Source organism: Leptodactylus fuscus, unplaced genomic scaffold (assembly GCF_031893055.1).
Source record: "Leptodactylus fuscus isolate aLepFus1 unplaced genomic scaffold, aLepFus1.hap2 HAP2_SCAFFOLD_74, whole genome shotgun sequence".
In the NCBI taxonomy this organism is placed as follows: Eukaryota; Metazoa; Chordata; class Amphibia; order Anura; family Leptodactylidae; genus Leptodactylus; species Leptodactylus fuscus.
The window spans coordinates 286,505-430,683 of NW_027440778.1; the positions used below are offsets into that span (position 1 = coordinate 286,505).

The window sequence follows — 144,179 nt, forward strand, 5'->3', positions numbered from 1 at the left end:
CAGTAATGCATTCAGGGAGTCCGCATGGGGACCCTCCCAAACAGACTAACGCATTAGCAGACGGTGTGCAGTGAAAGCACACATAGACTATAATGGGGTCCGTGTGCTTTCCATGCGGTGTCCGCATAGAACATGCGGACAGAAAAGTACTTCACAATCTACTTTCCTGTCCACATGACTCGTGCGGACACCGCGTGGAAAGCACACGGACCCCATTATAGTCTATGTGGTCCACGTACTTTCACTGCACACCGCTTGCTAATGCGTTTGGTTATCCATTTGGGGGGGGGAGGGGGTTCCCATGCAGACTCCCCAAACCAATCACCGAACGCAGATGTGAACCAGGCCTTATACATATGCCATATATACTCACACATATACAATACTATACACATATACATTTATATACATTCATATACCATATATAAGTCATATATATACTTGTATGAATATTATATATACACACACATATATACATACACATTATTATAGCATACTGTATATACTCACACATACCTGTATATAAACATACAGTACTCACACAGTATAAAAGTCACATACTTTACACAAATATACACATATATACATATTAAACATACATATTTTACCAAAAGAATTTACTCACCATTGCAGAAGACGGCTCTTGTATTCCCCACACGCTGCGATGTAAGAGGACTCAGTGTGAGGGGGAGGAAGTGTGTGCGGGCAGCAGGGGAGACCTCACAGGAGAGCAGCATAGCAGCTGCAGGTAAGTGAAGGAAGCGGCCATTAGCTGATGCTGAAGATACACATGCTGTCCTCTGATGTGTACAGCTTCAGCATCAGCTAATGGGGGCCCCTGTGTGTGGAGGCAAATGCATTGGCCAGGTGCCCAGTTGGGGGCCCCTGGCCATCCCGGTCGGGCCCCGACCAATGCATTTGCATTGGTAAAATCAAAACAGGGCTCGGGGCCCACCGGGGGATTCCCCGGTTACCCGGTGGGCCAGTCCGAGCCTGCCTATATGGGGCTCACAATCTACATAAAAAAAAAAAAACAGGTGCACAATCTGAAATTAGTTTAGGGGAGGACCGAAGGAATGGAATACACTTCTAGAAGATGTAGGTGTTAAAACTACAACACGTGAATTTACACATACCTGAGATAAACATATCTATCTTGCGACTCAGGCAGTCACCCCCACACCAGTTAACCTCTTCCCGATACTTACAGGGGTTTTTCTCAGTTGAATGAATCCCTAAATTAACCCCCTCCCCCACCTAACTTCTAATTGACTTCATTAAAAAAAAATTCTATATTTACCTATATACCTGGGGAGAGCAAGTGATCTGGTGACATTTTGTTAGCATCACTAATACTCCCCCTCCCACCCTTCCCCATCATACTTATGTATCTTCAGTCTTCAGACATGAAGTGTCACTTCCTCCGCTTCTGCCAGCACCTGCGCAATACAGCTTTATTGTAGACTTGCCAGCAGAAGTGAAGAGCACATACCACGCATGCGCATGAGATCCACAGAAGAAGATGTTGGCAGGACCAAAGTAACTGATCTCCAGGACACAGAAGACAGGAAAGTATGATTTGGGGGGAGGATTGAGGCTGAGTTAGGTTGGTAAGTAGGGCTACTAGTCCAGGGGCTAGCTAGGGAAACAGAGAGGGGATGTGAGAGAGGGAGTGAGAGGGGGATCATGGGAGTTGTAGGCTAAGACAACAGGAAGCTACAAAAGTAAATAAATGCAGAGGATGTCAGGAGCTCCCAGAGAAAGCCAGAAATCACTCAAAACACTGCTAAAGGTTTTATGGTAAAATTATTACCTCATTAATCTTCTTAGCCCATTAATAGCCTTAAAAGACTGTTTTTTTGTTTGTTTTTTTTAAAGTTTTTTTTGCCTGGAAAACCCCTTTTGAATGGGTTCTCCAGGATATACAGTTTTCCACTGGAAGGTAAAAAACAGTCTATGCACACCTATCCCTAGTGCTCTGGTGTCATATGCCGTGGTGCAGTCCAGTGGCACCCGGTGCTTTTTCTGGTGGAAGTCCTTCCCTCGCATATCCACTGAGGCCGATCAACCTTGCAGCGCTGAGTTCAAATCCAACAACTGTATGTCCTCCCTGTGTTTTGGGTCTTCTCCCACAATATACACTCATAGGTAAATTGGCTTCTTGTATGACAGCTACTAGCTCCCATAGGAAAAGCACACTCCAAAAGTTTGTCAGTCATAGGGAGCGTTCACACTTGCACCCGTGTCCGCCTGTCGGGTCTCCATCCTATTCTCCAAACAAAACTGGATAGGGGACAGAGTCCCAGCGGTCAGTTTTAAAACCCTTTCATTCAAATGGGTTTTAAAAGCAAATCGCCAGTGTCCGTATGTAGCCTCTCTGCGGGGAAACCGTTTTTTTTTTTTGTCCGGGTTTACAAAATGCACTACGGGCACACAGTGCTCAATATTCAGGTAGTTACACCTCTGTAGGCAGGGCTGGTTTTAGACAAACTGTGGCCCTGGGCAAAATTAAAAGCGGGGCCCTCATATCCTGACATACCAACACCATCATATTCAGTCATTTCAGATGTCAGGGCTGCCCTTCTCGCGGCAATGATATAGTCTTAAAAGATCAGGAATACAAAAAAAATTGTAAGGATATATATAGGTGTGAAACTGCTATGTGTGTACTGCTATACTGGGGAGAATTATTACCACTACATAGACAATTACCATCAATAGAAAGAAAAAAAATTTAGGGCAAAAACTGGCAGAACTACATGTACTAGCACTGTGCTTAAAAAAGCGAACTACCACAAAAGTATTTATCAAAGATATATCAAAACTTTATTAAATTAAACTAGTTTAAAAGTATATATAAAAAGGTAATGCATGGGATAGTACAAACCATACAAAACATGGAGGTTCTGTTGTAATGCTGTATAATAACCTGTAGATGTCACTCTAATTACATGCATATAACAACATATATAATACCTATGATTTTAAGCCAAGATTACATAAATTTTAACATAGTCTCAAATAGAGTGCACATACAAATCAGGATTCACATAGTACAAAAGATTTTTTATTACCTATGAGAAGGCCTCCATGTAGGTAACGCGCCCCGACGCGTGTTTCGCCACTATGTGGCTTCGTCAGGGGGAAGACAAGTTATAACGTATCTTCCCCCTGACGAAGCCACATAACCTAACCATAGGATGGCTCATCAGTATGTCAGTATATAAACTGTCAGGTCCCCTTCACACGGAGTATACGCTCGCTGATTCTGAACATGTAACACGTTCCGAATCAGTGGCGTTAAAACAGATCCCATTGCTTTCTATGGGAGCCGGCATACGGGTGTATCACATTGAAAGCAATAGGGTAAAAAGCAGCCCATTCATATCTATGGGGAGCGCACGTATGCCGGCTCCCATAGAAAGCAATTCAGAATCAGCGAGCGTATACTCCGTGTGAAGGGGCCCTAATGGTTCAACAACCGAACCCCACAGATCAGCTGTACTAGCAGCTTCCAGGTGCCAGACGTTGCTAGTGGACAGGATGCTGCACCACTACTATTGAAGTAATAGGAGCAGCGCTGCAATTACCCAGAACCCCCACTATACAGTGGATGGCGCTACTGTTCCAGTCCTATTACTTGATTAGTAGCGGTGCTGCATCCTGTCCACTATAAGCTATCAGCACATGACCCCGGAAGAAGGCAGGAGTGCTGAAATGTTGGTTGGTGTCAGTGGACAGAGGCCTCTAAACATTCTTGTTACACCATAATATGGCTATGTTATGCTTGTGTTTTGTCTTATACTGTTTATTATGGCTATAATGCTTATTGGTAACTACGGATAGAAATTGTTACTTTGACATTGTTACTTTGTGTCCGGATTTTGCACAGGTATAATTTTTTCAACTCATTATTTTGCTTGGTTGATGTGTACAGCCAATATGTGATAATTTATATTATTACAAATATATATGACTATATAATGTAATATTAGATATGAACTTATGAAATTAAATTATGATATCATGAAGCCATATTTCTAAGGTTTTGTGTATAACAACTGCACAGAAAAAGCTGAACGTGTGCATTTACCCTAGGGGTAAGTAGGGGTGGTTTAATTTAAAAAACAAACATATTTTTGTGGCAGTTTTTAAATTCAGTTACATTAGCCAATGTAGTTCTAAGTATACAGGCTGTTATGAGAACATATGTAACATATGCCCTAATAACAGGGACCTTGAAGACACTGCACTAGAATCCTTTATAGGAGCCTGGGCTGTCTGCTTATATGTAGAGATTACATCACTGGGATAGCTTTCCTCTTGTATATCAGATTTCAGGATATAGCAGGTTAAACTATGGAATGAGGAATGTTTTTGGAACTTGGAATTTACAACAAAATTGTATTGAAGCACCATGTCAAAATAAGGCAGGAGATATTACAGGACCTGCACAGTGCAGGCAGCGCCGCACCTCCCATGAGGTGACCTGAAGCGACCGCTTCAGGCGGCGCTATGCCAGGGCGGCATTTTTTCTGACCTAAGCCAGTTCAGGACAAGCTGTCCTGGACTGGCTTAGGGTCACCGTCACTGAGCGGTGGATTGGGGAGGCAGCTGGAGCAGTGCTGCTCCAGCGGCCGCCCCTCACCGCTCAGGCAGAGAGCAGGTCCTCTCCGTGCCTGCTCTCTGCCTGCTAAAGACGCTCGCTCCGCTCTGTCCCGCCCCCTCCGCTCTACCCCGCCCAGTGCCGCACCTCCCATGAGGCGACCTGAAGCGACCGCTTCAGGCGGCGCTATGCCAGGGCCCCAGGGAGGGCGACATTTTTGCTTACCTAAGCCAGTCCAGGACAAGCTGTCCTGGACTGGCTTAGCACCAAGCGGTGGTTTGGGGAGGCCACTGGAGCAGCGCTGCTCCAGCAGCCTCCCCTCACGCTCAAGCAGAGAGCAGGTCCTCTCTGTGCCTGCTCTCTGCCTGCGAACGGCGCTAAGTCCCGCCCCTTCACTCGCCACACCCCCTTCACTTTGTCATGCCCCCTCCTGGGGGGGGGGGGGGGCTTTCTGTAGTTTGCCTCGGGCGGCGAAAGGGGTAGGTTCACCCCTGTATGATGTTTAAAGGGACACTCCGTAGTCTGTCACTCTGATCTGCAAGGGAGATTTTTGTTTTTGGGTGATTTTTTTGCACTTTATCTGTTATTCTGCAAATTATCTAATCTAAGCATTGGCGATCATCTGCTTGATGCTCAGTGTGAACAAAACCACATAATAAAGTTTGTGGGGAGGCTTGTGGAGCATCTCCCTACGGGCCCCTACAGATTGGGGGCTGTGCTGTATTGGAGAGTTTGGGGTTTGAAATGAAAAGTACAAAGAAAAGTCTTTCAGTTAGGAGAAGTTTACTTTAAAGGTCCCAGAAAAGGGGATGAAATTCCCCCCTAAATATTATAAGGGAGCCTATAACATGGATGACCTCCATAGTGTAGAGAGGGGGTGATAATGGGTTTTTGGGACTGTTGTGCCAGACCATGTGCTTGTACTGTCTTTGTTCCCATGGGTTTCTTTCCCTAAACTTTGCCCCATTGTATCTCTAGGACTCTTGGACAAATTGCAATGTATTTTTATTTCTTTCTTTTCCTTCCTTACTGTACATACTGGATCATTCTCCCCATTTACATGCTTGTCCTCATGATCAGGGGTCCCCCTGCCATTACACACTTATTCCATGTCCTATGGATAGGCAAAACCTATTGTTCCTTTATTACTGTATTGCTGACATTTGTGATGTGATCTGTTGTCAATCTAATGTATATGACTCTCTACTCTCCCTTTTGGTCTGATTTGGCCGATAGTATCTATCCATATCCACCCTTTCTGTACAAGGGCCCCTAATGTCCCCACAATACCTGTGTGTTGTCTGTCACAGAGTGTATGTTTAGCATAGAATAGATATTTTCTTTTGTAAGAGCTGAACAACTATTTTTGTAAATTTTTTAAATATCTATAATTATTTTTAGAAATTTAATATAATTAATATTTATCATTTACTAGAGGGAGGACCCGGCTTTGCACAGGTATATTACATTTTATGTTTGTGTAGTGGCCCCATAAGAATTGTCCAATTTTGCACTGGTGTATTTTGTATGTGGTTTGTGTGTATGTCCATAAGCGTCATGTGATTATGTGTATCTCATTTTGGATATCAGTGAAAAACCTGTGATCAGTTGTTATGGATACCTGGAGTAAAGCTGTATCTAATCCTTCCCCGTGTAGTACTGTGTTTAGATGCAAGTATCTAATCCTTGTTGGTGTGGTACTGTGTGCAGATGCGTGTATCTAATCCTCCCCCATGTGGTATTGTGTGAAGAGGCGCGTATCTAATCCTCTGGTAAGTGAAACTGTGTGTAGACGTGCATATCTAATCTTACGGCATGTGGTACTGTGTGCAGACATGTGTATCTAATCCTCTGGCGTGTGGTACTGTGTGCAGATGCGTGTATCTAATCCTCCCCCGTGTGGTACTGTGTGCAGATGCGCAAATCTAATCCTCCCCCGTGTAGTACTGTGTGCTGAGACACGTATCCAATCCTCCAAAGTGTGGTACTGTGTTCAGATGCACGTATCTAATCCTCCCTGTGTGGTATTGTGTGAAGAGGCGCATATCTAATCCTACAGCATGTGGAACTGTGTGTAGACGAGCGTATCTAATCCTACAGCATGTGGTACTGTATGCAGACGCGTGTATCTAATCCTACGGCATGTGGTACTGTGTGTAGACGTGCTTATCTAATCCTCTGGTGTGTGAAACTGTGTGCAGATGCGCATATACAATCCTCTGGCATGTGGTATTGTGTGCAGACGCATGTATCCAATCCCCTGGCATGTGGTACTGTGTGCAGATGCACGTATCTAATCCTCTGGCATGTGAAACTGTGTGCAGACTCATGTATTTAATACTACAGCATGTGGTACTATGTGCAGACGCGCATTTCTAATCCTCTGGCTTATGGAATTGTGTGCAGATGTGCATATCCAATCCTCTGGCGTGTGGTACTTTTTATTATTATTATTGTTTATTTATATAGCACCATTAATTCCATGGTGCTTTACATTTGGGGGTTACATACAATTCACAAAATATACAGGTACATATCATACTAACAGTGATCGGCTGGCACAGTGGGGTAGAGGGCCCTGCCCGCGAAGGCTTACAATCTATGAGGGAAGGGGGTAGAGACAGAAGGAGAGGGGGAGACTGTACAGATGGCGGTGCGGTGATAGTGTTATTGGAGGTTGTAGGCCTTCCTGAATAGGTGAGTCTTCAGGGCCTTCTTGAATCCTGTGATTGTGGGGGTCAGTCTTATGTGTCTTGGTAAGGAGTTCCAGAGTATGGGGGATGCACGGGAGAAGTCTTGGAGACGGTTGTGTGAGGAGCGGATGAGGGCAGAGCGGAGTAGGAGGTCGTTGGAGGATCTGAGGTTACGTGTGGGCAGGTAGCGGGAGATGAGGTCAGAGATATATGGAGGGGACAGGTTGTGGATGGCTTTGTATGTTAGCGTTAGTAGCTTGAACTCAATTCGCTGGGCAATGGGTAACCAGTGGAGGGACTGGCAGAGGGGAGCAGCCGATGAAGATCGGGGGGTGAGGTGGATTAAGCGAGCAGCACAGTTTAAGGTGGACTGGAGGGGGGCGAGGGTGTTTGCCGGGAGTCCATGCAGAAGGGTGTTGCAGTAGTCTAAGCGGGAGATTATGAGGGCCTGGACGAGCATCTTGGTAGTTTCTGGGGTGAGGAAGGAGCGGATTCGGTGGATGTTCTTGAGCTGGAGGCTACAAGAGGTGTTGAGGGTTTGAATATGTGGTTTGAAGGATAGGTCAGAGTCCAGGGTAACCCCAAGGCATCGGGCCTGTGGGACAGGGGTAAGTGGGGTTCCATTAACTTTGATAGATGGGTCAGGTGGAGGGGCCATACAGGATGGGCTGAAGATGATAAACTCTGTTTTCTCCATGTTGAGTTTGAGAAAGCGGGAGGAGAGGAAGGAGGCTACAGCCGCTAGACAATCTGGAACTCTGGCCAGCAGGGAGGTAATGTCTGGTCCAGAGATGTATATTTGGGTGTCGTTGGCATAGCAGTGGTACTGAAAGCCATGAGATTCTATGAGTTGGCCCAGGCCAAGGGTGTAGATGGAGAACAGGAGGGGTCCTAGGACGGAGCCTTGGGGGACACCTACAGAGAGAGGGCGTGGTGAGGAGGTGGTGTGGGAGTGGGAGACGCTGAATGTGCGGTCAGAGAGGTATGAGGAGATCCAGGAATGGGCCAGGTCTGAGATACCAAGGGATGAGAGAATTTCTAACAGGAGGGAGTGGTCAACTGTGTCAAAGGCAGAGGAGAGGTCGAGGAGGAGGAGGACAGAGTAATGGCGCTTGGCTTTGGCGGTTAGCAGGTCGTTAGTGACTTTTGTTAGGGCAGTTTCAGTGGAGTGCCGGGGTCTGAAGCCTGACTGAAGTCTGTCAAAGAGCAGGTTGGACGAGAGATAGGAGGAGAGTTCTGAGTGGACGTGTTGCTCGAGAAGTTTTGAGGCGTACGGGAGCAGTGAGATGGGACGATAGTTGGCAGGAGAGGACGGGTCCAGGGACGGTTTCTTAAGTATAGGAGTGACAGTGGCGTGTTTGAAGGCTGAGGGGAAGGATCCATTGGTTAGGGATAGATTGAAGAGATGGATTAGGGCTGGAGTGATAACTTCAGTGAGCTTGGGGATGAGATGTGATTGAATCGGGTCGAGCGCACAGGAGGTGAGGTGGGATTTGGAGATTAGGGAGGAGAGTTTTTCATCAGTGATGGAGGAGAAACAGGTCAGGGATGGGGAGCAGCGAGTAGTTGGGTGGATGGATTGTCGGGGGAGTAGGGTGAGACTGTCTCTGATGGTGTCAATTTTAGTTTAGAAGTAGGAGGCGAAGTCGTCAGCTGAGATAAGTGATGTCGGAGGGGAGGCGGGAGGACGGAGGAGGGAGTTGAAGGTGGAGAATAGTTGTTTGGGGTTGCGAGAGAGTGCGGATATGAGTGTGGTGAAGTAGACCTGCTTGGCGGCGGTGAGTGCGTTCTTAAATGTGAGAACTGCCTCTTTGTACCTGAGGAAGTCCTCCTGGGAGTGGCTTTTTTTCCAGAGGCGCTCTGCAACCCGCGAGGCACGTCTCAGTTTTTTAGTCTGGTCAGTGTGCCAGGGTTGTCTATTGGTTGGTCGGGCTCTGGAGTTTGTTTAGGGGGCTACAGAATCAAGGGCTGAGGTAATGGTGGTATTATAGAAGGCAGCAGCGGCATCTGTGTCCTGGATTGAGGATATGTCAGCGAGTGGTAGGAGAGAGTCTGAGAGGGTGCAGGTGTCAAGGCGGTTGAGGTTCCTGCGGGGGCATGGTGGTTTAGAGAGTGGGGGGTCCGTTGGAGAAGAGAGGGCAGAGAATGTTAGCAGGTTGTGGTCAGAGAGCGTGGATGGAGAGTTAGAGAGGTTGCATATGGAGCAGAGGCGGGTGAATATTAGGTCTAGTGTGCCCCCCTTTGTGTGGGTGGCAGAAGAGGACCAGAGGGAGAGACCAAAGGAGGTGGTGAGGGACAAGAGACTGGAGGCGGAAGGGTGGTCTGTGTTAATGGGGATGTTGAAATCCCCCATGATGATGGTGTATGTACTGTGTGTATATGCGCATATCTAATCTTCTGGCAGTGGTACTTTGTGAAGACATGCGTATCTAATCCTCCAGCATGTTGAACTGTATGCAGATGTGCGTATCTAATCCTCCCCTGTGTGGTATTGTGTGAAGAGGCGCGTATCTTACGGCATGTGGTACTGTGTGCAGACATGTGTATCTAATCCTCTGGCGTGTGGTACTGTGTGCAGATGCGTGTATCTAATCCTCCCCCGTGTGGTACTGTGTGCAGATGCGCAAATCTAATCCTCCCCCGTGTAGTACTGTGTGCTGAGACACGTATCTAATTCTCTGGCATGTGGTACTGTGTGCAGAGGCATGTATCCAATCCTCCAAAGTGTGGTACTGTGTTCAGATGCACGTATCTAATCCTCCCTGTGTGGTATTGTGTGAAGAGGCGCATATCTAATCCTACAGCATGTGGAACTGTGTGTAGACGAGCGTATCTAATCCTACAGCATGTGGTACTGTATGCAGACGCGTGTATCTAATCCTACGGCATGTGGTACTGTGTGTAGACGTGCTTATCTAATCCTCTGGTGTGTGAAACTGTGTGCAGATGCGCATATACAATCCTCTGGCATGTGGTATTGTGTGCAGACGCATGTATCCAATCCCCCGGCATGTGGTACTGTGTGCAGATGCACGTATCTAATCCTCTGGCATGTGAAACTGTGTGCAGACTCATGTATCTAATACTACAGCATGTGGTACTATGTGCAGACGCGCATTTCTAATCCTCTGGCTTATGGAATTGTGTGCAGATGTGCATATCCAATCCTCTGGCGTGTGGTACTGTGTGTATATGCGCATATCTAATCTTCTGGCAGTGGTACTTTGTGAAGACATGCGTATCTAATCCTCCAGCATGTTGAACTGTATGCAGATGTGCGTATCTAATCCTCCCCTGTGTGGTATTGTGTGAAGAGGCGCGTATCTAATCCTTCAGCGTGTGGAACTGTGCGTAGACGCACATATCTAATCCTACGGCATGTGGTACTGTGTGCAGATGCGCGTATCTAATCCTCTGGCGTGTAGTACTGTGTGCAGACGCACGTATCTAATCCTCCCCATGTGGTACTGTGTGCTGAGACGCGTATCTAATTCTCTGGCTTGTGGTAATGTGTGCAGAGGCATGTATCTAATCCTCCAAAGTGTGGTACTGTGTGCAGACACACGTATCTAATCCTCCCCTGTGTGGTATTGTGTGAAGAGGCGTGTATCTAATCCTACAGAATGTGGTACTGTGTGTAGATGCGCGTATCTAATCCTCTGGCCGTGGTACTATGTGAAGACATGCATATCGAATCCTCCGCCGTGTTGAACTGTGTGCAGATGTGCGTATCTAATCCTCCCCTGTGTGGTAGTGTGTGAACAGGTGCGTATCTAATCCTCCCCTGTGTGGTATTGTGCGCAGATGTGCATATCTAATCCTCCCCCGTGTGGTACTATGTGAAGACATGCATATCTAATCCTCCACCGTGTTGAACTGTGTGCAGATGTGTGTATCTAATCCTCCCCTGTGTGGTATTGTGTGCAGACGCACGTATCTAATCCTTCCCCGTGTGGTACTGGGTGCTGAGACGCATATTTAATTCTCTGGCTTGTGGTACTGTGTGCAGAGGCATGTATCTAATCCTCCAAAGTGTGGTACTGTGTGCAGACACACGTATCTAATCCTCCCCTGTGTGGTATTGTGTGAAGGGGCGCGTATCTAATCCTACGGCGTGGGGAGCTGTGTGTAGACGTGCGTATCTAATCCTACGGCATGCTGTACTGTGTGCAGACGTGCATATCTAATCCTACAGCATGTGGTACTGTGTGCAGACGTGCATACCTTATGCTCTGGTGTGTGGAACTGTGTGCAGATGCGTGTATCCAACCCTTTGCCATGTGGCACTGTGTGCAGACGCATGTATCCAATCCCCCGGCGTGTGGTAAAGTGATCAGACGCGTGTATCTAATCCTTCGGCATGTGGAACTGTGTGCAGACGCACGTATCTAATCCTTCAGTGTGTGGAACTGTGTGCAGAAGCGCGTATTTAATCCTCTGGTGTGTGGGACTGTGTGCAGATGCGTGTATCTAATCCTCTGCCGTGCTATACTGTGTGCTGATCTGTGTATGAAATCCTCTGATGCGTGTATCTCAGTTTGGATATCAGTGTTGTATTGTGCATGTGGAGGGACCGTGTGTATTGCAGTTGGAATATGAGTGAAAGACTTGCAGGTTTGTATCGGCTAAGGGGGGGGGGGGCATTGTGTTTGTATCTCAGCAACGGTACATCCAACCTAGTTGGAGTCTCGTCTTAAACCTTCCCTGATACCTAAAGTATCTCTGTACCAAATTTGGTGAAGATTGGTCCAGTCGTTTGGTTCGCATTAGAGAACGAACTGAAAGACAGACAGACGGACGGACGGACAGACAGACAGACAGGCAAGAATTCATTTTTATAATATAGAGAGAGGTACTTATTTGTTATCCTACTACATTCTGTTATCCTACTACATTCAAGCTTCGCTTGCGGTACGGAGGCTCTGTGGTGACTATGACGACTGAGGAGGCTCTGTGGTGACTATGACGACTGATTTTGGGTTATTAGAGGTGACCATAGCGACCAATCAGCTTGCTGCTTTCACTTTCCCTCATGAGTATTATCTGTAATCTGGTTGCCTTGGTCAATAGGTGGGAATATGTGTAAGTCTTGCACTGACTCACACGTGTTCACTCCCTGCGGAGGGGGGGTGGGGGGTTGGGGGTACTTATTTGTGCCCAGAATGGAATAAAATGAAGATATGGGATTTACCTGGCACGGAGGAGGTCGCCGTACAGCTTTTCCAGAGGAAAGGGTTATTGCCGTCAGAGAGGAGATGCGGCAACGGTCATCAAATGAACTTGACATTCAACAGGTCCGGCGCCCGCTGGATTTGCACAAAGACCAAGTGCCGTACAAGTTACAGGTTGAGGTCGGGTAATTGGTTCGAGGGATCCCGCCTTACTTTCGTCATGATCCTCCGTTTCATGTACTGCTGGTGTCAGTTGCCTGGTGCGAGGAACAACTAGAGATGTCGATCTCGGCAACTGTCGATTGGAACAACTACATGAGGCAGGCATGTGCAGTGGAACTAGCGAACCGTTCCGTAAACCAGGTAGGCGGCGCAAATAAGGTAGTCGAGGTCGAAGAGAGCGTCTTCACAAAGAGGAAAAACAACGTTGACAGAGTACTACCTCGAAAGAGTGTTTCCAGGAAATGGTGCCGGACAGAAGTGCCTCTACCCTGACATCAGTCATTAGGAAACATGTGGCCTCGGACTCCATACTACATTCCGACTGCTGGAAGGGATACGACACCGAGGCCCTCCGCAAAGCCGGCTACCGACATACCACTATCAACCATTCACAGAATTTTGTTGATCCTGAGACGGGTACGCACATGCAGACCGTCGAAAGAATGTGGGGTTTGGCGAAGTGGAGAAATAAGAGGCACCGGGGCACAGCCAGGCACCACCTACAATCATACCTGGTGGAATTCATGTGGCGACAGGTCCACGCCGGAGAGGACCTGCTGAATTGTTTACTGGTGACAATCGCTACGCACTGGCTGCCGCAGCTAACACCCGTCACGCATGGATAACGAATAAACATAACAAAGTATTGGAATGTAGTAGGATAACGAATAGGTTAACGAATAAAATGTAGTAGGATAACAAACAAATAAAATGTAGGATAACAAGATAAAAAGGCATGTAGTAGGATAAAAAGTATTGGCATGTAGTAGGTTAACGAAAAAAATGTAGTAGGATAACAAATAAGTACCTAGAGGAGATATATACTAAGAACTATTGGAAATCTAATACTAACCAGACCTATTTTTCCTGCAACATGAAATTAAATATTGCATGGTTCAGTTCTTTTATATACTTGTAGATATAGATTTTATACGTCCAAACTAGGTAAATTCTTTTAAGTTACTATCACTATTTGGTATGGGGGAGGGGGTGCTGTAAATGAGGAAAGGTCAGAAGAGGAATATGCTAATAATAGGTAAGTTGAATAGACCTCTTCTCAGGGTGCACAAACAATGTTAGGGAGCCTTCACATGGAGAATACAATATGCTCCGGTCATTTTGAACGTAAAAGTCGTTCAGAATCAGCGGTGTAAAAACCAGCTCCCATTGACTTGAATGGGTGGCGGAATACGAGCGCTCCCCATTGAAATCAGTGGGAGGCTTTTTTTCTCTATTTCTTTCAATGTGATACGCTCGTATGCCGGCACCCATTCAAGTCAATAGGAGCTGGTTTTTACACGCTCATTCTGAAAGACTTTTACGTTCAAAATGAGCGGAGCGTATACTTCATGTGAAGGCTCCTTACTGACTATTTGCATGCAAAAGCCACTTATGTGTACACATAGCCCCATACACTCCCAGGAGGCAGCCATTTTGAGGGATGCATTGAACTACTACAGTGTTCACACCTGTCAGGTTTTTTTTTTTATTTTTTTATTTTTTTTTTATAATTGTTCTGGTTAATATATTGTATACATTATTTTTTATAATATTTATGGTATCTATTATAATTATGGTTTATATTTTTTATATCTTTTTAAAATTGTTATTGTCTATATTCTTACATAATTTTCTATAAATATATACATTTACTTATATATATATATATTTATAATTGTAATGCTCTATCTATCTATCTATCTATCTATCTATCTATTGTGAGAGACTGAAGGGTGTGGTCTGGGAAGACAGGTACATTCCAGCCAGGCACCTAAAGGGTGTATGGTAAAGGTTCACACCAGGGAGGTCAGCTGACTAATCAAGCCCTAATATCAGTCTGTGTGTGAAGACTAGCGGGGTGGCATCACACTGACAGAGTTGAACTGTCCAGACCGGACCTCCAAAGCAGGTACTGTGCCACCCGTTGTTGTTGCCAAGGTGGGAGACTGGTAGCCAGTCTCCTGTATAGTCACGGAAAAGTTTCCTTACTTTTAAGTTAGTTTTCTCAGCCGAGAGAAGTTTTTTTTTGTTTATCCTGTGGCTTTGCAAAAGCAGTATATGCGTTACATGTGAATAAAGCCTGAACTCGAGTGCAATCCAGCGTCTGTGTCCCTGTTTCCTGCACTGCTACAAGTATCTACCTGAACGGTTCCCCACAACATATTCACATATATTGTTTTTTAATTTTCCACCCTAAACTGACCCGTCATGTGCAGCACCAAGTAATAACCTTTCCTAATACATATATATATATTATTTAGATGATATTACACATAAATATCAGAAATGCTATTATATATAGATTTGTACCATTGTTTGTGACCTCCCCTTGTTTTGCATTACAGAACCAGTCAGGAAGGAGGAGGAGCATACTGAAGGAGAAAGCAGTAAAATTCTCTTAGAAAGAGAAGAAAGCAGTAATGGACAATCACCATCTGCCACAAGGAGACGCAGAGGAAATCTGCCCAAAGTGGCTGTGAAAGTTCTTCGTGACTGGCTAAGTGACCATATGCTCAATGCCTATCCTACTGAAGAAGAAAAAGGAATTTTTGTACAACAAACTGGACTCACATTGTTGCAGGTAAAATTCTAAAAGTTTTTGTCCTATAACACTTACCATATATTGTGGGCCGCGCTATATCTCAGGTCACACACACACCTTACAGAATTCCAACACTGACCACTAAAAATACATAGTGTATACACTTATTTGTGCTGTCATATAGCAGTTCTGAGTCTTCCTATCAGAAGCCACTTGTTTAGGATGAGGGCTTGTTTTCTGGAGGGATTTCCCTCTCTTTAGCTGTTGGCAGTAAAGGCCATGTTCACATTTTATAATGGTGTGGCAGGAAGCCGATATTTCTACAGCAAATTATTGATCCAAAAGGTTTTGTCACATGATTGTGTTCTTTGCTAATGGTAGGTGATGTTGTGCAGAGGGCGACCTGTTGTACTAATCTTTCCCCAGTTGGGTGGCTAAAAGCGGGGTCGTCTGAACCCTTCTAAAACATACATACTGTATAATACATAGATCTTAGCCATAACGAAACAGGCAAATCTAAAAACAAAATACTACAAGCTGATTTGGGCTTATGTGTCTTACATAATACATTATATAATATACATATTGTTTATATAATATTGCTTGGACATGTAATAATACGACTGATTTATTTCTCCCTTCACCTGTAGGTAGAATACTGGTTTACCAATGCTCATCGTAGGATCTTGCCAGACATGCTCCGTGCGGCTGGAATAGACCCTGATCAATGCATGAATTTGCAAAGGGGAAACAGGACCCCTCAGTGTCCTGCTCCTGCTCCAAGTATATTTGGAAATGCCACAAACAAGCCCACGCAGAACTCCTCAAGATCACAAGTGGAGCAGACAACCTTTTCAAGTATGTTGGTTGTTTCCCCTTATCCACCAAGCACAGTACCTCTGGTCTACATATTCCCACATCAAATTCAGGCTGTTGCACTTCCACCCAATTGCTTCATAAGGCAAAATCTGACCCAAGCCATGAAAAAAAAAAAAAAGACGGCACATCTTCACAACAGCCCAAGAAGCGACCTCGCTGCTCAGAAGATTTTGTGGAAACTCCCCGTCCATCTTCCCTATCTAGCTCATCTAATTCATCTATTCCTTTTCTGTCTACCTCTTCTTCTCATCCCCCACCTGTCTCTCCTGCTTCCTCTATCCCTCCTTCTTTGGCTAGCTCTCCACCTTTGCTTATCACTCCCCCTCGGTTTCTTTCCTCTCCACCATCTTCTTTGGACGCTACTGCTTCATCTTCTGCTCCAGCTCCATCTATAACTCTTCCTCCTAACTACACTGTACCTGGAGAGAAATTTGTAAAGCTGAGGAGGCCGAACATGAAGATGTTCTTTTGTCCGATATTAGGGAGGGTCAATGAGCCCATCCTGTTCCTTGAGTGCTTTTTTATTTATTTATTTTTTTGGGTTATCTTGACTGTACCTATCCATTCCATCCATGTCTGCAAAGAACCCACAAGTCCTGAGGGCTCTTTGCAGACAAACGGGGACATTCACACTACTATTATAAATGTCCATTGCTCTCATCCTTCATAGCTACACACTACAGTTTCTGTATATGTTTCTCTGTACTTTATAGGACTTTATTGATATACAGCTTCATCTAGTCACACAATCAATGGATGTTATCCTGCAAATATCCTGTACAACAGGCATGTCAAACATGCGGCCCTTTACAGGCATATCTGCGGCCCGCACAAAAGTCTCAAACTTTGTCCCTAAACTTTAGAGACAAAGTTTGAGACTTTTGTGCGGGCCGCAGATGTACAAGGTAAGTGAGCGGTGGATTGGGGCGGCCCTGCTGGACGCAGCACTGCTCCAGCGGCCGCCCCTCACCCTTTGCAGACATCAGGTCTCCCTGCCTGCTCTCTGCCTGCTCCGCTCTGCCCCCTCCTCCTTCCACTCCACCCCCTCCTCCCCACACGCCAGGTGACGTGGTCACGTAATCAGGCCCGCACCCGACGTGTGCCTGCGTCCTACGCGGTCTCACAAGACCGCTGCCCAGGCTGAAGAGCAGAAGCAGGTAAGCTTCTGCAGGAGAAATATTAGGGGGTAAATACTATATTTATGATGATGGGGGGGGGGGGGGCGGTGTTTGTAGTGCTGGGGAAGGGTTGGGGTGCTGGGGGAGGGGGGATTTTGGAAGTCTGTCTGGCCCTTCCTTGGGCTTGAGGACTTTTTTTTTTTTTTTTTTTTTTCCCCACCCACCTTGTAATTCTATCACTTGGGGGTTAATCGGAGCATTACAGTCTGTAGTGCTCCTATTAACCCCCAAGTGCAAGAATTGCAAGTGGGTGGGAAAAAACAGTCCTCAGGCCCAAGAAAGGGCCAGACATCCAGAAGCCCCCCTCCCCCAGCACCCCCCTCCCCAGCACTCCAACCCTTCCCCCAGCACTCCAACACAATAATGGTGTCTGCCAGCTTTAATGAAAATCATTATTTCTCTTAATTATGTGTCAGAATCCACCCAAAGTCTTTGGTTCAATCAAAATATGAAATATGCTGGTATATCACAAGATGATGAAATAATTAAGAACCTCAGTATTATTTTAACTTATATCTTTCAATATACAGATATGCTGGGTTTTATGACTCTATGGTATACATTACAGAGAGCGGGCGATATTGTTGGGTGTTTCTTTTTCATATGGTTCTCTACAGTTTATATTTACATGTATAACTATAACAGGTAATAAAGGAGGAATCCTAAACAGTTTTATAAGCTAGATGTTACAATTTCTGAAGTGTTTTATAATTTTTAGCACCTGCCAACCTCATATACAGTATTAAAGTACTTTTATCTGTGCCATCTTACTTTTTTATATTGTGAAATAAAACTTTTTTTACTGAATTTGGATGTATAAAATCTAAAATACATAATTATATAATATATAATTTTAAATGATACCCTGTCTTCTACAGTGGTGGGAAGCCATTTGCCCAAAGCTGTAGATGGTTCTTCTCAAAGGTACATACTTAGGTTTTTCAGTATTTTTGTTTCTTGTTTTTTTTTTTTTTTAATAAATTGGTTTGTAATAAAATTCCTGTAAATTTGAATATTCTTCTGTCTTTATTGTACAAAACTCTTATCATTTACACCACTACATTCCTATAAGCCTCCTGCAATACTATCCTACTATAAAAACACTTTCTGTTCTGTCACTCCATCAAAAGCCATATTCTATGTATAGAGCGAAAAACTATATTGGGGCTTGCATGTTTGTGACCTTATTCTTAGGATAGGTGATCACTTTGTAATTGTGGGGATCTGACAGCTGGAATGGCAAGAGGTGTACTATAAAGCTTCTGGGCCCCACCATGTACTATCTATAAAACTGGTGCTTAAATTTTTGAGAGGCCTTTGGGTCCCCTTTGGCACCAGGGCCCTATAGTGATTGCTACCTCCGCACTTCTTATATCATGACATTTATAAACTTCACTGCCTCCTCACTGTATCCATAACATCAGCTTCTAGGGGTGAGTGAATCAATTCTGCAGAAGCGGAAGTTGATCCGAATTTCAGGAAATCGTCAATTCACCTACAATCAAGATTTCTTCACGATTCATTGTATTAAATCACATTTTTTAATAAAATGGCCGCTGTACATGTTAGAACAATGGACAGGGAACTCTGGGACAGCAGGATCACCCTGTGAGGGGAAAAATATCTGTGTAAAGAGAGAGATTAGGTTTCCGCCATCTTGTCTGCGTATATTCCATCTTGCTTTCACTAATGTTTTGTCTCTCTGACGCAGCTACTGTGAGAAACTTGCAATTATGCTTTCTTATCATATTTAGGAAAAGGTTGGAATTTTTCTCATAACTGTTACTTAGTTTCTCATAACAAATACAGAATGTCCATTAGATTTAAGATCAGTCTAAACCAGTTCTAAAGATCAAGGACAAGAGCATTTTAGTGTTTTGTGCAAATACTTTCGTAGAACTAAAATGGATGACAAGGACAACCATGTGTTAACTCATGTATTGCTTATGCACGTATTTTTCATTTTTAAATGCCCATTATATACACTGACCAATGATTCATATTTCTATGTGATGTAGTTTGTTATGCCTAAATTAGCATACAGCCATTATTCCTCTATAAAAGCTAAGTAACATATAATGTCAGAACACTTTAATATACAACCTTGAGTATGTGTGGTGTTGTGTTCCCCGAGCTCAACAACCATTTTGTTTTAATTTGGTACCTACAGCATGTGTCCCTGGGGTGTTCCCCCAACAACCCACAATTTCAAGTGAGCAGCTAAGCAGCAGCCAGCTACCCCTGTGATGCAACAGCCCTATAAAAACCAGCGGACATTTTAGGTACAGTCATTTCACATTATTTTGACAGCAGGGACAGACATTAGCAAGAGCTAGAGGCAGTGATAGGAAACGAAAAGAAGTTCAGGGAAAGAGAATTACAAGTGTAGGGAAACTATAGGGAGGAAATCAAACAAGAATATGGGGTGGTTGCGGCATCATTAACATCAAGAATCCTAATATACATTGCAGCGCTCACTGCCGTTATACTGCTGCTCATTACTCATACCTGTGTGTTCAAGGTGAAACACAACAAGCCTGTTACATTGCAGTACAGGGAAAAACTGTGAATTATCATCCCCTAATACCTGTACTCATCTGTTCTCATGCCTTTTTAAAAGCATTTATTAGTAGGGAAATAAATTAGTGTCATATATGCCATTGTGTTCAGAGTATAGATTTACAGGCTATTTGTCAATACAGTCATGGTAAAAATCAATAATTCTTAGCCACTAATCTCTGCAGTTAGCGGTATTTCTATCACTTATTTAAAGGTGTTTATTAGTGGGAAAGAGATAAGGGGCAGATTCGCCGTTCTGTTCCAAGTTGAAAATTACAGGCCACTTTGAGGTACAGTACTGGCAAAAAAACAAAACAAAACAAAACATAATTCTTATCCAATAATCTATGCCTTTTTTAAGGTATTCATTAATGGTGAAAGAAATAAGGGTCTTATTCTCTTCAATGTAGAAATAAAGGGCTTATTCAATTCAATGTAAAAAATTACATTCCTTTTTGCCCTGTATTAATTCCCTTTATAATTACAATTTTTGATCTAACAGTAAATCAGACAGAGAAGCAGCAGGCCATGCACAGAGGAGGGCCACAGGAATATAATATAAATATATAAATATTTCTGGTGCAGGCACAAGTCACAGAAGAGTAAGTGGGCGTGGCATCAGGGGTCACTTACAGAGGCCTAAAAACCCAGTGACAAGTAGCGGTTATGTCTTGACCAGCAACCCAACAGTTGTAGACTGGTTGACTAGGTTATCCACTTTATCCCAAGTCACACAAGACACCCTCAATGAAGAATCAGTGGGTTTATCAGACACAACCCTTAGTTGGCATGGCCTGGGAACAGGACCTGTACCCTCACGTGTCCTCAACCTGCCTCTGTAAATTTTTGCTTCCTCAGTTACAGAAATACTCTATGCTGTGGGGATGACCTACTACAGGACAGTCAGCAGCTAGTGCCCAGTCAAGATCTGGAGGACACATTAGCTGCTTCCTACAGTGATCCAGTGGCAGAATGGGCTGGTGTAGGTAGTGTGAAGAGGTCATACAGTGACCCAGTAGCAGAAAGTGGCAGCCTTGTAATGCCATATAGTGAACAAGTATCAGAATTTGTAGGTTGCAGTAGCCTTATGAGGCGATTCATTAACCCAATGGCAGAGTGTAGAGGTTGCACTAGTGTGAGGAGGTCATATAGTGATCCAGTGGCAGAGTGTGGAGATTGAAGCAGTCTAATAAGGCCATAATATGACCCAGTGGAAGACTGTGGAGGTTGCAGCATCATGAGGAAGCTATACAGTAGCCCAGTGTGGACATTGAAGCAGCCTTAGGAGGCCATACAGTGAACCAATGGAAGACTATGGAGTTTGCATTAGCCTTATGAAGCCAAAAAGTCACCCAGTGGCAGAGTGTGGAAGGAGCAACAGCATGAGAAGGCCATACACTGACCTAGTGGCAGAGTGTGGAGGTTGTAGGAGCCTTATAAAGCCATACAGTGACCCAGTGGCAGAATGTAGAGATAGAAGCAGCCTTATGAGGACATACAGTACAGACCAAAAGTTTGGACACACCCTCTCATTCAAAGAGTTTTCTGCATTTTCATGACTATGAAAATTGTAGATTTACACTGAAGGCATCAAAACTATGAAAATAAAACAAAGAAGTTGGACTGTTTCTTACCCCTTGTAGACGACTTTCAGGAGGTGCCAAACTCCGTCCCTGGACCTAAGGGACCTTATCATAGTGAAGACGCAATAGCAAGGAGAGATAAGCTTGCAGCACTCCGAAGTCTAAAAAATCTTCAAACTTTTATTTCAACATTTCTTTTTAAAAACAGATAGTCCACAAAACATCCAGTGTTAGACAGAAAAAACACACGTGATTTAAATGAATCGCTTACGCGTTTCTGGGGGTAGCTCCCCCTTAATCATAGCATAACCTTGTCTGAAATTATCAGCCTTATATATGGTATCCATTTTACCCCACACCTGAACCCGCAGCAGCAATTAGTTGTCAACATGAGTTTAAATAAAGTTCTTTCAAACTACACGTCTAATCGTCAATCCATAAAGCTCTTAACACCTTATTCAGGGCAACAAAATACTATTTGGAGAAGAAAACCATGAAAGTCCAAATCCTAGCTATTAAGGAATCCTTTGCAACATATGATCATGTAATCTTGTACCTTGTTATATGGTCAAAACCCGTTGTTTGAATCTTCCAGGTCACGTGGTATAAACTGACCAATAGAGGAATCCCATATACACAAATGCATCTATGTAACCTCTTGTGTATAAGAATTCCCTCAATTAAGTGAAACATTCTCGTATGGAATAATAGGCATAGATAGAATATAGACACCAATCGTATACACTGCCATGTTTATAAATCACAAGCTATATACGTATTACTCACTATAGGCTCCATATACTAGAAGTGACATCCCTGTAAACCTGCCCGAGAATATCGATAAAAACTACCTTACCTCTGGCTTGGAATAAAACCAACACATTAAATACATACAATCATAGAGTCTAACAGCCTCTGCATCCATTGAAACTTTTAATTATGAAATACCTTTATCTCCGGTCTTCTACTGTGGCTTTCAATCTAAATAAAAACATGACGTTTAAATAGCCCTATGGTTATCCTTTAACATTACACATTTACTGCGGTATCTACCCCGCAATCCTAATAATCCTCAACAGCATTAAAAAATATATTCATGTTTTTTTGTGTTTTTTATTTTATACATTTTATTCTTGCAATTGATATTTTTTATTATTTAATTTTTAATGAAGATCTATTTTTGTATTTTTGTATTTATGTATTTTCTTATTCTTTATTTTTTTATATATTTTTTTATTTTATTTTTTATTTTTTTATATTTTTATATATATGGTTATTAGTATCAATATTATGTAAATATTAGTACAATACAGTTCTTGTTTATAGTTTTAACTAAATTCACTAACTAACTTACTACCTTACAGTAGAATACCGATTGGGATAAAGATAACCAACAGAATTTTTAATAAATAAACGATAAATCTGATTTTATATTCATGCCATATGGCACACGACTATTAAACTTTAGAATGTGCCACGCCTCCCTTTTCAAAAGGAGCGCTTTCATGTCTCCCCCTCTCAATGGTTTCTGAATTTTCTCTAGTCCAAAAAACTGAAGACTCCGAGTGTTTCCATCATGTGTAACTGAAAAATGTCGAGATGCCCCTGACATGTTGTCTGAAGCTGCTTTACTACAATCTCTTATGTGTTCCGAGATTCGGACCTTTAGATCCCTAGAGGTACAGCCTATGTAATCCAACCTGCACTCTGTGCACTTAATACAATATATAACATTGTTACTGTTACAATCAATATGTGACTGAATGTTATGGTCTCGGGATCCTTGACCACGGACTGGCCCCTGACTGATAACTTCTCAGAACAGTACAGGAAAAACACACCAAAAGAAAACAAAATCGGAAGTATGAGCAGTTTGGATTTCTAGTGTGGATCCTCCTACACCCTGCCTCGCACAACTAGAAGTAGCCGTGGGCCCGACTAACTTGCCTGAATGGGCACGAGCACAGCCGGAGAAGTAGCTAACCTACCAAGGGAAATAGAGCCCCTGTCTAGCTTCACGTTTACGAAGGAGAGACAGATACAGAACAAGCCCCCCACGGATGTCCAGACGCGGACTAACGGTGAACATGAGAACACAAAAGCATAGGAAGAGAATAAACGTGAAACACAGAATAACTGAACTAAGCAAGGGATAGGGAAAAACAGAACTTAGGATCACACACAAAAAACCCCTACCAAAATTCCAAACTTCCAAACAGAAAAATACCTAGGGCTCGATGCTCCCGGAACACTATGTCTGGATAGGAGCTCAATACTTAGCTAACCAGTCCTGTGTGAACAGGAGCAAGAAACTGGATGGGCCGGGATGCAGATGGTAACAGCTTAGACAACAGACCATACTAGAGCACAGGTACAGACGTTTAAGACCGGCATCAGATAGCATGTGCAACAGCCTTATATAGTAAGGAGAAGGCCTCGCCCATGGCCTGTAAAGTATTCAGCACTGCAACTTAACCCTTTCAGAGGCCAAGACACACCAGGCACTGATCCATCAGGCCACTCACCACGTGGTCCACGCTCGAATGCCAGAGCAGAAACTGCATGTCTGGTGTGAACATTCCCCTGCCGTGCATCAGGTGGTTCACGCGCTGAATGCCGTCCGGACACTCTGCGCCTGAACCTAACAGGCCGAGACTGCTGAGACCGGGTCATAACACTGAATAAGCCATCTGAAATTTGCCATATAACTACTTACTTCACCCTTAATTTCCGTGTGTTTACACATTTTACATTTGGGAGAGCCACATTTGAAGTTGCCCTTCCTGCGTCTTTCACCCTTCGTGACCACTGGAAGGCAACTCGGCGATAAAATATTGCCCAATGTTGCTGCTCTTTTGGATACAAAAGAAATTCCATCGCTCAGGATATTTCTTGTTATCTGATCCACCTCCAAAATACACAGATTTTGCTGTATAATCTGTTTGATAGAATTGAATTGCGGGCTATAACGGGTGGAAAAAAACATTCTATTTTCTCCCTCTCTTCCCTGTTTCGTATTGTTTTTATTGGTTTTATTTTGTTGACCTAACAAAAGGTGTTTGCGACTCTTATCACTAACTTTAGTAAGCGCTCTTTTAATCATCCATTCCGGATAATTTCTCTGTTTTAACCGTATAGTAGTATCTTTATCCCACCTGTCAAGATCCCTATCATCACTACACGCCCGCCTCGTTCTCAATAGTTCACCATACGGGATGCTCATGATCGTGTGCCTGAGATGGCAGCTATCTGCCCGGAGAATAGAATTACCTGCAGTTTTTTTTACAGAAAAGGGAAGTAACTACCTTATTAGTGCTCGCCACTCCATCCAAGGAGATATCCAAAAAATTCACATGTTCACGATCATATGTATAGGTGAACTTAAGGCCATATGGATTACCGTGGAGAAACTTTATAAATTCTGGTATGGGCGCTATATCTCCATCCCACACAATGAGGATATCATCGATATAGCGCCCATACCAGAACATGTCCTGTACACATTGTGTAAATGTGTAATGTTAAAGGATAACCATAGGGCTATTTAAACGTCATGTTTTTATTTAGATTGAAAGCCACAGTAGAAGACCGGAGATAAAGGTATTTCATAATTAAAAGTTTCAATGGATGCAGAGGCTGTTAGACTCTATGATTGTATGTATTTAATGTGTTGGTTTTATTCCAAGCCAGAGGTAAGGTAGTTTTTATCGATATTCTCGGGCATGTTTACAGGGATGTCACTTCTAGTATATGGAGCCTATAGTGAGTAATACGTATATAGCTTGTGATTTATAAACATGGCAGTGTATATGATTGGTGTCTATATTCTATCTATGCTTATTATTCCATACGAGAATGTTTCACTTAATTGAGGGAATTCTTATACACAAGAGGTTACATAGATGCATTTGTGTATATGGGATTCCTCTATTGGTCAGTTTATACCACGTGACCTGGAAGATTCAAACAACGGGTTTTGGCCATATAACAAGGTACAAGATTACATGATCATATGTTGCAAAGGATTCCTTAATAGCTAGGATTTGGACTTTCATAGTTTTCTTCTCCAAATAGTATTTTGTTGCCCTGAATAAGGTGTTAAGAGCTTTATGGATTGACGATTAGACGTGTAGTTTGAAAGAACTTTATTTAAACTCATGTTGACAACTAATTGCTGCTGCGGGTTCAGGTGTGGGGTAAAATGGATACCATATATAAGGCTGATAATTTCAGACAAGGTTATGCTATGATTAAGGGGGAGCTACCTCCCGAAACGCGTAAGCGATTCATTTAAATCACGTGTGTTTTTTCTGTCTAACACTGGATGTTTTTTGGACTATCTGTTTTTAAAAAGAAATGTTGAAATAAAAGTTTGAAGATTTTTTAGACTTCGGAGTGCTGCAAGCTTATCTCTCCTTGCTATTGCGTCTTCACCATCAAAACTATGAATTAACACATGTGGAATTATATACTTAACGAAAAGTGTGAAACAACTGAAAATCTGTTTTATATTCTAGGTTCTTCAAAGTAGCCCCCTTTTGCTTTAATTCCTGCTTTGCATACTCTTGGCATTCTCTTGATGAGCTTCAAGAGGTAGTCACCTGAAATGGTTTTCACTTCACAGGTGTGCCCTGTCAGGTTTAATAAGTGGGATTTCTGGCCGTATAAATGGGGTTCGGACCATCAGTTGTGTTGTGCAGAAGTCAGGTGGATACACAGATGATAGTCCTACTGAATAGACTGTTAGAATTTGTATTATGGCAAGAAAAAAGCAGCTAAGTAAAGAAAAACGAGTGGCCATCATTACTTTAAGAAATGAAGGTCAGTCAGTCCGAAAAATTGGGAAAACTTTGAAAGTATCCCCAAGTGTAGTTGCAAAAACCATCAAGCGCTACAAAGAAACTGGTTCACATGAGGACCGCCCCAGGAAAGGAAGACCAAGAGTCACCTCTGCTGCGGAGGATAAGTTCATCTAAGTCATCAGCCTCAGAAATCGCAGGTTAATAGCAGCTCAGATTAGAGACCAGGTGAATGCCACACAGAGTTCTAGCAGCAGACACATCTCTACAACAACTGTTAAGAGAAGACTTTGTGCAGCAGGCCTTCATGGTAAAATAGCTTCTAGAAAACCACTGCTAAGGACAGGCAAGAAGCAGAAGAGATTTGTTTGGGCTAAAGAACACAAGGAATGGACATCAGACCAGTGGAAATCTGTGCTTTGGTCTGATGAGTCCAAATTTGAGATCTTTGGTTCCAACCACCGTGTCTTTGTGCAATACAGAAATGGTGAACGGATGGACTCTACATGCCTGGTTTTCACCGTGAAGCATGGAGGAGGAGATGTGATGGTGTGGGGGTGCTTTGCTGGTGACACTGTTGGGAATTTATTCAAAATTGAAGGCATTCTGAACCAGCATGGTTACCACAGCATCTCGCAGTGGCATGCTATTCCACCCGGTTTGCATTTAGTTGGACCATCATTTCTTTTTCAACAAGACAATGACCCCAAACATACCTCCAGGCTGTGTAATGACCATTTGACCAAGAAGGAGAGTGATGGGATGCTACGCCAGATGGCCTGGCTTCCACAGTCACCAGACCTGAACCCAATCGAGATGGTTTGGGGTGCGCTGGACTGCAAAGTGAAGGCTAAAGGGCCAACAAGTGCTAAGCATCTCTGGGAGCTCCTTCAAGACAGTTGGAAGACCATTTCAGGTGACTACCTCTTGAAGCTCATCAAGAGAATGCCAAGAATGTGCAAAGCAGTAATCAAAACAAAAGGTGGCTACTTTGAAGAACCTAGAATATAAGATATATTTTCAGTTGTTTCACACTTTTTAGTTAAGTATATAATTCCACGTGTTAATTCATAGTTTTGATGCCTTCAGTGTGAATCTACAATTTTCATAGTCATGAAAATACAGAAAACGCTTTGAATGAGAAGGTATGTCCAAACTTTTGGTCTGTACTGTACACCTAGTAGCAGAGTGTGGAGGTTGCTGTGGCCTCATGAGGCAATACAGTGACCCAGTTGCACAGTGGGGAGATTGAAACATCTTTATGAGGCCATACAGTAACCCAGTGGCAGAGTGTGGAGGTTGCAGCAGTCTTATGAGGTCAGACAGTGACCCAGTGGCAGAGTGTGTAGGTTGCAGCAGCCTTAGAGGCCATACAGTGACCCAGTGGCAGAGTATGCAGGCTGCAGCAGCCTTATGAGGCCATACAAAGACCCAGTAGCAGAGTGTGGAGGTTGCAGCAGCCTTATGAAGCTATACAGTATCCCAGTAGCAGAGTTTGGAGGTTGCTGCAGCCCTATGAGGCGATATACTGACCCAGTGAAAGAGTGTGAAGGTTTCAGTAGCATGAGGAGGCCATATATTGACCCAGTGGCAGAGTGTGGAGATTGAATCAGCCTTATGAGGCCAATTAGTGAACTAAGGGCAGAGTGTGGGGGTTGCAGCAGTATGAAGAGGCCACACAGTGACCCAGTGGCAGCGTGTGGAGGTCGCAGCAGCTTTATGAAGCCATACAGTATCCCAGTGGCAGAGTTTAATGGCTGCTGAAGCCTTATGAGGCAATATACTGACCCAGTGGCAGAGTATGAAGGTTTTAGTAGCATGAGGAGGCCATATAGGGACCCAGTGGCAGACTATGGAGTTGGCAGCATCCTTATGGGGGCCATACAGTGACCCAGTGGCAGAGTTTGGAGGTTGCAGCAGCCTTATAAGGCCATACAGTGACCCAGTGGCAGAGTATGGAGGTTACAGCAGCCTTAAGAAGCCATACAGTATCCCAGTGGCAGAGTTTAAGGGTTGCTGAAGCCTTATGAGGCGATATGCTGATCCAGTGGCAGAGTATGGAGGTTTTAGTAGCGTGAAGAGGCCATGTAGTGAACCAGTGGCAGAGTTTGGAGATTGAAGCAGCCTTATTAGGCTCTATAGTGACCCAGTGGCAGAGTGTGAAGTTGCCAGTAGCCTTATGATGCCAAACAGTGACCCATTGGCAGCATGTGGAGTTGGCAGTACCTTTACAAGGCCAAACAGTGACCCAGTGACAGTGTGTGGAGAATGTAGCAGCCATATGTGGCCATACAGTGACCCAGTCGCAGAGTGTGGAGGTTGCAGCAGCATTATGAGGTGATATACTGATACTGTGGTAGAGTGTGGAGGTTTCAGTAGCATGAGGAGGTCATGTAGTGATCCAGTGGCAGAGTGTGGAGTTGGCAGTAGCCGTATGAGGCCAAACAGTGACCGAAAGGCAGAGTGTGGAGTTGGCAGTAGCTTTATAAGGCCAAACAGTGACTCAGTGGCAGAGTTTGGAGGTTGCAGCAGCATAAGGAGGCCATACAGTGACCCAGTGGCAGATTGTGGAGATTGCAGCAGCCATATGTGGCCATAAGGTGACACAATAGCAGAGTGTGGAGTTGGCAGTAGCCGTATGAGGCCAAACAGTGACCCAAAGGCAGAGTGTGGAGTTGGCAGTAGCTTTATAAGGCCAAACAGTGACCCAGTGGCAGAGTGTGGGGGTTGCAGCATCGTCATGAGGCCATACAGTGACCGTGAAGCAGCCTTATAAGATCATACAGAGACCCAGTGACAGAGTGTGTAGGATGCTGTGGCCTTATAAGGCCATACATTGACTTAGTGGAAGAGTGTGGAGATCAAAGCAGCCTTATGAGGCCATAGAGTTAACTAGTTGAAGTGTAAGGATGTGAAAGAAGCCTTGTGAGGCCAAACAGTGACCCAGTGGAAGAGTGTGTAGGTTGCAGCAGCATGAGGAGGCCATACAGTGATCCAGTGGCAACGTTTGGAAGCTGCAGCAGCCTGAAGAGCCATATAGTTTCCTAGTGGCAAAGTGTGAAGGTTGCAGGAGCCTTATGAGGTCATACAGTGGCTCACTGGCAGATTGGGAATGTTGCAGCAGCCTTATGAGGCCATACAATTACCCAGTTGCAGAAAGAGAAGGCAGCAGTAAAGTGAGGAGGATTAACAGTGACAGGGGCAGAATGTGGAGATTTCAGCAGCCTTATGAAGACATACACCTAGTGGCAGAGTGTGGAGGTTGATGTGGCCTTATGAGGCTATGCTGTGAACCAGTGGCAGAGCGTGAAAGTTGCATCAGCCTTATGAGGCTATAGAGCTACCCATTTGAAGAATGAGGATGTGCCAAAAGCCTTATGGAGCCATATAGTGACCTAGTGGCAGAGTGTGGAGATAAAGCCACCTTATGAGGGCATACATTAACCCAGTGGCATAGTGTGGAGTTGGCAGTAGCCATATGAGGCCATACAGTGACCCATTGGCAGAGTGTGGAGGTTGGAGAAGCATGAGGAGGCCATACAGTGATCCAGTGGCAGCGTTTGGAGGCTGCAGCAGCCATACAAGCCATACAGTGAGCTAGTGGCAAAGTGTGGAGGTTGCAGAAGCCTTATAAGGTTATACAGTGGCTCACTGGATGATTGGGAATGTTGCAGCAGTCTTATGAGGCCATAAAATTACTCAGTTGCAGAAAAAAACACAGCATCAAATTACGGAGGCTAAACAGTGACACAGGGGCAGAATGAGGAGATTTCAGCAGCCTTATGAGGACATACACCTAGTGGCAGAGTGTGGAGGTTGCTCTTGCCTGATGAGGCTATGCAGTGACCCAGTGGCAGAGCATGAAAGTTGCATCAGCCTTATGAGGCCATATAGTTACCCATTTGAAGACTGAGGATGTGGCAGAAGCCTTATGAAGCCATACAGTGACCTAGTGGCAGAGTGTGGAGATTAAAGCTGCCTTATGAGGACAGAAAGTAACGCAGTGGCATAGTGTGCAGTTGTAAGTAGCCTAATGAGGCCAAACAGTGACCCAGTAGCAGAGTGTTGAGGTTGCAACAGCATGAGGCCATACAGTGACCCAGTGGCAGCATGTGGAGATTGCAACAGCCTTATGAGGCTATACAGTGACCAAGACGCAGAGGGAGGAGTTGGGAGAATCCTTATGAGGCCATGCAGTGACCCAGTGGCAGAGTGTGAAGGTTGCAGCAGCATGAGGAGTCCATACATTGACACAGTGGCATTGTGTGGAGATTGCAAAAGCAAGATCAGGCCATACTGTGACAAGGTGGCAGATTGTGCATGTTGCAGCAGCCTTATTAATCCATTCAATTACCCAGTGGCAGAAATAAGGCAGCAGTAGAGTAAGGGAGGTAAACAGCGACACAGTGGCAAAATGTGGAAATTGCATCAGCTTTATGAGGCCATATACCTAGTGGCAGAGTGTACAGGTTGCTGTGGCCTTATGAGGCCATACAGTGACCCAGTGGCAGAGAGTGGAAGTGGCAACAGCCTTATAAGGCCACAAAGTTACCCATTTGCAGACTGAGGATGTGGCAGAAGCCTTATGAGGCCATACAGTGACCCAGTGGCAGAGCATTGAAATGGCAGTAGCCTTAAGAGGCCATAGAGTTACCCAGTTTTAGAGTGAGGATATGACAGAAGCTATATGAAGCCATACAGTGATCCACTGGCAGAGATGGGAGATTTCAGCATCCTTATGAGGTCATACATTAACCCAGTAGCTGAGTGTGGAAAATGCAGCTGTGTAAGAAGGTCATATATTGACCCAGTGGCAGAGTGTGCAAGCTGCAGCAGATTTATGAGGCCATACAAAGACCAAGAAGAAGAATGTGGAGGTTACAGCAGCCTGAAGCCTTACAGTGACCCATTGGCAGAGTAGGATGGCAGTAGTAGCGTGAAAAAGCCATACAGTGACCCAGCGGCAGAATGCTTAAAATGCAGCAGACTTATGAATCCATAAAGTAACCCAGTGGCAGATTTTGGAGATTGCTATTGCATTATGAGGCTTATACACTGACCCATCGGCAGATATATGAAGATGACAGAGTGTGGAGGTTAAAGTAGCATAAGGAGGCCACATAGTGACCCAATGGCAGAGTGTGGAGGTGGAAGCAGCTATATGAAGCCATACAGTGACCCAGTGGAATGGCAGAATGTGGAGTGGGCAGTAGCCTTTTGAGCTCATAGAGATAAACAGTTGTAGAGTGAGTATGTGGCAGAAACCTTATGAGGCCAAAAAGTGACCCAGTGACAGAGCGGGGAGATTGCAGCATCCTTATGAAGCCATACAGTGACTCAGAGGCAGAGTGTGAAGATTGCAGCAGTGTGAGGAGGCCATACATTGACCCAGTGGCATAGTGTGAAGGTTGAAGCAGTTTTTTTGAGGCCATACAGTGACCCAGCGGCAGAATGTTTATATTGTAACCGCCTTATGAAGCCTTACAGTAACCCTGTGGCAGAGTGTGGAGATTGCTGTAGCCTTATGAGGCTGAACATTGACCCAGTGGCAGAGTGTGCAGGCTGCAGTAGCATGAGGAGGCCATACAGTGACCCAGTGACAGAGTGTGGAGTTGTCAGTAGCCTTATGAGGCTAAACATTGACTCAGGGGCAGAGTGTGGAGCTTGTGAAATGTAGAAAACAGGGCACTCACCGGCCACGGGATACATAAAACATTCGTTTTTATTTCATCCTCTTTAAAAAAAGGGTCAAACCTTGACCATCGGGGTACAGAAGACAGAATGATGCAAAGAAACAAACAGCGACGATCGTTTCGTGCTTAGTGCACTTCGTCAGGCTTGTGGAGCTTGCAATAGCGCAAGGAGGCCAAATAGTGACTCAGTTGTAAAGTGTGGAGATTGAAACATTAGTATGAGGCCATACATCGACACAGTGGCATAGTGTGGATTTGGCAGTAGCCTTATGAGGCTAAACATTGACCCAGTGGCAGAGTGTGGAGGTTGCAGCAGCATAAGTAGGCCATACAGTGACTCAGTGGAAGATTGTGAATGTTATAGCAGCCTTATGAGGCCAAAAATTTACCCAGTGGCAGAAAGAGAAGGCAGGAGTAGAGGGAGGAGGGTGAGCAGTGACAGAGTGGCAGAATGTGGAGATTGCAACAGACTTATGAGGCCATACACCTAGTGGCAGAATGTGGAAGTTGCTATTGCCTTACGAGGCTATACATTGACCCAGTGGCAGAGCATGGAGTTAACGGCAACCTTATGAGGCCATACAGTTTTCCATTTGCAGAGTGAGGATGTGGCAGAAACCTTATGAAGCCACACATTGACCCAGTGGCAGAGTGGGGGAAATGCAGCAGTGTGAGGAGGTTGAAGCAGCCTAATAAGTCCATACAGTGACCCAGTGGGAGAGTTTGGAAGTTGCAGTAGCCCTATGAGGCCATACAGTGACCCAGTAGCAGAGCATGGAAGTTGCAGCTGCCTGAAGCCATACAGTGATCCAGTGGCAGAGTGCAGTGGCAGCAGAAGTGTGAAGAGGCCATACAGTGACAGAATGTTTAGATTGCAGCCATACACTGACCCAGTGGCAGAGTGTGGAGTTTGCAGTAACTTTATGAGGCCATACAGTGACTTAGCGGCAGATTGTTTATGTTGCAGCAGCCTTATTAGTCTATTCAATTACCCAGTGGCAGAAAGAAAGCAGCAGTAAAGTGAGGAGGTTAAACAGTGACACAGTAGTAGAATTTGGAGATTGCATCAGCCTTATAAGGCCATACACCTAGGGGCAGAGTGTAGAGATTGCTGTGCCCTTATGAGGCCATACATATAGGAAGATTCTGCTATGCACACTTGTTAGGATATGATGCAAAAAAATGTTTTTATTGAAGCAGTGAAAAATACATTACAGTTGATACACCATGGACATAAGGCATAGAACTGGTATGTAGGCAAAACTAGATCTAAGGATAACGTTTCAGTGTTATGACCTTCGTCAGACGCGATCTAGTAGGGGTAACCCAGAAAGTGTAGTCCACACAAGCAATTTTGATAAACCAATGTATTTAGGAAAAGTCTTATATCCACATAAACTAGCAGTATAGATAGGATCCTTGTTATGAGACAGCCCCTTTAAGCTACATCCACATGAGACGTGCCCACTACTGAATTTGAGCGGTGGATTTTTCTGAGTTTAACTTACAGGGGTGAGCAGTGGGTAACCTCTGCACCCCTGCAAGTTACACCCCTGATGATCATATAGATTTGTCTGTTTATCTGTGCAGCCAATACAGACAGAAATACCCCCTGCTCCATATTTTACAGAGGGTTTCTACGGCCCAGACACCTATCTGTAAAAACTATGGTGCTATAGAAATAAATAGGTTCATATACTATCTGCAATTACAGATCTATACTGAAAAAAAATATGGTTGAGTGCATAATGATAGAAAGATGATAAAACTTTAAGTTTTTGCTTTTATTTTATAATTTTGTTAATTTTGGTGTAAGAGCAGGTCAAGCTGAATTACACAAAGTGCATATCATGCTAAGCAAGTGTTGAAATCCATTGTGTCTGAATAAATCATGTAAATAAACCGTAATTCACATGGAGCAGAGTCTGGCTTCTGAAAACAAAAGTAAATTTGCAACTCATTACCATGAAATACTCCAGAAGACTCATAACAGGTAAGTACAATAGAACAACATGAAGCATGAATGTTTGGAAACCTTTTTTTGTCCTCTTAACATAATAATGTTCTATTTGACATGAGGTTTTTTTTTTTTATTCTGTCACATTGTCAAGGAACAGTGAGGGGTTGGGATGCAACAAAATGTTGCCTTTGGCTATAGAAAAGGTGAATTACTGAAGGTGGATGGCCTTATGTGCTATGGTAGTTTATTAGCATTTTTATTCACATTGTTTCCAGTGTGGGAACGCTCAGTCTGACTCAGATACTAGAGCAAGAGAAGACTTTACACAATGTCATATTATTCTAAATCAATATATCAATAAGATATGCTCTGGCCACATGTGCAAACTTTCCTTTGTGTATTATCCAAGATCCGTGGTTTCATATCACAGCAGAACCACACTTCTATGCTTTATAGCACCTGAGACCTATACCAGCAGATCGGTAGGGTTTTGAAGACTATGAAGTGACCTCCCCCTCCAGCTGTATTACATCTAAACTCCCCCAAACTCACAACTAGAAGCCATGAGGATTTCTTAATGCCAAAAGAGAAAAAGGGGCAAAAGTGGATTTCAGTGCAGGCTTTCACACAAAGGATTATTTCCAAATTCCAATGGCAAGGATACAAAAAATATAAAATAAAACCTAACCTTTATTGATGATCATATAAAAACCCATGTAAATATTAAAAAGATAAGGCCAGATTGATGTTAAGTTTATCCTTGCAGACCAAATGTAGGGAAAGAGAAGATTTTCTTCATTACATACAGCTAATCCCTAAGTCTAGGGATAGTTCTTGTCTATACATACAGAAAACTCCCTGTATACTAATGTTACAAAAAGACCTATAAAACAGTGATAACCTTTGTTACACTGATCCACACTTGTTCACTTTTTGTTATGCAAGGTCCGGTATTTCAGGGATAACAATGTAAATAAAGGTCAGTGTTACACAAAAGTGCGATTTGTTTACACCACAACAGGATAATTAGTGGATCAGATACAATATGAAAGCAAGCTGACACTTAGTTGTTACAGTATTGTGCTCTGCCACAGTTTCCACTAAAAAACGTAGTCTCTGCTGTAGGCTATAATAGTGCCTGTATAATACTATAATTGGCCCATTCAAGGAGTATAGCACATATTATACGAAAGAGCAATACTGGGGATGAGTGAGTAATAACTCCCCCCCCCACACACACACACACACACACACTTATTTTGTTGGGGAAGGATAACTACACAGATGCCTTCAAAAAGCAGTAAATGCCCGACAGTCTGCTCAATCCTTCCATACCAAAATACATCCCAGTACGGGCCAACACTAAGTCCCCATTCCTCTCAACGCATTTCACTGAGCCCAAAACTAAAGCCCAGTTCATCAGGAGTGTGATATGAAAAAATAAGTTAAAAATACAATAACTAAGTCAGGTATATATCAAATACATAAGTGCCCTTCAGTATTGGTGAAGGGCAATCTTATTACAGGGCAATACTACTAATAAAAACCAATGTTTTTCTTTAAAAAGATAAAATTGAGCTCATCATTGTAAATTAGTCTAATTAATTAAATTTTATAACCATATACTTCTATGTAATGTAACTAAAATGATAGGTTTGAAGGACTAAAAGTACTAGAAGCTGATGTTTTTATAACAAGAGTTCTTTCATATATATATGTATACACATTTTAGCAGCTGATAACTCAATTATTTGTTCTTTCTTTACAGACTGAGCCCATTAAACTGAGTTTGAGAACACGCAATAACAAGACAATAGAATGATATTTGTAAATTCTTTTACATGTTGAAAATTATTCAAATTATAATAAACCCCAAATTTACAATTATTTAAGGTGTGTATACATTTTTTTTGGGACACCCTGTATATATATATATATATATATGTACATAGTTAATGGGTTACTAGTTTGTTTAAAAATCCAAAACATTTCCCTTTTCCTTAGTTTTTCAAACCGATTAGACGTGTAGAAAGGGATTTGTTCAATTGGAATAACATGAAAATGTTTAAAATTACAATGATACACTTCAGATGCGTTCTTGGATAGACTGTGTTTCTGGTATCCTTTGGAGACATTAAATCTGTGGTCATTGATCCTGCTTCTTAATGATATCGTAGTTCGCCCTACATATTGTAAACCGCAGTCACATGTGATAAGATATACTACAAAATCTGTCTCACAAGAAAAATATTGTTTGATTGGATACATTTTCCCTGTACTGTTACTTTTAAAACATAAGGTATTGTGACAAATGAACAGACAACATTTACACCGTATTTTGCCACATCTGTATACGCCTTTTCTGGTTCCGCCAGTATCAGTTGATAATGGACGAAGAGTATTTGTTTTTTTGGGCGTCTGGAGTTTACTAGGAGCCAGGATGTTTTTTATCGTCCTGGCTGTACGGAATGTAATGGCTGGTTCTTTTGGTAAAATTTTGCTAGAACTGGATCATTCCGGAGTATGCACCAATGTTGTTTTAAGATATCTTTTATCACTCCGTGGGATCTATTATAAATTGTAAAGAAGTTCATTTGCCAACATTCTTGGTTTTCTTTTTGGCTTTTATTTGTGGGTCTGAGGGCCAAGCATTCTGCTTGGGTCAAATTTTATGCCCTAATTTAGGCTTCTCTAATGATTTCACAGGGGGTATCTTTTCACCAAAAACCTTTTACTCATAACTTTACTCTGATCCTCAAAATCTTTCTTTATGAACAGTTTCTTCTCAGTCGTTTGAACTGGGAACAAGAAACATTGGACTAAAAATTTAGGATAATGATCGCTATAGAAATCAAGTAGGCTATTCCCATCCACTTTTTTGAAAGAAGTCTTGGTAGTGATTCTATTGTTATGTGAACTAAGAACTAGATCTAAATATTCGAGCTGTGACTTTGAATTACTACTTGTAAATGAGAGTCCTCAGTTATTTGTATTCAAGTGAATAGTAAATTCAGACAAGGCCTCAGGGGTGTTTTTCCACCCCCCACTACCTCTTGTGTCACCCCCTCTACCTCATAGATTGTAAGCTCTTGCGAGCAGGGCCCTCAGTCCCATTGTGTGAAATGACTTTCTTTGTAATGTATCTTTCTGTCTGTATTTGAACCCTACAAATTGTACAGCGCGGCGGAATATGTTGGCGCTATATAAATACAATTTATTATTATTATTATTATTATTATTATATGAAAAGTAGGTTGTCTATTTAACCTACATAGAATACAATGTTTTCTATCCATTTATGTTTGGAGTAATTAAAATCCTTTTCAAATTTGTCCTTTTAAATATTTGCAAAGCTTGGCACAAATTTCATGCCCATCGCGGTCCCTCTGCATTGTTGGTAAAGATCATTTTCAAAAGAAAACACATTTGTGCTGTTAAATAAACAGGATTGACAGAATTGTCAAAAATTACACATGGCAAGTATTTAAAAGCCCAGACAGCCATGGGACAAAGCAATGTGACAATTATCGGAACCCATAGATGATAGACAATTTGCTGGGAAGCCTCTTAGATGTGCTGAGACATCATTTCATGTACAGAACCAGCAAACGAGGGGTTAAGTGTATTCACTTCGGCTATAATAGGGTTAGTTAAATAAGAATAGAAGTTTCATTCATTGGACAACAAGTGACAGAAACCTGATGGAAATTAATTAACACCTTGTCCACTTCTAGCCAGGGCGACCAATCACTGCGATGCTCCGCCCCAAAAATTCACTATACCTGTCCCAGAATGTCTCCAACAGTCAGTAGAACATTGAACATCTGTTTGTAAGACAGACGTCTCTGCTCACCTGGACTGAAGGACCACAGAGGAATCATCATGAGCTACAAATCTGAAAGTAAGTCTTTGGCTTTATGTATCTTACTATGATGATTAAAGGGACACTCCGTAATCTGTCACTCTGATCTGTAAGGGAGATTTTTGTTTTTGGGTGATTTTTTTTTTTTTTGCACTTTATCTGTTATTCTGCAAATTATCTAAGCTAAGCATTGGCGATCATCTGCTTGATGCACAGTGTGAGCAAAACCACACAATGAAAAAACTCCACCTTAAGTATTATAAGGGAGCCTATAACATGGATGACCTCCATAGTGCAGAGAGGGGGTGATAATGGGTTTTTGGGACTGTTGTGCTGGACGATGTGCTTGTACTGTCTGTCCACATGTGTTTTTTTCCCTAAACTTTGCCTTATTGTATCTCTTGGACTGTACATTATATGTGGACATTTTGACTGTTGTGCTGTATAGAAAGATGTATGCATTTTATTCTGCTTATTATATGTCCAGTTTTATACTTTAATGTGGTTTGTCCTACAAATTACAATGTATTTTTCTTATTTTCTTTTCCTTCCTTACTGTACATACTGGATCATTCTCCCCATTTACATGCTTGTCCTCATGATCAGGGGTCCCCCTGCCATTACACACTTATTCCATGTCCTATGGATAGGCAAAACCTTATGTTCCTTTATTAATGTATTGCTGACATTTGTGATGTGATCTGTTGTCAATCTAATGTATATGACTCTCTACTCTCCCTTTTGGTCTGATTTGGCCGATAGTATCTATCCATATCCACCCTTTTATTACAAGGGTCCCTAATGTCCCCACAATACCTGTGTGTTGTCTGTTACAGAGTGTATGTTTAGCATAGAATAGATATTTTCTTTTATAAGAGCTGAACAACTATTTTTGTACATTTTTTTAAATCTCTATATTTTTAGAAATTTTATATAACCAATATTTATAATTTATATATACTAAGAGCTATTGGAAATCTAATACTAACCAGACCTATTTATCCTGCAACATGAAATAAAATATTGCATGGTTCATTTCTTTTATATACTTGTAGAAATAGATTTTATATGTCCAAACTGGGCAAATTATTTAAGTTACTATCACTATTTGGTATGGGGGAGGGGGTGCTGTAAATGAGGAAAGGTCAGAAGAGGAATATGCTAATAATAGGGAAGGTGAAAAGATCTCTTCTCAGGGTATACAACAATGTTACTGACTACTTGCATGCAAAGACCACTTATGTGTACACATAGCCCCATACACTCCCAGGAGGGAGCCATTTTGAGGGATGCATTCAACTACTGCAGTGTTCACACCTCTCAGGTGTTTTTATTTTTTTAATTTTTTTTTATAATTGTTCTGGTTAACATTTTTTTATAGAAATATATTAATATGTATTTTTTTTTTAAATTATGGTTATCTATATATTACAATTGTAATGCTCTATATTTTTATATTATTTTTTATAATTGTTATGGTCTATATTTTTACATAATTTTATATAAATCTATATATTTATTTATATATATTTATAATGGTATATACATATATATAATATTAGTTTTTTATTTTTCCACCCTAAACTGACCCGTCATGTGCAGCACCAAGTAATAACCTTTCCTAATACATATATTATTATTTAGATGATATTACACATAAACATCAGAAATGCTATTATATATAGATTTGTACCATTGTTTGTGACCTCCCCTTGTTTTGCATTACAGAACCAGTCAGGAAGGAGGAGGATCAGACTGAAGGAGAAAGCAGCAAAATTCCCTTAGAAAGAGAAGAAAGCAGTAATGGACAATCACCACCTGCCACAAGGAGGCGCAGAGGAAATCTGCCCAAAGAGGCTGTGAAAGTTCTTCATGACTGGCTAAGTCACCATATGCTCAATGCCTATCCTACTGAAGAAGAAAAAGGAATTTTTGTACAACAAACTGGACTCACATTGTTGCAGGTAAAATTCTAAAAGTTTTTGTCCTATAACACTTACCATATATTGCGGGCCGCGCTATATCTCAGGTCACACACACACCTTACAGAATTCCAACACTGACCACTAAAAATACATTGTGTATACACTTATTTGTGCTGTCATATAGCAGTTCTGAGTCTTCCTATCAGAAGCCACTTGTTTAGGATGAGGGCTTGTTTTCTGGAGGGATTTCCCTCTCTTTACCTGTTGGCAGTAAAGGCCATGTTCACATTTTATAATGGTGTGGCAGGAAGCCGATATTTCTACAGAAAATTATTGATCCAAAAGGTTTTGTCACATGATTGTGTTCTTTGCTAATGGTAGGTGATGTTGTGCAGAGGGCGACCTGTTGTACTAATCTTTCCCCAGTGGAGTGGCTAAAAGTGGGGTCATCTGAACCCTTCTAAAACATACATACATACTGTATAATACATAGATCTTAGCCATAACGAAACAGGCAAATCTAGAGAAAAAAAAAGCAGCGTCATTTTGGTTTATTTATTTCTTTTACTGTTTCCATATCCTTCTATGGAGAGCAGGTAAAAAGTGAATACAAACACAACCCCTAAATAGCTCCACTCTTGTCATCAGCCTGTATCTGGTATTGCAGATTGGCCTCATTACAGTGAATGGAGCTGTGCTGCAATACCAGACAAAATGTAAGGGTAAGAGTGGTGCAATGTGTGTGGGAGTGGGGATGAATTTTAATCTGGCAACTATTTTACGGCATGAATAGTTTTTTTGACAGTTGAAAAAATATAATATTGCTTGGACATGTAATAATTTGACTGATTTCTTTTCTCTCTTCGTCTGTAGATTAACAACTGGTTTATCAATGCTCGTCGAAGGATCTTGCCAGACATGCTTCGTGCAGCTGGAATAGACCCTGATCAATGCAGAAATTTGCAAAGGGGAAACATGACCCCTCATTCTTCTAACACTGTTCCAAGTGCATTGGAAAACACTACAAGCAACCCCACGCAGAACTCCTCAATACCACAAGTGGAGCAGACAACCTTTTTAAGTATGTTGATTGTTCTCACTTTACCACCAAGCACAGTACCTCTGATCTACACATTCCCACATCAACTTGTTTTTTTTAGAATTGTTCTGGTTAATATTTTTATACATTTTTTTTTTTTTAGAATTGTTATGGTCCCTATTTATCTATCTATCTATCTATCTATCTATCTATCTATCTATCTATCTATCTAGCTATCTATCTTATAATTGTTATGATCTATATTTTTAATATATATTTTCATAATTATTGCTGTTTATATTTATTGTTATTACTATTATTATTAGTTTTTTTATTTTTTCCTCCCTTATCTAACCCATCATGTGCAGCACTTAGTAATAACCTTTCCTAATATATATATTATTATTCAGAGAATATTACACATAAACATCATAAATGCTATTATATGTGGATTTGTACCATTGTTTGACTCCCCTTGTCTTGTATTACAGAATCGGTCAAGAAGGAGGAGGATCAGACCGATCATTTAAGTAATGAATCTGAAAGAGAAAGCACAAGCAATAATTCAGATGGAGGAGAGAGTAGCAAGAATAGTCAACCTACTGGACAAAGAAAGAGAAAATCTGAAGCAAAATCAGAAAGCAGCACAAATGTTTTAGAAGAAGAAGAAAGCAGTAATGGACAATCACCACCTGCCAAAAGGAGGCGCAGAGGAAATCTGCCCAAAGAGGCTGTGAAAGTTCTTCGTGACTGGCTAAGTCACCACATGCTCAATCCTTATCCTACAAACGAAGAAAAAGACATATTGGAACAAATAACTGGACTCACATTGTTACAGGTAAAATTCTAAAAGTTTTTGTCCTATAACACTTACCATAAATTGCGGGCCGCGCTATATCTCAGGTCACACACACACCTTACAGAATTCCAACACTGACCACTAGAAATACATAGTGTATACACTTATTTGTGCTGTCATATAGCAGTTCTGAGTCTTCCTATCAGAAGCCACTTGTTTAGGATGAGGGCTTGTTTTCTGGAGGGATTTCCCTCTCTTTAGCTGTTGGCAGTAAAGGCCATGTTCACATTTTATAATGGTGTGGCAGGAAGCTGATATTTCTACAGCAAATTATTGATCTAAAAGGTTTTGTCACATGACTGTGTTCTTTGCTAATGGTAGGTGATGTTGAGCAGAGGGCGACCCGTTGTACTAATCTTTCCCCAGTGGGTTGGCTAAAAGTGGGGTCGTCTGAACCCTCCTAAAACATACATACTGTATAATACATAGATCTTAGCCATAACGAAACAGGCAAATCTAAAAATAAAAATAAAAAAATACTACAAGCTGATTTGGGCTTATATTTCTTACAGAATACATTATATAATATATATATTGTTTATATAATCTTGCTTGGACATGTAATAATATGACTGATTTATTTCTTCCTTCACCTGTAGGTAGAATACTGGTTTATCAATGCTCGTCGTAGGATCTTACCAGACATGCTCCGTGAGGCTGGAATAGACCCTAATCAATGCAGAAATTTGCAAAGGGGAAACAGGACCCCTCACTATCCTGCTCATGTTCCAAGTATATTTGGAAACGCAACAAGCAACCCCACGCAGAACTCCTCAAGATCACAAGACCACAATAAAGAAGACAGCACATCTTCACAGCAGCCCAAGAAGCGACCTCGCTGCTCAGAAGATTTTGTGGAAACTCCCCGTCCATCTTCCCCATCTAGCTCTCCTAATTCAACTATATGTCCTACTCTGTCTACATCTTCTCCTCATCCTCCACCTGTCTCTCCTGCTTCCTCTATCCCTCCTCCTTTGGCTAGCTCTCCACCTTTGCTTATCACTCCCCCTCGGTCTCTCTATCCTCCACCATCTTCTTTGGATGCTACTGCTTCATCTTCTGCTCTTGCTGGTTCTATCACTCTTCCTCCTGACAGTGAAACCCTCAGCAAATTAGAGATTCTGGCACATGTAGCTACACAGCTCCTGGAGAGAAATCTGTAAAGCTGAGGAGGCCGAACATGAAGATGTTCTTTTCTCTGATAATTAGGGAGAGTCAATGAGCCCATCCTGTTCCTTGAGTGCTTTTTTTTGGGTTATCTTGACTGCACTTATCCATTCCGTTCATGTCTACAAAGAACACACAATTCCTGAAGGCGCTTTGCTGACAAATGGGGACATTCACACTACTGCTATAAATGTCTATTGCTCTGATCCTTCATAGCTACACGCTACAGTTTCTGTTTATATTTCTCTGTACTTCATAGGACTTTATTGATATATAGCTTCATCTAGTCACGCAATCACTGCACGTTATCCAGCAAATATCCTGTACAACATAAGACAACATATATGTAGCTTCCTTATAGACACTGCTTACTTAGACATATTTGAATGTTTGTTGCCAAACTATTGTATGTTTCAGTGTTTACTTGGATGAATTTTTACCTTTTTTAACATAACTTTGTATTTCAGTATTACGGTTGGCAGAAATGTCACTATACTGAGGGTTAAAATGAAAAAAAAAAATCTGTATTTTTTTTAATTATGTGTCAGAATCCATCCAAAGTCTTTGTTTCAATCAAAATATGAAATTTCCTAGTATAACACAAGATGGTTCTTTTCAAAGGTACATACTTAGATTTTTCAGTGTTTTTTTTTTTTTTTATTCAATTGGTTTGTAATAAAATTCCTGTAAATTTGAATATTCTTCTGTCTTTATTGTACAAAACTCTTATCACTTACCCCACTACATTCCTATAAGCCTCCTGCACTACTACCCTACTATAAAAACACTTTCTGTTCCATCACTCCATCAATAACCATATTCTATGTATATAGCAAAAAACTTTATTGGGGCTTGAATATTTGTGACTTTATTCTTAGGATGGGTCATCAATATGTAATTGTCGGGATCTGACAGCTGGAATGGCAAGAGGTGTAATATAAAGCTTATTGGCCCCACCATGTACTACCTGTAATACTGGTGCTTAAATTTTTGAGAGGCCGTTGACTCCCCTTTGGCACCAGGGCCCTATAGTGATTGCTACCTCTGCACTTCTTACATCATGACATTTATAAACTTCACAGCCTCCTCCTTGTATCCATGACATCAGCTTCTAGGGGTGAGTGAATCAATTCTGCAGAAGCAGAAGTTGATCCGAATTTCAGGAAACCTCCAATTCACCTAGAGTCAAGATTTCTTAACAATTCATTGTATTAAATCACATTTTTAAAAAATAAAATGGCCGCTGTACATGTTAGAACAATGGACAGGGAACTCTGGGACAGCAGGATCACCCTGTAAGGAGAATAATATCTGTGTAAAAAGAGAGATTAGCTTTCCGCCATCTTGTCTGCGTATATTCCATCTTGCTTTCACTAATGTTGTGTCTCTCTGATGCAGCTATTGTGAGAAACTTACAATTGTGCTTTCTTACATTTAGGAAAAAGTTGGAATGTTTCTGAGTTTCTCATAACTGTTACTTAGTTTCTCATAACAAATACAGAATGTCCATTAGATAAAAGATCAGTCTAAACCAGTTCTAAAGATCAAGGACAAGAGCATTTTAGTGTTTTGTGCAAATACTTTCATAAAATTAAAATGGATGACAAGGACAACCATGTGTTAACTCACGTATTGCTTATGCACGTATTTATCATTTTTAAATGCCCATTATATACTCTGACCAATGATAACTCATATTTTTATGTGATGTAGTTTGTTATGCCTAAATTAGCATACAGCCATTATTCCTCTATAAAAGCTAAGTAACATGTAATAAATGTCAGAACACTTTGATATACAACCTTGAGTATGTGTGGCATTGGGTTCCCCGAGCTCAGCAACCATTTTGTTTTAATTTGGAACCTACAGCATGTGTCCCCGGGGTGTTCCCCCAACAACCCACAATTTCAAGTGAGCAGCTAAGCAGCAGCCAGCTACTCCTGTGATGTCACAGCCCTATAAAAACCAGTGGACATTTTAGGTACAGTCATTTCACATTGTTTTGACAGCAGGGACAGACATTAGCAAGAGCTAGAGGCAGTGATAGGAAACGTAAAGAAGTTCAGGGAAAGAGAATTACAAGTGTAGGGAAACTATAGGGAGAAAATCAAACAACAATATGGGGTGGTTGCGGCATCATTAACAGCAAGAATCCTAATATACAGTGCAGCGCTCACTGCCGTTATACTGCTGCTCATTACTCATATCTATGTGTTCAAGGTGAAACACAACAAGCCTGTTACATTGCAGTACAGGAAAAAACTGAATTATCATCCATTAATACCTGCACTCATCTGTTCTCATGCCTTTTTAAAAGCATTTATTAGTAGGGAAATAAATTTGTGTCATATATGCCATTGTGTTCAGAGTATAGATTTACAGGCTATTTGTCAATACAGTCATGGCAAAAATCAATAATTCTTAGCCACTAATCTCTGCAGTTAGCGGTATTTCTATCACTTATTTAAAGGTGTTTATTAGTGGGAAAAAGATATGGGGCATATTCGCCGTTCTGTTTCAAGTTGAAAATTACAGGCCATTTTGAGGTACAGTACTGGCAAAAAAAAATAAATCATAATTCTTATCCAATAATCTATGCCTTTTTTTAAGGTATTCATTAGTGGGGAAAGGAATAAGGGTCTTATTCTCTTCAATGTAGAAATAAGGGGCTTATTCAATTCAATGTAAAAAATTACACTCCTTTTTGCCCTGTATTAATTTCCTTTGCAATTACAATTCTTGGTCTAACAGTATATCAGACAGAGAAGCAGCAGGCCATGCACAGGGGAGAGCCACAGGACTAAATATTTCTGGTGCAGGCACAAGTCACAGAAGAGTAAGTGGGCGTGGCATCAGGGGTCACTTACAGAGGCCTAAGCACCCAGTGACAAGTAGCGGTTATGTCTTGACCAGCAACCCAACAGTTGTAGACTGGTTGACTAGGTTATCCACTTTATCCCAAGTCACATCAGACACCCTCAGTGAAGAATCAATGGGTTTATCAGACACAACCCTTAGTTGGCATGGCCTGGGAACAGGACCTGTACCCTCACGTGTCCTCAACCTTCTTCTGTAAATTTTTGCTTCCTCAGTTAGAGAAATACTCTATGTGTGGGGATGACCTACTACAGGACAGTCAGCAGCTAGTGCCCAGTCAAGATCTGGCGGACACATCAGCTGCTTCCTCCAGTAGGTGGGCAATTAGCGATGAGGAGAGTATGGTGGGAGCTGCAGTTGTGAGCTGTCAGGCTCCTGGCTCAGAGACCATTGTGGAGGACATGAGTGACTTACAGACATTATGAAGCCATATAGTATCCAAGTGGCAGAGTTTGGAGGTTGCAGCAGTCTTATTAGGCAATACAGTGACCCAGTGGCAGAGTTTGGAGGTTGCAGTAGCCTTATGAGGCCATACAGTGACACAGTAGCAGAGTGTGGGGGCTGCACCAGCCTTAAAAGGCCATACAGTGATCCAGTGGCAGAGTGGGCTGGTGTAGGTGGTGAAATTCATGGCCTCCTCCCTGTGTCCATAACATCAGCTTCTAGAGATGAGTGAATCAATTCTGCAGTGGAATTTGATTTGAATTTCAAGAAATCTTGAATTCGCCTAGAATCGGGATTTCTTCACATTTCGTTGAATTGAATCGCATTTTTAATAAAATGGCCGTTGTACTTATTAGAACAAGGGAACTCTGGGAAAGTGGGATCACCCACAATGCCAGTGTGCAGCTAAGCAGCAGCTAAGCAGCCCCTGTGATGTCACAGCCCTATAAAATCCAGGCTTATTAAATGATAATCAAAGTACATCCTGCATTACTACACATATGGACTCATCTACCAGTTCAGGCAGTTCAGGCATCAATGATAATGTCAATGCTTTCAATACAAGATTTGACATCATGGTTACCATGTAACTTTTTTATTTATTTATAATAAAAGTTAAATTTTAATTACCGCGGACTCTTCATCTATCTGGATACAGCTGGCTTCATTTACCTGCTTCTGACTTGTACCAAGACGGGCTGGAGTCCACCCGTATGCCGTGCTTCCAGGACTTTTGTTTAATCATTTCTATACGGTGAGCTGAATAATCATTACATTTATCAATGTTATAAATATATCGTCGTTTCATCTTTCTTTACATCACCACAAAGTTCTTTCTAAAGGGTTAAATTTTTTGCATACGGCAAATTTCTAATGGACGTAAACAAATTCACCAGACTCATAACTGTCAAAAGACATTTCTTTGAGCGGGATAAAATTAGTAAAGACCATGACCCAGTACATGTAAAACAAGGAGCCAATAGGGAAAGGGTAAGTAATGAGTTTACAGGTCTAGAAGTGACAGAACAAACAGCTATTCTGGAACTGATGGATCTGGCTTACTCTAGTGACCATAAACCTATTAGAGACATTCACTCAGTACAAATTGCCAGTCAAAATTCACAATACTACCCGTTACAATCCCCTGCCCCATCTTACCACCTTTGTCAAACAAACGTAGAAGAAGATCGTAAGAAACTCAAGGAATCTTTGAGTAAATCCAATTTTCATTCTAATCTTTCGTTTAAAGAACGCCAAGCATTAACAGAATTACAGACAAATAAAAAAATTATAATTAAAATAAGCAGACAAAGATGGTAAGGTGGTGGTCATGGATCAAGAACAATACACAAGGGGTTGTATGCTGGCACTTAATGATGCTGCTACCTATCGTAAACTAGATACAGATCCAACTAAACAGTTTTCTGCTCTGTTGGAGAAGTTAGTTTCAAAGGGAGTCTATTTTGGAATCATTCCTACCTCCAAACTATAAACAAATTCCCCATTATTCCCATCTCTCATGGGGTCCCCAAAACACACAAAGATATTAAAAACCCTCCCTTTCATCATATTATTGCAGAAATAGGCCCCTTTTCAGAACATCTATGTACATGGGTAGGTGGTCTTCTTCAACCTCTTGTTTTTCGCATACCTGGGTAAATCAGAGACTCAAAGGCTGTACTTCAAACATTCAACAATTTTTTGTGGCTGTCTGCTTGTTCATGGGTATGTTGTGATATAAATTCTCTTTATTCATCTATTCCTCACGAGCAGGCGCTGGTAGCTCTATCCCATCATCTCTACTGCTGCAGCTCCTACTAAGAGGAATTACGTGAATTTATTATTTAAGTCATTTTCTGTTGACTCATAATTATTTTAATTTTGACCAGAAATTTTTTTGCAGCTGCGGGGTGCCCTGATGGGGACGCCCTTTTCCTCCTCCCTCGCCAATTTATTTATGGCGTGGTGGGAGGAATCATATATTTTTTGTCATTCCAATCATCCGAAACATACCGTACAATCTGTCCCAGTTGAAGAACTCACCCGCACGAAAAGAGCGTACTCAGATGAGGAGAATTCTTAAAACAATCTAAATAATCGTGCAAAAGATTAACCAGATGAGGATATCCTCAATGGACTCTTGACAGAGCCATCAACATAGTTCATTCAAAAAACCATCTGGATTTGTTAGCAGATAATGCACGGACTGTAGAGAAAAAACGAATCCCTCCTGTTACCTTTTCCACTCCATACAGTCCCCGATTTCACTGTATTAAACAGATCATTAAATGCAACTTACCAATCTTGCAAACAGACAATATTACAAGTAAAATACTGGACTCTGGTATTAACTTTGTGGCACGCAAAGGTAAATTTCTTCGAGACGCCTTAAGGCTAAGGCCCCACGGGCCGAATCCGTAGCACTAAAGTGCTGCGGGAAGAACCGCTGCGTGAATGCATTGCGGTTCTTTCTGCAGCGCTTTTAAGAGAAAGTTCACAGAGTTTTCCTCTGCGGACTTTCTCTTAACATTGAAACTATGGAAAAGCCGCCCCAGTTTATTTATTTCAAATCCACTCAAAACAAATCCAAACTCATGGTTGAATATAACAGGCTTTTTCGGGTGTGACTCTTCCCGTTGCAACACTTGTAAATTCGCTATTAACCACTTCTGGACCGCCCATAGAGTATATACATCTGGGAAGTGGTTGCCTAGTTCTGACAGGACGTACCTGTACGTCCAGTTAGAAGACAGCAGTTGCACAAGATCCTGCAGCTACTGAAGCTGGGAGCCGGCTATAACTTCAGCCGGAGCTCCCAGAGAGATGACAGGTAATGTTTATTAATAATACGCTAATAAAACGCCGTTATTAAAGGTTATAGCCCCACCCCCGACAACGCCATACAGAATAAAAATAACCGTAACGGAGAGGAAAAACTATATTATGGAGTTTTTCAGTGACATTCTGTGTTATTAAATAAAAAAAATAACAATAAATTGAAAACCAGACACAATTTCCCTCCTATTTTGTTTATATTTTCCCGGATATAAAAAAAAAAAAAAGAAAACACATTTGAAAATAAAAACAACATAAAAATAAACCCCTCTGTGTCCGCAAAAAAAGATGCAAAAATTAGTTGACTGAGACATATGAGAAAAATGTTACAGACCTCAAAACCGCACATACAAAATAAACCTAAAATGTGTCTGGTCCTGGAGCAAAAATTGGCCCGGTACTGAAGTGGTTAAAACCACCAGTTTTCACAATAACGACCCCAATAATGTATTCAATATTAAAGGATATCAGAATTGTAACAGTAACTATGTTGTTTACGCTATTAAGTGCATTGCTTGTAATTTGTACATTGGATGCACTATTCTCCCCGTAAAAGTACGAATAGCGTAGCATTTATCAGAATGTATGAAAACAATCATCGACACTACATCCGGGGGGTGAGGGTAAAGCGGCTGGCTGCCGGCAAAGTCTGCGTGCCAGCTGCTTCCATTCATTGGATTTTTAGCTTTCTACAATCCTGATAAACCCCAATAATTAGGGGGTGAAACACATAGATAGTGAAAGGGCTTGTTTATATATCTAATAGGCAATTTTAGCCAGGTTCTTATCCCTACCTATATTGAGCAGCACACTGGCCTTGTTTGCTTATCTGGTCAGAGTTGCTCTATGTAAACTAGCCAGGGGAGGACTTAGTGTTTATTGCTATTATTTACATAGTGTCATGCTGGGGTTAAACTCACAACACCTTACCAGCATTACAGCTATTGTATAGGAGACTAGACTACTGAAGCAGGAGCAAGGACTTGTCTGCCTTAGTCCTTATCTATTGCTTTGTGTTAATCCCTATCATTTACATACTGTTATGCTGGGGTTACTCACAACACCTTACCAGCATTACAGCTATTGTATAGGAGATTAGATTACTGAAACCTTTCAGGGCAATTCCCATGTAGTGAGTGTGTGTTGCCTTCTTAGTACAGAAAGACTTGTGCTGAGCAGGAGGATAGCTTAGTAGTTGCAGTGCTGCAGGCATTGCTAATTGGGGTTGTAGAAAGGGTGGTATCAGTGTTACAAAATCGCATGGTGTCTATAACAGCCTAGCACATCATACATATTCAAAGACTGTCCTTCACCAATATAAATATCCTGTTTTTAGTCTCCACATGTTTGTTGTGACCCAGTGGCAGAGTGTGGAGATTTAAACAGCCTAATGAAGCCCTAAAGTGACCCAGTGCAGACTGTGGAGTTGACAGTAGATTTATGAGGCCAAACAGTGACCCAGTGACAGAGTGTGGAGATTGAAACAGCCTTAGGAGGCCATACAGTGACCCAGTGGCAGTATGTGGAGAATGAAGCAGCCTTAGGAGGCCACACTTTGAAACAGTGTGGAGGTTTCAGTAGCGTGAGGAGGCCTTACTTTGACCCAGTGACAAAGTGTGGAGTTTTCAGCTGCCTTATGAGGCCATACAGTGACTGATAGGGGCAAACTGACAAAATGATCTTCACTATAGATGAAATGTCAACAACGGATTGTCCACATGTTCTAGGTGTGAATGACTAGAAAGGTAGAACAAACAATGAACAAAATTGACAATACAACAATAAAGAATAAAAAAGAGGAAATAAACGAGCCAATATAAAATTAGACCAAAAATACTACTGGTATGAGAACAAAATTCATATGATGACAAATATATACTAATAATAACAAACAGAATAATGATAAAAATAAATAATAATGAATAATTAATGGAAAAAATTATGTAATGAAATTTAAATATGGAAAAAAGAAAAAAACTATAAAAAAACTATAAAAATAGAGCGTAAAATACAGTCCAACCCAAAGGTCGCTCAGACCTTTGGGTTGGACTGTATGTAGAGTGCAGATACTTTTTCCACGCAAGCTGTTAACGCAAATTTCCTGATCTTGAACCGATCACGACTTGGTCAATTGCTCGTATCCGTAGAAGAGAGGGGGCGCAGTTACGAAACAATTTGAAGTGTTTAGGGAGAGTTTTGAGAGATAGTATATCCGTGGATGTACTTGCATTTTGAATACCAATGACGTGTTCTCTCACACTTCCCCTCAGTTCTCTAGATGTTATGCCTATGTACAGTATATCAGATTACAAGAGCAAAGAGCAAAATAAATGACACCTAAAGATTGGCAGTTAAGCACATGTTTAATCTGAAAGGTACGTGATCTATATAAATTCCAAAATTCGCTGTTTACCTCAATATTAGGACAGAAAACGCAGTCGCCACACAGCCTGCATCCCTCTTTGGGGCCTTGGACACCGAAAATATGAGGATGCACATTAACTGAATAATGACTCCGAACCAATGTATCTCTTAGGTTGCAAGATTTTCTGTAACTAATAGCTGGTTTGGAGCTAACGTAAATGCGCAAAATAGGATTAAAAGTCAGGAAATTCCAATACTTATGTAAAATTTGCTGCATCTCATAGCTTCTGGAGGAGTAGATGGTAATGAACTGAACAAGGTTCTGAGGATTGGAGTCCTTCAGTCGGTTTTCAAAGTATCCCTACGATGGGTAGTGATAGCTCGTTTAAAGCCCTCCTGTATCCATCATTCCTTATAACCACATTCGTGGAAACGTCTGCCTAAATCACGCTAACTGAAAAAAAAGAACAAATCCTTCTGGTCCTTAAAAAGTGTCCGATAGGTATGCTCTGAACCAAATTCCTAGGATGGGATGATGTATAATGAAGTAATGTTTTACTCGTTGTCTCTTTGCAGAAGAGATCTGTTTGAATGGACCTCCCCCAAAACTGTACCTGTTCAATTATGGGGGAGGTTCAGTGAGGAAGATGGAACGCTCCCACAGCCTCAGGAACAAGTTTACAATACTGTGAATGAGGTGACTATTAGATGAGGGATTGTTGTCCTTGAGGATGTCCATTTTGGATAATCTAAAATCCAAAAAAAACATCTGCAATCTATGACTCCAGCAGCAGGTGTTCTTTATCCCTACAGCACCAAGATGAGGAAAATGGAGCATTACTCCGGTCCCAATAAAATGAATGTCATATCATTTCATGGACTTTTTGCTCCCCCCAAAGGTGTATACCATGGGAGCCAAATTTCAGTTTGGCTAAAGCCGGCCATATTTTTAAGATATTTAACTGTTGGTCTTTGGCAGATACAACTAAAGTCTGTGAAACCTGCAGAGAATCTGATGTCTGTGATGGCCACACACTTAAGACAAAGTTCACATCTGCACCAGAGGGAGCACAAAATAACAGCGAAGAGAAAAGTCATGCACAAAGGACTTTTCCCTTTGCCGCTTTCAGTATGAAAACACTCTGCAGACCCCATTGCAGTCAATGGGATCCACGGGTAACCGCTGTTTCAGCAGTCCAGGTCTCTGTCGTTTGGATTCCCTGATGGACCTGAACAATAGAGATAAATGGCCCACTGAGAAAAATCAGGTGTCACCCCTTCTATTCAAGGCACAGACAGGAAAAGCACTTTCCAAGGGTAACTAATATATTTAAAACTTTACTTTTATTGATAATCAAAAATAAAAAGTGCAAAACGATTTTTACTGCAAAGTAATTGTGAGCCCCTGAGGATTCCCATTGTTGATGAAACGCGTAGGAATTTTTGTTTTGTGGAGTTAGGGCTAGTTCACACAGGGCCAAAGGATTTTGACAGCGGAATCCACGTCATAATTTGCCCTTTTACAATGTTGGTCTATGAAGACCACTAGCGAGCTGTCCTTTCTTCAGGCGGATTCTGCGGTTCGCTGAGCCGCGGCTTCCTCCTGGCAGCCGCAACCTCTGGCGTCGGCCCATTCATTTGAGCCAACTCCGGGGTGGAGTGAGCCGCGACTGCGACATCGTGGCAGGCGGGTTTTGACCATATTTTGACTTGGCTCCCTGAGTCAAAATATGGTGAAAATCCACCCCACCGCCCCACCCCCACTCCCAGATGTGAACGAGCCCTTATAGTGATGGTATACACTCTGCTGTTGTGTACTGCCAATTAAGAGCAAATAGGTCTTTCTCCTACCTTTGTTGATGTGGCCTTAGGCCAGTAGCCTCAGAGGGTGTCTAGCCATTGATCTAACACATTAGCTTTGTGCCAGATAAGACTTGTTGTACTGCTGGGTGTTTATCCACAAACTCTTTATTGAACTACCAGGGAGATTAGGGCATTTAGCAGAAAGGGTCTAGCACACATCTTATTCACTTGCCCTTGCCCTTGGTATAGCAAGTTGTTGTACAAGCAGAAGATCAGCAACTGATCGCTTCAATTTTTAACCCTTTGTGTGATATCAGTTTTGCATTTTTTTATTTTGGTTTATCAATAAAAGTGAAGTTTTAAAATATATTATTTACCCTTGGGAAAGTGCTTTTCATGTCCGTGCCTTAAACAATAGAGAGCCCGTAGCTGGTGTGAACCTAGCCTAAGAGAGATGAACTAGATCTGCAAGTGATCTGCAGATAAATATCTCATGTATATGGCAGCATAATAAATTTCAGTACCCATACACCATCACAGCTATTCTCTCCACCTCCCCATACACACGTATGCTCAGCCAAGCATGCATGTGTTCTCCATGAGGTAAAAGCTCCTGCCGAGACATGTCTGGCATCGGTTTATCTCCTGTAAGAAGGAAGCATCGGACATTTTAAAATCCAACAAATCTTATCCTTCGATCTTCTGATATATGTCCTTGGTTCAGACTTGAGTCAGCCTCATATATATTATATAGTCAGCCATCAAGTTGGTGGGTTCATCTAATTTTCTTCTCTCATATGAGAGCTTTCAGGGTCCACAATTCTTAAAGGTCTTTTGTAGGATTTAGATACTGATAATTCCTCCATTCACAGCGAATGCAGGATGGGGATCAGGATAGATATGGGTCATAGAGATGGGACTGCACCTATAAGACATTTATGACATGTCCTGTGGATACTGTATGAGATGTCGCAGTCACAACCTGTATCCATGTTACCAGAAGGAGTGTCAGAATTTGGTTGACATTGTGATAGAATTTGTGAAGTGATACAAAAAGTCTTGTGACTTGTAAATTGTGGTTCAGGTATCAAGATACAGAAAGTCCTATAAAATGGTGACTAAATGGCCGCCTCATATTGTACCAGTGTAAATAGCAGAGAAGCTGCAGAGCTGTCATTCATGGCAGTCTCTTATGCTTCACTATGGGCACTTTCTGTTGAGGTTGATATACAGGTCCATGGGAAGATGAATAAGTACCATAAACCTCAATGATCATTTTCTCTTCAGAAAAGTGTTGAAAAATTTCAGAACTCAATGACACTTTTTGGTATTGACTGAACAACTTCTTCCCCCTTTTCTCAACATAGGAAAGAAACCTCATTGTAGGTGTATAGGAACACAGTGGTGAGGGAGCCAAGAAAAATAAAATTATCGTTTGGTTTTTGGTTTGGTTAACAGAAATTTACCTCAGAAATGAGTCTGGTTATTCCCTGTGTATACATATTACCACAGAAATTTACCTCAGAAAAGAAATATTGTATACACATTACTACATATGTGCACTTCAGTTTCCCATATCCTGATGTAACGTCTGATAGATTTATATAGGACAGAACTTTAACATACCCAAATCTATTTTATTCTGTCACTTTTATTGTCAAGGGCAAAATGTACCAAAGTAAGGAAAAAATAAAATTGTCATGGGTTTTTAGCACAAGTGGTTGGTTTGGTCAAGAGAAATTTACCTCAGAAATAAATGTGATTATTCCCCTTTGTACACATTGCCAGATATTAAAGTTTCACGTCTATTGTCTGATATATCTATACAGGACAGGACTTTCACGTATCCAAATATAATTTATTCTGTCAGTTTCATTTTGTAAGGGAAAATGTAGTGAAATACGAAAAATACAATTTTCGTTTGTTCACAAATAGATTGTAAATTACCTCACAAATGAATCCTATGTATAGTGGATATTACTTTATAACACCCGTGATCAAACTAGAAAAAAAGGTCTGTGTACAAGCTGGCTATATAGAGAGATATTTTATAGATAGATAGATAGATAGATAGATAGATAGATAGATAGATAGATAGATAGATAGATAGATAGTTTTTTTTTTGTTGCTTTAATAATTGAAGATTTGCCATGTTTTTGGAGCTAAAGTCAAACATGCATTTGACATGAAGATAAATATAAGTCCTTCCTTTATATTACCTAATTTTCCTGAATCTAGTTCTGGTTTTGGCTGCATCACAGAAAGCAACAAAAACTGAATGTGTGTTTCCATCCTCAGGGTCTATTCCATTCATTCATCGAAATCACAGTGGAAAAAAAATACATGAGGTTTTGGCGTTTTTTAATTTTATTTTACATGTAAAAGGTTTAGGTTTCCTACCAACATATTTTTGTGGCTTTTTTGGCTGTGAATTTCATGCACTTTCATAAGCATTTCTAGTGCTATTGTTTTCTACTTTTGCTCACATGTTTTACATGTATTTTTATTACTTTCTTTACCGACAAATCCAAGTAAAATGATCTAATGAAAACCGGACAAAAACATGCAGTTTTGGAGAAAAAAACTAAAAAAAAAAAAAATCGACAACAACAAAATTCACTATGATTTCTTCACTTTCTTGCTTATAGAGCTCTGTACACACATCGTTTGGAGTTTTAGAAATCCCTAGGCATCTTTTTTTGCAGGAGAAGATGACAAAAACAAGGCAAAACCTGAGGACCTCCTCCAGACAATAGGTTTGCCCGAATCACCATTTTAGGAGTAAATTAATGTGTTTTATTAGGTGTGAACAAAGACTACAGGCAACATAAACCGTCTCTGCTGTTTTTTTTTTTCAAACTACTTTGGTCTTGATTTTGAAAACAATTGACTGAAACTTGTGAACACAATCTTATATGTAAATATTTGTGAACACAGCATTTTTAGATAGCTGTCTAAGATGCTTCCTATTACAGACGCAGTAAAGTGAATGAGAATTAGCTAAAAGGGATTTTTCACCACCTCCACCAGCTCCAACTCTACATCGAGGTGCTCCACTGATTCTAGTCATGTTGTTTTTCTTTCTCTAGTCCCCACCAGATCTATCAGAGCCCTTAATATTGAAGCCTGAACTGAGGACAAGGCAATACTACTAATAAAAACCAATGTTGTTATTTAAAAAGAAAAAATTGGTCGCATCATTGTAAATTAGTCAAATTAATCCAATTGTATAACCATATACTTACATGTAGAGTTCTTTCATATATATATATGTACATAGTTAATGGGTTACTAGTTCTTTAACTTCATTAAGTCTCCTAGGGGAAAGGGTATTTATTTAAAAATCCAAAACATTTCCCTTTTCCTTAGTTTTTCAAACCGATTGGACGCGGAGAAAGGGATTTGTTCAATTGGAATAACATGAAAATGTTTAAAATTACAATGATACACTTCAGATGCGTTCTTGGATAGACTATGTTTCTGGTATCCTTTGGAGACATTAAATCTGTGGCCATTGATCCTGCTTCTTAATGATACCATAGTTCGCCCTACATATTGTAAACCACAGTCACACGTGATAAGATATACTACAAAATCTGTCTCACAAGAAAAATATTGTTTGATTGGATACATTTCCCCTGTACTGTTACTTTTAAAACATAAGGTATTGTGACAAATGGACAAACAACATTTACACCGGATTTTGCCACATCTGTATACGCCTTTTCTGGTTCCGCCAGTATCAGGTGATAATGGACAAATAGTATTTGGTTTTTTTTGGGTGTCTGGACTTTACTAGGAGCCAGTATTTTTTTTTATCATCCTGGCTGTACGGAATGTAATGGCTGGTTCTTTTGGTAAAATTTTGCCTAGAACTGGATCATTCCGGAGTATGTACCAATGTTGTTTTAAGATATCTTTTATCACTCCGTGGGATCTATTATAAATTGTAAAGAAGTTAATTTGCCAACGTCCTTGACTTTCTTTTTGGCTTTTATTTTTGGGTCTGAGGGCCAAGCATTCTGCTTGGGTAAAATTTTATGCCCTAATTTGGGCTCCTCTAATGATTTCACAGGGGGTATCTTTTCACCAAAAACCTTTTACTCATAACTTTACTCTGATCCTCAAAATCTTTCTTTATGAACAGTTTATTCTCAGTCGTTTGAACTGAGAAAAAGGAACATTGGACTTAAAATTTAGGATAATGATCACTATAGAAATGAAGTAGGCTATTCCCATCCCCTTTTTTGAAAAAAGTCTTGGTAGTGATTCTATTGTTATGTGAACTAAGAACTAGATCTAAATATTCGAGCTGTGACTTTGAATTACTACTTGTAAATGAGAGTCCTCAGTTATTTGTATTCAAGTGAATAGTAAATTCAGACAAGACCTCAGGGGTGTTTTTCCATATGAGAAGTAGGTTGTCTATTTAACCTACATAGAATACAATGTCTTCTATCCATTTATGTTTGGAGTAAATAAAATCCTTTTCAAATTTGCCCATGTAAATATTTGCGAAGCTCGGCACAAATTTCATGCCCATCGCGGTCCCTCTGCATTGTTGGTAAGGATCATTTTGAAAAGAAAACACATTGTGCTCTTAAATAAATAGAATTGTCAGAATTGTCAAAAATTACACATGGCAAGTATTTGGAAGCCCAGACAGCCATGGGACGAGGCGATGCGGCAATTGTGGGAACCCATAGATGATAGACAATTTGCTGGGAAGCCTCTTAGATGTGCTGAGACGTCATTTCATGTACAGTACCAGCAAACAAGGGGTTAAGTGTATTCACTGTGGCTATAATAGGGTTAGTTAAATACAAATAGAAGTTTCATTCAATGGACAACAAGTGACAGAAACCTGAGGGCAACTGATTAACACCTCATCTACTACTAGACAGGGCGACCAATCACTGAGATGCTCCGCCCCAAAAATTCACTATACCTGTCCCAGAATGTCTCCAACAGTCAGTAGAACATTGAACAGCTGTTTGTAAGACAGACGTCTCTGCTCACCTGGACTGAAGGACCACAGAGGAATCATCATGAGCTACAAATCTGAAAGTAAGTCTTTGGCTTCATGTATCTTACTATGATGATTAAAGGGACACTCCATAGTCTGTCACTCTGATCTGCAAGGGAGATTTTTTTTTTTTTTTTTTTTGGGGGGGGGGGGGGTGATGTTTTTTTGCACTTTATCTGATGTTCTGCAAATTATCTAAGCCAGCGGTTCTTAACCTTGTTTGAGGTACCTTGGTGAGGGAACCCACCAGTTTCATATGCACATTCACCGAACCCTTCTTTAGTGGTAAATCAAATATGTTTTTTTTTTCCAAATTCAAGACCTAGTTATATGTTTTTTTTTACTGGTACACAAAATGAAACATGCTTAGTGCCTAGGGTCCAATCGAACCCTGGTTAAGAACCACTGATTTAAGCTAAGCATTGGTGATCATCTGCTTGATGCGCAGTGTGAACAAAACCACACAATAAAAGAGTCCTCCCCTAAGTATTATAAGGGAGCCTATAACATGGATGACCTCCATAGTGCAGAGAGGGGGTGATAATGGGTTTTTGGGACTGTTGTACCAGACCATGTGCTTGCACTGTCTGTTCCCATGTGTTTCTTTCCATAAACTTTGCCCTATTGTATCTCTTGGACTGTACATTATATGTGGACATATTGACAGTGCTGTATAGAAAGATGTATGCATTTTATTCTATGTAATATATGTACAGTTTTATACTTTAATATGGTTTTTCCTACAAATTACAATGTATTTTCTTTCTTTTCCTTCCTTACTGATTTGGCCGATAGTATCTATCCATATCCACCCTTTTATTGCAAGGGTCCCTAATGTCCCCACAATACCTGTGTGTTGTCTGTAACTAAGTGTATGTTTAGCATAGAATATATATTTTCTTTTGTAAAAGCTGAACAACTATTTTTGTAAATTTTTAAAATATCTATATTTTTAGAAGTTTTATATAATCAATATTTATAATTTATATATACTAAGAGCTATTGGAAATCTAATATTAACCGTCCCTATTTATCCTGCAACATGAAATTAAATATTGCATGGTTCAGTTTTTTTTTTATATACTTGTAGATATAGATTTTATATGTCCAAACTGGGCAAATTATTTAAGTTACTATCACTATTTGGTATGGGGGAGGGGGTGCTGTAAATGAGGAAAGGTCAGAAGAGGAATATGCTAATAATAGGGAAGGTGAAAAGATCTCTTCTCAGGGTATACAACAATGTTACTGACTACTTGCATGCAAAGACCACTTATGTGTACACATAGCCCCATACACTCCCAGGAGGCAGCCATTTTGAGGGATGCATTCAACTACTGCAGTGTTCACACCTGTCAGGTGTTTTTTTGAGGGTTTTTTTTTATAATTGTTCTGGTTAAAATTTTTATACATAATTTTTTTAAAATTATCTATCTACTTATCTGTCTATTATTGTTATGGTCTATATTCTTATATTATTTTTTATAATTGTTACAGTCTATATTTTTATAATATATATATATATATATATATATATTTATAATGGCATATATATATATATATATATATATATATATATATATATATATATATACACACACATGTAATTTTAGTTTGTTAATCTTCCACACAAAACCACAAAACTGACCCGTCATGTGCAGCACCAAGTAATAACCTTTCCTAATACATATATTATTATTTAGATGATATTACACATAAATATCAGAAATGCTATTATATATAGATTTGTACCATTGTTTGACCTCCCCTTGTTTTGCATTACATAACCAGTCAGGAAGGAGGAGGATCAGACTGAAGGAGAAAGCAGCAAAATTCCCTTAGAAAGAGAAGAAAGCAGTAATGGACAATCACCATCTGCCACAAGGAGGCGCAGAGGAAATCTGCCCAAAGAGGCTGTGAAAGTTCTTTGTGACTGGCTAAGTCACCACATGCTCAATGCCTATCCTACTGAAGAAGAAAAAGGAATTTTTGTACAACAAACTGGACTCACATTGTTGCAGGTAAAATTCTAAAAGTTTTTGTCCTATAACACTTACCATACATTGCGGGCCGCGCTATATCTCAGGTCACACACACACCTTACAGAATTCCAACACTGAGCACTAGAAATACATTGTGTATACACTTATTTGTGCTGTCATATAGTAGTTCTTAGTCTTCCTATCAGAAGCCACTTGTTTAGGATGAGGGCTTGTTTTCTGGAGGGATTTCCCTCTTTAGTTGTTGCAGTAAAGGCCATGTTCACATTTTATAATGGTATGGCAGGAAGCCGATATTTCTACAGCAAATTATTGATCCAAAAGGTTTTGTCACATGACTGTGTTCTTTGCTAATGGTAGGTGATGTTGTGCAGAGGGCGACCTGTTGTACTAATCTTTCCCCAGTGGGGTGGCTAAAAGTCGGGTCGTCTGAACCCTTCTAAAACATACATACATACTGTATAATACATAGATCTTAGCGATTATGAAACAGGCAAATCTAAAAAAAAAACAAAAAAAAAAAACGTTTTTTTTTTTTTTACTGTTTCTATATGCTTCTATGGAGAGCAGGTAAAAAGTGAATACAAACACAACCCCTAAATAGCTCCACTCTTGTCATCAGCCTGTATCTGGTATTGCAGATTGGCCTCATTACAGTGAATGGAGCTGTGCTGCAATACCAGACAAAATGTAAGGGTGAGAGTGGTGCAATGTGTGTGGGTGGGGGTGAATTTTAATCTGGCAACCATTTTGATGCATGAATATTTTTTTTTTAACAGTTGTAAAGCTATAATATTGCTTGGACATGTAATAATATGACTGATTTATTTTCTCTCTTCACCTGTAGATTGACAACTGGTTCTGGAATGCTCGTCGTAGGATCTTGCCAGACATGCTCCGTGCGGCTGGAATAGACCCTGATCAATGCAGAAATTTGCAAAGGGGAAACATGACCCCTCAGTCTTCTAATACTGATCCAAGTACATTGGAAAACACTACAAGCACCCCCACGCAGAACTCCTCAATACCTCAAGTGGAGCAGACAACCTTTTTAAGTATGTTGGTTGTTCCCCCTTTGCCACCAAGCACAGTACCTCTGATCTACCCCTTTCCACAATTTTGGGTGTTTTTTAGAATTGTTCTGGTTAATATTTTTTATACATTATTTTTTTTATAATTGTTTCGGTCCATATCTATTTAATAATTATTATATTTTATATTTTTTATATATATTTTTTTTTTATAATTGTTATGATCCATATTTTTAATATTTATTTATATAATTGTTTCCGTCTATTTTTATTGTTGTTAATATTATTATTATTATTATTATTAGATTATTTTTCCTCCCTAATCTAACCCATCATGTGCAACAGCAAGTAATATCCTTTCATAATATTTATATTATTATTGAGAGAATATTACACATAAACATCATAAATGCTATTATATGTGGATTTGTACCATTGTTTAACTCCCCTTGTCTTGCATTACAGAATCGGTTAAGAAGGAGGAGGATCAGACCGATCATTTAAGTAATGAATCTGAAAGAGAAAACACAAGCAACAATCCAGATGGAGGAGAGAGCAGCAAGAATAGAAAACCTGCAGAAAAAGGCAAGAACAACACTGAAAGGAAAAGAAAAAGAAAAAATGTTTTAGCAAAAGGAGAAGAATTGAGAAAAATTCCCTTTGATAGAGAAGAAAGCAGTAATGGACAATCACCACCTGCCAATAGGAGGCGCAGAGGAAATCTGCCCAAAGTGGCTGTGAAAGTTCTTCGTGACTGGCTAAGTCACCATATGCTCAATCCTTATCCTACAAATGAAGAAAAAGGAATTTTTGTACAACAAACTGGACTCACATTGTTGCAGGTAAAATTCTAAAAGTTTTTGTCCTATAACACTTCCCATAAATTGCGGGCCGCGCTATATCTCAGGTCACACACACACCTTACAGAATTCCAACACTGACCATTAAAAATACATAGTGTATACACTTATTTGTGCTGTCATATAGCAGTTCTGAGTCTTCCTATCGGAAGCCACTTGTTTAGGATGAGGGCTTGTTTTCTGGAGGGATTTCCCTCTTTAGTTGTTGGCAGTAAAGGCCATGTTTACATTTTATAATGGTGTGGCAGGAAGCCGATATTTCTACAGCAAATTATTGATCCAAACGGTTTTGTCACATGATTGTGTTCTTTGCTAATAGTAGGTGATGTTGTGCAGAGGGCGACCTGTTGTACTAATCTTTCCCCAGTGGGGTGGCTAAAAGTGGGGTCGTCTGAACCCTTCTAAAACATACATACATACTGTATAATACATAGATCTTAGCCATAACGAAACAGGCAAATGTAACAAAAAATAATACTACAAGGAGATTTGGTTTTATATTGCTTATAATTAGAGATGAGCGAACAGTGTTCTATCGAACACATGTTCGATCGGATATCAGGGTGTTCGCCATGTTCGAATCGAATCGAACACCACGTGGTAAAGTGCGCCAAAATTCGATTCCCCTCCCACCTTCCCTGGCGCCTTTTTTGCACCAATAACAGCGCAGGGGAGGTGGGACAGGAACTACGACACTGGGGGCATTGAAAAAAATTGGAAAAAGTCATTGGCTGCCGAAATCAGGTGACCTCCATTTTAGACGAATAGTGGATTTCAAATCCGGGTCATATGAGAATGTGAACTTTGTGACTATGAGACAGGGATAGCTGTACAGGCAGGGATAGCTAGGGATAACCTTTATTTAGGGGGGAATGTTATTAAAAATAACTTTTTGGGGCTCTATCGGGTGTGTAATTGTGATTTTTGTGAGATAAACTTTTTCCCATAGGGATGCATTGGCCAGCGCTGATTGGCCGAATTCCGTACTCTGGCCAATCAGTGCTGGCCAATGCATTCTATTAGCTTGATGAAGCAGAGTGTGCACAAGGGTTCAAGCGCACCCTCGGCTCTGATGTAGCAGAGCCGAGGCTGCACAAGGGTTCAAGCGCACCCTCGGCTCTGATGTAGGAGAGCCGAGGGTGCACTTGAACCCTTGTGCACCCTCAGCTCTGCTACATCAGAGCCGAGGGTGCGCTTGAACCCTTGTGCACACTCTGCTTCATCAAGCTAATAGAATGCATTGGCCAGCGCTGATTGGCCAATGTATTCTATTAGCCTGATGAAGTAGAGCTGAATGTGTGTGCTAAGCACACACATTCGGCTCTACTTCATCGGGCTAATAGAATGCATTGGCCAGCGCTGATTGGCCAGAGTACGGAACTCGACCAATCAGCGCTGGCTCTGCTGGAGGAGGCGGAGTCTAAGATCGCTCCACACCAGTCTCCATTCAGGTCCGACCTTAGACTCCGCCTCCTCCGGCAGAGCCAGCGCTGATTGGCCGAATTCCGTACTCTGGCCAATCAGCACTGGCTAATGCATTGTATTGGCTTGATGAAGCAGTGCTGAATGTGTGTGCTTAGCACACACATTCAGCTCTACTTCATCGGGCTAATAGAATGCATTGGCCAGCGCTGATTGGCCGAATTCCGTACTCTGGCCAATCAGCACTGGCTAATGCATTGTATTGGCTTGATGAAGCAGTGCTGAATGTGTGTGCTTAGCACACACATTCAGCTCTACTTCATCGGGCTAATAGAATGCATTGGCCAGCGCTGATTGGCCGAATTCCGTACTCTGGCCAATCAGCACTGGCTAATGCATTGTATTGGCTTGATGAAGCAGTGCTGAATGTGTGTGCTTAGCACACACATTCAGCTCTACTTCATCGGGCTAATAGAATGCATTGGCCAATCAGCGCTGGCCAATGCATTCTATTAGCGTGAACTGAGTTTGCACAGGGGTTCTAGTGCACCCTCGGCTCTGCTACATCAGATTGCTACATCTGATGTAGCAGTGCCGAGTGTGCATCAGATGTGTAGTTGAGCAAAACTGACTCAGCACTGCTAAGTCTGCATTCGCATAGGAATGCATTGGCCAGCCTTCGGCCAATCAGCGCTGGCTCTGCCGGAGGAGGCGGAGTCTAAGGTCGGACCTGAATGGAGACTGGTGTGGAGCTATCTTAGACTCCGCCTCCTCCAGCAGAGCCAGCGCTGATTGGTCGAGTTCCGTACTCTGGCCAATCAGCACTGGCCAATGCATTTCTATGGGGAAAAGTTAGCTTGCGAAAATCGCAAACTGACAGGGATTTCCATGAAATAAAGTGACTTTTATGCCCCCAGACATGCTTCCCCTGCTGTCCCAGTGTCATTCCAGGGTGTTGGTATCATTTCCTGGGGTGTCATAGTGGACTTGGTGACCCTCCAGACACGAATTTGGGTTTCCCCCTTAACGAGTTTATGTTCCCCATAGACTATAATGGGGTTCGAAACCCATTCGAACACTCGAACAGTGAGCGGCTGTTCGAATCGAATTTCGAACCTCGAACATTTTAGTGTTCGCTCATCTCTACTTATAATATATATATATATATATATATATATATATATATATATTTATATAGGTTATATAATATTGCTTGGACATGTAATAATATGACTGATTTCTTTTCTCCCTTCACCTGTAGGTAGACTACTGGTTCTGGAATGCTCGTTGTAGGATCTTGCCAGACATGCTCCGTGAGACTGGAATAGACCCTGATCAATGCAGAAATTTGCAAAGAAGAAACAGGACCCCTCAGTCTCCTGCTCCAAGTATATTTGTAAACGCAACAAGCAACCCCCTGCAGAACTCCTCAAGCTCTACTAATTTATCTTTATGTCTTACTCTGTCTACCTCTTCTCTACCTCCACCTGTCTCTCCTGCTTCCGCTATCCCTCCTCCTTTGGCTAGCTCTCCACCTTTGCTTATCACTCCCCCTCGGTCTGTCTCTCCTCCACCATCTTCTTTGGATGCTACTGCTTCATCTTCTGCTCCTGCTCCATCTATCACTCTTCCTCCTGACAGTGAAAATCTCAGCAAATTGGAGATTCTGGCGCATGTAGCTACACTGTACCTGGAGAGAAATCTATAAAGCTGAGGAGGCCGAGCATGAAGATGTTCTTTTCTCCGATATTAGGGAGGATCAATGAGCCCATCAGTATTTCTTTTAATTATGTGTCAGAATCTACCCGAAGTCTTTGGTTCAATCAAAATATGAAATTTCCTAGTATAACACAAGATGATGAAATAATTACAAGAACCTCATTATTATTTTAACTTATTTCTTTCAATATATAGATATGCTTGGTTTTATGACTCTACGGTATACATTTCAGAGAGCGGGCGATATTGTTGGGTGTTTTTTTTCATATGGCTCTCTACAGTTTACATTTACATGTATAACTATGACGGGTAATAAAGGAGGAATCCTAAACATTTTTATAAACTAGATGTTACAATTTAAGTGTTTTATAATTGTCATATTTTTAGTACCTGCCGACCTCATATACAGTATTTATAAAAGTATACATATCTGTGCAATCTTACTTTTTTATATTGTGAAATAAAACTTTTTTTTTTTTACTGAATTTGGATGTATGAAATTTAATATGTCATTATTTTGGTTTGTATTTTTTTTAATATCTTTTCCAATTGTATAAAATGGTTCCAGATGTGTTAATGTTCATTTTATAATCATCTGAGTCTCCTCTGGTTCTTGGTAAATCTAGATGTGATATTTTATTGTTCTCTACTACTTCAGTTATTTTTAAATGATACCCTGTCTTCTACAGCGGTGGGAAGCCATTTGCCCAAAGCTGTAGATGGTTCTTCTCAAAGGTACATACTTAGAGTTTACAGTGTTTTTTTTTTTTTTTTTTTTTTTTTATTCAATTGGTTTGTAATAAAATACCTGTAAACTTGAATATTCTTCTGTCTTTATTGTACAAAACCCTTATCACTTACACCACTACATTCCTATAAGCCTCCTGCACTACTACCCTACTATAAAATCACTTTCTGTTCTATCACTCCATCAATAACCATATTCTATGTATAGAGCGAAAAACTATATTGGGGCTTGCATATTTGTGACCTTATTCTTAGGATAGGTGATCACTATGTAATTGTGAGGATCTGACATCTGGAATGGCAAGAGGTGTAATATAAAGCTTCTGGGCCCCACCATGTACTATTTATAATACAAGTGCTTAAATATTAGAGAGGCCTTTGGGTCCCCTTTGGCACCAGGGACCTATAGTGATTGCTACTTCTTGACATTTATAAACTTCACGTCCTCCTCCCTGTATCCATGACATCAGCTTCTAGGGATGAGTGAATCAATTTTGCAGAAGTGGAATTTGATTCGAATTTCAGGAAATCTTCAATTCGCCTAGAATCAGGATTTCTTCACATTTCGTTGCATTGAATAGCATTTTTTAATAAAATGGCCGCTTTACATGTTAGAACAAGGGGCAGGGAACTCTAGGAGAGTGGGATCACCCACAATGTCAGTGTGCAGCTAAGCAGCAGCTAAGCAGCCCCTGTGATGTCACAGCCCTATAAAACCGGCGGCCATTTTAGGTACAGTCATTTCACATCACTCTTACAGCAGAGACAGACATCAGCAGGAGCTTGAGATAGTGATAGGAAATGGATAGAAGTTCAGGGAAAGAATTACAAGTATAGGGAACGTATAGGGAGGAAATCAAACAAGAATATGGGGTGGTTGTGGCATCACTAACAGAATCCTAATATACATTGCAGCGCTCACTGCCGTTATACTGCTGCTCATTACTCATACCTGTGTGTTCAAGGTGAAACACAACAAGCCTGTTACATTGCAGTACAGGGAAAAACTGAATTATCATCCACTAATACCTGCACTCATCTGTTCTCATGCCTTTTTAAAAGCATTTATTAGTTGGGAAATAAATTAGTGTCATATATGCCATTGTGTTCAGAGTATAGATTTACAGGCTATTTGTCAATACAGTCATGGCAAAAATCAATAATTCTTAGCCACTAATCTCTGCAGTTAGCGGTATTTCTATCACTTATTTAAAGGTGTTTATTAGTGGGAAAAAGATAAGGGGCAGATTCGCTGTTCTGTTCCAAGTTGAAAATTACAGGACACTTTGAGGTACAGTACTGGCAAACAAAAAGTATAGATTTACAGGCTATTTGTCACAATACTCTTTCTAGTTTTTCAGGAGACTAGAGATGAGCGAGTAGTGTTCGATCGAATACCTCCCCTCCATAGATATTGATGTAAAAAAAAATGCCAGGGAAGGTGAGAGGGGCATCAAATTTTTACTGCATTTATCGCGTGGTACTCGACTGAGTACACCAATATCTATGCAGGGGAGCTATTCGATCGAATACTACTCGCTCATCTCTACAGGAGACCAATGGCTGGCAACAGGGAGTATACCAACAGCAAGACAACAGACAGACTTACAATCAGCTCAATGGAAGGCAGAGAGGCTTGTCTGGAAACAGCAGTTCCTTTAGCAGCGGGAGGGCTTGCTGGAAGCAGTAGTTCCACAGCTGCAATGGGCCAGGTAGATGGCAATAGTCTTTAGCAGTTGAAAGGCTTGATTGAAGTTGTTCAAAGGTAGCAGATAACCAACTTCAAGCAATCAGTTAGTGCTTGAGGACCTTGGCAGTAGGCAGGCTTCTGGAACAATACTCAGGCAACTGGGTAATCACATACACACATTAAATAATCAGGCATCAGGAAACCTGAGTGATGTCACAGGCAGGAAACACAAAAATCTACATCTTAACTGCTGGCAAAACAAAAGGGTTCAACCAAACAAGATCCTGACATTACTCCCACCTCAGGAACGACCTCCGGAAGATCCCAGATGAGGCTTCTCAGGATATTTATCATGAAATTGCTTAATCAATTGAGGGGCATTGATGTTATGCAGAGGTTCCCAGGAATTCTTTTCTGGAGGATAGCCTTGCCACTTGATAAGATATTGTAACTGGCCCCTGAGGATCCTGGAATCCAGAATCTTCTCCATAACAAAATGTTCTTAATCAACTACCAAGACAGGACCAGGAGGAGGAAATGACTCCCAGAAAAGGATTGGAAATTGTAGGTTTCAGCAAAGACATGGAAAACAGGATGAATCTTCACCAAACTCTATCCCCTACCTTGAACATTGGTGCTGGTTTACGAAACCTGTCAGCTGTATTTTTAAATCTCTCTTGAGCTGTGCGCAATGTCTGCTTTAACATATTATTAAGTTCTTGTTGCAAAGAGGCGATTCTTTCTGTAACTGCTGGCACAGGGGCATCCACTGGAACTCTGAGAAACATCTTTGGATCATACCCTTGGTTAGCATAGAACGGTGTTACTTTCGTAGAAGCACTTTGTGAATTGTTGTAGGAGAATTCTGCCACAGGAAGCAAATCAACCCAATCATCCTGTAGATGGCAGACGTAGCATCGTAGATACTGTTCCAAAGTCTGGTTGTCCATTTTATTTGTGGGTGGAAAGCAGAGGACAAATAGACATCTATGTCTAATGCAGCACAGAAGCCTCGCCAGAATCTTGCAGTAAATTGGAAACTACCTCATCTGGAACTCCCTGTAAGTGAAAGATATTTTGAATAATTAGGTCAACGGTGTCCTTAGCTGAAGGTAGACCTGCACAGGGGATGAAGTGAGCAGCTTTCATCAGACGATTCACTGCAACTAAAATTGTATTCTTCCCCTTGGAGATAGACCCCCAGAGGTGAGTTGGGTGAGGAAGAGGTTGCAGTAGTCCTGTTGGTGCAGAATGTGGTGTCTTACATCTGGCACAGACGTCACATGAGCAAACATAATTCTTGACATCTTCCCGAAAATTTGGCCACCAGAAAGAAACAAGAAAGAAAATCTTGGGTCTTCTGTATCCCCCTGTGACCTGCCATATTGGAATCGTGCATCAGCTTCAAAATTTTAACTCTCACCCCTTCAGTAACATAAAGGCTTTGCCCTTGAACCCACACTCCATTCTTTAGAGTTAAGCGTACGTCCCTTGTGGGTTGTGATAGAAATGGAACTGAATCATAAGCCCTCTTAATATCACTCAAAAAATCTTGATCGTGAATTACACTTACTAAATTGGAATTTGACAGTATTCTCTTGGGTGGAGAACCAGGAGCAGGGTTAGCAGAATACATTCTGGATAAAGCGTCAGCTTTACCTTTACGAGAACCTGGCATAAAAGAAATCATAAAATTAAATTGATTAAGGAATAAACTCCAGTGAGCCTGTCTGGGAGACAAAACATCTTGCAGATCTGATAAACTCCAAGTTACGGTGGTCAGTGAGGACAACAATTTGTTGTGATGCTCCCTGGAAATGATGTCTCCATTCCTTAAAGGCAGTGAAGATGGCCAATAATTCCTTTTTCCCTATATCATAATTTCTTTCTGCAGGTGACAAATGTTGAGAAAAGAAAGCACATGGATAAATTCTTCTCTCCTGTTCTCTGTGAGAGAATAGCTCCAATAGCACTGTTCAACGCGTCTACTTCAACAATGAAAGCCCATACAGGATCAGGATGAATTAATACTGGGTTGTGGTAAACTTTGTCTTTAAACGTTCAAAGGTTTCCTGTTCCTGAGTGGTCCAGGAAAAAGCTGTTGTCTTTCTTGTTAGTTAAGTGATAGAGGAGACAATCCCTGAAAAGTTCTTAACCCCTTCCCACCAATGGCACGTTTTGACTTCCTGACCAAGCTCGATTTTTAAAAACTGACGTGTCACTTTATGTGGCAATAACTTTGGAATGCTTTAACTTACCAAAGTGATTTTGAGATCGTTTTTTCGTTACACATTGTACTTCATGTTAGTAGTAAATTTTGGTTGATATGTTTTGTGTTTAATTATGAAAAAATAGGAAATTTGGTGGAAAATTTGAAAAATATGCATTTTATAAAGTTTGAAATGATGTCCAAAATTATATCATAAATCTCATGTCCCAGATCTCTGCTTTATGTCGGCATCAAACTTTAGTCACCCTTTTATTTTTTACGGACATTATAAGATTTACAATTGAAACAACAATATTCAAAATTTTCAAGAAACCCATTTTTTTAAGGGACTAATCCAGTTATGAAGGGGTTTTGAAAGACCCTTGTATCAAAACCCCCATAAATCATCCCATTTTCAAAAATGCACCCCTTAAATAAGCCAAAACAACATATACCAAGTATTTCAACCCTATAAGTGCTTAATAGGAATTAAAATGGAGGTGAAATTTTCAAATTTGATTTTATTTTACTAATATTTTCGTTTAGCCCTAGAATTTGCACATTCACAAGAGGTTAAAGGAGAAAACGCATCTCACTATTTGTTATGCAAGTTCTCCAGACTACCATAGTACCCCACTTGTGGGTGTAAACTAATATATGGACGCACAGCGAGATGCAGAAGGGAAGGCGTGCCAAGGATCTGGCTGTGATCAGTTTCAGGAACCATGTCGCATTTACAAAGCCCTTGAGGTGTAAAAACAGTGTAAACCTCTAGAAAGTGACCTCTTGGACGGAAAAGCACTTTGCAGACCCCCAAGTATAATGATCGGTGGACCAGGAGAGGTAAGGGAACGTAACAAACACTGTTACTTACCTCTCCACAATCCTGCCAGGCCTCCTTCCTTCTTGTCTGACGTCTCTGACATCACATGAACCCGGCCTGCTTCCCGGGTCATGTGACGTCCGACGTCATAGAACAAGGACGGGAGGGGCGTGGCTTGGCCATGGAGGAGTGAGGACGCTTGTTGCCTCTGCTCCGTCTCTGGCCCTCGGTGGAACGCTGATTTCCCGCTGACCGGCACAGCTTTCACCTACCTGGAGATGGGGAAGAACCGAAAGCCTTCCCAGCGGTCCTCTTCTACCCCTCCTGGACCTTCGTCTATTGCCCGCTTCCTCCGGGTGCCGCGCAGTGAAGAGGTCTCCTTCCCGGCCGGATCCAAGATGGCGCCCGCAACTGCAGCTGCTCCACGTGGCTGGCCTGCCGCATCGCCGACTCGCTCCCCGGCTGCCTCTGATGATGCGGGTGGCTGTTCTCCGGTCTCCAGTGATGGCCTGGATGCTCTGCCGACCTGTGAATCCCGTCCATCAACACATCTCCCCTGCAGCCCTGCTCTCCTCTCCCCTGGTATGGGTGCCGCTGGTCAGGTAGGCCGGGACTCTCCTCTGCCCTCCCTTTTGCCTGCACTTGGTCCGGACAGCTCCTGGCCGTCTCTGCCGCCCTCTCCTGCAGCCCCTCTGTTGTCCCCCGCTCTGGAACCTCTGTCTGTTGCCCCCACGGCCCTTGCTTGGGGTGAGGACAGGTCTGCCTGGCTCCCTGCTGTGTCTTCCCCCTCACAGCCGGCCCCTGCATCCCCTCCGGGCCCTACTGATGTGTCCCTGGTTCCTAGGACAGTGCCCCTGTGTCAATTGGCCCTGGACTGTGACCAGCCTGAGGACTGTGGCCTATCCCCCTTGTCTGCTGCTCCCAGGGGATCTGGCTCCCTCCCTGTTGCTCCCTCCCGGCCTCCCCAGGGCCATCCAGCTTTTACTGCTTCCTTGCCGGTCCCTCCTGGATTATCTTCAGCTGCTGTGGATTGTGGGCCACGTTTTTGTATTGCTAATGACACTGCTGGATCTGGCGCTTCCCCTGCCTCCATTGCTGATACTCTTGTGGAGTTACGCCGCCTTAGCGCCCACTTGGCGGCAGTCCCCACCAAGTCTGATATGGAGGACTATGTGGTGCGGCTTGAGCAGTCTTACAAATCGGAACTCTCCGCTGTCCGTTCCTCTGTACAACAACTGGAGACCAAGGTGGATTCCCTTGAGGCGGCCTCTGCTTCCCACGACTCTCAGCTTTCCTCCCATGAGGTGACCATTGCTTCTCACACTCAACAGCTGCGGTTTCTGTCCGATATGTTGGATGACCTGGAGAATCGCAATCGACGTAATAACATTAGAGTGCGGGGTCTTCCTGAATCCGTTGAGTCGCAACATTTGGATGCTACCTTGCGCACCATCTTCAATTCCATTCTAGGGCCCCCTTGGATTCGCCCATTGAACTTGACCGCGCGCACCGCTCTCTGGGTGCGCGCCCTCCTGATGACAATAGGCCTCGGGATGTCATTTGCAGGGTTCACCGCTACCAGCTGAAGGAGGCGATTATGCACAAAGTCCGGGAAGCCCCGAAGTTTCTGTTTCAGGACACTGAGTTGCAGCTGCTTCCAGACTTGTCTCGCCTCACCCTTGCTAAACGGAGGGCACTGAAGCCTCTCTTGGAAGTTCTCAACCAGCACCAAGTTCCGTATACATGGGGCTTCCCTTTCCGTCTACAGGTCCGTCATGGTGGTCGTGTTGTCTCCATGTCCCATCCGGATGAACTCTACAATTTTGCTTCTGCCTTGGGTCTCCCGTCGGTTCCTGCCCTTTCTTGGCCTCCGTTCCCTGGTGATCTTCTGTCGGCTCCTCCTGCTCGTCCTCAGAGGCGCTCTAGGAGGCGTCGTAAGACCCACTCTCTGGAGGGGGCGGATCTGTCTCTGGCTGCTTCTGGCGCTTCCACCTGATTGCTGTAGTTGCTGCTGTCGTTCCTGTTCGCTCGAAGTGGACTCTCTTCCTTTTTTTGGGACATTTGTGGGAGGGTTCTGGGATGTGTTTTGCTTATGTCTTTTTTCAGGGTTCCCACCCTCTCTACGGAATAGTTCTTTTGTTTGGTCCACCCTCTTCATTCCCTCTGTTTTTGCAGAGACGCCCTAGGCGGCGTCGTGCGGACCCCTGATGTTCTAATTTGTTGGTCAGCGTTTTATATTGTGTTAGATTATTCATGGTTTTGGTGTTTTCGCCTGGGGGCCTGGGGCGGGGTGCCGGCTTCTTTGTTTGGAAAAGCCCGTTTCCCACCGGGGTCTCCACGCTTTCTGTTTGCGTGGTCTTTGGCAACTCTTTTCTTTGCCGTCTCCCCACCTTTTTGTGTGGAGTCCTACCCTCCACCCCACTTAGTTGGTCTTGTTTTTCTTATTTTCCTTTCTTTTGTGTCTCTCTTCAGTTTGTTTTTCTTCTCCTTTTCCTTCTCTTGTTTGTCCTCCTTGATTGTTCTCTGTCTCCTAGTTGTCTCGTCCCTTTCTTCTCTCTTCTCTTCTCCCTTGGCCATGTCCTCTGTTAACTTTTGCACCCTCAATGCTAGGGGCCTAAATGTCCCCCAAAAGCGTAACCAGATTTTGTATTAGTTGCATAAACAGCGCTCACATGTCCTTGTTTTGCAGGAAACCCATTTTAAGAAGGACCACGTCCTGGATATCCGCAGTCGTCACTTCCCTAAGTGGTTCCACAGCGTCAACCCAGTTGCTAAGTCCAAGGGAGTCTCGATTGCTATCCACCGTTCCTTGCAGCATGAGGTTCTGGACACCTTTATCGACCCCAAGGGTAGGTTCCTCTTCTTGAAATTGCGCACGGGCGGTACGGTTCTCACCGTGGCCGGTTGCTACCTCCCGAATCAGGGTCAGTTGGCGTACTGTAGGTCCCTTATCCGCAGATTGGCAGACTTCAGTGAAGGGGTTGTGGTTTTGGGTGGTGATTTTAACTTCGTCCTGGACCCTCAGGTTGACTCCTCCCCCCCGCTTCCCTCCCACGCTCCCTCGCAATTGCGCCGCTTGTTGTCAGCCCTTCACAATTCTCAATTGGTTGATGTTTGGCGCATTCTACACCCTCAGGGTCGAGATTATACTTATTTCTCCCCGGCTCATAACTCGCATAGTCGCATTGACTTTTTCTTGACCAGCCACCACGCCCTGTCATGGTCCCCGGTAGTCTGTATTGACTCGACTCTTTGGTCGGACCATGCCCCTGTCCATTTGTCCTTGGACATTCCTGGTTTGTCGCGGCGCCCTTTTAACTGGCGCTTGAACGAGGGCCTATTGAAGGACATGCCTTGTAAGGAGGCTGTCGGGGAGACCATCCGGAATTTTTGGCTTGATCATGCTCTTGATCCTACTTCCCTCCCTATGCAATGGGAGACTATGAAATGCGTGGTGAGGGGGGTTCTTATCCAGCATGGCGCTCGTCTTAAGAGAGAGCGAGCCGTTGGGGTTACTGCCCTTTTGGACCGGATCCATGACCTGGAGCTGTCTCATAAACAGACCGGCTCCCGCTCAACCTTCACGGAGCTTATTAATGCCAGGGAGGAAATTCACGCCCTCTTAGACGGGAAATATCTGCGCTTCAGGGACCGCGTTAAAAAACATTATTATGAGTTTGCTGATAAATGTGGTAGTTCGTTGGCTCGTCGTCTCCATCCGCGAGATTCCCCTGCATACGTTCCGCGTCTGCGTACTGGGTCGGGTGGTCTTGTTCATAATCCCACTGACATTGCCGCGGAGTTCCGCTCGTTTTATTCAAACTTGTATGATATTTGCGGTCATTACGCGGATTTGGATCCGTCGGTGCTTAGAGACAAGATCCGTCAGTATGTATCTGACACTGCTCTTCCCTCCCTTTCTTGTTCTGACGCGGAAGCCCTTGAGACGCCATTCTCGTTAGAGGAAGTCGCCGCGGTAATCCAGTCTACACCTGCGGGTAAAGCGCCGGGACCAGACGGGTTCTCTGCTCGTTTTTATAAATGTTTCAGTTCTCTCCTTTCCCCGGATCTGGCACGGGTGTTTAATAGTGTGGGGGATTCGTCTCCGTTCGCCGCGCAATCCTTGTCTGCTCTGATCACTGTGATTCCTAAGCCTGGTAAGGATCCTGTGTGTCCGGGGAGTTACCGGCCTATTTCCTTAATTAATATTGATGTGAAATTGTATGCGAAATTGTTGGCGAATCGCCTTTCTCCCTTCATGCCCGTTTTGGTTCATAGTGATCAGGTCGGCTTTATCCCGGGTCGGGAAGCGCGTGATAATGTTTGCAAAACTGTTCTAGCCGTCTCTGTAGCCCGCTCCTCTAGGGTTCCTCTTTGCTTGCTTTCGATTGATGCCGAAAAGGCGTTCGATCGCATCCATTGGGGATTTCTTCGGGAGACCCTTGCACAGATCGGAGTTGGCTCAGGATTTTTGGGCAAGATCTTGGCTCTCTATGGGAATGCATCGGCGCGTGTTCGGGCGAACGGAGTGATCTCGGATTCCTTTCTGGTCCGTAACGGTACCCGCCAAGGTTGCCCCCTCTTGCCGTTGCTCTTTGCTTTGGTGATGGAGCATCTGGCGGTGGCGCTGCGCCGTTGCCCCGATGTCCACGGTATACAGTTAGGATCCCGTATGGTTAAAGCGGCACTATATGCGGACGACCTTCTGCTGTATGTCTCCGAACCGCGGGTATCGTTTCCGGCTGTCTTACGCGAATTTTCCCATTTTGGTGCCCTTAGTAATTTTAAGGTCAATTTATCTAAGAGTGAGGCCCTTAATGTCTCGCTTCCCCCTTCCGAGGCGGAATTCTTGGCGCAGTCCTTCCCTTTTAGGTGGCAACCTTCCTCATTCAAATACTTGGGGATCCATATTTCCCCTGATCCTGCTTCCCTGTTCCAACTTAATTATCTCCCACTTTTGGATACCATTGCTACTGATCTACGTTCTTATGGCGTTCGTCTCCCCTCTTGGTTTAGCCGAATTCATGCCCTTAAGATGGATGTCCTCCCTCGGTTCCTGTATTTATTCCAGGCCCTTCCCATCCCTCTCCCACGCGCTTTTTTAGCTCGGGTACAGTCATTGTTTGGGAGGTTTGTGTGGGGCTCCTCTCGGAGCAGACTTGGGTTCAGTACTCTTGTCCGGCGTAAGTACAGGGGTGGCGTTGGCCTCCCGGATGTGCGCCTTTACTATCGTGACTCGGTTTTGCTTCGTCTGTTTGATTGGCAATTCCATCGCCATGATAAGCAGTGGGTTTCCATTGAATTCGATCTGAAATCGTCCTCGCTATCCTCTTGGCCATGGATTCCACCGCACTTTCGTCCCAAAGCCCCTGGCCTTTACGTTCTCCCTCTGCATTTCCTGAAAGTGTGGGATCTGGTTTGTTCTTCTGGCCGCTTGGCCCGTGTCCCGGGCCCTTTGACTCCCCTCTTCGACAACCCTATGTTCCCCCCTGGCTGTTCGGTTGATCGGTTCCTCTGTTGGGACAGAGTGGATTGTACCCGTCTTCAGGAGGTGGCGGGTGATTCTCCGCTCCTTCCTTTTGCCCAGCTATGTAGCTCTCATCCTGACCTGCGCCTCTCGTGGTTGGAGTACGCCCAACTTCAGTCCTTTCTGAAGCAGTTCTCGCTCACCTCTCGCCTCTCTTCTCCATCCTTAGCTTTAGAATCCTATATTGGGCGACGGACCCCCTCCCTCGTGCCCTTTCGCTATTGTATGATGTTCTCCTCTCGGATGTCACTGCGGAACTCCCCCCCTACGTCGCCACCTGGAATGCCGACCTTCCTGTGAGTCTGTCATCTGCGGATTGGGACAGGTCCTTCCTGCTTTCTCACAAGATGGCCCTCCCGTGTAGCGCTCAGGAGAGAAATTATAAGATTCTGTCCCGGTGGTATAGGTGTCCAGTGCTTCTTCATAGGATTTTTCCTGCTGTTTCGGACTTATGTTGGCGCTATGCTGCACATTTGGTGGGATTGTGACGTTCTGCGCCCCTTCTGGGACGCGGTGTTTTCTTTGTATTCCAGGGTCAGTGGGCGCTCGGTGGCTGTCTCTCCTCAGCTGGCACTTCTGTCGGTCATCCCTGGCAAGCTGTCGGAGATTAAGAAGGACCTCCTGGGGCACTTTCTCACGGCCGCCAGGGCTGTTATTCCAAGACACTGGCGCAGCCCTACCCCTCCCTCCCTGCTTGAGTTACTCCAGGAGTTCCTTCTTATTCAGCGGATGGAGACTTTGGTGGCGGAAGACTCTCCCGCTTATTCCAAATTTGAACTTCGATGGCGTCCCTGGGTTATGTTCCAGGAATCGTCTGCCTTCTCTACTGCCTTCACATGAGTATAGCATGGCCGTCTGTTTTCTTCTCCCTTTTTTCCTTGCTTCTTTCGTCTTATTTGTAGTTTCTTCGTCATTGTCTTGTGTTTGTTTGTTTGTTTCGTGTCCATTCCTTATTCCCTTTTCTTTTTCTTGTTGGGCTGTATTTGGTTTATGCGGCGGGGGGTCTTTTTGGCCTCCCAGCCCGCTGACTTATATGCTCCTTCATTGTTGCTCGACTTCATTTCTTTTGCTCGTTTTGTATTTTATTGAAAAATCTTTAATAAAACCCGTTTAAGCATAGAACAAGGACGGCAGCGGAGAAGACAGCGTAGGAGCTGGGGGACAGGTAAGAAACAGTAATTTTTTATGTGTTTATTCCCCTGGGTCTCCGATTATTATACTCTGGGGTCTGAAAAGACCCCAGAGTATAATAATTGTTTATGGGTGTCCACTATGGGCTATAATACTGTGTGCAGGGGCCATTATGGGGAATAATACTGTGTGCAGGGGCCACTATGGGGGATAATAGTGTGTGCAGGGGCCACTAAGGGACATAATACTGTGTGCAGGGGAAACTATGCGGGATAATACTGTGTGCAGGGGCCACTATTGGGGATTATACTGTGTGCAGGGGCCACTAAGGGACATAATACTGTGTGCAGGGGCCACTAATGGACATAATACTATGTGCAGGGGCCACTAAGGGACATAATACTGTGTGCAGGGGCCACTATGGGGGATGATACTGTGTGCAGGGGCAACGATGGGGAATAATACTGTGTACAGGGGCCACTAATGGACATAATACCATGTGCAGGACATACTAAGGGACATAATAGAGTGCGGAGGAGGGGGTCGGTCGAGGTCTTCGGCGGTGTCGGATGGGGGGGGCCATGTCAAAAGTTCGCCATGGGGCCCCGCTATTCCTAGTTACGCCACCATGGTCAGAGGTGCTCCATGTAAACTAGCCAGGAGAGGACTTAGTGTTTATCGCTATTATTTACATAGTGTCATGCTGGGGTTAAATTCACAACATTTACCAGCATTACAGCTATTGTATAGGAGACTAGACTACTGAAGCAGGAGCAAGGACTTGTTTCCTTTACCTCCTTTATCTTTATCTATTGCTTTGTGTTAATCCCTATCATCTACATACTGTTATGCTGGGGTTACTCACAACACCTTACCAGCATTACAGCTATTGTATAGAAGATTAGATTACTGAAACCTTTCAGGGCAATTCCCATGTAGTGAGCGTGTGTTGCCTTGTTAGTACACAAAGACTTGTGCTGAGCTTAGTAGTTGCAGTGCTGCAGGCATTGCTAATTGGGGTTGTAGAAAGGGTGGTATCAGTGTTACAAAATGGCATGGTGTGTATAACAGCCTAGCACATCATACATATTCAAAGACTGTCCTTCACCAATATAAATATCCTGTTTTTAGTCTCCACATGTTTGTTGTGACCCAGTGGCAGAGTGTGGAGATTGAAGCAGCCTTAGGAGGCCATACAGTGACCCAGTGGCAGTATGTGGAGATTGAAGCAGCCTTAGGAGGCCACACTTTGAAACAGTGTGAAGGTTGCAGTAGCGTGAGGAGGCCTTACTTTGACTTAGTGACAAAGTGTGGAGTTTTCAGCTGCCTTATGAGGCCATACAGTGACTGATAGGGACAAACTGACAAAATGATCTTCACTATAGAAGAAACGTCAACAACGAATAAGTCGATGTCCACATGTTCCAGGTGTGAATGACTGAAAAGGTAGAACAAATAATGAACAAAATTGACAATACAACAATAAAGAATAAAAGAGAAAATAAACGAGCCTATATAAAATTAGACCAAAAATACTACTGGTATGAGAACAAAATTCATATGTTGACAAATATATACAAATAATAACAAACAGAATAATGATAAAAATAAATAATGAATAATTAATGGAAAAAATTATGTAATGAAATTTAAATATGGAAAAAAAAAAAACTATAAAATTAGAGCATAAAATACAGTCCAACCCAAAGGTCGCTCAGACTTTTGGGTTGGACTGTATGTAGAGTGCAGATACTTTTTCCGCGCAAGCTGTTAATGCCAATTTCCTGATCTTGAACCGATCAGTTACGAAACAATTTGAAGTGTTTAGGGAGAGTTTTGAGAGATAGTATATCCGTGGATGTACTTGCATTTTGAATACCAATGATGTGTTCTCTCACACTTCCCCTCAGTTCTCTAGATGTTATGCCTATATATATCAGATTACAAGAGCAAACAGCAAAATAAATGACACGTAAAGATTGGCAGTTAAGCACATGTCTAATCTGAAAGGTACGTGATCTATCTAAATTCCAAAATTCACTGTTTACCTCAATATTAGGACAGAAAACGCAGTCGCCACACAGCCTGCATCCCTCTTTGGGGCCTTGGACACCGGAAATATGAGGATGCACACAGGGTCGGACTGGGGTTTCTAGGGCCCACCAGTGGAATTGTTTCTAGGGGCCCACCACCAGGACCCTGCAGACCAGCGATACCGAGACAGGGCAGCTAAAGGTAATACCATCTCGGGAGCCATGCTGCTCACCTGCCATACAATGTGCAACAACATACTACCTAAACCTACTGCTACACTCTGTATGGAAAGTGAACAGCGCAGCTCCTAGAAATGTTACCATTACCTATAGCCACACTGTCCTGGAAGAGCTGATCTGTAGAGGTCCTGGCTGTTGTATCATCACAGATGTAATATTGATGGCCTATTCTAAGGACAGACCATCAATATTATAAAGATGGATCAATCCTTTAAAGATTTGTCCAGATATTGGAGCAACCCATGTGCCTGGCGGGAGGTGTAAAATAAAAAATAAATAAAAAGTGCCTTCACCTGTCCCCATTGCTCCATTGTCCGCCGCCAGTGTCCATTCAGTCCTCGTGCCAGCACCTCCTTGCTGGGAGTCCTGCACCTCATGGGACCACTGAAACCAATTAGATACAGGATTTCCAGAAATAAGGCCATGAGACTGAACAGACACAGGCGGGAGGATAACGGGGCGCTGGGACAAAAGCTCAATGAAAAACACTGCATCTCACTGTTGTGCCTAATCCTTAAAGAGGACCTCTCACCATTTGGGGCACATGCGGTTTAATACACCGCTAGAAAGCCGACAGTGCGCTGAATTCAGTGCAGTTTTCACGTTCTGTGCTCCCGGTGAAGAGCTAGCGGTGCCGGTACCGTAGCTTCACTGTCAGAAGGGCGTTTCTGACAGTCAATCAGTAACGCCCTTCCTCACAGTAGCGTCTATTGCGCTGTACTGTTGTGAGGGGGCTTTGCTTAATGATGACGCTGAGCAGTGAAGAACGGTACCTCCCCCCAGTACATGTCTATGGACAAGCATTATCAGGAGGGGAGGGGGCTTCCTCCCCGATCTCATAGTACAGCACAATAGGCGCTGCTGGGAAGAAGGACGTTCCTGACTGACTGCAAGAAACGCCCTTCTGACAGTGAAGAGCTACAGTACCGGGACCGATAGCTCTTCACCGGGGGCACAGAACAGGAAAGCTGCACTGAATTCAGCGCACTGTCGGCTTTCTAGCGGTATATAAAACTGCATGTGCCCCAGGTGGTGAGAGCTCCTCTTTAACATCTCAATATACTGTACATCACACTATAAGGATAAGACCTAACACAGCGTCCCGCAGCCAAAAAGCGCTGCAGGAAAACCCCCGACGGCAACATATCAGTTTTCCTGCAGCGCTTTTTGCAGAAACTCCACAGAGGTTTGCTCTGAGGACTTTCTGCTTCCAATACACCTACAGGGACACTGTAAGTGTTTCCGTAGGTATAAGTGCTGCGATTTCCAAAAACTGCAACAGTTACCTACACACTCATACATATACATTCATATATACTCACTCACACACACACACACACACACACACACACACACACACACAATTAGCATATACACATTTATATACCATATATACCATATATACTATATATACTCACATATATACATACACTCACACATTATTATAGCATACTGTATATACACACACATACCTGTATACAAACATACAGTCCTCACACAGTATACAAGACACATACTTTAACCTTTAAGTCCTATCATGGTATCTATCATAATGATATGTGTATGGTAGTGGTGTATGATAGACACCATGATAGGACTTAAGGGTTAAACAAATTTACATATATACATATTAAATATTACATTTTACCAAAAAAATGAAAAAAATATACTCACATTTGTGAAGCAGCAGCAGACTCCTCTGTCCCCACATGGGCCGATGTAAGCGATGACTCACTCTGAAGAGGAGGGGGAGGGGGGAAAGTCCGGGCTTGCAGAGAGAGATCCCTTCCTAAGATTGCAGGGATAGCAGCTGCCCCTGGTGTGCTCCCATGTATGAATAAAGAAGCACGGCTGCCGGCAGTTTCCCAGGGCCCCGACACTTACACAGAGGGGCCTCCTGCCAGGGGTATACTATATTAATAGGGAAAGTATACCCCTGGCAGGAGGCCCCTCTGTGTAAGTGTCGGGGCCCTTGGAAACTGCCAGCAGCCGTGCTTCTTTATTCATTACAGTGCTGCCGGCAGCCTGGGGCCCCGAGTTTACCAATCGGGCCCCTGCCACTAGCAGTGCTCAGTTTATCAATGCAAATGCACTGGACAGGGGCCCGAACCAGCCCCTGACATCCCGATCGGGCCCCTGACCAGTGCTTCTGCATTGAAGAAATGAGCACTGTCAGTCAAGGCTCGGGGCCTATCGGGGGATTCCCCGGTTCCCCGGCGGGCCAGTCCGACCCTGGATGCACATTAACTGAATAATGACTCCGAACCAACGTATCTCTTAGGTTGCGAGATTTTCTGTAAATAATAGCTGGTTGGAAGCTAACGTAATTAGAGATGAGTGAACACTAAAATGTTCGAGGTTCGATATCCGATTCGAACAGCCGCTGACTGTTCGAGTGTTCGAACGGGTTTCGAACCCCATTATAGTCTATGGGGAACATATACTCGTTAAGGGGGGAACCCAAATCCGTCTTTGGAGGGTCACCAAGTCCACTATGACACCAAAGGAAATGATGCCAACACCTCTGGAATGACACTGGGACAGCAGGGGAAGCATGTCTGGGGGCATCTAACACACCCAAGACCCTCTATTACCCCACTATCACAGCCTAACAACTACAGATTTTACACACTCAATACCACCTCTCAGACAGTGGAAAACACCTTGAAACATGTGTATTTGGCCCTTGGAGTGAGGAGAGCCTGTCACCAGCATTGTATTGGGTACTTGGAGTGAGGAGAGCCTTGCAACAGCAGTGTATTTGGCCCTTGTTGTGAGTTGAGGTTGGCACCAGCATTGTTTTTGAAAATCAGGGTGGATTGAACCTCTAACCAGCAGAGTTGTGGGAAATTCATGATGGAGGGAATCTCTAACCAGCAGAGTTTAGGGAAATCAGGGTGGAGGGAGCCTCCAACCAGCAGAGTTTTGGGAAATCAGGGTGGAGGGAGCCTCTATCCAGCAGAGTTTTGGGAAATTCATGGTAGAGGGAGCCTCTAACCAGCAGAGTTTAGGGAAATCAGGGTGGAGGGAGCCTTTAACCAGCAGAGTTGTGGGAAATCAGGGTGGAGGGAGCCTCTAACCAGCAGAGTTTAGGGAAATTAGGGTGGAGGAAGCCTCTAACCAGCAGAGTTTAAGGAAATCAGGGTGGAGGGAGCCTAGTAGGAGCAGAATTGTGCAACGCTTATGGTGGATGAGTATGAGGATGCGGAGGAGGAATTGGAGAGGTTGAGCACATACATCGAGTTTCATGTTGGGGTGCTTTACACAGATGGGCACGTAAATGAAGGCTCTATCCAGTGGTGGTTCATTTTTATCAAAGTGAGCCCGTCAGCACTCTCAGCTGACAGGCGGGTGCGCTTGTCAGTGATGATGCCACCGGCTGCACTGAACACCCTCTCAGATAGGACGCTGGCGGCAAGACAGGACAGCACCTCCAAGGCATATAGGGCAAGTTCAAGCCACAGGTCCAACTTCGACACCCAATACGTGTAGGGCGCAGAGGGATCGGAGAGGACAGGGCTGTGGTCGGAAAGGTATTCCCACAACATGTGCCTATACTTCTCACGCCTGGTGACACTAGGACCCTAAGTGGTGGTACTTTGTCGAGGGGGTGCCATCAAGGTGTCCCAGACCTTAGACAGTGTGCCCCTTGTTTGTGTGGACCGGTGAGCACTTGGTCGCCTACTGGAGGAATTGCCCTCCCTGCCGCCAACGTCACATGCTGGAAACATCTCCATCATATTCTGCACCAATTGCTTGTGGCAAGCATTGATGCGATTGGCCCTCCCCTCTACCGGAAAAAAAGAGGAGATGTTGTTTTTATACCGGGGGTCAAGGATAGCAAAGATCCAGTACTGGTTGTCCTCCATGATTTTGACAATACGCTTGTCAGTTGTAAAGCACCCCAACATGAACTCAGCCATGTCTGCCACAGTGTTAGTTGGCATGACTCCTCTGGCCCCACCGGAAAGTTCAATCTCCATTTCCTCCTCATTCTCCCTTTCTACCCATCCGCGCTGCAACAATGGGATGATTCGAAGTTGCCCGGAAGCCTCCTGTATCACCATCACATCATCGGACAGCTCTTCCTCCTCCTCCTCTTCCTCCATTAAACGCGATAAAGCGGACAGATGTGTGGACCTACTCTCCAGCTGTGATGGATCGGATGCTATCCCTGACTCCTCTGTGTGATCTGAGTTATCCCTGATGTCAATCAGGGATTCTCTCAGCACACACAAGAGTGGGATTGTAAGGCTCACCATCGCATCTTCAGAGCTCACCCTCCTTGTGGACTCCTCAAACACCCATAGGATGTCACAAAGGTCTCTCATCCATGGCCACTCATGGCTGAGAAACTGTGGCAGCTGACTTTGTGGCACCCTAGGGTTTTGTAGCTGGTATTCCATCAAAGGTCTCTGCTGCTCAACCACTCTACTCAACAACTGAAAAGTTGAGTTCCAGCATGTGGGGACGTTGCACAAAAGCCGGTGTTGTGGCACATGCAAGTGTTGCTGGAGTGATTTTAAGCTAGCAGCGGCTACTATCGACTTGCAAAAGTGGGCGCACATGCGCCACACTTTCACCAGTAGCTCCGGAACATTTGGGTAGCTCTTAAAGAAACATTGCACCACTAGGTTGAAGACGTGGGCCAGGCATGGAACATGTTGGAGTCCGGCAAGCTCCAGAGCTGCTTCCAGGTTCCGGACGTTATCACAAACGACCATGCCTGGGCCCAGGTGCAGTGGCTCAAACTATATTGCTGTCTCATCGAGGAGGGCATCCCTCACTTTGGAGGTAGTGTGCTGTCTGTCCCCCAAGCTGATCAGCTTCAGCACGGCCTGCTGACGTCTACCAACGCCAGTGCTGCAACGTTTCCAACTCGTAGCTGGGGTCAATCTAACAGCGGAGGAGGAGGCGGTGGAGGAGGAGGAGGAGGGTGTTCTTCATGTGTCCCTGCCAGGAATGTTAGGCAGGGAGACGAGGTACACAGTGCCAGTTTGGGAAGAAGTCCCAGCCTCAACTACATTCACCCAGTGTGCCGTCAGTGAAATGTAGCGTCCCTGTCCGCATGCACTTGTCCACGCGTCGGTGGTCAAGTGGACCTTTGTGCAAAGCGTGGAACTAAGGGCCCGCCTGATGTTGAGTGACACAAGCTGGTTCAAGGCGGGGACGGCACACCGGGAGAAGTAGTGACGGCTAGGGACGGCATAGCGAGGTGCCGCAGTTACCATCAGGTCCAGGAAGGCGAGAGTTTCAACAAGCCGGAACGCCAACATCTCCTGGGCCAGCAGTTTAGCGATGTTGGCGTTCAAGGCTTGCGCGTGTGGGTGGTTAGTGGTGTATTTCTGCCGGCGCTCCAATGTCTGAGAGATGGTGGGTTGTTGTAAAGAAGCGCCTGATGGTGCCTTTGATGGTGCAGGAGAAGGAAATAAGACAGGAACAGGGGAGGATGAGGAAGAAGTCAACAAAGTGGCAGAGGCAGATGAAGTGGTGTCCTGGCTCGTCCTCTGGCGTGCATCACCAGCACTGTGAGCAGTGGCAGAGGCAGTGGCATGAACGGCGGGCGACGTTTGTCCTGCCGTTGCTGTCTGCCACTGATTCCAGTGCTTGGATTCCAAATGACAGCACATTGAAGTGGTGGACAGGTTGCTCTTCTCAGAGCCCCTACTCAATTTCGAGAGGCAAATTGTGCAGACAACACTATATCTGTAATCGGCGCATTCCTTGAAAAAACTCCACACCTTCAAGAAATGTGCCCTCGAGGTGGGAGTTTTTCGGGGCTGGTACAAACTGGAACATCTTAGGAGATTCCGGGTGTGGCCTGGCTTCGCTTAAGCTGCTGACCTCTGCCTCTAGCTACCCTTTTTGGTGCTGCACCTGCCTCAACATCCACACTACTTTCCCCACTTGACATCCGCCCTGTCCAGGTGAGGTCAGTGTCCTCGTCGTCCACCACCTCCTCTTCCAACTCCTGTCTCACCTTCTCCTCCTGCACAATGCGCATGTCAACTGGCTGCCCTGACGGCAACTGTGTCTCATCGTCGTCGATGAGGGTGGGTTGCTGGTCATCCGCAACCAAATCGACCGGAGATGGAGGAGGCTCCAGTGTTTGAGCATCTGGACACAGATACTCGTCTGTTAGCTCCGTGGAATCGCGAAATGGAGGGGCAGGTTGCGGGACAGTGAAAGGACCGGAGAACAGCTCTGGGGAGTTGGGAAAGTTGGGGTTATTGTTCTGGGAAGATTGGGAATTTTGGGAGGAAGGAGGGCAAGACTGTTGGGTAGGAGGAGAGGAGGTAGAGGCTGACTGGCTGGTGGACAATGTGCTGTAAGCGTTATCCGACAGCCATTGCAAGACCTGTTCCTGGTTCTCGGGCCTACTAAGCTTTGTACCCTGCAGCTTAGTTAATGTGGCAAGCAACCCTGGCACTGTGGAGCGGCGCAATGCTTGCTGCCCCACAGGAGTAGGCACGGGACGCCCTGTGGCTTCACCGCTAACTTGCTCCCCAGAAGCATTCCCCCGACCTCGCCCACGGCCTTGTCCACGTCCCTTTCCGGGAGCCTTGCGCATTTTGATATGCTTTCCTTGCTTAAGCACACTCAGAACCTTGGTGTATATGCCAATACCAATAAATTGAGGGTGTATGTAGGCCCCAATTTATTTGGTCGGATTAACACTCAGAACCTGGGTGTTTATGCGAATATCAACAAATTAAGGGGGGGATGCAGACCCCAATATATTTGGGGAATTAACACTCCAAAACTGGCACTATATGCCTATAGCAACAATTGAGGGTTGTATGAAGGCCCCAATATATTTTGGGAATTAACAGTCAGACCCTGGCACTATATGCCAATAGCAGGAATTGAGGGTGGTATGAAATCCCTAATATCTTTTTTCAATTACAAGTCAGACCCTGGCACTATATGCCAATAGCAAGAATTGAGGGTGGTATGAAAGCCCCAATAACTTTTTTGACTTACCAGTCAGATCCTGGCACTATATGCCAATAGCAAGATTTGAGGGTGGTATGAAAGCCCCAATATCTTTTTTGAATTACCAGTCAGACCCTGGCACTATATGCCAATAGTAAGATTTGAGGGTGGTATGAAGGCCCCAATATCTTTTTTCAATTACCAGTCAGACCCTGGCACGATATGCCAATAGCAACAAATGGAGAGTGTATGTAGCCCTAATGTTATTGTTAGGGGAATTACACAAAGTGTTTTCAAGTTAGTTTCAGGTGTGGGGGTGCACACTGTTGGCACGTGGATTTGGAGTATAGAGTCTATATGGGAATACACTTTCAGTGTATTCCATTCAGGATCCTCCACACTGTGGAAAGCTGGGGTGAGCAGATTGAGCCTGTCAATGCCACGTTACTGTGATGGACACTGACAAGACACCGGAATGTAGCTCTTAAAAGGGCTGTTGGTTTTCTTCTTCTCCTTCATATCCTATCCTATCCCTGCCTACCAGAATCTAATTCCTAACTCTACGGCCGCAGACCTCCGTCTGTGACCAAGTGTAAGCTCAGAATGACGCGAAGCTGGGCGGCGCCGTTCTTATGAATCAGAGGTCACATGTTTTCGGCAGCCAATGGGTTTTTAGTATTTCAATGTCCCTGTTGTCGTATTTCCTGTCCCACCTTCCTGCGCTGTTATTGGAGCCAAAAAAGCGCCAGGGAAGGTGGGAGGGGAATCGAGTTTTGGCGCACTTTACCACGCGGTGTTCGATTCAATTCGAACATGGCGAACAGCGTGATATTCGATCGAACATGTGTTCGATAGAACACTGTTCGCTCATCTCTAAACGTAATTGCGCAAAATAGGATTAAAAGTCAGGAGATTCCAATATTTATGTAAAATTTGATGCATCTCATAGCTTCTGGAGGAGTAGATGGTAGTGAACTGAACAAGGTTCTGAGGATTGGAGTCCTTCACTCGGTTTTCAAAGTATCCCTACGATGGGTATTGATTAGAGATGAGCGAGTACTGTTCGGATCAGCCGATCCGAACAGCACGCACGCATTGAAATGAATGGACATAGCCGGCACGCGGGGGGTTAAGGTGCTTCCATTCATTTCAATGCGTGCCTGCTGTTCGGATCGGCTGATCCGAACAGTACTCGCTCATCTCTAGTATTGATAGCGCGTTTAAAGCCCTCCTGTATCTATCATTCCTTATAACCGCGTTCACGGAAACGTCTGCCCAAATCATGCTGACTGAAAAAAAGTCTCCTCTTTGGAACAAATCCTTCTGGTTCTTAAAAAGTGTCCGATAGGTATGCTCTGAACCAAATTCCTAGGATGGGATGATGTATAATGAAGTAATGTTTTACTCATTGTCTCTTTGCGGAAGAGATCTGTTTGAATGGAACTGTCCACCACGACCCTCTAGCTGACATCTTGAAAGTCAATTTCAACACGGTTATACCTAAATGTAAGCGAGATGTTTTTGTTATTTTGATTCAAATTACTTGTGAAACTTTCCATATCTTGGCTAATGCCCTGCCAAATCATAAAAATGTCATCAAAGAACCTCCCCCAAAACTGTACCTGTTCAATCATGGGGGAAGGTTCAGTGAGGAAGAGGGAACGTTCCCACAGCCTCAGGAACAAGTTTACAATACTGTGAATGAGGTGACTATTAGATGAGGGATTGTTGTCCTTGAGGATGTCCATTTTGGATAATCTAAAATCCCCAAAAACATCTGCAATCTATGACTCCAGCAGCAGGTGTTCTTTATCCCTACAGCACCAATATGAGGAAAATGAAGCCTTACTCATTTCCCAATAAAATTAATGGGGTATCTTTTCATGGACTTTTTGCTCCCCCAGAGGTATATACTTTGGGAGCCAAATTTCAGTTTGGCTAAAGCCGGCCATATTTTTAAGATATATAACTGCAGGTCTTTGGCAGATACAGCTAAAGTCTGTGAAACCTGCAGAGAATCTGATGTCTGTGGTGGCCACATGTAATGTCCCGGTACTGCTAGTCCAATTCCCTCTAATGCAGACCGAGATAGCATGGACATTTTCATATAAGGTAAATATTTTCCTCCCCCTTCATTCCTTCTATATATTTCTATTCTTCCAGAGCCAGCACACAGGGGGTCTATTAATGCGCCATCTTGTGGATGTTTTTGTGAACTGCACCTGCCTATACTTTGCCATTGTAATTTGAGTTGTAACTGTAAAGGGAGTGTCCATTATGATTAGCTGACCTCCAGGACCAATGAGGCTCCCTTGACTGGCCTGGAGGGAGAGTTGAGTGACGACCCTCTCTAGAGGGGGTTGGGGACGTTTTTGGCTGATGTCTTTTGTGTGGGGCTACAAGTGTAGACACAGCTGTGAGACAGAGCACATGGAGCATGGATAATGGCTTCCGACTTATCAGGGTGCACCAAGCAGAGATGTCTTCTTCCCTATCTTCAAGGCCCTTCTCAGAGAGCGTTTTCCTCTGAAGCTCTAATCTTACAAGTGCTGAAGTTGATGGACCTGGTTATCCATACATCTGGGACCCCCCACGTATATCTCTATCCAAGTAAGTCTTTGGGACAAATCTATATTTAAAGAAGCCCATAGCTAGTCTGGCAGAAATTGAGAATCTCCCGCTGCTAAGAAAAATTGTATTTGTTCTTCTACATACGTGTACCCAGTTTGTTGAGGACTAACCCCCTGGATACAGGCCATCTTTACAAGTATATACAAGTTAACTGCCAAGCAACCACTATCCAAAGCATTCTGCCCCATCCTCCGCTAATTGGACACTACCTGCAAAGATCGCTGTATTGTATGTGAAGAAGTCCTCCATATGTACATGTGTATTACTTTGTCCTGCTAGTAAAAAGAAAAGCAACGATTACCCCCGAAGCCTGGTTGTCTGTTGTCATTGTCAGATATCACGCAGGGGAGGGTAGTCGGGGACATCAAAAAGGGAAATTTTGTGCACATTCGGGACCCAGGGACTCCCTGCAAGCTGGCCACATCTGATATATTACCGGGATACCAGCCCTGGCCCTCCTGAGTGTTGCAAACCCCTTTTTGTGGCGTCACGAACAGGATTGTGCCTCTGTGCCTGCCTAAAGACTGTATGTTGCTTCTGGAGAACTACTGCTCCAAGACTAACCGATACTCTCTACAAAGTGGGGGTGAAAGCATTCTGCCTCTGTGCCTGCCTAAAGACTGTGTTGTTGTATGCCATGCTGTGTGACTGCATATTCCACCATTTTGGATTGACTAGCTTCTTGAGCAATTCAGCAGGAGTAAACTCCCCCCACCAAACTTCCCCCAGGTGCCAAAACTGGGTGTCGCCATCTCTATCCAACACTGAATCCAAATCCATCCCAGCTGTAACAAGACTCCAACTTCCCTGCCCCCAATTCTTTTTGCAAAGACTCCTTATCTCTTCAAGGATCAAAGTGATCATCCTGCCTGCAGCTCCTGCTCATCACTTCTGCCAGAACCTCCACTGCCATTGTCTGCTGTTACCTGCCATTCCTGGGATACAGATAAGTGCATTTTATAAAGTGACTTTGTATTTGCTGAGATTTGCATTTCATAAAAGAGACAGAAGCCTTATTATTTTACTTAAAGAGACAGTATCCTAATTTTTGCAAAAATGTCTACATCGCCTCGAGATGCCCTGTCTGTCGCAGATAACACTACAACCTCATCCTCCAGTTCTCCTGCACCTCAGGAGACAGCTACCATCTCTGCTTCAACTCCTGTTATAGCGACAGGCTTGCCTTTCTTTATAGGACCCTCCAGTCTTCCAAGTTACAGAGGGGATCCTCATACCCTTGCTCAGTTTCAGGAAAAGATATTGCGTACTCTTGAACTTGTATCACTTTCTCCCAAGCAACAGGTACAGCTTCTCTTAGGACAACTTGAAGGTCCAGCTGCTGAGGAAGTTCGTTCCTGGCCACCGACAGAAAAGACCACCGTTGACCAGGTCCTCACGCGTCTGAGAAAAGAATTCGAAGTCCAATCACCAACTGAGGTTCGTCTTAAATTCTATGACAGACGTCAGAGACCAGGTGAGACCCTCAGAGACTATGCACTTGCCCTCCAGTCAGCATATAGGGCTCTGCGCCAAGTTGACAACATTGATCCTACTGCTGCAGAAAGCATTATTACAGACAGGTTCATAGAAGGTGTGGACTCACGACTAATACAGAGTCAACTCCGCATGCTATCAGCCCAAAATCCAGACATGTCTTTTCTAGATTTTAAGACTTTGGCCCTACGAATAGTGGGAACTGATTCACCTTGTGCTAATTATTACTCTGCCACATATTCCCCAGACCTGGCTGGTGGAATCTCCGCTGCATCTCCATTACCTCCTATTGTGCCCATGCAGGCCACTCAGACTGTACAGGCTCCTACTCCTGCCACTATGCCCTCTACCACCGATGTTCTTGCTCAGGTAGTGGAATCTCTTTGCCAAGCCCTAAAGGAATTAAAAGGCCAGTCTGCATCATGTGAGCCCTCTTTATCTAGAACATTGCCTGCAGAGCCTCACTCTAGCCGCCCAAGTCCTGATAGGCTTCCTCCTGACCGGTCTTCACCACGTGAACGTCCTTATTGTACTTACTGTGAGCGTGTTGGGCATTACAAATACCAGTGCTTTAAGTTAAACGGGACACCACCGAGGCCAAGGGCCGCCCCTCGGGAGGTGAATCCAAAGGCCCAGGGGGACAATCGCCATGGACATCCAGATTCGTCTCCAAGTGCCCGTACATAACTATTTGGATTGAGGGTGTACCATTAGAAGCTTTAGTGGACACTGGGTCACAAGTAACAACTATTGGGCAACAAGCCTTTGAGAAATATTGGGACTCTGACATACTAAATTCTGTGGGCAAAGCGAAGTTACGTTTGATTGCAAGTAATGGTCAGCCTATATCCCAACTAGGTTACTGGGAACCTACCATTCGTATTGGTGATCGTGAATTACCACGACAAGGTGTAATTGTTACAGAGTCTCAGGGAATGGCTACACCAGTGGTATTAGGCATGAATGTTATGCGTCATGTATTCACTGAATTGCTAGATGCTTTGCATGCTTCTCTCCCTACTGCTACTCTTTCTTACAGGCAAGCTGTACAACGTACCATCAAAGTGCTCTGTGCCCAGCAGAAGTTTGCTAACCGTAATGGTGAAATCTGTCGTGTCCGTATCCAGGATGCCAGACCCGTCACTCTGACTCCTAACAGTGAGACTCTCATCTGGTGCCGAGTCCGTCCAGGCATTAACAACGAAGATTACGAAGCTCTTCTTGATCCTATTCAGATTGAAGGACAGCCGCTGGTGAAAGCCGCCAGAAGCATCGTCACCGTCTCCAACGGTAAAGTACCAGTACGGCTAGTCAACCTAAGTGATGCACCTATTGAATTGCACAAGTTTAAGTCAGTTGCTCAACTGTATCAGCTCAATTCAGAAGACATCTTAGATGATGAAGCACTTGCTTATCAAAAGTCAATTCATGTCCCTGCCGGAGGTACTCACAAACCTACTACCTTCTGGTGGAATGAACTCAACATTGGGGATGCGAATACCCCTAGGGAACACATCAATGGTGTCATCAAAGTTGCGAAACGGCACAGCCAAGCTTTCAGCAAGCATCCACTTGATTTTGGGAAAACCTCTTTGATCCAGCATAAAATCAACACAGGTGATCATCCTCCTTTCAAGGAAAGATACCGTCCAATCCCTCCTGCTAACTACCAGCAAGTAAAGAAGCTGATAAAGGAGATGAAAGACACCAAAGTCATCCAAGAAAGTCAAAGTCCTTGGGCAGCACCTATCGTTTTGGTAAGAAAGAAGGATGGTAACATCAGATTCTGTGTTGACTACAGAAGACTGAACGACATCACACATAAAGATGCCTATCCTCTTCCACGGATTGAAGAATCCCTCACTGCTCTTGGTTCAGCTGCATACTTCTCAACTCTCGACCTAACCAGTGGCTACTGGCAGGTCCCCATGGCTCCTGAGGATAGAGAAAAGACAGCTTTTACCACCCCGATGGGACTTTATGAGTTTAATAGCATGCCTTTTGGGTTGTGCAATGCCCCAGCAACATTCCAGCGACTCATGGAGAGATGTCTTGGCCACCTCAACTTCCAGAGTGTTTTGCTGTATCTCGATGATGTTGTTGTGTATTCTCGCACTTATGAAGACCATCTGAACAACCTAGCAGAAGTGTTCCAGGTTCTTATTGAACACAGCCTGAAGATAAAACCTTCAAAATGCCACCTGCTAAAACCAAAGGTCAATTACTTAGGTCATGTAGTCAGTGCTGAAGGTATCCAGCCTGATCCTGACAAGATCTCTGCTGTCAAAGACTGGGAAACTCCAAAGACAGTAAAGGAAGTCAGAAGTTTTCTAGGATTCGCGGGCTACTACCGCCGCTTTATACCTCACTTTGCACAGGTAGCGGAACCACTGACAGAATTGCTACGTGGTTGTCCTAAAGAAAACTCAAACAGAAGACTCCTAATTGATTGGTCTGAAAGACAAGAAACTGCATTCCAGACTTTGAAAGCCTTATTGACTTCTCCTCCAATTCTGGCTTATCCTGACTACAGCCATCCTTTCCGTCTCTATACAGATGCCAGCTATCAAGGCCTAGGAGCTGTACTGTCACAAGTCCAGGACAACAAAGAGAGAGTCATCGCTTATGCCAGCCGAAGCTTGAGAGGTGCTGAGAAGAACGATCACAATTACAGTTCGTTCAAGTTAGAGCTGCTTGGTGTTGTGTGGGCCGTCACAGAGAAATTCAAAGACTACCTTGCGGCTACACCATTTACCGTTTACACAGACAACAATCCTCTAGCTCACCTAAACACAGCACGGCTAGGTGCTCTCGAACAGAGATGGGCTTCCAGATTGGCGAACTATTGTTTCGACCTCAAATACCGCAGTGGTAAGACCAACGTAAACGCTGATGCTTTATCCCGTTTGCCTATAGGAGAAGAACCTCCTGAAGAAGACATGTGGGAAGATGTTGAGATGCCTCCCTTCTATCAGAAGTTTGCTACGCAGAACGTCATTGCTGCTACACAGCCTGAAGAAGGTCCTCAAGAGAAATCTGACCCACTTCAAGAACTATCTAGATGGCAAACCCTCCAGAAAGAATCTCGTGTCATAGGTGAAATCTATGATTACCTAATCACTGGAAGAATACCTGTCAGACTCAGAAGACGGTATACGGATACTGAGCTCAAACGCCTATGGAGGCAGCGCAAAAGACTTTTCATCCAGAAAGGCTTGATTCTGCGCAACACCTTAGATCCTGTTTCCGGTGAGAGGTTGCACCAAATTCTCATTCCTAGGCGGGATGCCAAGATCATTCTTGATGCCTACCACGATCAATCTGGACACTTTGGAGTGCAGAAAACTGAAGCCACCATACGCCAACGCTTCTATTGGATTGGAATGCGTGCTGACATTGAGAGTTGGTGTAGTGAATGTCCAGCCTGCAACCTTACAAAGACTGGTAAGAAGGATGCTAGAGCACCACTACATCCCATCCATACTCAGAGACCAAACGAACTAGTTGCTCTTGACCATGTGAAGTTAGCCCCGACTCGTTCAGGCTACTCATATGCCCTTACCATGGTGGACCACTACTCCAAGTGGGTTGTCGTTGTGCCAGTTAAAGACCTCACCGCACGTACCACAGCCATCACATTCTACCGCGAATATGTGAGACACTACGGGTGTCCTGAAGCAGTCCTAACTGACAGAGGACCTGCATTCGAGTCACAGCTTTTCCAAGAACTATGCCAGTTCCATGAATGCAAAAAGCTGAGAACAACTGCCTACCATCCCCAAGGGAATGGACTTTGTGAGAAGGTTAACCAGATCTTCATCAACATGCTGAGAACAGCATCTTTCACCAAACAAGCAGAATGGCCTCAACTACTTGATGAATTAGTGGAGATCTACAATAACACTACCCACTGTTCTACAGGCTATTCACCATACTTCTTAATGTTTGGAAGACAAGGTCAACTTCCAAAAGACCGTGCTTTAGGAATTCAGATACCAGATGTGATCAACCCTCTGCCAAAGACTGATTGGGTTCTAGAACATCAGCGCCGAATGCAAGAAGCGCAAGAGATAGTCGACTGTCGCATGAAGGAAGCTCACAGACGACAAGAAGAGAACTACAACCAAAGAGCTAATGCTACACCTTTACACATTGGTGACAAAGTATGGTTAAAGAAGTACCACAGAACTGGAAAACTTGATTCTCTTTGGGAAGCGGAGCCCTACACCATTACAGCCATTCCCTATCCAGAGTCCGATGTTTATGAAGTAAAGAAACCAGGCATGGCTCCACAAACAGTGCATCGGAACCGCATCAAATTGTGCACCAGAGAGGACTCACTGAGGATGTCAGCACCACCACAAGCTACAACTGTCTACCAACCAGTTCCTGTGATGGCAACTCCTCCAAGACAGCCTTCTGTAGATGAATCGATCTTTAGATCTCAATTTCTTATCCCCAGCTGTTACCAGTTTGTTCCTGTTCCAGTTCCTATCCCGACTCATGTTCCGGTTCCAATTGTTGCCCCGGAACCAACACAAGATGGAATTCCGGACTCCAGTGTTGCTGCTCCTGAATCAACACAAGATGAAATTCCGGACTCCAGTGTTGCTGCTCCAATTGCTGCTCCTGAACCAGCACAAGATGGAGTTCCAGTTTCCAGTGTTCCTACGCAAGTAGAAGACCAAGTGCTGAGGCGATCAGAGCGAAGTACCAAGGGAACTCCCCCAGCTCGCTATAGAGACTGAGCAACCATATCCTTTCATATATATATATATATATATATATACTTTGCCTCTTTCATATACCTATGTTCTTATTAATTAGTTAGTTAGCAACCGTTTAAGCCTCCATACCTGGGTAATCCCAAGCATTTTGTTATGTTCTTGTTTTGCATTACATATTTCTCTACAGCCTATGGACTACTGAGGACTGTATTTGTGCCACATAGTGCCTACCCTGAGCCTTTCCATGGACAATGCCCTATTGCTGAAAGAGACTCTACCCACCTATTGGCATTATGTTTCTACTGTTTATTATGTTTTGGTTTTGCATATAATCACGGAGTATCGTTCTTGTACATAAGTCATGTCACATTGTTGTTTGCCATTATTCTGTTTATTGTTTCTCAGGTATCCAGCCCTACTACCTGTGCGCATCCCATCTCTCTAGGTTCCTCCGCGCTAGTTAGTCGCCGAGGACGGCTCTTTTCTTAGTGGGGGTGTATGTAATGTCCCGGTACTGCTAGTCCAATTCCCTCTAATGCAGACCGAGATAGCATGGACATTTTCATATAAGGTAAATATTTTCCTCCCCCTTCATTCCTTCTATATATTTCTATTCTTCCAGAGCCAGCACACAGGGGGTCTATTAATGCGCCATCTTGTGGATGTTTTTGTGAACTGCACCTGCCTATACTTTGCCATTGTAATTTGAGTTGTAACTGTAAAGGGAGTGTCCATTATGATTAGCTGACCTCCAGGACCAATGAGGCTCCCTTGACTGGCCTGGAGGGAGAGTTGAGTGACGACCCTCTCTAGAGGGGGTTGGGGACGTTTTTGGCTGATGTCTTTTGTGTGGGGCTACAAGTGTAGACACAGCTGTGAGACAGAGCACATGGAGCATGGATAATGGCTTCCGACTTATCAGGGTGCACCAAGCAGAGATGTCTTCTTCCCTATCTTCAAGGCCCTTCTCAGAGAGCGTTTTCCTCTGAAGCTCTAATCTTACAAGTGCTGAAGTTGATGGACCTGGTTATCCATACATCTGGGACCCCCCACGTATATCTCTATCCAAGTAAGTCTTTGGGACAAATCTATATTTAAAGAAGCCCATAGCTAGTCTGGCAGAAATTGAGAATCTCCCGCTGCTAAGAAAAATTGTATTTGTTCTTCTACATACGTGTACCCAGTTTGTTGAGGACTAACCCCCTGGATACAGGCCATCTTTACAAGTATATACAAGTTAACTGCCAAGCAACCACTATCCAAAGCATTCTGCCCCATCCTCCGCTAATTGGACACTACCTGCAAAGATCGCTGTATTGTATGTGAAGAAGTCCTCCATATGTACATGTGTATTACTTTGTCCTGCTAGTAAAAAGAAAAGCAACGATTACCCCCGAAGCCTGGTTGTCTGTTGTCATTGTCAGATATCACGCAGGGGAGGGTAGTCGGGGACATCAAAAAGGGAAATTTTGTGCACATTCGGGACCCAGGGACTCCCTGCAAGCCGGCCACATCTGATATATTACCGTGATACCAGCCCTGGCCCTCCTGAGTGTTGCACACACACTTAAGACAAAGTTCACATCTGCACCAGAGGGAGCACAAAATATCAGCAGAGAGAAAAGTCATGCACAAAAAACTTTTCCCTTTGCCGCTTTCAGTATGAAAACACTCTGAAGACCCGATTGCAGTCAATGGGGTCCACAGGTATCCGCTGTTTCAGCAGTCCAGGTCTCTGTCGTTTGGATCCCCTGATGGACCTGAACAATAGAGATAAATGGCCCACTGAGAAAAATCAGGTGTCACCCCTTCTATTCAAAGCACAGACAGGAAAAGCACTTTCCAAGGGTAACTAATATATTTAAAACTTCACTTTTATTGATAAACAAAAATAAAAAGTGCAAAACAATTTTTTACTGCAAAGTTATTGTGAGCCCCTGAGGATTCCCATTGTTGACGAAACGCATAGGGATTTATTGTTTTGAGGAGTTATAGTGGAGATTGATGGTATACACTCTGCGGTTGTTTACTGCCAATTAAGAGCAAATAGGTCTTTCTCCTGCCTTTGTTGATGTGGCCTTAGGCCAGTAGCCTCAGAGGGCGTCTCACCATTGCTCTAACACATTAGCTTTGTGCCAGATAAGACTTGTTGTACTGCTGGGTGTTTATCCACAAACTCTTTATTGAACTACCAGGGAGATTAGGGCATTTAGCAGAAAGTGTCTAGCACACATCTTATTCACTTGCCCTTGCCCTTGGTATAGCAAGTTGTTGTACAAGCAGAAGATCAGCAACTGATCGCTTCAATTTTTAACCCTTTGTGTGGTATCAGTTTTGCAATTTTTATTTTGGTTTATCAATAAAGTGAAGTTTTAAAATATATTATTTACCCTTGGGAAAGTGCTTTTCATGTCCGTGCCTGCAACAATAGAGAGCCCGAAGCTGGTGTGAACCTAGCCTAAGATAGATCAACTAGATCTGCAAGTGATCTGCAGATAAATATCTCATGTATATGGCAGCATAATAAATCTCAGTACCCATACACCATCACAGCTATTCTCTCCACCTCCCCATACACACGTATGCTCAGCCAAGCATGCATGTGTTCTCCATGAGGTAAAAGCTCCTGCCAAGACATGTCTAGCATCAGTTTATCTCCTGTAAGAAGAAAGCATCAGACATTTTAAAATCCAACAAATCTTATCCTTCGATCTTCTGATATATGTCCTTGGTACAGACTTGGGTTACCTCATACATATTATATAGTTGGTGGGTTCATCTAATTTTCTTCTCTCATATGAGAGCTTTCAGGGTCCACAATTCTTAACCCTTTCGCTGCCAGGCACGTACACTGTACGTGCTTCCAAGGTGGCACTTCAGTAGCCGAGGACGTACTTAGTACATCCTCCCTACTAATGCCGATATCTCTGGACTGCATCAACATATCTTGATGCTTTAAAATGCATTTTAAAGAAGAGACTCTCATCTTTAAAATGATACCAGGGACTTGATGATTTTACTTACAGTCTTGGAGCCATTCACTGTTGAAAACACTATTTGGCATTGAGATCCAACTGCAGATCTATTCCCGACAGCGTTTCAACAGTGAATTTCTCCAAAACTGTACATCCAATCATCGAGTTCTTGATATCATTTTAAAGATGAGATTCTCCTCTTTAAAATGCAATTGAAAGCATCAATATGTTGATGCAGTCCAAAGATATAGAGCTCCAAAGTGTCCCCCCCCCCTCCTGTCTAAGCAAGCAATTTGCGATCTAACAAGAAAGGAAGAGGGACACGGAGCAGCCCAGCAGAGAGAGAGAGAGAGAGACACAGAAACGATCTCTCTCTCTGCATAACTTGTATGTGACAGCAGGAGGGGGGTGGCAGGGACTCTATTGTCCCTATTAACCCTTCTCCTGCCAATCAGAGCGTATACTATACATTTGTCTCTGATTGTCACATACAGGTATAATGTAATTCCCCCCTGAGATTTACTAGTGGGGTATTCTTATGTTATACCTCCTGAACATAACCAGGAAGTTTATTGGCGCTGTGACCCAGACGTTTACCATTGTCCAGGTCGCAAGCCAAAAAAAAAAAAGTCACACCAAACACTTACACAACATATACATAAAGTCGCAAATAAAGTTTACATTTCACCCAATCCCTGTCCTGTCTATACCTGAGCTTCCTACAGTAAAATACGTCTCTAGTGATGTCCGTTACACACTAAAATAATAGTAATAACGATTATCACTAGAGATAAACGTATAGATTGCTAAAATTATTATAGGGGGATGGAAAATAACATTTTTATGTAAAGTCCTATTTAATTTGCATGCACAAAATGGGATGGCGCATTTCTGCGATTTTGGCGATTCTTTAACACCCGCCCCTGTAAATATATACATGTGTGGTATGTATGAACTCCTCACATATTGCAGTTTTATGGACAGTACATTATGTTTGCAGAAAGGGATTTCTTGAGCCGCACTTTAGTGGCAAATTTGAATTTTTGCTAGCAATCTCTGTTTGCGGCAAAGTTGAATGAAGGTGGTTGTATATATAAACTATTAAATTGTGTTTTTATATACGGTATGCTGTGTACTCTGAAAAAAGTTAGATTTTGGTATCACAGTCACCGTTTGGTAGGTGCAGTATAGCTTTTTAACATATTAGTGAATAACAGCAAAATCCTGCTTGTCTTCTGTATTCCTGTTTTTGGGAGTCTGAGCTCTTGTTGTAGTTGATGTTTCCGGTACATATAGTAGATATACACATTGTATACACCATAAGCTATTATTTTAAAAGTATTTTGTATATGAATGTGAGATTGAACATGAGTTTTAGGTGCAAATATGTGTTTTAGCGTATTTTTTCAAAAAATTATTTGTGTTGGTCGCAAAGTTGCATGAAGGTGGATGTGGCTATCGATGACCCATTAAGACATTTGTAATCTTCATATTGTCTACTTTCAAAAAATATATAGGGTTTAGGGGTTCACTTACTTTTCATGGTGTGTAATCCCTACATTTTATAGGATGATACTTTTTTGACATTTCCAGCTTTAAAGCAGAATTTTGTTCCTTCCAGTTCTAGCGATTTTCTGAAGACACGTGCATGCGGGTTCAGGCCATAGTGATAGGTATGAACTCTGCACATGTTGAACTCTTATTTTTAGGAGGTTTGGTGCATTTAATTTTTTGTTTGGTTTCCGCTTTTAACAACTAATATACATTTATTTGCATTTTTTCCATAAAACATTCACTTTAAATCAAAATTGCATGAAGGTGCCTGTTCGTATACAGTACCAAGTGGCATTCTGACAATGCTGCAGGTGTCTACTTTAAGAAAATATATAGGTATGGGGGGGTTGGATGCTTTTTTAATGTTGCAATTTAGGTTTCATTTGTCCATCTCAAAACTGTGAAAATTGCTCTGGCTACTGGAGGTGCAAAATTTCCAGAGACCCTTGGCAGCGAAAAGGTTAAAGGTCTTTTGTAGGATTTAGATACTGATGATTCCTCCATTCACAGCGAATGCAGGATGGGGATCAGGATAGATATGGGTCATAGAGATGGGACTGCACCTATAAGACATTTATGACATGTCCTGTGGCTACTGTATGAGATGCCGCAGTCACAACCTGTATCCATGTTACCAGAAGGAGTGTCAGAATTTGGTTGACATTGTGATAGAATTTGTGAAGTGATACATAAAGTTTTGTGACTTGTAAACTGTAGTGCAGGTATCAAGATACAGAAAGTCCTATAAAATGGTGACTAAATGGCCGCCTCATATTGTACCAGTGTAAATAGCAGAGAAGCTGCAGAGCTGTCATTCATGGCAGTCTCTTATGCTTCACTATGGGCACTTTCTGTTGAGGTTGATATACAGGTCCATGGGAAGATGAATCCTATTAATATTATAAATGTGAAAGTTTGTGAGTTTGGATGTTTGTGGGTTTGTGTGTTCGGATGTTTGTTAGTCAATCACGCAAAACCCGCTCGACCGATTTGGCTGAAATTTTCCACAAACATAGTCACTACACTGCATTGCGCAATAGGCTACATTTTGTCACAATAGCACACATACGTTTGTGCCAGGACCCCCACAAAACCCAAACTCACACCACCATCTCTGCAATCTCACACACTTTGGACCATAGCAAGCCACAAAATTCATATTACCCTCTTCAGCCTTGCCCCTAACCCCACACAATCTCATATACATATACTTTACCACTTTGCCCCTCACCTTAACGATACTCCAGGAGGCTCTCTTTAACGCTCCGGAGCAGCCATGTTTGCCAACCTCCATCGCTCTGACAATCCGTGACACCGCCCACCCATGTCAATACCCCTAGGAGGTCTAATAAATGCAAAAAAAAAAGTTTAAAAAAAGTAAAAAAAAATATAAAAACAAATAAAAAGGATTAAAAATTCAAATCACCCCCCTTTCCCTAGAACACATATAAAAGTAGTTAAAAACTGTGAAACACATACATGTTAGGTATCCCCACGTCCGAAATCGCCCGCTCTACAAAGCTATACAAATATTTTTCCTGTTCGCTAAACGCCGTAGCTAGAAAAATGGTCAAAAGTGCCAAACCGCCGTTTTTTCACTGTTTTGATTCAGATAAAAATTTGAATAAAAAGTGATCAAAGCAATAACATTTCCCAAAAATGGTATAACTAAAAAGTACACCTGACCCCGCAAAAAAACACACCCTATGCATCCCCATACACTTACGTATAAAAAAGTTACGGCTGTCAGAATATGGCGACTTTTCCCAAAAAAATTTTTTAACACAGTTTCGGATTTTTTTCAGGGGTCAAAATGTAAATAAAACCATATAAATTTGGTATCCCCGGAATCGTAACGAAACACAGAATACAGGGGACATGTCATTTTGGTTGCACAGTGAACGCCGTAAAACCAAAGCCCGTAAGAAAGTCGCAGAAATGCATTTTTTCTTCAAATCCACCCCATTCTGAATTTTTTCCCTGCTTCCCAGTACATTATATAGAATAATTAATGGTGGCATCATGAAGAAAAATTTGCCCCAGGAAAAATTAAGACCTCATATGGCTCTGGGAGTGGAGAAATAAAAAAGTTATGGGGTTTAGAAGGAGGGGAGTCAAAAACGAAAATCAAAAAATGCCATCGGCGGGAAAGGGTTAACTTCAAATACTTCTGTCTCAAAGTCACTATGTAACGTTTCTCACAACACCGTATATATATAGCAGCTCAAATACAAATTAACTTCAACACAAAAGTCTCACGTATTCTCTGAATTACAGCAAAAACAAGATACAAAGTTACATTTCATATCCCATACCTTATACACACTACGAAAACCTTACCCACGCCTGTATATACCCACTGCTACAATCACCGCAGACGAAGTCGCGGGTACCAGCTAGTCTATAATACTGGTGCTTAAATTTTAGAGAGGCCTTTGGGTCCCCTTTGGCACCAGGGACCTACAGTGATTGCTACCTCTGCACTTCTTACATCATGACATTTATAATCTTCACGTCCTCCTCCCTGTGTCCATGACATCAGCTTCTAGAGATTAGTGAATCAATTCTGCAGAAGTGGAATTTGATTTGAAATTCAGGAAATCTTGAATTCGCTTAGAATCAGGATTTCTTCATGCTTCGTTGATTTGAATTGCAGTTTAATAAAATGGCCGCTGTACATATTAGAACAAGGGGCAGGGAACTCTGGGAAAGCATGATCACCCACAATGCCAGTGTGCAGCTAAGCAGCAGCCAGCCGTCTCTGTGATGTCACAGCCCTATAAAATCCAGGATTATTAAATGATAATCAAAGTACATCCTGCATTACTACTAGAGATGAGCGAGTAGTGATGTATTCGATATTCGTTTCGAGTAGCCCCTCAATATTAGACTATTCGACCGAATATCGAATCCCATTATAGTCTATGGGGAAAAAAGGCTTGTTTCAGGGGAAACCACACTTGGGAAGTCCACAATGACCTCCCAGGATGCCTGGGGGCATCTAACATGCCCAAGTCCCAGAATTACCCCACTATCACAGCCTATCAACTAGACACTTTCCACACTCAATAGAACCTCTATGAAAGTGAGGAAAATACTTGGAAACCTTTCCTCTGCATTAATATGGATAGAAACACAAATTTAAACCTAAGGAAACATTAGCATGCGCTCATCACGATTCCTGATTTGATAGCTGCGTTAACCAGGATGTAGGCTACAACGCTGACGAGGCCCGAGCACCAGGAACAGGTGTTACAAGGGCTAGCGGATAATGCTTCCAGCTGTTTTTCCACCAGCCACTACCTCCAGTCGTGTTCATACCCAAGATTCTGCCCCTCCTTCCTCCCAACATGCTCAATCTTCCCAGCAGAGTCATCCCACCCATCCACAATCCATATTCGTGTCATTTGCAGTTTGGAGTTAGATAGGGAGAGACGTTGTAATGAGGGCGAGAGAGGATTTAGGTTTGGATAGGCAGGAAAAATTAAAACCGACAGCTCTTTATAGAGCTAAACTACTTCACCAGTGTATATAAACCGCTACTATATACACTTAGCTCATAAATTTCACAAAAGCCCTTTTTAGGGCTCAAATTCTCCACCAGTGGTATGCTCTGCATTCCTGTCCCATAAGTGTAATAAGAAAGCTGTATACTGTTATCCGGTATACACGGCAGAATATATACCCAATATATCTACCCTCTGTATACAAACATAAATTTGTAAAACAAAAAAGTTCAAAAAAAGCAGACACTGTCACTCACCATATAGTGGAAACCAGAGGGTGCACGACCTTCCAAATCTCTGGACTCCAAAGAGAAAAGCTTTCATGTGAAGGTAACAAATTGTTGAGGTCCGCAATACTTTGTTCCAATTAAAATTTAACTTTTAATAAATCTTAGTCATGCCATGACTAAGGGGTAGAGTACCTCGAAACGTGTCGGCGTTTTTTTTTTACTTGTTGTTTGTTATTTTTTCTTCTGTTATATCATGTACATTATTATGGATTTTTAAGAAGATTTATTAAAAGTTGAATTTTAATTGGACCAAAGTATTGCAGACCTCAACAATTTGTTACCTTCACATGAAAACATAAATTTGTATACAGTCCATCAGTTTGTCAACTCACTCACTCATTCCTGTATACAGTCATACTAGTATATACGGCAGTATATAGGCCCAATATATCTACGCTCTATATATATATAAAAAAAAAAATGTGTACAGTCCATCAGTTTGTCAACTTACACACACACACAAAAAAAATTAACATTTGTATGCATCTCAAAATGCGCAAGGCTAGCGCAAAGGGATGTGGATGGGGATGAGGCCGGGGGCGTGGAAATGCAGCTGAGGAGCAAGGTTGCGGTCAAGCTACATCTAGAGGGAGAGGCATGTCCAGAGGCACAGGCTACTGGTGAGGGGCAGCCAGCATCGCGCTTCTCCACAATCCCTGGCTTGATGGCTACATTAAGCAAGGTGCAGATTGACCAGGCCTGAGCACCAGGAGCAGGTGTTGCAGTGGCTAGTGGATAATGCTTCCAGCTACTTTTTCACCAGCCAGTCAGCCACTATCTCCAGTCGTGTTCATACCCAAGAGTCCGCCCCTCCTTCCTTCCAACATGCCCGATCTTCCCAGCAGAGTCATCCCACCCTTGCCCCCTCCCAGGATCAGTTTTTGGGTCCTTTTACTGTCTCTCCCTCTGTTGAACCACTTCCTGAATCCCAGGAACTAGCAGATGACTTTGTGTGTCCTGATGCCCAAACATTGGAGCATCCGCCATTTCCTGCCAATTTTGTGGTTGTGGACCCGCAACCAGCATTTTTGGGCCTCAGTCATGATGATGAGACCCATTTTCCATCAGGGCAGGCTGTGGTTATGTGCGGATTACAGTAAGAGGAGAGAGAGCAATTGGAAGAGGAGGTGGTACACAAGGCCACCAACCCGACCTGGACAGGGTTGCTGTCTAGCGGGGAAAGCAGTGTAGATGTGGAGGCAAGCGCAGCAGCAAAAATGTGTCTAGAGGCAGAGGCATGGACAGGGGTGATGTCTAGCGGGGAAAGCAGTGTAGATGTGGAGGCAAGCGCAGCAGCAAAAAATTTGGCTAACGGCCGAGGCATGTCCAGAGGCACAGGACAGTCACTCATTCAAGAATCCTGTCATACAGTATATAGGACCTAATATACGCTCAATATATCTAGCCTCTGTGCATACCATAAAAAGGCTAAGTGGTATACAATCCATCAGTTAGTGAAGTCACTCATTCCTGCATACTTTTTTTTAAGGTATTCATTAGTGGGGAAAGAAATAAGGGTCTTATTCTCTTCAATGTAGAAATAAGGGGCTTATTCTCTTAAATGTAGAGAATTACATTCCTTTTTGCCCTGTATTAATTTCCTTTGCAATTACATTTTTTGGTCTAACAGTACAGAGACCTTCGATAAAAAAAAAACAAAAAAAAACAGTATATCAGACAGAGAAGTAGTAGGCCATGCACAGGGGAGGGTCACAAGACTAAATATTTCTGGCGCAGGCACAAGTCACAGGAGAGTAAGTGGGCATGGCATCAGGGGTCACTTACAGAGGCCTAAGCACCCAGTGACAAGTAGCGGTTATGTCTTGACCAGCAACCCAACAGTTTAGACTGGTTGACTAGGTTATCCAATTTATCTCAAGTCACATCAGAAACCCTCATTGAAGAGTCAGTGGGTTTATCAGACACAACCCTTAGTTGGCATGGCCTGGGAACAGAACCTGTACCCTCACGTGTCCTCAACCTGCCTCTGTAAATTTTTGTTTCCCCAGTTAGAGAAATACTCTATGCTGTGGGGGTGACCTATTACAGGACAGTCAGCAGCTAGTGCCCAGTCAAGATCTGGAGGACACATTATGTGCTTCCTCCAGTAGGTGGGCAATTAGCGATGAGGAGAGTATGGTGGGAGCTGCAGTTGTGAGCTGTCAGGCTCCTGGCACAGAGACCATTGTGGAGGACATGAGTGACCTACAGACATTATGAAGCAATACAGTGACCTAGTGGCAGAGTTTGTAGGTTGCAGTAGCCTTAGGAGGCCATACAGTGACACAGTGGCAGCATGTGGGGGGCTGCACCAGCCTTAAATGGCCATACAGTGATCCAGTGGCAGAATGGGCTGGTGAAGGTAGTGTGAAAAGGTCATACTGTGACCCAGTCATAGAAAGTGGCAGCCTTGTGAAGCCATAAAGTGACCAACTATCAGAAATTGTAGGTTGCAGTAGCCTTATGAGGCGATTCATTAACCCAATGGCAGAGTGTAGAGATTGTACCGTACTAGTGTGAGGAGGCCATATAGTGATCTAGTGGCAGAGTGTGAAGATTGAAGCATCCTAATAAGGCCATAATGTGACCCAGTGGAAGACTGTGGAGGTTGCAGCATCATGAGGATGCCGTACAGTGACCCAGTGGCAGAGTGTGGACATTGAAGCAGCATTAGGAGGCCATACAGTGAACCAGTTGAAGACTGTGGAGTTTGCAGTAGCCTTATGAGGCGAAACAGTCACCCAGTGGCAGAGTGTGGATGGAGCAACAGCATGAGAAGGCCATACAGTGAACAAGTGGCAGAGTGTGGAGGTTGTAGGAACCTTATGAAGCCATACAATGACCGAGTGGCAGAATGAGGAGGCAGCAGTAAAGTGAGAAAGCCATACCGTGACCCAATGTAGAGATTGTAGCAGCCTTATGAGGACATACACATAATGGCAGAGTATGGAGGTTGCCGTGGCCTCATGAGGCAATATAGTGATCCAGTTGCAGAGTGGGGAGATTGAAGCATCTTTATGAGGCCATACAGTGACCCAGTGGCATAGTGTGGAGGTTGCAGCAGTCTTATGAGGACATACAGTGATCCAGTGACAGAGTGTGAAGGTTGCAGAAGCCTTATGAGGGCAGACAGTGACCCAGTGGCAGAGTGTTTGGGTTGCAGCAGCTTTAGAGGCCATATAGTGACCTAGTGGAAGAGTATGCAGGCTGCAGCAGCCTTATGAGGCCATACAAAGACCCAGTAGCAGAGTGTGGAGCTTGCAGCAGCCTTATGAAGCTATAAAGTATCCCAGTAGCAGAGTTTAGGTGTTGCTGCAGCCTTATGAGGTGATATACTGACCCAGTGGGAGAGTGTTGAGGTTTTATTAGCATAAGGAGGCCATATAGGGACCCAGTGGCAGAGTGTGGAGATTGAATCAGCCTTATGAGGCCAATTAGTGACCCAAGGGCAGAGTGTGGGGGTTGCAGCAGCATGAGGAGGCCATACAGTGACCCAGTGGCAACATGTGGAGATTTCAGCAGCCATATGTGTCCTTACAGTGACCCAGTAGCAGAGTGTGGAGGTTAAAGCAGCCTTATGAGGCAATATACTGACACTGTGGCAGAGTGTGGAGGTTTCAGTAGCATAGGAAGGCCATGTAGCGATCCAGTGGCAGAGTGTGGAGCTTGAAGCAGCCTTATGAGGCAATACAGTGATCCAGTGGCAGAATGTAGAGTTGGCAGTAGCCTTATAAGGCCAAACAGTGACCTAGTGGCAGAGTGTGGAGGTTGCAGCAGCATAAGGAGGTCAAACAGTGACCCAGTGGCAGCGTGTGGATTTTGCAGCAGCCTTATGAGGCGATATACTGACCCTGTGGCAGAGTGTGCAGGTTTCAGTAGCATGAGGAGGTCATGTAGTGATCCAGTGGCAGAGAGTGGAGATTGAAGCAGAAATATGAGGCAATACAGTGACCCAGTGGCAGAGTGTGGAGTTGGCAGTAGCCTTATGAGGCCAAACAGTGACCCAAAGGCAGAGTGTGGAGTTGGCAGTAGCTTTATAAGGCCAAACAGTGACCCAGTGGCAGAGTGTGGGGGTTTCAGCAATGTCATGAGGCCATACAGTGACCAGGAGGCAGCCTTATGAGACCAGATGAGACCAGACAGAGACCCAGTGGCAGAGTTTGTAGGATGCTGTGGCCTTATAAGGCCATACAGTGACTTAGTGGAAGAGTGTGGAGATCAAAGCAGCCTTAAGAGGCCATAGAGTTAACTAGTTGAAGTGTAAGGATGTGGAAGATTTTTGAGGCCAAACAGTGACCCAGTGGAAGAGTGTGGAGGTTGCAGCAGCATGAGGAGGCCATACAGTGATCCAGTGGCAATGTTTGGAAGCTGCAGCAGCCTTAAGAGCCATATAGTGACCTAATGGCAAAGTGTGAAGGTTGCAGGAGCCTTATGAGGTTATACAGTGACTCATTGGCAGATTGTGAATGTTGCAGCAGCCTTATGAGGCCATACAATTACCCAGTTGCAGAAAGAGAAGGCAGCAGTAAAGTGAGGAGGATTAACAGTGACACAGGGGCAGAATGTGTAGATTTCAGTAGCCTTATGAGGACATACACGTAGTGGCAAAGTGTGGAGGTTGCTGTGGCCTTATGAGGCCATACAGTGAACCAGTGGCAGAGCATGAAAGTTGCATCAGTCTTATGAGGCCACACAGTTACTCATTTGCAGACTGAGGATGTGGCAGAAGTCGTATGAGGCCATTCAGTGACCTAGTGGCAAAGTGTAGAGGTTACTTTGGATTTATGAGTAGCCTTATGAAGACATACACCTAGTGGCAGAGTATGGAGGTTGTTGTGGCCTTCTGAGGCTATGCTGTGACCCAGTGGCAGAGCGTGAAAATTGTATCAGCCTTTTGAGGCTATACAGTTACCCATTTGAAGAATGATGATGTGGCAAAAGCCTTATGAAGCGATATAGTGACCTAGTGGCAGAGTGTGGAGATAAAGCCATCTTATGAGGGCATAGAGTAACCCAGTGGCATAGTGTGGAGTTTGCAGTAGCCTTATAAGGCCAAACAGTGACCCAGTGGCAGAGTGTGGTGGTTGTAGCAGCATGAGGAGGCCATACAGTGATCCAGTGGCAGTATTTGGAGGCTGCAGCAGCCATATAAGCTATACAGTGACCTAGTGGCAAACTGTGGAGGTTATAGAAGCCTTATGAGGTTATACAGTGGCTCACTGGCAGATTGTGAATGTTGCAGCAGCCTAAAACCATAAAATTACCCAGTTGCAGAAAAAAAAGGCAGCATCAAATTAAGGAGGCTAAACAGTGACACAGGGGCAGAATGTGGATATTTCATCAGCCTTATGAGGACATACACCTAGTGGCAGAGTGTGGAGGTTGATCTGGCCTTATGAGGTTATGCAGTGACCCAGTGGCAGAGCATGAAAGTTGCATCAGTCTTATGAGGCCATATAGTTACCCATTTGCAGACTGAGGATGTGGCAGAAGCCTCATGAAGCCATACAGTGACATAGTGGCAGAGTGTGGAGATTAAAGCTGCCTTATGAGGGCATAAAGTAACCCAGTGGCATAGTGTAGAGTTGGAAGTAGCCTAACAAGGCCAAACAGTGACCCAGTAGCAGAGTGTGGAGGTTAAAGCAGCATGAGGAGGCCATACAGTGACCCAGTGGCAGCATGTGGAGATTGAAACAGCCTTATGAGGCCATACAATGACTAAGAGGCAGAGGGTGTAGTTGGCAGAATCCCTATGAGGCCATGCAGTGACCCAGTGGCAGAGTGTGAAGGTTGCAACAGCATGAGGAGTCCATACATTGACACAGTGGCATTGTGTGGAGATTGCAAAAGCAATATCAGGCTATACTGTGACAAGGTGGCAGATTGCGCATGTTGCAGCAGCCTTATTAGTCCATTCAATTAACCAGTGGCAGAAATAAAGCAGCAGTAGAGTAAGGGAGGTAAACAGTGACACAGTGACAAAATGTGGAAATTGCATCAGCTTTATGAGGCCATATACCTAGTGGCAGAGTGTACAGGTTGCTGTGGCCTTATGAGGCCATACAGTGACCCAGTGGCAGAGAGTGGAGGTGGCAGCAGCCTTATGAGGCCACAAAGTTACCCATTTGCAGAGTGAGGATGTGGCAGAAGCCTTATGAGGCCATACAGTGACCCAATGGCAGAGCATTGAGATGACAGTAGCCTTAAGAGGCCATAGAGTTACCCATTTTCAGAGAGAGGATATGGCAGACGCTATATGAAGCCATACAGTGATCCACTGGCAGAGTTGGGAGATTGCAGCATCCTTATGAGGTCATACATTAACCCACTAGCTGAGTGTGGAGAATGCAGCTGTGTAAGAAGGTCATACATTGACCCAGTGGCAGAGTGTGCAAGCTGCAGCAGATTTATGAGGCCATACAAAGACCAAGAAGAAGAGTGTGGAGGTTGCAGCACACTGAAGCCATACAGTGACCCATTGGCATAGTAGGATGGCAGCAGTAGCGTGAAAAAGCCATACAGTGACCCAGCGGCAGAATGTTTAGAATGCAGCAGACTTATGAATCCATAAAGTAACCCAGTGGCAGATTTTGGAGATTGCTATTACATTATGAGGCTTATACACTGACCCATCGGCAGATATATGAAGATGACAGAGTGTGGAGGTTAATGTAGCATAAGGAGGCCACATAGTGACCCAATGGCAGAGTGTGGAGTGGGCAGTAGCCTTATGAGCTCATAGAGATACCCAGTTGTAGAGTGAGGATGTGGCAGAAACCTTATGAGGCCAAAAAGTGACCCAGTGGCAGAGCGGGGAGATTGCAGCATCCCTATGAAGCCATACAGTGACCCAGAGGCAGAGTGTGAAGATTGCAACAGTGTGAGGTGGCCATACATTGACCCAGTGGCATAGTGTGGAGGTTGAATCAGTTTTATGAGGCCATACAGTAACCCAGTGGCAGAGCGTGGAGGCCGCAGCAGCCTTATGAGGGCAGACAATGACCCAGTGGCAGTGTGTGGAAGTTGCAGCATCATGAAGAGGCCAAACAGTGACCCAGTGGCAGAGTGTGAGGGTAGCAGTATCATTATAAGGCCATACAGAGACCAAGAAGAAGAGTGTGGAAGTTGAAGCAGCCTAAAGCTATACAGTGATCCAGTGGCAGAATGTTTATATTGTAACCGCCTTATGAAGCCATACAGTAACCCTGTGGCAGAGTGTGGAGATTGCTGTAGCGTTATGAGGCAATATACTTACCCAGTGGCAAAGTTTGGAGGTTGCAGTAGTGTGAGGAGGCCATATAGTGTCTCAGTGATAGAGTGTGGAGAATGCAGCATTAGTATGAAGCCATACGGTGACCCAGTGGCAGAGTGTAGAGTTGGCAGTAGCCTTATGAAGCTAAACATTGACCCAGTGGCAGCGTGTGGAGGCTGCAGTAGCATGAGGAGGCCATACAGTGACCCAGTGACAGAGTGTGGATTTTGACAGTAGCCTTATGAGGCTAAACATTGACCCAGGGGCAGAGTGTGGAGGTTGCAATAGCATAAGGAAGCCAAATGGTGACTCAGTTGTAGAGTGTGGAGATTGAAACATTAGTATGAGGCCATACATCGACCCAGTGGCAGAGTGTGGAGGTTTCAGCAGCATGAGGAGGCCATACAGTGACTCAGTGGCAGATTGTGAATGTTACAGCAGCCTTATGAGGCCAAAAATTTACTCAGTGGCAGAAAGAGAAGGCAGGAGTAGAAGGAGGAGGGTAAGCAGTGACAGAGTGGCAGAATGTGGAGATTGCAACAGACTTATAAGGCCATATCCCTAGTGGCAGAGTGTGGAAGTTGCTTTGGCCTTATAAGGCTATACAGTGACCCAATGGCAGAGCGTGGAGTTGGCAGCAACCTTATGAGGCCATACAGTTTTCCATTTGCAGAGTGAGGATGTGGCAGAAGCCTTATGAGGCCATACATTGACCCAGTGGCAGAGTGGGGAAAATGCAGCAGTGTGAGGAGGTTAAAGCAGCCTTATAAGTCCATACAGTGACCTAGTGGGAGAGTTTGGAGGTTGCAGCAGCCCTATGAGGCCATACAGGGACCCAGTTCCAGAGCATGGAAGTTGCAGCTGCTTGAAACAATACAGTGATCCAGTGGCAGAGTGCAGTGGCAACAGAAGTGTGAAGAGGCCATACAGTGACACGGTGCCAGAATGTTTAGATTGCAGCCATACAGTGACCCAGTAGCAGAGTGTGGAGTTTGCAGTAGCCTTATGAGGACAAACATTAACCCAGTGGCAGAGTGTGGAGGTTGCAGCAGCATGAGGAGAACAAACAGAGACACAGTTGCAGCATATGGCGATTGAAGCAGCCGTAAGAAACCATACTGTGACACAGTGGCAGAGTTTGAAGGCTACAGTAGCGTCATTAGACCATACAGTGACCATGAGGCAGAGTGTGGAGGTTGCAGCAGCCTTATGAGACCATTCAGTGACCCATTGGCAGAGTGTGAAGGTGGCAGAAGCCTTTTAAGCCATAGATTTACCCTGTTGCAGAGTATGGGTGAGGCATAAGTCTTTTAAACCACACAGTGACCGAGTGACAGAATGTGAAGGTTGCTGTGGCCTTATAAGGCCATACAGTGACTTAGTGGTAAAGCATGGAGGTGGAAGGAGCCTTATGAGGCCATAGAGTAAACTAGTTGCAGTGTGAGGTAGTGGCAGAAGCCTTATGAGGCAAACAGCGACCCAGTGGCAGAGTGTGGAAATTAAAGCAGCCTTATGAGGCCATACAGTAACCTCATGGCAGAGTGTGGAGGTTTCAGCAGCATGAGGAGGCCATACAGTGACTCAGTGGCAGAGTGTAGAAGTTGCAGGAGCCTTATGAGGCCATACAGTGACTCATTGAAAGATTATGAATGTTCCAGCAGCCTTATGAGGCCATACAATTACCCAGTGGCAGAAATCAAATACAGATAGACAAAAGAGTGAGGGGGCTAAACAGTGACAAAGGAGCAGAATGTGGAGATTTCAGCAGCCTTATGAGGACATACACCTAGTGGCAGAGTGTGGAGGTTGCTGTGGCCTTATGAGGCCATATAGTAACCCAGTGGCAGAGCGTAAAAGTTTTATCAGCCTTATGAGTCCATACAGTTACCTATTTGCAGACTGAGGATGTGGCAGAAGCCTTATGAGGCCATACAGTGACCTAGTGGCAGAGTGTGGAGATTGAAGCCACTTTATGAGGCCATACAGTGACCAGTGGCAATGTGTGGAGGCTGCAGAAGCTTTATGAGGCCATACAGTGACTAAGCGGTAGATTGTGAATGTTGCAGCAGTCTTATTAGTCTATTCAATTACCCAGTGGCAGAAAAGAAGGCAGCAGTAAAGTGAGGAGGGTAAACAGTGACACAGTGGCAGAATGTGGAGATTGCATCAGCCTTATTAGGCTGCATTCACACAGAGTAACGCCAGGCGTCATTTGTGTGTAATTTGTGTGTCTTCTACGGCCGTCATAAAACGTTTACATAGAGTTCTATAGGAAAAGACGTCTGTAATTTACTGCCGTCATTTACGGCCGTCATTACAATGACGGCCGTAAATGACGGCCGTAAATGACGGGCGTCTTTTCCTATAGAACTCTATGTAAACGTTTTATGACGGCCGTAAAAGACACACAAATTACACACAAATGACACCTGGCGTTACTCTGTGTGAATGCAGCCTTAGGGTGCATGCACACTGAGTAACGCCGGGCGTGTATGAGAGCCGTACACGCCGGCATTACAGCAGACTGCCGAACACTTCCCATTCACTTCAATGGGAGCGCTCGTAACAGCGGCGTTTACGAGCGCTCCCATTGAAGTGAATGGGAAGTGTTCGGCAGCCCTGCTGTAACGCCGGCGTGTACGGCTCTCATACACGCCCGGCGTTACGTAGTGTGCATGCACCCTTAGGGTGCATTCACATGGAGTTTTTTGGCATGTAATTTGGCGCGTCATTTTACGCGCGGTTTTTTGTGGCTGCCATTGACTTCAATGGTGTTTTATGACCGTGTGGAATGACACGCGTTGTTTACGCACATCATTTCTATACGTGTCTTTTTTTCGCGTGTTTTTAGAATGTGCATGTTTATTCTATGCGCGTTAAACAAATACGACGTAGTTCTATGGTGAAACGGACCGTTTTGACAGCGCGTATACGGTGCGTCTTTCGCAGAAGACGCGCGTAAAGCACGCGCAGGCGTATTCCAGCCCATATTCAAGGCCACGGCCCACAAGGGCTGGGCCAGCGGCCATTTTAAAACACATTCATCATCATCAGCATCCCCACTCCATTTCAGTTGGTGCATGGAGCAGGGAGCCTGGAAACATTCTCCATGTAAGTATTGGCCTTTAATGTACTTTGCTTACATGTAAATTTTGACCAAACCCACTATTTTGTACATGTTTACCAACTGACGTTTTTTTTTTCATTTGTTTTTAAATACAGCTGAATACCTAGCTCACAATTTTGGTCTCCAAAGACACACGGACGGCCATTCAAGCTGCAAACTATACATCCAAAAATTTCTAAACAAATTCAAAACATCATAAATGTAAGTTGTGTTTACGTACTATTTGTTTGACGGGTGCACTATTTTGTAAAGTGAACTTTTTGGCCAGTTAACACTGGCCTTTTGACTGAAAAGTGTGTATTATGGCTGTGTTAAGGGAGCATCCTGTATTGGCCTTAATACTGTATGGGTTTTGCATCCCAACACACACAATACTGTGTTTGGTGATGTTCTCACTCTTTGTCTATGGATTTTTTTTATTTTTTTGGGGGTAATTTTCACACAATTTGTGGGCAATGACATTACTACGTTTTTGTGTGAAAACATGTTTTGATTTTTTCAATCTTTAGAAACATCATGTCTGCATGTGGGGCCAAAACTACAACCCCCAAAAAGTCCACATATCATAGAATGGACATTAACGTTACACGCCTCATCGAATTAGTAAGTGTCTGGTCCAGATGGCAGGACCCATATTATGTTTCTGGAAATAAATAGCATGAAAATATGCACTTTAGTATGGCATGTCCAAAGTGTGGCCAAATTATGCCCCACCATACAGTTGTTGTTGTTTTATATCCAGTCTTCTGACATGTGGCCCATATGTGTTTTATAAAGCTCGACTAGCCTTTTCACAGGGAGGGCAAACATTTACACACCAACCAAAAAACACTTGTGTTGAGATTGGGACTTCGACGCCACTGTTTGTTAGGAAACTGTGTTCAAAATGCAAACATATAGATATAGTACCGCCTCCTTCTGGTGTGTCGTTTTGGTATATTAATTTCTCTGTTATGTTTCCCTTCACAACTATGCAGGTTCATTTGAAACCCAATCTTTGGGCGAAAGCGGATCCATTGTATGCTGATCGGCATGCTCGAGAGGCCACATGGATCAGCATCTGTGAGGACTTATTTGAGCCACAGTGGTCCAGCTTTCGGCGCAGTGAGAAAATACGAATTGGTGAATATTTTTTTTCATTCACCTTTTTTTGTTTTGTTGCAATTGTGTATGTTTAACACTGGCTTATTTGAAAAAGCATTAGTGTTGTTTTTTTTTTTGGCTCACTGTTTTTTTTCTATATTTTTTTCACAGAAAACAATGTTCGCACACGGTGGAAGAGTGTGCGGGACCGCTTCATCTGGGACATCCGGAAGGCGGAGCGAAGTGGGGCCTCTTCTGCCAAGCGGCAGAAAATTACGTTCTATGAGGATCTGCAGTTCCTGCTCAGCGGCAAGGGAGAAAAGTCGTGTTTTTTTAATAATCTCTTTTTGTGTTTAATGGTTAAAATCGACGGCCTTTTAAGTAATGTTTTTTTTTTTTTTTTCACCATCCAGATCTTCAGGCAATGTCAAACAGACACTGTCAGACTCCCCTGCACCACCACCACAGGAACTGCAGACTATAGAGGCCAGCCACCCACAAAGCCCACCTGCCGGTTGCTCGTATGAACCGGTGAGGGGACGACAAGAACACAGTGATGACGACACCTCCTTCCGAGTGGGTTCAGAGCCAATGTCACCTGCTTCTTCTCCGGCTGGCCAACTTCTCACGGAAGAAGAGTCAGCCCAGGAGCCGGTGCCACTCACCCAGAGGAGGAGGCATGGACGTCGTGCCCCTCAACGCTGCACACCTTCCACCCACGAGCAGACTGGAAGGACCCCCCGGATAGAGGACAGACAGTTAGTTGGATGTTGAGGGGGAAGCTGTGTCCTTTATCCAGAGGGTGAACAGCCAGGATCACGCCAGTTACTTTGGGAATGATGTGGCAGCTATCTGCTGCCAGTTGCCACATGAGAGACAGCAAGATTTCAAGGCGTATGTCCATAATGTGGCAGCAATCTTCCAGTCTGCTCGTGAGCTGCCAGAAGTGGGATATCTCATATCCCAGTTCCGGCAGCTGTGTTGCCGTGGCCCAGCCACTTGTCCTCCAGCCCAACAACAATCCCCAAACGTATCCTCCACCCCAACACAGCCCCTACTTCCCAGTCCCGGTCCCACATGTGTGCCATCTCCTGCTACCGATGTTGCGGACTCTCCGCTTCCCAGCCCAATCCACTGTTCACTTTTGAATCCTGATGATTATCCGTCTTCTTAATTTCCTTCCCCATGCTCTTTTCTCCCTTTATTTTTTTTTTGGGGGGGGGGGATTCTACGTTGTAAATATTGTAATAATTTTTTTTTTTTGTTAAAAAGTTTATACATTGTTTTGTGTTTTCTTCTTTTCAATACATTAGCTTGCAATATACTGCAGATTTTCCTGCCTTTCACCATAGGCATCTTTAAAGAGGACCTTTCATCATATCCGGCCACATGCAGTGTTTTATATAGTGCTGGAAAGCTGACAGTGCGCTGAATTCTGTCAGCTTTCCAGTACTATATAACACTGCATGTGGCTGGATATGATGAAAGGTCCTCTTTATAAGGGAGAAGTTTTCATGGTTTGGCCCACAGGCTGCTCAATATACTTCTGCAAAGCCAACAGTGTGCAGATTTCAGAGCATTGCTCCACACAGCTAGTCTGTCAGGAAGATACTTCTGCAAGGCAACACCTACAGCACTGTACAGTATAAATTCAGAACCACTCAAAATAGACTCATGTGAAAATCAACATGATGTAACCTAGCCCAATAAGGAGGCTGCATTCCTACACCCTGCAAACTCAGTACAGTGCTATACATGCTGCCTACTAAATAGAAGGCCAGCCTGAAACACTGTCTTGAAAAACATTATAGAAAGTGCAAATTGGCCTTTTTAACAATAGCTGTTCTCCTGGGGCCCTTCATTGTCCTCTATTCTGCGCACTGTTGTATTTAGCACACATTTTCTGTGATTTGACAGACTATAATATATTAAAGTGGCTAAATATATAAGGAAAAATATCCATAGGTAACCTTTCTAGTTTCTGCAACAAAAGGAAAACACAGACACAAACAAATTTTTTTTTTTTTTTTTTTTTTTTTTTTTAAGGGCTCAGATTCTGGGTTTGACAACATACAAGGAAATACACATTTTACAGCCCAAAAGGAAGAATATATACATGTGACATGGGTGAAATATATACATGTGTGAATGTGCACAAATACACATGTGGGAAAATGTACATGTGTACAACACAAATGGCAAAGAAACCAAAAAAAAAACAAAAAAACACCACGATGAGGAAGGTCTTCATTCCGGGTCAGGCTGGTCATCACTGAGGCGAGAAAACTGCCAAGGCACAGCACCTTCGGGACTCATGAAATAGTCCGTGAAGGTATCTCTCACCTGTACAGCTGCGTTGGCTGCCCGACCTGAGGGCCTAGCTGGTACCAGTGGGTGACCCAAAGCTGCCTGTGGCTCCACTCCAATGTTGGGGCTGTCACACTCCAATACAAAGTTGTGAAGCACACAGGCAGCTTTGATCACCACCTCCACAATTTCAGGAGCCAACTGCAGTGCACAGGTGAAGACCCTCCACTTACTACTCATGAGCCCGAAGGCGCACTCCACGAAGCGTCGTGCCCAGCTCAGTTTCATGTTGAAGACCCTCTTCCGGGCATCCAGTCTCCTCCGTGGGAAAGGGCGCAGCAGGTTTTCCAAGAGGGGAAATGCCTCATCCCCTACCATGACGAAGGGGACTGGATGCGTGGCACCCGGAAGCGGTCTTGCTGGAGGTAGAGTCACCTGATCTAGCAGTACTGTGCGGCCCAAAAGCGATGTCAGTAGCGCCTGGGAGTCCCCAGTACTACCATAAGCACCGACTTCGATAGCAACAAATCGGTACGTGGCATCAGCCACCGCCATCAGGACCACTGAAAAGTACTTCTTGTAGTTGAAGTACAGTGATCCTGAGTGCGGTGGCTTCCGCACACGTATATGCTTACCGTCGACGGCACCTATGCAGTTGGGGAAATTGGCCACAGACTGAAAGCCTGCTGCTGCCTGCAACCAAATCTCCGGGGTCGGACTGGGCATCACTATGGGTTGCAAGTGCTGCCATATCAGATGGCATGTGCTCCTCACAATTCCGGATATGGTGGATATACCAACCCGGAATTGTAGGTGCAGGGATGCAAAACTCTCCCCTGTTGCGAGAAACCTAGAAACAAAGAAACAAACAAATATAAGTATTTTGCCAGTATATGAACAGTACTGCCAATATTTACTTTATACCCAAATTTGTTTACCTACACATACAATTTGTTAACAGTAATGCTAACTATATCCGACCACTTTTGGCCTAACGCCCTTCAAAACAGACGCTGACATTGTACAAACTAGTTTATAAAGTAAATGGGGACAGTGTTTGAAGGCGAGGTTGTGAAATACATGATGAATTTTTTTCATCAAATATTCGCCAAATTGTTTATCAGGTAATGTTTGGGCTCTTTAATTTATAACCAAAAATCTGAATGTTCAACTAACATAAATGGAAAATGTGAATGTAATACATACCGCAACGTGATGACCAGCCTTTCCGTGGGACTGATGACCTTCCTCATGGTGGTGTCTTTACACTGGAGATGCTCCGCTAAGAGACCAAGGAGCCGGTCAAACGCCTGTGGACTCATCCTCAGGAATGTGTGAAATTTTGTGGGGAATCTTTCAAAAAAAAGGAAACCTGTCATGGGATGCACTTGCAACTGCACACGGTGAAATGTCCCTATTTAATGGACCCTACACACAATATAAATTACCAGAGTGTCCACAATATAAAAATGACACGACATGAAAATACATTGATGAAGAAACATACATGCTCAGAACGTATTGAAAAGGTAAGCTAAATGTAAAAACATGCAAACATAAAAAACTTACAGCCTCAACTCCTGGTACAGCATGGCAAAGCTTCCAGTGGAAGGGCAAGTCAAATTTAAGGGGTGCACCCAATATTGCCATGGTTTCTTGGCCATAGGCGCCTGCTGGTGTTGGTGTTCACCCTCCTCCTCCTATGAAAGATTTGGTGTTTTTAGCAAACCAGCAGCAATGGCATGTCTTCATTGCGTACTGCAACTGTGGTCTCTTGGGAGTTTGGTTGGCTTGCACTCTGCGACATTTTTCAGTCTTCTGTAAAGGTAAAGGTAATGGCCTTCTCATCAGAGCTCAAACAAACTCTCTTGTGTCCATTGTGGGGGAACAATAATATCTTATGAAAAATTGTGTATAGAGGTGGGGGCTGAGATGGTTCTATCTGTCCATCTCTCTCCCAGAGAGATGCAGTTTGGATCTTGCCAGACTGGTTATGTAAATACTATGCTCTGTGTATTGGGTGATGCTATCTTACAAAGAAACTAATTAAAATGGAGACAGTTCGGCAGGAACCACGGGCATTGTTAGGAAAGGATCAAAGACCAAAGACCCTTTTTAAGATAAAGGGACAAGAGAAGGGTAATTAAGTTAATTGTCTCCAACAAGGATGTCTATTGTCTTTAGAATACCATGAGATAGACATCTAGGATGTGTATTTGAGACATGTGCTGATGGCTGCCATTTTGATTGATACATGCGGCTACCATGTGCTCACAAGACTCCATTTTAGAGTAAAGCCAGCCCTCAGGGGGGGGTGTCCTCTCTCCAGTTTCTTATCCAATAGATATGCATCAGGGCTATTGTTACAAACTTCTCCACCAATAGATGTATGCTAATTCTACTAGCCAATCCTGTTCTGTCTATGCCATGTGATATATACTTTGTTCTAGCCACCATTAAAGTAGAATCCATTTTGATAAACGACCACCATGTGTCTTGTGGTTCTCCAGGCTAAGATGGCGGAGGCCGATCTTGGCCTGTTAATTAATTTTCCTTTACAGACAGCATATCTCTGGGGTATTATGATTTTCCCCCGACAGAAATTGGCGCCCAAACGTGCGGCTTGAGAGATGAGGAGACGGTTTGCTGATCCCCCGGACGACCAGATTACAGGAGTGCTTGGAAATACAGATCCAACAAAGTCAGCGCTGCAAGGTAAGAACTTTAATCTTACCAGTTTGATCTGTGTTTCTAAGAACTTTTGTATTCCTGTCCGAGTGTGAGGTAAACACATATGTTCCTTATATAGATAGCTCAAGCTTTTTGCAAAGAACCTAAAAGAATATATATTGTCTGTAAAGGGGGATGGGAAATCTCATTCTTTGTATACTGTCCATGCTGTGATTTGATTGATACATCTGTTATAAAGTGTATAAGGCGGTACAGGCAGTCTCCATCCTTAGTTAAAAGACAGAGATTAGTTCAGTGAAAATGTGGAGTACTCTGTGTGATCCCCCAAATAAATCTGTGTGGTTCCGGGGAGTAATCTGTGTGATCCCCCAAATAAATCTGTGTGGTTCCGGGGAGTAATCTGTGTGATCCCCCAAATAAATCTGTGTGGTTCCGGGGAGTAATCTGTGTGATCCCCCAAATAAATCTGTGTGGTTCTGGGGAGTAATCTGTGTGATCCCCCAAATAAATCTGTGTGGTTCTGGGGAGTAATCTTTGTGATCCCCCAAATAAATATACCCCATATGAACTAATAGAGATGAGAGAGAGAAGTTGCCGCCCAAGTAAAAGAAAAAAAAAAAAATAAATAAAAAATCCTTAAGAGAGCAGGGGTTCCTAAGATAGGATTGTTTGATAGTAAATGTTGGGAACCAATGGAGATTAGATCATGCAGGACAGATACAGGAGCATAAGTTACAAAGAGGAATAAGCTCTGATTGAAGAACAGAATGGGGGGAGTGCATAGTCAGCCAGTATGGAAATCAACCCAAAAGATAGTTTAAGGAAAGAGCAGTTAGAAATGGAGGTGAGAAACTGCTGATAAGATGTTTGATAGTTGGATAACAAATTAAGTAAGGAATGGTTACAGAAATAAGGTATTAAGTGTTTGTATATCTTTCTTAGTGTAAGGGAATATATAGTGAGCACTCACAGTCCAGATAAAGGGTTAAATCTGGTCTGCACATGGCATTGTGTTGTTGGTGCCATGTGAGTGATGATGAAGGTCAGGCCCATCCCCCCAGTGTGACTCGTATATCTCCACACCAGAGGTATACAGGATACAGGTTTTGCTATAATTCAACAGAAGGGGGGAGGGGAGACACGGCAGGTAGCTAAGATTTCAGCTATGAGTGATACGATGTAACATCACTGGTATAATGTATGGAGAATTATGAATATATGGTTTAATAATTTGTAACTGTATAATGTAAGCTGTTTTTAGAAATGCCAGTATTTGATTTTTAAACCTTGTGTAACAGTGGTAAAAACTTTGATTGGAATCTCATAAAGAAAGAAATGTTAAAATTCTGGCAGTCGGCCCTTAAGGCGAAACCTCAAATATAGTTTAAAAGGTTCTGAACATCTGTGGTAATTAGAAGAGAGGGGTTTGCCATAGACATATTCAAAAACTGCACAAAGATATTAATATGTAATGTTGGTATCAGTATTGGCTGTTTAAATCATATTTAATGTCTTTAGAATTGGATTAATGGCATAAATTTTAGATAATCATTATTATGTTTATTTTTCAGTGATATACACATTGATAAGAAGTCGAAGCCAACTAATGACATGTTTGTTTATTTTTCCTCAATATTCAGCTGTGCAGGAATTATAACTAACCCTGTGATTATTTGTAGGAAAATAATTTATCATAATCTTTATGATTTAATGGATGTGTGTGTGTGGAGCTCCAGTGTGAAGTTTGCATGGAAAATGAATGGGCCCATATGTGTGTCAAGTATATGTACAGGTTACATGTGTTTGCTATATGCACATGCTCTGTTTGTCCATGTTTGTATTGTTACATTTTTAGTCTCCACAGGGAGCAGATGAAGAAATTGAATGCTGATAGTCCCACAGAGGGGGTGACAAGTAGATATGAGTTTCTTTCCATTGCTGAATACATATATGTGTGTGTTTTGGTAAATATGAGATGTACTTAGTCATTGTTATTTAGATGATCCTTCTGATATGGGATTAGGCACCATAAGGGGTAGGCAATGCATGTGAGCTATCTTAATATGTACACGCAGGTAAAGATAAATCGTAGTTTTGCAAAACAAAAGTGGTATTTCTGCGGCATTGTTTGCTACAAGGTGATAGACATCTGACTAAGTAGATTAGAAGTCACTCGAATATCTGCCCTGTAATGTGTTTTTGTGTATAAATTCTTGTTATGACGGGGGAGGGGGGAGATAGATTGATCCCTTAAAGTTTTTGCCTTTTCTGCTGATATATTTTGAGCATTTAATGAATTAGTTGTAATTCTGAAATAATTAGAAGTTGTAGAGAATTGAATTTACTTAGGATTGTATAAATAAGTCTGAATACAGGTTTGGCAAGTTTTAGCCAGCCAGCCACTTACAATGGCTGGACCCTCAAACAACAGAATGTCTTAATTAGTGTCTTAATTAGTGTCAAAAGTCCTATTGTATAACGGCTAAAGGGCAAATAGAGTATTGTATTGCCCTGTATAGCTTAAAGTGAGACACTGGAAATCTAATTAGAAGTGTCTCTTATTGTCACCTTAACTAAAAAGAGTCAAGAGAAGTAATAGGGGATGTGACACTGCCAGAAATAGGCAGAGTATTAAAAGATTAGGCAAATGTTTTATGGGAAATTAAGTGAATATTATGGTGATATGTTGATAATTTTAATTTTTTTTTGTGCTATAGATAGACAGACCTGAACCTGATGTGTTTTCCTCTATCAGAACGGTGGTAAGGCAATCCTCACACAGATAGACAGATGTCATATTTCTTTGGCAAGATAGAGTAACATGGAATTTGCTCTACATCCTCCTCAAACATCTCATTTCAGCGTTATTTGACTTTTGAATCCTGCAACTCTTTTACCAGTAGGAGTTCATGATTCAAAGGGGGGAGTAGATAATGAGATATTTAGTAGATGAGATATTTTTAAACTCCCTCTCAGAAGAGGCGGCTTCGGTCATGTCACTGATGCCCCATTGGAGAATCCTGACTATGAGATGTTTGTGGACGGTTCCAGGTACCTAACAGAAAAAGGCAAATTTGAATACAGGGTATGCTGTAGTCATTATACATGACACCATAGTATAAGAAGCCCTTCCACCACACATGTCAGTATAAGAGGCTGACCTTATAGACGCCTGATAGCACAGCAAACATTTACACTGACTCCAGGTATGCGTTTGGCATTGCACATGGTTATGGTCCAATATGGAGGTCTAGGAACTTCCTGACGGCACAGGGCAAGCCAATTAAGAAAGGAAACTTAGTAAGTCAGTTGAGATATGGCCATATTGCTCCCTAAGCAGTTGGCAATTGTGAAAGTCAGAGCTCACACAAAGGGAAGAGACCCTGAGAGTATTGGAAATTAGAAGGCTGATTGAGCAGCGGTACTACTGCCATGGAAGGGTCTCAACCAGGTGAGAAAAATAGCAGACCCCAAGGGGCTGTACTCTAAGGTGACTGGTGAGGAAATTGAGAAATGGACAAAGGCTGGTGCCAGAGAATGTGAAGGAATGTGAAAATGGGGGATAAATCAGTGTACCTCCAAATGGCTGGTTTGGCCCACAGTAAGGTGCATGCCTCTTGAAATGCCATGGAGTCATTAGTGGGTAAACTATAGTTTGCTCAGGGTTTGGAAGGGCTGCAGGGAATCACATAAAAGCATGTCACATATGTGCTCTACACAATCCAGGACAGGTAGTTAAGACACACCGCATGCACACCAAAACCCCTGTATCCATTACATACAATTGCCTGAATCTGAACGTACAAATATGTGTTGGTCTGTGTGGATTTTGTTCTCAGGTTGGATCAGCCGAGTAACGACGCAGGTAACTGCCAATAAATTGATATCTGAGCTTGTGTGTAGATTGGGGATACCTGAGATGAGAGAGTCTGATAGAGGGACACATTTCACAGGTGAAATAATGAATAAAATAATGTATGTATTGGGGATTGAGCAGAGTTCAGGCAAAGTAGAAAAGGTTCAAGTGCACACTCAAGGTGCTTTATGGAAGGGTGCTTAGACTAAGGGTTGTATTTTCCCCAGACTTCACAACTTAAGTATGATAAGTACTGCCAGCTATGTCCAGAACTTGTGTCAAAGACTGAAAGTAACACATGAACAGGCGTTTTCTTCTATTCTAGACCCTGTTTGATCTTTTGATTTTTTCCAGGAGCACATAGCTTGCAGGTGGTGATTGGGTGATAGTGAAAAGACATATCAGAAAGACGGCCCCTCCAAAGTGCTGATGACAACTGCCACCTCCGTCAAATTGGAGGATACCTGCTTCCCATTGTACAAAGATTCCTGAATCACGGCAGGAATGAAGAAATGGACATTATTTGTTTGTTTTTTTGTTTTGCTTTCCTAAAAGGATAATGGGGATATGGCAAAACATTGTACAAATTGCCATGGGCATATTGTGTATATAGTATTTTCTTTCAAGTTAATTTTGATATGTTTTAATAGATGTTATGATAAAGATAGATATAAGTGGTAGACATTTATAAAAAAAAAATATCAGATGGGGAATCCAGCAGGGCTGGCATTTAGGGAACTAAGTGAACGTACTCATCTGATATGAAAAATAATAAATGTCTTAATGGGGGAATTGTGGGGGAACAATAATATCTTATGAAAAATTGTGTATAGAGGTGGGGGCTGAGATGGTTCTATCTGTCCATCTCTCTCCCAGAGAGATGCAGTTTGGATCTTGCCAGACTGGTTATGTAAATACTATGCTCTGTGTATTGGGTGATGCTATCTTACAAAGAAACTAATTAAAATGGAGACAGTTCGGCAGGAACCACGGGCATTGTTAGGAAAGGATCAAAGACCAAAGACCCTTTTTAAGATAAAGGGACAAGAGAAGGGTAATTAAGTTAATTGTCTCCAACAAGGATGTCTATTGTCTTTAGAATACCATGAGATAGACATCTAGGATGTGTATTTGAGACATGTGCTGATGGCTGCCATTTTGATTGATACATGCGGCTACCATGTGCTCACAAGACTCCATTTTAGAGTAAAGCCAGCCCTCAGGGGGGGGTGTCCTCTCTCCAGTTTCTTATCCAATAGATATGCATCAGGGCTATTGTTACAAACTTCTCCACCAATAGATGTATGCTAATTCTACTAGCCAATCCTGTTCTGTCTATGCCATGTGATATATACTTTGTTCTAGCCACCATTAAAGTAGAATCCATTTTGATAAACGACCACCATGTGTCTTGTGGTTCTCCAGGCTAAGATGGCGGAGGCCGATCTTGGCCTGTTAATTAATTTTCCTTTACAGACAGCATATCTCTGGGGTATTATGATTTTCCCCCGACACCATCATGACAGGTGTATCGTGATTAAATAATGGGTTGTCCTTTCTGGCCCTGCCCAGTGGGCTGGCTCTTGTTTTTAATGAGTTGGAGGTGTTTTTACGCTTCCGTAAATGCGAGTTGAAGACGCGTCAGAAAACGCCTACGTAGCGCGACGCGTTCAATAAACACGCGCGTAAAAAAAAACAAAACACACGTAAAATGACGTGCCAAATTACACGCCAAAAAACTCAGTGTGAATGCACCCTTATAAGGCCATACACCTAGTGGCAGAGTGTAGAGATTGCTGTGACCTTATGAGGCCATACATATAGAAAGATTCTGCTGCACACACTTGTTAGGATATGATGCAAAAAAATTTTTTATTGAAGCAGTGAAAAAAACATTACAGTTGATACGCCATGAACATAAGGCATAGAACGGGTATGTAGGCAAAACTAGATCTAAGGATAACGTTTCAGTCTTATGACCTTTGTCAGACGCGATCTAGTAGGGGTAACCCAGAAAGTGTAGTCCACACAAGCAATTTTGATAAACCAATGTATTTAGGAAAAGTCTTATATCCACATAAACTAGCAGTATAGATAAGATCCTTGTTATGAGACAGCCCCTCTAAGCTACATCCACATGAGAGGTGCCCACTACTGAATTTCTGTTGTGGGAAATGAGCGGTGGATTTTTCTGAGTTTAACTTACAGGGGTGAGCAGTGGGTAACCTCTGCACCCCTGCAAGTTACACCCCTGATGATCATATAGATTTGTCTGAGTTTATCTGTGCAGCCAATACAGACAGGAATACCCCCTGCTCCATATTTTACAGAGGGTTTCTACGGCCCAGACACCGATCTGTAAAAACTATGGTGCTATAGAAGTAAATAGGTCCGTATACTATCTGCAATTACGGATCTATACTGAAAACAAATATGGTTGAGTGCATAATGATAGAAAGATGATAAAACTTTATGTTTTTGCTTTTATTTTATAATTTTGTTAATTTTGGTGTAAGAGCAGGCCAAGCTGAATTACACAAGGTGCATATCATGCTAAGCAAGTGTTGAAATCCATTGTGTCTGAATAAATCCTATTAATATTATAAATGTGAAAGTTTGTGGGTTTGTGAGTTTGGATGTTCGGATGTTTGTTCCTCAATCACGCAAAACCCGCTCGACCGATTTGGCTGAAATTTTCCACAAACATAGTTAATACACCCGATTGCGCAATAGGCTACTTTTCGTCACAATAGCGCACATACGTTTGTGCCAGGACCCCCACAAAACCCAAACTCACACCTCCATCTCTGCAATCTCACACACTTTGGACCATTGCAAGCCACAAAATTCATATTACCCTCTACAGCCTCGCCCCTAACCCCACACAATCACATATACATATACTTTACTACTCTGCCCCTCACCTTAACGATACTCCAGGAGGCGCTCTATAACGCTCCGGAGCAGCCATGTTTGCCGACCCCCACCGCTCTGACAATCCGCGACACCGCCCACCCATGTCAATACCGCTAGGCGGTCTAATAAATGCAAAAAAAAAAGTTTTTAAAAAAGTAAAAAAATATAAAAACAAATAAAAAGGATTAAAACTTCAAATCACCCCCCTTTCCCTAGAACACATATAAAAGTAGTTAAAAACTGTGAAACACATACGTTAGGTATCCCCGCGTCCGAAATCGCCCACTCTACAAAGCTATACAAATATTTTTCTTGTTCGGTAAACGCCGTAGCGGGAAAAATGGTCAAAAGTGCCAAACTGCCGTTTTTTCACTGTTTTGATTCTGATAAAAATTCAATTCAATCAAAGCAATAACATTTCCCAAAAATGGTAGAACTACAAAGTACACCCGGTCCCGCAAAAAAAGACGCCCTATGCATCCTCGTACACGGACGTATAAAAAAGTTACGGCTGTCGGAATATGGCGACTTTTCAAAAAAAAAATTTTTTTAACATAGTTTTGGATTTTTTTCAGGGGTCAAAATGTAAATAAAACCATATAAATTTGGTATCCCCGGAATCGTAACGAAACACAGAATACAGGGGACATGTCATTTTGGCTGCACAGTGAACGCCGTAAAAACAAAGCCCGTAAGAAAATCGCAGAAATGCATTTTTTCTTCAAATCCACCCCATTCTGAATTTTTTCCCTGCTTCCCAGTACATTATATAGAATAAATAATAGTGGCATCATGAAGAAAAATTTGTCCCAGAAAAATTAAGACCTCATATGGCTCTGGGAGCGGAGAAATAAAAAAGTTATGGGGTTTAGAAGGAGTGGAGTCAAAAACTAAAAACCAAAATCACAAAAATGCCATCGGCGGGAAAGGGTTAACTTCAAATACTTCTGTCCCAAAGTCACTATGTAAAGTTTCTCACAACACCGTATAGCAGCTCAAATACAAAATAACTTCAACACAAAAGTCTCACATACTCTCTGAATTACAGAAACAACAAGATACAAAGTTACATTTCATAGCCCATACCTTAGACACACTACGAAAACGTTACCCGCGCCTGTATATACCCACTGCTACAAGCACCGCAGACGAAGTCGCGGTTACCAGCTAGTCATGTAAATAAACCGTAATTCACATGGAGCAGAGTCTGGCTTCTGAAAACAAAAGTAAATTTGCAACTCATTACCATGAAATACTCCAGAAGACTCATAACAGGTAAGTACAATAGAACAACATGAAGCATGAATGTTTGGAAACCTTTTTTTCCCTCTTAACATAATAATGTTCTATTTGACATGAGGTTTTTTTTTTTTTTTTTTTATTCTGTCACATTGTCAAAGAACAGTGAGGGGTTGGGATGCAACAAAATGTTGCCTTTGGAAAAGGTGAATTACTGAAGGTGGATGGCCTTATGTGCTATGGTAGTTTATTAGCATTTTTATTCACATTGTTTCCAGTGTGGGAACGCTCAGTCTGACTCCGATACTAGAGCAAGAGAAGACTTTACCCAATGTCATATTATTCTAAATCAATATATCAATAAGATATGCTCTGGCCACATGTGCAAACTTTCCTTTGTGTATTATCCAAGATCCGTGGTTTCATATCTCAGCAGAACCACACTTCTATGCTTTATAGTGCCTGAGACCTATAGCAGCAGATCGGTAGGGTTTCAAAGACTATGAAGTGACCTCCCCCTCCAGCTGTATTACATCTAAACTCCCCCAAACTCACAACTAGAAGCCATGAGGATTTCTTAATGCCAAAAGAGAAAAAGGGGCAAAAGTGGATTTCAGTGCAGGATTTCACACAAAGGATTATTTCCAAATTCCAATGGCAAGGATACAAAAAATATAAAATAAAACCTAACCTTTATTGATGATCATATAAAACCCCATGTAGATATTAAAAAGATAAGGCCAGATTGATGTCATAGGTTTATCCTTCCAGACCAAATGTAGGGAAAGAGAAGATTTTCTTCATTACATACAGCTAATCCCTAAGGCTGCATTCACACTGAGTATCGCTGGTGTTTTTTGTGCTTATTTTTGCACATTGCGCGGGTCAACACCACCGCAAAATACGCGGCATTAACGCGGCGCTACGCGGCGTTAACGCAGCGCTATGTGCAAAAATAAGCACAAAAACCGCCAACATTACTCAGTGTGAATGCAGCCTAAGTCTAGGAATAGTTCTTGCCTATGCATACAGAAAACTCCCTGTATACTAATGTTACAAAACGACCTATAAAACAGTGATAACCTTTGTTACACTGATCCACACTTGTTCACTTTTTGTTATGCAAGGTCCGGTATTTCAGGGATAACAATGTAAATAAAGGTCAGTGTTACACAAAAGTGCGATGCATTTACACCACAACAGGATAATTAGTGGATCAGATACAATATGAAAGCAAGCCGACACTTAGTTGTTACAGTATTGTGCTCTGCCACAGTTTCCACTAAAAAACGTAGTCTCTGCTGTAAGCTATAATATTGCCTGTATAATACTATTATTGTCCCATTCAAGGAGTATAGCACATATTATATGAATGTGCAATACTGGGGATGAGGGAGTAATAACCCCCCCCACCCCCCCCACCCACACACACACACACACACACACACACACACACACACACTCTTATTTTGTTGGGGAGGATAACCACACAGATGCCTTCAATAAGCTGTAAATGCCCGACAGTCTGCTCAATCCTTCCGTACCAAAATACATCCCAGTACGGGCCAACACTAAGTCCCCATTCCTCTCAACGCATTTCACTGAGCCCAAAACTAAAGCCCAGTTCATCAGGAGTGTGATATGAAAAAAATATGTTAAAAATACAATAACTAAGTCAGGTATATATCAAATACATAAATGAATGAATAAATATATAATGTAGATAGATAGATAGATAGATAGATAGATAGATAGATAGATAGATAGATAGATAGATAGATAGAGTATTGGTGAAGGGCAATCTTATTACAGGGCAATACTACTAATAAAAAACAATGTTGTTCTTTAAAAAGATAAAATTGAGCTCATCATTGTAAATTAGTCTAATTAATTAAATTTTATAACCATATACTTCTATGTAATGTAACAAAAATGATAGGTTTGAAGGACTAAAAGTACTAGAAGCTGATGTTTTTATAACATGAATTCATTCATATATATATATATATATATATATATATATATATATATATATATATATATATATGTATACACATTTTAGCAGCTGATAACTCAATTATTTATTCTTTCTTTACAGGCTGAACCCATTAAACCGAGTTTGAGAACACGCGATAACAAGACAATAGAATGATATTTGTAAATTCTTTTACATGTTGAAAATTATTCGAATTATAATAAACCCCAAATTTACAATTATTTAAGGTGTGTATACATTTTTTTGGGACACCCTGTATATATATATATATATATATATATATATATATATATATATATATATATACAAATAGAATATATATATATATATATATATATATATATATATATATATATATATATATATATGTGTGTGTACATAGTTAATGGGTTACTAGTTTTTAAACTTCATTTAGTCTCCTAGGGGAAAGGGTATTTAGTTTAAAAATCCAAAACATTTCCCTTTTCCTTAGTTTTTCAAACCGATTAGACGTGTAGAAAGGGATTTGTTCAATTGGAATAACATGAAAATGTTTAAAATTACAATGATACACTTCAGATGCGTTCTTGGATAGACTGTGTTTCTGGTATCCTTTGGAGACATTAAATCTGTGGTCATTGATCCTGCTTCTTAATGATACCGTAGTTCGCCCTACATATTGTAAACCACAGTCACACGTGATAAGATATACTACAAAATCTGTCTCACAAGAAAAATATTGTTTGATTGGATACATTTTCCCTGTACTGTTACTTTTAAAACATAAGGTATTGTGACAAATGGACAGACCACATTTACACTAGATTTTGCCACATCTGTATACGCCTTTTCTGGTTCCGCCAGTATCAGTTGATAATGGACAAATAGTATTTGTTTTTTTGGGTGTCTGGACTTTACTAAGAGCCAGGATGTTTTTTATCGTCCTGGCTGTACGGAATGTAATGGCTGGTTCTTTTGGTAAAATTTTGCCTAGAACTGGATCATTCCGGAGTATGCACCAATGTTGTTTTAAGATATCTTTTATCACTCTGTGGGATCTATTATAAATTGTAAAGAAGTTCATTTGCCAACATTCTTGGTTTTCTTTTTGGCTTTTATTTGTGGGTCTGAGGGCCAAGCATTCTGCTTAGGTCAAATTTTATGCCCTAATTTAGGCTTCTCTAATGATTTCACAGGGGGTATCTTTTCACCAAAAACCTTTTACTCATAACTTTACTCTGATCCTCAAAATCTTTCTTTATGAACAGTTTCTTCTCAGTCGTTTGAACTGGGAACAAGAAACATTGGACTTAAAATTTAGGATAATGATCGCTATAGAAATCAAGTAGGCTATTCCCATCCACTTTTTTGAAAAAAGTCTTGGTAGTGATTCTATTGTTATGTGAACTAAGAACTAGATCTAAATATTCGAGCTGTGACTTTGAATTACTACTTGTAAATGAGAGTCCTCAGTTATTTGTATTCAAGTGAATAGTAAATTCAGACAAGGCCTCAGGGGTGTTTTTCCACCCCCCACTACCTCTTGTGTCACCCCCTCTACCTCATAGATTGTAAGCTCTTGCGAGCAGGGCCCTCAGTCCCATTGTGTGAAATGACTTTCTTTGTAATGTATCTTTCTGTCTGTATTTGAACCCTACAAATTGTACAGCGCGGCGGAATATGTTGGCGCTATATAAATAAATTTTTTTATTATTATTATTATTATTATTATTATTATTATTATTATTATTATATGAAAAGTAGGTTGTCTATTTAACCTACATAGAATACAATGTTTTCTATCCATTTATGTTTGGAGTAATTAAAATCCTTTTCAAATTTGTCCTTTTAAATATGTGCAAAGCTTGGCGCAAATTTCATGCCCATCGCGGTCCCTCTGCATTGTTGGTAAAGATCATTTTCAAAAGAAAACACATTGTGCTCTTAAATAAACAGAATTGACAGAATTGTCAGAAATTATACATGGCAAGTATTTGGAAGCCCAGACAGCCATGGGACGAGGCAATGCGGCAAAACCCATATATGATAGACAATTTGCTGGGAAGCCTCTTAGATGTTCTGAGACGTCATTTCCTGTACAGTACCAGCAAACGAGGGGTTAAGTGTATTCACTTCGGCTATAATAGGGTTATTTAAATACGAATAGAAGTTTCATTCAATGGACAACAAGTGACAAAAACCTGAGGGAAATTAATTAACACCTTGTCCACTTCTAGCCAGGGCGACCAATCACTGTGATGCTCCGCCCCAAAAATTCACTATACCTGTCCCAGAATGTCTCCAACAGTCAGTAGAACATTGAACAGCTGTTTGTAAGACAGACGTCTCTGCTCACCTGGACTGAAGGACCACAGAGGAATCATCATGAGCTACAAATCTGAAAGTAAGTCTTTGGCTTTATGTATCTTACTATGATGATTAAAGGGACACTCCGTAATCTGTCACTCTGATCTGTAAGGGAGATTTTTGTTTTTGGGTGATTTTTTTTTTTTTTGCACTTTATCTGTTATTCTGCAAATTATCTAAGCTAAGCATTGGCGATCATCTGCTTGATGCGCAGTGTGAACAAAACCACACAATGAAAAAACTCCACCTTAAGTATTATAAGGGAGTCTATAACATGGATGACCTCCATAGTGCAGAGAGGGGGTGATAATGGGTTTTTGGGACTGTTGTGCCGGACGATGTGCTTGTACTGTCTGTCCCCATGTGTTTCTTTCCCTAAACTTTAACCTACTGTATCTCTTGGACTGTACATTATATGTGGACATTTTGACTGTTGTGCTGTATAGAAAGATGTATGCATTTTATTCTGCTTATTATATGTCCAGTTTTATACTTTAATGTGGTTTGTCCTACAAATTACAATGTATTTTTCTTATTTTCTTTTCCTTCCTTACTGTACATACTGGATCATTCTCCCCATTTACATGCTTGTCCTCATGATCAGGGGTCCCCCTGCCATTACACACTTATTCCATGTCCTATGGATAGGCAAAACCTTATGTTCCTTTATTACTGTATTGCTGACATTTGTGATGTGATCTGTTGTCAATCTAATGTATATGACTCTCTACTCTCCCTTTTGGTCTGATTTGGCCGATAGTATCTATCCATATCCACCCTTTTATTACAAGGGTCCCTAATGTCCCCACAATACCTGTGTGTTGTCTGTCACAGAGTGTATGTTTAGCATAGAATAGATATTTTCTTTTATAAGAGCTGAACAACTATTTTTTGTAAATTTTTTTTAAATATCTATATTTTTAGAAATTTTATATAACCAATATTTATAATTTATATATACTAAGAGCTATTGGAAATCTAATACTAACCAGACCTATTTATCCTGCAACATGAAATAAAATATTGCATGGTTCAGTTCTTTTATATACTTGTAGATATAGATTTTATATGTCCAAACTGGGCAAATTCTTTAAGTTACTATCACTATTTGGTATGGGGGAGGGGGTGCTGTAAATGAGGAAAGGTCAGAAGAGGAATATGCTAATAATAGGGAAGGTGAATAGATCTCTTCAAAGGGTGCGCAAACAGTGTTACTGACTACTTGCATGCAAAGACCACTTATGTGTACACATAGCCCCATACACTCCCAGGAGGCAGCCATTTTGAGGGATGCATTCAACTACTGCAGTGTTCACACCTCTCAGGTGTTTTTATTTTTTTTATTTTTTTTTATAATTGTTCTGGTTAACATTTTTTATAGAAATATATTAATATATATATATATATATATATATATATATATATATATATATATATATATATATATATTTTAAAATTATGGTTATATATATATATTATAATTGTAATGCTCTATATTTTTATATTATTTTTTATAATTGTTATGTCTATATTTTTACATAATTTTATATAAATCTATATATTTATTTATATATTTATAATGGTATATACATATATATAATATTAGTTTTTTATTTTTCCACCCTAAACTGACACGTCATGTGCAGCACCAAGTAATAACCTTTCCTAATACATATATTATTATTTAGATGATATTACACATAAACATCAGAAATGCTATTATATATAGATTTGTACCATTGTTTGTGACCTCCCCTTGTTTTGCATTACAGAACCAGTCAGGAAGGAGGAGGATCAGACTGAAGGAGAAAGCAGCAAAATTCCCTTAGAAAGAGAAGAAAGCAGTAATGGACAATCACCACCTGCCACAAGGAGGCGCAGAGGAAATCTGCCCAAAGAGGCTGTGAAAGTTCTTCATGACTGGCTAAGTCACCATATGCTCAATGCCTATCCTACTGAAGAAGAAAAAGGAATTTTTGTACAACAAACTGGACTCACATTGTTGCAGGTAAAATTCTAAAAGTTTTTGTCCTATAACACTTACCATATATTGCGGGCCGCGCTATATCTCAGGTCACACACACACCTTACAGAATTCCAACACTGACCACTAAAAATACATTGTGTATACACTTATTTGTGCTGTCATATAGCAGTTCTGAGTCTTCCTATCAGAAGCCACTTGTTTAGGATGAGGGCTTGTTTTCTGGAGGGATTTCCCTCTCTTTACCTGTTGGCAGTAAAGGCCATGTTCACATTTTATAATGGTGTGGCAGGAAGCCGATATTTCTACAGCAAATTATTGATCTAAAAGGTTTTGTCACATGATCGTGTTCTTTGCTAATGGTAGGTGATGTTGTGCAGAGGGCGACCTGTTGTACTAATCTTTCCCCAGTGGGGTGGCTAAAAGTGGGGTCGTCTGAACCCTTCTAAAACATACATATTGTATAATACATAGATCTTAGCCATAACGAAACAGGCAAATCTAGAAAGAAAAAAAAAACAGCGTCATTTTGGTTTATTTATTTCATTTACTGTTTCCATATCCTTCTATGGAGAGCAGGTAAAAAGTGAATACAAACACAACCCCTAAATAGCTCCACTCCTGTCATCAGCCTGTATCTGGTATTGCAGATTGGCCTCATTACAGTGAATGGAGCTGTGCTGCAATACCAGACAAAACCTAAGGGTAAGAGTGGTGCAATGTGTGTGGGTGGGGGTGAATTTTAATCTGGCAACTATTTTACGGCATGAATAGTTTTTTTGACAGTTGTAAAAATATAATATTGCTTGGACATGTAATAATTTGACTGATTTCTTTTCTCTCTTCGTCTGTAGATTAACAACTGGTTTATCAATGCTCGTCGTAGGATCTTGCCAGACATGCTCCGTGCGGCTGGAATAGACCCTGATCAATGCAGAAATTTGCAAAGGGGAAACATGACCCCTCAGTCTTCTAATACTGATCCAAGTACATTGGAAAACACTACAAGCACCCCCACGCAGAACTCCTCAATACCACAAGTGGAGCAGACAACCTTTTTAAGTATGTTGATTGCTCCCCCTTTGCCACCAAGCACAGTACCTCTGATCTACACATTCCCACATCAACTTGTTTTTTTTAGAATTGTTCTGGTTAATATTTTTATACATTATTTTTGTTATAATTGTTCTGGTCCATATCTATCTATCTATCTATCTATCTATCTATCTATCTATCTATCTTATAATTGTTATGATCTATATTTTTAATATACATTTTTATAATTGTTGCAGTCTATATTTATTGTTATTATTATTATTATTAGTTTTTTATTTTTCCTCCCTAATCTAACCCATCATGTGCAGCACTTAGTAATAACCTTTTCTAATATATATATTATTATTCAGAGAATATTACACATAAACATCATAAATGCTATTATATGTGGATTTTTACCATTGTTTGACTCCCCTTGTCTTGTATTACAGAATTGGTCAAGAAGGAGGAGGATCAGACCGATCATTTAAGTAATGAATCTGAAAGAGAAAACACAAGCAATAATTCAGATGGAGGAGAGAGTAGCAAGAATAGTCAACCTACTGGACAAAGCAAGAGAAAAACTGAAGCAAAATCAGAAAGCAGCACAAATGTTTTAGAAGGAGAAGAAAGCAGTAATGGACAATCACCACCTGCCAAAAGGAGGCGCAGAGGAAATCTGCCCAAAGAGGCTGTGAAAGTTCTTCGTGACTGGCTAAGTCACCATATGCTCAATGCCTATCCTACTGAAGAAGAAAAAGGAATTTTTGTACAACAAACTGGACTCACATTGTTGCAGGTAAAATTCTAAAAGTTTTTGTCCTATAACACTTCCCATAAATTGCGGGCCGCGCTATATCTCAGGTCACACACACCTTACAGAATTCCAACACTGAGCACTAGAAATACATAGTGTATACACTTATTTGTGCTGTCATATAGCAGTTCTGAGTCTTCCTATCAGAAGCCACTTGTTTAGGATGAGGGCTTGTTTTCTGGAGGAATTTCCCTCTCTTTAGCTGTTGGCAGTAAAGGCCACATTCACATTTTATAATGGTGTGGCAGGAAGCTGATATTTCTACAGCAAATTATTGATCCAAAAGATTTTGTCACATGACTGTGTTCTTTGCTAATGGTAGGTGATGTTGAGCAGAGGGCGACCCGTTGTACTAATCTTTCCCCAGTGGGTTGGCTAAAAGTGGGGTCGTCTGAACCCTTCTAAAACATACATACTGTATAATACATAGATCTTAGCCATGACTAAACAGGCAAATCTAAAAAAAAAATAAAAAAAAATACTACAAGCTGATTTGGGCTTATATTTCTTACATAATATATTATATAATATACATATTGTTTATATAATATTGCTTGGACATGTAATAATACGACTGATTTCTTTTCTCCCTTCTCCTGTAGGTTGACTACTGGTTTACCAATGCTCGTCGTAGGATTTTGCCAGACATGCTCCGTGAAGCTGGAATAGACCCTGATCAATGCAGAAATTTGAAAAGGGGAAACAGGACCCCTCACTATCCTGCTCATGTTCCAAGTATATTTGCAAACACCACAAACAACCCCCTGCAGAACTCTTCAAGATCACAAGTGGAGCAAACAACCTTTTTTAGTATGTTGGTTGTTTCCGCTGGGCCACCAAGCACAGGACCTCTGATCTACACAATCCCACATCAAATTCAGGCTTTTTCACTTCCACCCAATTGCTTCATAAGGCAAAATGTGGCCCAAGCCATGAGAAATAAAGAAGACGGCACATCTTCACAGCAGCCCAAGAAGCGACCTCGCTGCTCAGAAGATTTTGTGGAAACTCCCCGTCCATCTTCCCCATCTAGCTCTCTTAATTCAACTATATGTCCTACTCTGTCTACATCTTCTCTACCTCCACCTGTCTCTCCTGCTTCCTCTATCCCTCCTCCTTTGGCTAGCTATCCACCTTTGCTTATCACTCCCCCTCGGTCTCTCTATCCTCCACCATCTTCTTTGGATGCTACTGCTTCATCTTCTGCTCTTGCTGGTTCTATCACTCTTCCTCCTGACAGTGAAAATCTCAGCAACTTGGAACTTCTGGCACATGTAGCTACACAGCTCCTGGAGAGAAATCTGTAAAGTTGAGGAGGCCGAACATGAAGATGTTCTTTTCTCTGATATTAGGGAGGGTCAATGAGCCCATCCTGTTCCTTGAGTGCTTTTTTTAATTTTTTGTTATCTTTACTGCACCTATCCATTCCATCCATGTCTACAAAGAACACACAAGTCCTGAGGGTTCTTTGCAGACAAATGGGGACATTCACACTACTGTTATAAATGTCTATTGCTCTGATCCTTCATAGCTACACGCTACAGTTTCTGTTTATATTTCTCTGTACTTTATAGGACTTTATTAATATATAGCTTCATCTAGTCACGCAATCACTGCACGTTATCCTGCAAATATCCTGTACAACATAAGACAACATATATGTAGCTTCTTTATAGACTCTGTTTAATTAGATATATTTGAATGTTTGTTGCCAAACTATTGTATCTTTCAGGGTTTACTAGGATGAATTTTTATTTTTTTAACATAACTTTGTATTTCAGTATTACGGTTGGCAGAAATATCATTATACTGAGGGTTAATTATGTGTCAGAATCCTCCCAAAGTCTTTGGTTCAATCAAAATATGAAATTTCCTAGTATAACACAAGGTGACGAAATAATTACAAGAACCTTATTATTATTTTAACCTTTTTCTTTCAGTATATAGATATGCTGGGTTTTATGACTCTACGGTATACATTACAGAGAGAGGGCGATATTGTTGGGTGTTTTTTTTTTCATATGGCTCTCTACAGTTTACATTTACATGTATAACTATGACAAGTAATAAAGGAGGAATCCTAAACAGTTTTATAAGCTAGATGTTACAATTTTTTAAGCGTTTTAGAATTTTTATATTTTTAGCACCTGCCGACCTCATATACAGTATTTATAAAAGTATACATGTCTGTGCAATCTTACTTTTTATATTGTGAAATATATATATATATATATATATATATATATATATATATATATATATATATATTTTTTTTTTTTACTAAATTTGGATGTATGAAATCTAAAAATTTGTATTTTTTTTTATAAATGATACCCTGTCTTCTACAGCGGTGGGAAGCCATTTGCCCAAAGCTGTAGATGGTTCTTCTCAAAGGTACATACTTAGATTTTTCAGTGTTTTTATTTATTTTTTTATTTTTTTATTAAATTGGTTTGTAATAAAATTCCAGTAAATTTGAATATTCTTCTGTCTTTATTTTACAAAACTCTTATCATTTACACCACTACATTTCTATAAGCCTCCTGCACTACTATCCTACTATAAAAACACTTTCTGTTCCATCACTCCAACAATAACCATATTCTATGTATATAGAGAAAAACTTTATTAGGGGTTGAATATTTGTGACCTTATTCTTAGGATAGGGGATCACTATGTAATTGTGGGGATCTGACAGCTGGAATGGCAAGAGGCGTAATATAAAGCTTCTGGGCCCAACCATGTACTATCTATGATACTGGTGCTTAAATATTAGAGAGGCCTTTGGGTCCCCTTTGGCACCAGAGCCCTATAGTGATAGCTACCTCTGCACTTCTTACATCATGACATTTATGAACTTCACGGCCTCCTCCCTGTGTCCATGAAATCAGCTTCTAGAGATGAGTGAATCAATTCTACAGAAGTGGAATCTGATTTGAATTTCAGGAAATCTTGAATTCGCCTAGAATCAGGATTTCTTCACGTTTCGTTGAATCGCATTTTTAATAAAATGGCCGCTCTACATATTAGAACAAGGGGCTGGGAACTCTGGGAAAGCGGGATCACCCACAATGCCCGTGTGCAGCTAAGCAGCAGCCAGCCGTCTCTGTGATGTCACAGCCCTATAAAATCCAGGATTATTAAATGATCTTTCTTTACATCACCACAAAGTTCTTTCTAAAGGGTTAAATTTTTTGCATACGGCAGATTTTTAATGGACGTAAACAAATTTACCAGTCTCATAACTGTCAAAAGACATTTCTTTGAGCGGGATAAAATTAGTAAAGACCATGACCCAGTACATGTAAAACAAGGAGCCAATAGGGAAAGGGTAAGTAATGAGTTTACAGATCTAGAAGTGACAGAACAAACAGCTATTCTGGACCTGATGGATCTGGCTTACTCTAGTGACCATAAACCTATTAGAGACATTCACTCAGTACAAATTGCCAGTCAAAATTCACAATACTACCCATTACAATCCCGTGTCCCATCTTACCACCTTTTTCAAGCAAACATAGAAGAAGATCGTAAGAAACTCAAGGAATCTTTGAGTAAATCCAATTTTCATTCTAATCTTTCGTTTAAAGAACGCCAAGCATTAACAGAATTACAGACAAATAATAAAATTATAATTAAAATCGCAGACGAAGGTGGTAAGGTGGTGGTCATGGATCAAGAACAATACACAAGGGGTTGTATGCTGGCACTTAATGATGCTGCTACCTATCGTAAACTAGATACAGATCCAACTAAATAGTTTTCTGCTCTGTTGGAGAAGTTAGTTTCAGAGGGAGTCTATTTTGGAATCATTCCTACCTCCAAACTATAAACAAATTCCCCATTATTCCCATCTCTCATGGGGTCCCTAAAATACACAAAGATATTACAAACCTTCCCTTTCATCCTATTATTGCAGAAATAGGCCCCTTTTCAGAACATCTATGTACATGGGTAGGTGGTCTTCTTCAACCTCTTGTTTTTCGTATACCTGGGTAAATCAGAGACTCAAAGGCTGTACTTCAAACATTCAACAATTTTTTGTGGCTGTCTGCTTATTCATGGGTATGTTGTGATATAAATTCTCTTTATTCATCTATTCCTCACGAGCAGGCGTTGGTAGCTCTATCCCATCATCTCTACCGCTACAGCTCCTACTCCGAGGAATTACGTGAATTTATTTTTTAAGTCACTCATTTTCTTTTCACTCATAATTATTTTAATTTTGACCAGAAATTTTTTTTGCAGGTGTGGGGTGCCCTGATGGGGGCGCCCTTTTCCTCCTCCCTCGTCAATTTATTTATGGCGTGGTGGGAGAAATCATATATTTTTTGTCATTCCAATCATCCGAAACATACCGTACAATCTGTCCCAGTTGAAGACCTCACCCGCACAAAAAGAGCGTACTCAGATGAGGAGAATTCTTAAAACAATCTAAATAATCGTGCCAAAGATTAACCAGATGAGGATATCCTCAATGGACTCTTGACAGAGCCATCAACATAGTTCATTCAAAATCCGGATTTGTTAGCAGATAATGCACGGACTGTAGATAAAAAATGGAATCCCTCCTGTTACCTTTTCCACTCCATACAGTCCCCAATTTCAACGTATTAAACAGATCATTAAATGCAATTTACCAAACTTGCAAACAGACAATATTACAAGTAAAATTCTGCACTCTGGTATTAACTTTGTGGCACGAAAAGGTAAATCTCTTCGAGATGCCTTAAGGCTAAAGCCCCACGGGCCGTATCCGCAGCACTAAAGCGCTGCGGGAAGAACCGCTGCGTGAATGCATTGCGGTTCTTTCCGCAGCGCTTTTAAGAGAAAGTTCACAGCGTTTTCCTCTGCGGACTTTCTCTTAACATTATATCTATGGAAAAGCCGCCCCAGTTTATTTATTTCAAATCCACTCAAAACAAATCCAAGCTCATGGTTGAATATAACAGGCTTTTTCAGGTGTGGCTCTTCCCGTTGCAACATTTGTAAATTCGCTATTAAAACCACCAATTTTCACAATAACGACCCCAAAAATGTATTCAATATTAAAGGATATTACAATTGTAACAGTAACTATGTTGTTTACGCTATTAAGTGCGTTGCTTGTAATTTGATGTACATTGGATGCACTATTCTCCCCTTTCATTTCTATAGGAGCGTGCTATTTGAAACGGCTGTTGGATCTTTAGCCTTCTACAATCCTGATAAACCCCAATAATTAGGGGGTGAAACACATAGATAGTGAAGGGGCTTGTTTATATATCTAATAGGCAATTTTAGCCAGGTTTTTATCCCTACCTATATTGAACAGCACACTGGCCTTGTTTGCTTATCTGGTCAGAGTTGCTCTATGTAAACTAGACAGGAGAGGACTTAGTGTTTATCGCTATTATTTACATAGTGTCATGCTGGGGTTAAACTCACAACACCTTACCAGCATTACAGCTATTGTATAAGAGACTAGACTACTGAAGTGGGAGCAAAGAGTTGTCTGCCTTAAGTCCTTATCTATTGCTTTGTGTTAATCCCTATCATCTACATACTGTTATGCTGGGGTTACTCACAACACCTTACCAGCATTACAGCTATTGTATAGGAGATTAGATTACTGAAACCTTTCAGGGCAATTCCCATGTAGTGAGTGTGTGTTACCTTCTTAGTACACAAAGACTTGTGCTGAGCAGGAGGATAGCTTAGTAGTTGCAGTGCTGCAGGCATTGCTAATTGGGGTTGTAGAAAGGGTGGTATCAGTGTTACAAAATCGCATGGTGTGTATAACAACCTAGCACATCATACATATTCAAAGACTGTCCTTCACCAATATAAATATCCTGTTTTTAGTCTCCACATGTTTGTTGTGACCCAGTGGCAGAGTGTGGAGATTGAAGCAGCCTTAGGAGGCCATACAGTGACCCAGTGGCAGTATGTGGAGAATGAAGCAGCCTTAGGAGGCCACACTTTGAAACAGTGTGGAGGTTGCAGTAGCATGAGGAGGCCTTACTTTGACTTAGTGACAAAGTGTGGAGTTTTCAGCTGCCTTATGAGGCCATACAGTGACTGATAGGGGCAAACTGGCAAAATGATCTTCACTATAGATGAAACATCAACAATGGATAAGTTGATGTCCACATGTTCTAGGTGTGAATAACTAAAAAGGTAGAACAAACAATGAACAAAATTGACAATACAACAATAAAAGAGCCTATATAAAATTAGACCAAAAACACTACTGGTATGAGAACAAAATTCATATGATGACAAATATATACTAATAATAACAAACAGAATAATGATAAAAATAAATAATAATGAATAATTAATTGAAAAAAAAAATTATATAATGAAATTTAAATATGGAAAAAAGAAAAAACTATAAAAAAAAATCTATAAAATTAGAGCATAAAATACAGTCCAACCCAAAGGTCGCTCAGACTTTTGGGTTGGACTGTATGTAGAGTGCAGATACTTTTTCCGCGCAAGCTGTTAACGCCAATTTCCTGATCTTGAACCGATCATGACTTGGTCAATTGCTCGTATCCGTAGAAGAGAGGGGGCGAAGTTACGAAACAATTTGAAGTGTTTAGGGAGAGTTTTGATAGATTGTATATCCGTGGATGTATTTGCATTTTGAATACCAATGACGTGTTCTCTTCCCCTCAGTTCTCTAGATGTTATGCCTATATATATCAGATTACAAGAGCAAACAGCAAAATAAATGACACCTAAAGATTGGCAGTTAAGCACATGTCTCATCTGAAAGGTACGTGATCTATATAAATTCCAAAATTCACTGTTTACCTCAATATTAGGACAGAAAATGCAGTCGCCACACAGCCAGCATCCCTCTTTGGGGCCTTGGACACCGAAAATATGGGGTTGCACATTAACTGAATAATGACTCCGAACCAACGTATCTCTTAGGTTGCGAGATTTTCTGTAAATAATAGCTGGTTGGGAGCTAACATAATTGCACAAAATAGGATTAAAAGTCAGGAGATTCCAATACTTATGTAAAATTTGATGACTCTCATAGCTTCTGGAGGAGTAGATGGTAATGAACTGAACAAGGTTCTGAGGATTGGAGTCCTTCTCTCGGTTTTCAAAGTATCCCTACGATGGGTATTGATAGCTCGTTTAAAGCCCTCCTGTATCCATCGTTCCTTATAACCACGTTCGCGGAAACGTCTGCCTAAATCAGGCTAACTGAAAAAAAGGAACAAATCCTTCTGGTTCTTAAAAAGTGTCCGATAGGTATGCTCTGAACCAAATTCCTAGGATGGGATGATGTATAATGAAGTAATGTTTTACTCGTTGTCTCTTTGCGGAAGAGATCTGTTTGAATGGAACTGTCCACCACGACCCTCTAGCTGACATCTTGAAAGTCAATTTCAACACGGTTATACCTAAATGTAAGTGAGATGTTTTTGTTATTTTGATTCAAATTACTTATGAAACTTTCCATATCTTGGCTAATGCCCTGCCAAATCATAAAAATGTCATCAATGAACCTCCCCCAAAACTGTACCTGTTCAATCATGGGGGAGGTTCAGTGAGGAAGAAGGAACGCTCCCACAGCCTCAGGAACAAGTTTACAATACCGTGAATGGGGTGACTATTAGAAGAGGGATTGTTGTCCTTGAGGATGTCCATTTTGGATAATCTAAAATCCCAAAAACATCTGCAATCTATGACTCCAGCAGCAGGTGTTCTTTATCCCTACATCACCAATATTAGGAAAATGGAGCATTACTCAGATCCCAATAAAATGAATGTCATATCATTTCATGGACTTTTTGCTCCCCCAGAGGTGTATACTATGGGAGCCAAATTTCAGTTTGGCTAAAGCCGGCTATATTTTTAAGATATTTAACTGCAGGTCTTTGGCAGATACAACTA

The 144,179-nt window shown here is 42.4% G+C and overlaps 1 long non-coding RNA gene across 1 annotated transcript; it reads left to right on the forward strand.

Moving 5' to 3' along the window:
- The first annotated feature begins 27,886 nt into the window (after positions 1-27,886).
- LOC142188750 (uncharacterized) lies at positions 27,887-111,096 on the forward strand. The gene is made up of 4 exons (XR_012713079.1): positions 27,887-27,931; positions 107,409-107,443; positions 109,278-109,312; positions 111,069-111,096. It is a non-coding gene; the product is annotated as an uncharacterized LOC142188750 (long non-coding RNA).
- Positions 111,097-144,179: the final 33,083 nt, after the last annotated feature.